The sequence below is a fragment of the Phasianus colchicus genome, chromosome 29 (assembly GCF_987193195.1).
Source record: "Phasianus colchicus chromosome 29, bPhaCol1.hap1.1, whole genome shotgun sequence".
Lineage (NCBI taxonomy): Eukaryota > Metazoa > Chordata > Aves > Galliformes > Phasianidae > Phasianus > Phasianus colchicus.
This window is the reverse complement of record NC_143464.1, coordinates 5,149,035-5,277,988: the sequence shown is the minus strand read 5'-3', so window position 1 is coordinate 5,277,988 and position 128,954 is coordinate 5,149,035. Positions and strand designations below refer to the sequence as shown.

The 128,954-nt window shown below is 60.5% G+C and overlaps 15 protein-coding genes and 1 long non-coding RNA gene across 29 annotated transcripts; 8 read left to right on the top strand and 8 right to left on the bottom strand.

The window, feature by feature from the left end:
• Positions 1–25,899: 25,899 nt before the first annotated feature.
• LOC149914691 (uncharacterized) lies at positions 25,900–36,005 on the bottom strand. Of its 2 annotated transcripts, none has more exons than XR_016460403.1 (4): positions 35,428–36,005; positions 33,566–33,783; positions 29,307–33,392; positions 25,900–27,915 (listed from the first exon to the last, which is right to left on the bottom strand). It is a non-coding gene; the product is annotated as an uncharacterized LOC149914691 (long non-coding RNA). The 2 variants fall into 2 exon arrangements; XR_016460404.1 differs by having other exon boundaries at positions 29,326–33,392.
• Positions 36,006–36,233: 228 nt separating this feature from the next.
• Positions 36,234–38,383, top strand: BCAP31 (B cell receptor associated protein 31). Its single transcript, XM_031611479.2, has 8 exons — positions 36,234–36,311; positions 36,521–36,618; positions 36,692–36,792; positions 37,093–37,237; positions 37,306–37,441; positions 37,539–37,647; positions 37,724–37,824; positions 38,097–38,383. The coding sequence occupies exons 2-8, from the start codon at positions 36,527–36,529 to the stop codon at positions 38,133–38,135; spliced, it is 723 nt and encodes a 240-aa protein (XP_031467339.1). The 5' UTR covers positions 36,234–36,311; positions 36,521–36,526; the 3' UTR covers positions 38,136–38,383.
• A 44-nt stretch (positions 38,384–38,427) lies between these two features.
• On the bottom strand, positions 38,428–40,648 carry TAFAZZIN (tafazzin, phospholipid-lysophospholipid transacylase). Its single transcript, XM_090126673.1, is given in 11 exon segments — positions 38,428–38,599; positions 38,692–38,769; positions 38,845–38,897; positions 39,019–39,081; positions 39,169–39,210; positions 39,320–39,445; positions 39,448–39,554; positions 39,631–39,676; positions 39,855–39,983; positions 40,062–40,173; positions 40,496–40,648. Coding segments are annotated over 10 exon segments (831 nt in total). The 5' UTR covers positions 40,159–40,173; positions 40,496–40,648; the 3' UTR covers positions 38,428–38,509.
• A 103-nt stretch (positions 40,649–40,751) lies between these two features.
• WDR13 (WD repeat domain 13) lies at positions 40,752–43,871 on the top strand. The gene is made up of 9 exons (XM_031611473.2): positions 40,752–40,897; positions 40,982–41,225; positions 41,703–41,797; positions 41,878–42,005; positions 42,079–42,386; positions 42,793–42,973; positions 43,050–43,191; positions 43,388–43,518; positions 43,596–43,871. Exons 1-9 carry the CDS (start codon positions 40,857–40,859, stop codon positions 43,778–43,780), a joined length of 1,455 nt encoding a protein of 484 aa, XP_031467333.1. The 5' UTR covers positions 40,752–40,856; the 3' UTR covers positions 43,781–43,871.
• SUV39H1 (SUV39H1 histone lysine methyltransferase) lies at positions 43,755–47,655 on the bottom strand. Of its 2 annotated transcripts, none has more exons than XM_090126670.1 (6): positions 47,557–47,655; positions 47,243–47,388; positions 45,535–46,191; positions 44,538–44,684; positions 44,319–44,430; positions 43,755–44,017 (listed from the first exon to the last, which is right to left on the bottom strand). In XM_090126670.1, exons 1-6 carry the CDS (start codon positions 47,573–47,575, stop codon positions 43,878–43,880), a joined length of 1,221 nt encoding a protein of 406 aa, XP_089982796.1. In that variant the 5' UTR covers positions 47,576–47,655; the 3' UTR covers positions 43,755–43,877. The 2 variants fall into 2 exon arrangements, with proteins under 2 accessions (XP_089982796.1, XP_089982795.1); XM_090126669.1 differs by having other exon boundaries at positions 44,319–44,448; positions 47,557–47,654.
• Positions 47,656–48,130: 475 nt separating this feature from the next.
• WAS (WASP actin nucleation promoting factor) lies at positions 48,131–51,509 on the bottom strand. Its single transcript, XM_031611483.2, has 12 exons — positions 51,325–51,509; positions 50,791–50,937; positions 50,498–50,584; positions 49,936–50,032; positions 49,828–49,866; positions 49,674–49,724; positions 49,411–49,573; positions 49,255–49,297; positions 49,020–49,173; positions 48,605–48,930; positions 48,336–48,441; positions 48,131–48,270 (listed from the first exon to the last, which is right to left on the bottom strand). Exons 1-12 carry the CDS (start codon positions 51,433–51,435, stop codon positions 48,221–48,223), a joined length of 1,374 nt encoding a protein of 457 aa, XP_031467343.1. The 5' UTR covers positions 51,436–51,509; the 3' UTR covers positions 48,131–48,220.
• Positions 51,510–51,602: 93 nt separating this feature from the next.
• Positions 51,603–56,473, bottom strand: TBC1D25 (TBC1 domain family member 25). Its single transcript, XM_031611481.2, has 6 exons — positions 56,189–56,473; positions 55,918–56,027; positions 55,699–55,850; positions 55,490–55,623; positions 54,795–55,010; positions 51,603–54,617 (listed from the first exon to the last, which is right to left on the bottom strand). The coding sequence occupies exons 1-6, from the start codon at positions 56,252–56,254 to the stop codon at positions 52,737–52,739; spliced, it is 2,559 nt and encodes an 852-aa protein (XP_031467341.2). The 5' UTR covers positions 56,255–56,473; the 3' UTR covers positions 51,603–52,736.
• A 57-nt stretch (positions 56,474–56,530) lies between these two features.
• Positions 56,531–62,351, bottom strand: GRIPAP1 (GRIP1 associated protein 1). Its single transcript, XM_090126668.1, has 22 exons — positions 62,149–62,351; positions 61,999–62,065; positions 61,840–61,901; positions 61,710–61,736; positions 61,140–61,247; positions 60,886–61,039; positions 60,704–60,801; positions 60,385–60,420; positions 60,262–60,293; positions 60,134–60,181; positions 59,967–60,045; positions 59,784–59,876; positions 59,536–59,628; positions 59,193–59,270; positions 58,768–58,854; positions 58,369–58,425; positions 58,178–58,277; positions 57,922–58,031; positions 57,696–57,830; positions 57,121–57,214; positions 56,916–57,043; positions 56,531–56,768 (listed from the first exon to the last, which is right to left on the bottom strand). Exons 1-22 carry the CDS (start codon positions 62,251–62,253, stop codon positions 56,709–56,711), a joined length of 1,851 nt encoding a protein of 616 aa, XP_089982794.1. The 5' UTR covers positions 62,254–62,351; the 3' UTR covers positions 56,531–56,708.
• A 66-nt stretch (positions 62,352–62,417) lies between these two features.
• Positions 62,418–66,866, bottom strand: LOC116240913 (transcription factor E3). The gene is made up of 10 exons (XM_031611482.2): positions 66,358–66,866; positions 66,016–66,180; positions 65,691–65,910; positions 65,138–65,338; positions 64,591–64,686; positions 64,347–64,446; positions 63,939–63,995; positions 63,759–63,834; positions 63,525–63,672; positions 62,418–63,070 (listed from the first exon to the last, which is right to left on the bottom strand). Exons 1-10 carry the CDS (start codon positions 66,462–66,464, stop codon positions 62,744–62,746), a joined length of 1,497 nt encoding a protein of 498 aa, XP_031467342.2. The 5' UTR covers positions 66,465–66,866; the 3' UTR covers positions 62,418–62,743.
• Positions 66,867–66,916: 50 nt separating this feature from the next.
• On the top strand, positions 66,917–71,408 carry CCDC120 (coiled-coil domain containing 120). 2 transcript variants are annotated; one of them, XM_090126671.1, is made up of 9 exons: positions 66,917–67,093; positions 67,178–67,284; positions 67,888–67,995; positions 68,462–68,624; positions 69,110–69,151; positions 69,234–69,384; positions 69,470–69,571; positions 70,057–70,503; positions 71,029–71,408. In XM_090126671.1, the coding sequence occupies exons 1-9, from the start codon at positions 67,045–67,047 to the stop codon at positions 71,078–71,080; spliced, it is 1,221 nt and encodes a 406-aa protein (XP_089982797.1). In that variant the 5' UTR covers positions 66,917–67,044; the 3' UTR covers positions 71,081–71,408. The 2 variants fall into 2 exon arrangements, with proteins under 2 accessions (XP_089982797.1, XP_089982798.1); XM_090126672.1 differs by having other exon boundaries at positions 66,918–67,093; positions 70,057–71,408.
• Positions 71,409–71,478: 70 nt separating this feature from the next.
• On the top strand, positions 71,479–73,915 carry EBP (EBP cholestenol delta-isomerase). The gene is made up of 5 exons (XM_031611470.2): positions 71,479–72,034; positions 72,265–72,563; positions 73,069–73,105; positions 73,197–73,327; positions 73,401–73,915. Exons 2-5 carry the CDS (start codon positions 72,284–72,286, stop codon positions 73,607–73,609), a joined length of 657 nt encoding a protein of 218 aa, XP_031467330.2. The 5' UTR covers positions 71,479–72,034; positions 72,265–72,283; the 3' UTR covers positions 73,610–73,915.
• Positions 73,916–74,633: 718 nt separating this feature from the next.
• Positions 74,634–81,685, top strand: OTUD5 (OTU deubiquitinase 5). Of its 2 annotated transcripts, none has more exons than XM_090126322.1 (9): positions 74,634–75,281; positions 76,411–76,501; positions 76,608–76,672; positions 77,116–77,272; positions 78,098–78,246; positions 78,703–78,888; positions 79,405–79,606; positions 80,061–80,174; positions 80,731–81,685. In XM_090126322.1, exons 1-9 carry the CDS (start codon positions 74,721–74,723, stop codon positions 80,847–80,849), a joined length of 1,644 nt encoding a protein of 547 aa, XP_089982448.1. In that variant the 5' UTR covers positions 74,634–74,720; the 3' UTR covers positions 80,850–81,685. The 2 variants fall into 2 exon arrangements, with proteins under 2 accessions (XP_089982448.1, XP_089982447.1); XM_090126321.1 differs by having other exon boundaries at positions 74,635–75,281; positions 76,408–76,501.
• Positions 81,686–81,787: 102 nt separating this feature from the next.
• Positions 81,788–90,569, top strand: SRPK3 (SRSF protein kinase 3). Of its 6 annotated transcripts, none has more exons than XM_090126317.1 (16): positions 81,788–82,151; positions 82,778–82,835; positions 83,324–83,436; positions 84,225–84,333; positions 84,417–84,502; positions 85,205–85,292; positions 85,396–85,498; positions 85,902–86,061; positions 86,644–86,703; positions 87,412–87,508; positions 88,075–88,307; positions 88,666–88,763; positions 88,846–88,953; positions 89,508–89,577; positions 89,672–89,764; positions 90,338–90,569. In XM_090126317.1, exons 1-16 carry the CDS (start codon positions 82,091–82,093, stop codon positions 90,520–90,522), a joined length of 1,722 nt encoding a protein of 573 aa, XP_089982443.1. In that variant the 5' UTR covers positions 81,788–82,090; the 3' UTR covers positions 90,523–90,569. The 6 variants fall into 6 exon arrangements, 5 of the variants coding, with proteins under 5 accessions (XP_089982443.1, XP_089982446.1, XP_089982445.1 ...); XM_090126316.1 differs by having other exon boundaries at positions 82,047–82,151; positions 84,417–84,504; positions 85,396–85,502; XM_090126318.1 differs by having other exon boundaries at positions 82,048–82,151; positions 85,396–85,502; positions 86,678–86,703.
• On the bottom strand, positions 90,566–97,500 carry IDH3G (isocitrate dehydrogenase (NAD(+)) 3 non-catalytic subunit gamma). The gene is made up of 12 exons (XM_090126323.1): positions 97,343–97,500; positions 96,924–96,965; positions 95,590–95,687; positions 95,372–95,484; positions 94,332–94,392; positions 94,096–94,228; positions 93,409–93,542; positions 92,635–92,737; positions 91,878–92,024; positions 91,704–91,798; positions 90,968–91,028; positions 90,566–90,880 (listed from the first exon to the last, which is right to left on the bottom strand). Exons 1-12 carry the CDS (start codon positions 97,403–97,405, stop codon positions 90,800–90,802), a joined length of 1,131 nt encoding a protein of 376 aa, XP_089982449.1. The 5' UTR covers positions 97,406–97,500; the 3' UTR covers positions 90,566–90,799.
• A 460-nt stretch (positions 97,501–97,960) lies between these two features.
• Positions 97,961–100,802, top strand: SSR4 (signal sequence receptor subunit 4). Its single transcript, XM_090126324.1, has 6 exons — positions 97,961–98,087; positions 98,280–98,398; positions 98,480–98,554; positions 99,042–99,131; positions 99,250–99,315; positions 100,586–100,802. Exons 1-6 carry the CDS (start codon positions 98,033–98,035, stop codon positions 100,688–100,690), a joined length of 510 nt encoding a protein of 169 aa, XP_089982450.1. The 5' UTR covers positions 97,961–98,032; the 3' UTR covers positions 100,691–100,802.
• Positions 100,803–101,213: 411 nt separating this feature from the next.
• Positions 101,214–127,846, top strand: L1CAM (L1 cell adhesion molecule). 5 transcript variants are annotated; one of them, XM_090126513.1, is made up of 29 exons: positions 101,214–101,321; positions 103,309–103,415; positions 103,604–103,618; positions 104,044–104,149; positions 104,221–104,408; positions 104,702–104,824; positions 105,293–105,463; positions 106,458–106,569; positions 107,292–107,473; positions 108,665–108,796; positions 109,337–109,480; positions 110,833–110,944; positions 111,829–111,995; positions 112,770–112,920; positions 113,708–113,832; positions 114,348–114,449; positions 115,053–115,253; positions 115,793–115,863; positions 116,829–117,078; positions 117,587–117,705; positions 118,747–118,999; positions 120,664–120,786; positions 122,184–122,354; positions 123,045–123,170; positions 124,010–124,174; positions 125,461–125,592; positions 126,131–126,203; positions 126,525–126,536; positions 127,266–127,846. In XM_090126513.1, the coding sequence occupies exons 1-29, from the start codon at positions 101,272–101,274 to the stop codon at positions 127,495–127,497; spliced, it is 3,915 nt and encodes a 1,304-aa protein (XP_089982639.1). In that variant the 5' UTR covers positions 101,214–101,271; the 3' UTR covers positions 127,498–127,846. The 5 variants fall into 5 exon arrangements, with proteins under 5 accessions (XP_089982639.1, XP_089982641.1, XP_089982640.1 ...); XM_090126515.1 differs by lacking the exon at positions 103,604–103,618; XM_090126514.1 differs by lacking the exon at positions 126,525–126,536 and having other exon boundaries at positions 127,266–127,845.
• The last annotated feature ends 1,108 nt before the right edge of the window (positions 127,847–128,954 follow it).

Here is a 128,954-nt window from a genome sequence, read left to right as displayed (position 1 = left end):
CCTAACCCTAACCCTAACCCTAACCCTAACCCTAACCCTAACCCTAACCCTAACCCTAACCCTAACCCTAACCCTAACCCTAACCCTAACCCTAACCCTAACCCTAACCCTAACCCTAACCCTAACCCTAACCCTAACCCTAACCCTAACCCTAACCCTAACCCTAACCCTAACCCTAACCCTAACCCTAACCCTAACCCTAACCCTAACCCTAACCCTAACCCTAACCCTAACCCTAACCCTAACCCTAACCCTAACCCTAACCCTAACCCTAACCCTAACCCTAACCCTAACCCTAACCCTAACCCTAACCCTAACCCTAACCCTAACCCTAACCCTAACCCTAACCCTAACCCTAACCCTAACCCTAACCCTAACCCTAACCCTAACCCTAACCCTAACCCTAACCCTAACCCTAACCCTAACCCTAACCCTAACCCTAACCCTAACCCTAACCCTAACCCTAACCCTAACCCTAACCCTAACCCTAACCCTAACCCTAACCCTAACCCTAACCCTAACCCTAACCCTAACCCTAACCCTAACCCTAACCCTAACCCTAACCCTAACCCTAACCCTAACCCTAACCCTAACCCTAACCCTAACCCTAACCCTAACCCTAACCCTAACCCTAACCCTAACCCTAACCCTAACCCTAACCCTAACCCTAACCCTAACCCTAACCCTAACCCTAACCCTAACCCTAACCCTAACCCTAACCCTAACCCTAACCCTAACCCTAACCCTAACCCTAACCCTAACCCTAACCCTAACCCTAACCCTAACCCTAACCCTAACCCTAACCCTAACCCTAACCCTAACCCTAACCCTAACCCTAACCCTAACCCTAACCCTAACCCTAACCCTAACCCTAACCCTAACCCTAACCCTAACCCTAACCCTAACCCTAACCCTAACCCTAACCCTAACCCTAACCCTAACCCTAACCCTAACCCTAACCCTAACCCTAACCCTAACCCTAACCCTAACCCTAACCCTAACCCTAACCCTAACCCTAACCCTAACCCTAACCCTAACCCTAACCCTAACCCTAACCCTAACCCTAACCCTAACCCTAACCCTAACCCTAACCCTAACCCTAACCCTAACCCTAACCCTAACCCTAACCCTAACCCTAACCCTAACCCTAACCCTAACCCTAACCCTAACCCTAACCCTAACCCTAACCCTAACCCTAACCCTAACCCTAACCCTAACCCTAACCCTAACCCTAACCCTAACCCTAACCCTAACCCTAACCCTAACCCTAACCCTAACCCTAACCCTAACCCTAACCCTAACCCTAACCCTAACCCTAACCCTAACCCTAACCCTAACCCTAACCCTAACCCTAACCCTAACCCTAACCCTAACCCTAACCCTAACCCTAACCCTAACCCTAACCCTAACCCTAACCCTAACCCTAACCCTAACCCTAACCCTAACCCTAACCCTAACCCTAACCCTAACCCTAACCCTAACCCTAACCCTAACCCTAACCCTAACCCTAACCCTAACCCTAACCCTAACCCTAACCCTAACCCTAACCCTAACCCTAACCCTAACCCTAACCCTAACCCTAACCCTAACCCTAACCCTAACCCTAACCCTAACCCTAACCCTAACCCTAACCCTAACCCTAACCCTAACCCTAACCCTAACCCTAACCCTAACCCTAACCCTAACCCTAACCCTAACCCTAACCCTAACCCTAACCCTAACCCTAACCCTAACCCTAACCCTAACCCTAACCCTAACCCTAACCCTAACCCTAACCCTAACCCTAACCCTAACCCTAACCCTAACCCTAACCCTAACCCTAACCCTAACCCTAACCCTAACCCTAACCCTAACCCTAACCCTAACCCTAACCCTAACCCTAACCCTAACCCTAACCCTAACCCTAACCCTAACCCTAACCCTAACCCTAACCCTAACCCTAACCCTAACCCTAACCCTAACCCTAACCCTAACCCTAACCCTAACCCTAACCCTAACCCTAACCCTAACCCTAACCCTAACCCTAACCCTAACCCTAACCCTAACCCTAACCCTAACCCTAACCCTAACCCTAACCCTAACCCTAACCCTAACCCTAACCCTAACCCTAACCCTAACCCTAACCCTAACCCTAACCCTAACCCTAACCCTAACCCTAACCCTAACCCTAACCCTAACCCTAACCCTAACCCTAACCCTAACCCTAACCCTAACCCTAACCCTAACCCTAACCCTAACCCTAACCCTAACCCTAACCCTAACCCTAACCCTAACCCTAACCCTAACCCTAACCCTAACCCTAACCCTAACCCTAACCCTAACCCTAACCCTAACCCTAACCCTAACCCTAACCCTAACCCTAACCCTAACCCTAACCCTAACCCTAACCCTAACCCTAACCCTAACCCTAACCCTAACCCTAACCCTAACCCTAACCCTAACCCTAACCCTAACCCTAACCCTAACCCTAACCCTAACCCTAACCCTAACCCTAACCCTAACCCTAACCCTAACCCTAACCCTAACCCTAACCCTAACCCTAACCCTAACCCTAACCCTAACCCTAACCCTAACCCTAACCCTAACCCTAACCCTAACCCTAACCCTAACCCTAACCCTAACCCTAACCCTAACCCTAACCCTAACCCTAACCCTAACCCTAACCCTAACCCTAACCCTAACCCTAACCCTAACCCTAACCCTAACCCTAACCCTAACCCTAACCCTAACCCTAACCCTAACCCTAACCCTAACCCTAACCCTAACCCTAACCCTAACCCTAACCCTAACCCTAACCCTAACCCTAACCCTAACCCTAACCCTAACCCTAACCCTAACCCTAACCCTAACCCTAACCCTAACCCTAACCCTAACCCTAACCCTAACCCTAACCCTAACCCTAACCCTAACCCTAACCCTAACCCTAACCCTAACCCTAACCCTAACCCTAACCCTAACCCTAACCCTAACCCTAACCCTAACCCTAACCCTAACCCTAACCCTAACCCTAACCCTAACCCTAACCCTAACCCTAACCCTAACCCTAACCCTAACCCTAACCCTAACCCTAACCCTAACCCTAACCCTAACCCTAACCCTAACCCTAACCCTAACCCTAACCCTAACCCTAACCCTAACCCTAACCCTAACCCTAACCCTAACCCTAACCCTAACCCTAACCCTAACCCTAACCCTAACCCTAACCCTAACCCTAACCCTAACCCTAACCCTAACCCTAACCCTAACCCTAACCCTAACCCTAACCCTAACCCTAACCCTAACCCTAACCCTAACCCTAACCCTAACCCTAACCCTAACCCTAACCCTAACCCTAACCCTAACCCTAACCCTAACCCTAACCCTAACCCTAACCCTAACCCTAACCCTAACCCTAACCCTAACCCTAACCCTAACCCTAACCCTAACCCTAACCCTAACCCTAACCCTAACCCTAACCCTAACCCTAACCCTAACCCTAACCCTAACCCTAACCCTAACCCTAACCCTAACCCTAACCCTAACCCTAACCCTAACCCTAACCCTAACCCTAACCCTAACCCTAACCCTAACCCTAACCCTAACCCTAACCCTAACCCTAACCCTAACCCTAACCCTAACCCTAACCCTAACCCTAACCCTAACCCTAACCCTAACCCTAACCCTAACCCTAACCCTAACCCTAACCCTAACCCTAACCCTAACCCTAACCCTAACCCTAACCCTAACCCTAACCCTAACCCTAACCCTAACCCTAACCCTAACCCTAACCCTAACCCTAACCCTAACCCTAACCCTAACCCTAACCCTAACCCTAACCCTAACCCTAACCCTAACCCTAACCCTAACCCTAACCCTAACCCTAACCCTAACCCTAACCCTAACCCTAACCCTAACCCTAACCCTAACCCTAACCCTAACCCTAACCCTAACCCTAACCCTAACCCTAACCCTAACCCTAACCCTAACCCTAACCCTAACCCTAACCCTAACCCTAACCCTAACCCTAACCCTAACCCTAACCCTAACCCTAACCCTAACCCTAACCCTAACCCTAACCCTAACCCTAACCCTAACCCTAACCCTAACCCTAACCCTAACCCTAACCCTAACCCTAACCCTAACCCTAACCCTAACCCTAACCCTAACCCTAACCCTAACCCTAACCCTAACCCTAACCCTAACCCTAACCCTAACCCTAACCCTAACCCTAACCCTAACCCTAACCCTAACCCTAACCCTAACCCTAACCCTAACCCTAACCCTAACCCTAACCCTAACCCTAACCCTAACCCTAACCCTAACCCTAACCCTAACCCTAACCCTAACCCTAACCCTAACCCTAACCCTAACCCTAACCCTAACCCTAACCCTAACCCTAACCCTAACCCTAACCCTAACCCTAACCCTAACCCTAACCCTAACCCTAACCCTAACCCTAACCCTAACCCTAACCCTAACCCTAACCCTAACCCTAACCCTAACCCTAACCCTAACCCTAACCCTAACCCTAACCCTAACCCTAACCCTAACCCTAACCCTAACCCTAACCCTAACCCTAACCCTAACCCTAACCCTAACCCTAACCCTAACCCTAACCCTAACCCTAACCCTAACCCTAACCCTAACCCTAACCCTAACCCTAACCCTAACCCTAACCCTAACCCTAACCCTAACCCTAACCCTAACCCTAACCCTAACCCTAACCCTAACCCTAACCCTAACCCTAACCCTAACCCTAACCCTAACCCTAACCCTAACCCTAACCCTAACCCTAACCCTAACCCTAACCCTAACCCTAACCCTAACCCTAACCCTAACCCTAACCCTAACCCTAACCCTAACCCTAACCCTAACCCTAACCCTAACCCTAACCCTAACCCTAACCCTAACCCTAACCCTAACCCTAACCCTAACCCTAACCCTAACCCTAACCCTAACCCTAACCCTAACCCTAACCCTAACCCTAACCCTAACCCTAACCCTAACCCTAACCCTAACCCTAACCCTAACCCTAACCCTAACCCTAACCCTAACCCTAACCCTAACCCTAACCCTAACCCTAACCCTAACCCTAACCCTAACCCTAACCCTAACCCTAACCCTAACCCTAACCCTAACCCTAACCCTAACCCTAACCCTAACCCTAACCCTAACCCTAACCCTAACCCTAACCCTAACCCTAACCCTAACCCTAACCCTAACCCTAACCCTAACCCTAACCCTAACCCTAACCCTAACCCTAACCCTAACCCTAACCCTAACCCTAACCCTAACCCTAACCCTAACCCTAACCCTAACCCTAACCCTAACCCTAACCCTAACCCTAACCCTAACCCTAACCCTAACCCTAACCCTAACCCTAACCCTAACCCTAACCCTAACCCTAACCCTAACCCTAACCCTAACCCTAACCCTAACCCTAACCCTAACCCTAACCCTAACCCTAACCCTAACCCTAACCCTAACCCTAACCCTAACCCTAACCCTAACCCTAACCCTAACCCTAACCCTAACCCTAACCCTAACCCTAACCCTAACCCTAACCCTAACCCTAACCCTAACCCTAACCCTAACCCTAACCCTAACCCTAACCCTAACCCTAACCCTAACCCTAACCCTAACCCTAACCCTAACCCTAACCCTAACCCTAACCCTAACCCTAACCCTAACCCTAACCCTAACCCTAACCCTAACCCTAACCCTAACCCTAACCCTAACCCTAACCCTAACCCTAACCCTAACCCTAACCCTAACCCTAACCCTAACCCTAACCCTAACCCTAACCCTAACCCTAACCCTAACCCTAACCCTAACCCTAACCCTAACCCTAACCCTAACCCTAACCCTAACCCTAACCCTAACCCTAACCCTAACCCTAACCCTAACCCTAACCCTAACCCTAACCCTAACCCTAACCCTAACCCTAACCCTAACCCTAACCCTAACCCTAACCCTAACCCTAACCCTAACCCTAACCCTAACCCTAACCCTAACCCTAACCCTAACCCTAACCCTAACCCTAACCCTAACCCTAACCCTAACCCTAACCCTAACCCTAACCCTAACCCTAACCCTAACCCTAACCCTAACCCTAACCCTAACCCTAACCCTAACCCTAACCCTAACCCTAACCCTAACCCTAACCCTAACCCTAACCCTAACCCTAACCCTAACCCTAACCCTAACCCTAACCCTAACCCTAACCCTAACCCTAACCCTAACCCTAACCCTAACCCTAACCCTAACCCTAACCCTAACCCTAACCCTAACCCTAACCCTAACCCTAACCCTAACCCTAACCCTAACCCTAACCCTAACCCTAACCCTAACCCTAACCCTAACCCTAACCCTAACCCTAACCCTAACCCTAACCCTAACCCTAACCCTAACCCTAACCCTAACCCTAACCCTAACCCTAACCCTAACCCTAACCCTAACCCTAACCCTAACCCTAACCCTAACCCTAACCCTAACCCTAACCCTAACCCTAACCCTAACCCTAACCCTAACCCTAACCCTAACCCTAACCCTAACCCTAACCCTAACCCTAACCCTAACCCTAACCCTAACCCTAACCCTAACCCTAACCCTAACCCTAACCCTAACCCTAACCCTAACCCTAACCCTAACCCTAACCCTAACCCTAACCCTAACCCTAACCCTAACCCTAACCCTAACCCTAACCCTAACCCTAACCCTAACCCTAACCCTAACCCTAACCCTAACCCTAACCCTAACCCTAACCCTAACCCTAACCCTAACCCTAACCCTAACCCTAACCCTAACCCTAACCCTAACCCTAACCCTAACCCTAACCCTAACCCTAACCCTAACCCTAACCCTAACCCTAACCCTAACCCTAACCCTAACCCTAACCCTAACCCTAACCCTAACCCTAACCCTAACCCTAACCCTAACCCTAACCCTAACCCTAACCCTAACCCTAACCCTAACCCTAACCCTAACCCTAACCCTAACCCTAACCCTAACCCTAACCCTAACCCTAACCCTAACCCTAACCCTAACCCTAACCCTAACCCTAACCCTAACCCTAATGGAATAATGGAATGGAATGGAATGGAATGGAATGGAATGGAATGGAATGGAATGGAATGGAATGGAATGGAATGGAATGGAATGGAATGGAATGGAATGGAATGGAATGGAATGGAATAACCCTAACCCTAACCCTAACCCTAACCCTAACCCTAACCCTAACCCTAACCCTAACCCTAACCCTAACCCTAACCCTAACCCTAACCCTAACCCTAACCCTAACCCTAACCCTAACCCTAACCCTAACCCTAACCCTAACCCTAACCCTAACCCTAACCCTAACCCTAACCCTAACCCTAACCCTAACCCTAACCCTAACCCTAACCCTAACCCTAACCCTAACCCTAACCCTAACCCTAACCCTAACCCTAACCCTAACCCTAACCCTAACCCTAACCCTAACCCTAACCCTAACCCTAACCCTAACCCTAACCCTAACCCTAACCCTAACCCTAACCCTAACCCTAACCCTAACCCTAACCCTAACCCTAACCCTAACCCTAACCCTAACCCTAACCCTAACCCTAACCCTAACCCTAACCCTAACCCTAACCCTAACCCTAACCCTAACCCTAACCCTAACCCTAACCCTAACCCTAACCCTAACCCTAACCCTAACCCTAACCCTAACCCTAACCCTAACCCTAACCCTAACCCTAACCCTAACCCTAACCCTAACCCTAACCCTAACCCTAACCCTAACCCTAACCCTAACCCTAACCCTAACCCTAACCCTAACCCTAACCCTAACCCTAACCCTAACCCTAACCCTAACCCTAACCCTAACCCTAACCCTAACCCTAACCCTAACCCTAACCCTAACCCTAACCCTAACCCTAACCCTAACCCTAACCCTAACCCTAACCCTAACCCTAACCCTAACCCTAACCCTAACCCTAACCCTAACCCTAACCCTAACCCTAACCCTAACCCTAACCCTAACCCTAACCCTAACCCTAACCCTAACCCTAACCCTAACCCTAACCCTAACCCTAACCCTAACCCTAACCCTAACCCTAACCCTAACCCTAACCCTAACCCTAACCCTAACCCTAACCCTAACCCTAACCCTAACCCTAACCCTAACCCTAACCCTAACCCTAACCCTAACCCTAACCCTAACCCTAACCCTAACCCTAACCCTAACCCTAACCCTAACCCTAACCCTAACCCTAACCCTAACCCTAACCCTAACCCTAACCCTAACCCTAACCCTAACCCTAACCCTAACCCTAACCCTAACCCTAACCCTAACCCTAACCCTAACCCTAACCCTAACCCTAACCCTAACCCTAACCCTAACCCTAACCCTAACCCTAACCCTAACCCTAACCCTAACCCTAACCCTAACCCTAACCCTAACCCTAACCCTAACCCTAACCCTAACCCTAACCCTAACCCTAACCCTAACCCTAACCCTAACCCTAACCCTAACCCTAACCCTAACCCTAACCCTAACCCTAACCCTAACCCTAACCCTAACCCTAACCCTAACCCTAACCCTAACCCTAACCCTAACCCTAACCCTAACCCTAACCCTAACCCTAACCCTAACCCTAACCCTAACCCTAACCCTAACCCTAACCCTAACCCTAACCCTAACCCTAACCCTAACCCTAACCCTAACCCTAACCCTAACCCTAACCCTAACCCTAACCCTAACCCTAACCCTAACCCTAACCCTAACCCTAACCCTAACCCTAACCCTAACCCTAACCCTAACCCTAACCCTAACCCTAACCCTAACCCTAACCCTAACCCTAACCCTAACCCTAACCCTAACCCTAACCCTAACCCTAACCCTAACCCTAACCCTAACCCTAACCCTAACCCTAACCCTAACCCTAACCCTAACCCTAACCCTAACCCTAACCCTAACCCTAACCCTAACCCTAACCCTAACCCTAACCCTAACCCTAACCCTAACCCTAACCCTAACCCTAACCCTAACCCTAACCCTAACCCTAACCCTAACCCTAACCCTAACCCTAACCCTAACCCTAACCCTAACCCTAACCCTAACCCTAACCCTAACCCTAACCCTAACCCTAACCCTAACCCTAACCCTAACCCTAACCCTAACCCTAACCCTAACCCTAACCCTAACCCTAACCCTAACCCTAACCCTAACCCTAACCCTAACCCTAACCCTAACCCTAACCCTAACCCTAACCCTAACCCTAACCCTAACCCTAACCCTAACCCTAACCCTAACCCTAACCCTAACCCTAACCCTAACCCTAACCCTAACCCTAACCCTAACCCTAACCCTAACCCTAACCCTAACCCTAACCCTAACCCTAACCCTAACCCTAACCCTAACCCTAACCCTAACCCTAACCCTAACCCTAACCCTAACCCTAACCCTAACCCTAACCCTAACCCTAACCCTAACCCTAACCCTAACCCTAACCCTAACCCTAACCCTAACCCTAACCCTAACCCTAACCCTAACCCTAACCCTAACCCTAACCCTAACCCTAACCCTAACCCTAACCCTAACCCTAACCCTAACCCTAACCCTAACCCTAACCCTAACCCTAACCCTAACCCTAACCCTAACCCTAACCCTAACCCTAACCCTAACCCTAACCCTAACCCTAACCCTAACCCTAACCCTAACCCTAACCCTAACCCTAACCCTAACCCTAACCCTAACCCTAACCCTAACCCTAACCCTAACCCTAACCCTAACCCTAACCCTAACCCTAACCCTAACCCTAACCCTAACCCTAACCCTAACCCTAACCCTAACCCTAACCCTAACCCTAACCCTAACCCTAACCCTAACCCTAACCCTAACCCTAACCCTAACCCTAACCCTAACCCTAACCCTAACCCTAACCCTAACCCTAACCCTAACCCTAACCCTAACCCTAACCCTAACCCTAACCCTAACCCTAACCCTAACCCTAACCCTAACCCTAACCCTAACCCTAACCCTAACCCTAACCCTAACCCTAACCCTAACCCTAACCCTAACCCTAACCCTAACCCTAACCCTAACCCTAACCCTAACCCTAACCCTAACCCTAACCCTAACCCTAACCCTAACCCTAACCCTAACCCTAACCCTAACCCTAACCCTAACCCTAACCCTAACCCTAACCCTAACCCTAACCCTAACCCTAACCCTAACCCTAACCCTAACCCTAACCCTAACCCTAACCCTAACCCTAACCCTAACCCTAACCCTAACCCTAACCCTAACCCTAACCCTAACCCTAACCCTAACCCTAACCCTAACCCTAACCCTAACCCTAACCCTAACCCTAACCCTAACCCTAACCCTAACCCTAACCCTAACCCTAACCCTAACCCTAACCCTAACCCTAACCCTAACCCTAACCCTAACCCTAACCCTAACCCTAACCCTAACCCTAACCCTAACCCTAACCCTAACCCTAACCCTAACCCTAACCCTAACCCTAACCCTAACCCTAACCCTAACCCTAACCCTAACCCTAACCCTAACCCTAACCCTAACCCTAACCCTAACCCTAACCCTAACCCTAACCCTAACCCTAACCCTAACCCTAACCCTAACCCTAACCCTAACCCTAACCCTAACCCTAACCCTAACCCTAACCCTAACCCTAACCCTAACCCTAACCCTAACCCTAACCCTAACCCTAACCCTAACCCTAACCCTAACCCTAACCCTAACCCTAACCCTAACCCTAACCCTAACCCTAACCCTAACCCTAACCCTAACCCTAACCCTAACCCTAACCCTAACCCTAACCCTAACCCTAACCCTAACCCTAACCCTAACCCTAACCCTAACCCTAACCCTAACCCTAACCCTAACCCTAACCCTAACCCTAACCCTAACCCTAACCCTAACCCTAACCCTAACCCTAACCCTAACCCTAACCCTAACCCTAACCCTAACCCTAACCCTAACCCTAACCCTAACCCTAACCCTAACCCTAACCCTAACCCTAACCCTAACCCTAACCCTAACCCTAACCCTAACCCTAACCCTAACCCTAACCCTAACCCTAACCCTAACCCTAACCCTAACCCTAACCCTAACCCTAACCCTAACCCTAACCCTAACCCTAACCCTAACCCTAACCCTAACCCTAACCCTAACCCTAACCCTAACCCTAACCCTAACCCTAACCCTAACCCTAACCCTAACCCTAACCCTAACCCTAACCCTAACCCTAACCCTAACCCTAACCCTAACCCTAACCCTAACCCTAACCCTAACCCTAACCCTAACCCTAACCCTAACCCTAACCCTAACCCTAACCCTAACCCTAACCCTAACCCTAACCCTAACCCTAACCCTAACCCTAACCCTAACCCTAACCCTAACCCTAACCCTAACCCTAACCCTAACCCTAACCCTAACCCTAACCCTAACCCTAACCCTAACCCTAACCCTAACCCTAACCCTAACCCTAACCCTAACCCTAACCCTAACCCTAACCCTAACCCTAACCCTAACCCTAACCCTAACCCTAACCCTAACCCTAACCCTAACCCTAACCCTAACCCTAACCCTAACCCTAACCCTAACCCTAACCCTAACCCTAACCCTAACCCTAACCCTAACCCTAACCCTAACCCTAACCCTAACCCTAACCCTAACCCTAACCCTAACCCTAACCCTAACCCTAACCCTAACCCTAACCCTAACCCTAACCCTAACCCTAACCCTAACCCTAACCCTAACCCTAACCCTAACCCTAACCCTAACCCTAACCCTAACCCTAACCCTAACCCTAACCCTAACCCTAACCCTAACCCTAACCCTAACCCTAACCCTAACCCTAACCCTAACCCTAACCCTAACCCTAACCCTAACCCTAACCCTAACCCTAACCCTAACCCTAACCCTAACCCTAACCCTAACCCTAACCCTAACCCTAACCCTAACCCTAACCCTAACCCTAACCCTAACCCTAACCCTAACCCTAACCCTAACCCTAACCCTAACCCTAACCCTAACCCTAACCCTAACCCTAACCCTAACCCTAACCCTAACCCTAACCCTAACCCTAACCCTAACCCTAACCCTAACCCTAACCCTAACCCTAACCCTAACCCTAACCCTAACCCTAACCCTAACCCTAACCCTAACCCTAACCCTAACCCTAACCCTAACCCTAACCCTAACCCTAACCCTAACCCTAACCCTAACCCTAACCCTAACCCTAACCCTAACCCTAACCCTAACCCTAACCCTAACCCTAACCCTAACCCTAACCCTAACCCTAACCCTAACCCTAACCCTAACCCTAACCCTAACCCTAACCCTAACCCTAACCCTAACCCTAACCCTAACCCTAACCCTAACCCTAACCCTAACCCTAACCCTAACCCTAACCCTAACCCTAACCCTAACCCTAACCCTAACCCTAACCCTAACCCTAACCCTAACCCTAACCCTAACCCTAACCCTAACCCTAACCCTAACCCTAACCCTAACCCTAACCCTAACCCTAACCCTAACCCTAACCCTAACCCTAACCCTAACCCTAACCCTAACCCTAACCCTAACCCTAACCCTAACCCTAACCCTAACCCTAACCCTAACCCTAACCCTAACCCTAACCCTAACCCTAACCCTAACCCTAACCCTAACCCTAACCCTAACCCTAACCCTAACCCTAACCCTAACCCTAACCCTAACCCTAACCCTAACCCTAACCCTAACCCTAACCCTAACCCTAACCCTAACCCTAACCCTAACCCTAACCCTAACCCTAACCCTAACCCTAACCCTAACCCTAACCCTAACCCTAACCCTAACCCTAACCCTAACCCTAACCCTAACCCTAACCCTAACCCTAACCCTAACCCTAACCCTAACCCTAACCCTAACCCTAACCCTAACCCTAACCCTAACCCTAACCCTAACCCTAACCCTAACCCTAACCCTAACCCTAACCCTAACCCTAACCCTAACCCTAACCCTAACCCTAACCCTAACCCTAACCCTAACCCTAACCCTAACCCTAACCCTAACCCTAACCCTAACCCTAACCCTAACCCTAACCCTAACCCTAACCCTAACCCTAACCCTAACCCTAACCCTAACCCTAACCCTAACCCTAACCCTAACCCTAACCCTAACCCTAACCCTAACCCTAACCCTAACCCTAACCCTAACCCTAACCCTAACCCTAACCCTAACCCTAACCCTAACCCTAACCCTAACCCTAACCCTAACCCTAACCCTAACCCTAACCCTAACCCTAACCCTAACCCTAACCCTAACCCTAACCCTAACCCTAACCCTAACCCTAACCCTAACCCTAACCCTAACCCTAACCCTAACCCTAACCCTAACCCTAACCCTAACCCTAACCCTAACCCTAACCCTAACCCTAACCCTAACCCTAACCCTAACCCTAACCCTAACCCTAACCCTAACCCTAACCCTAACCCTAACCCTAACCCTAACCCTAACCCTAACCCTAACCCTAACCCTAACCCTAACCCTAACCCTAACCCTAACCCTAACCCTAACCCTAACCCTAACCCTAACCCTAACCCTAACCCTAACCCTAACCCTAACCCTAACCCTAACCCTAACCCTAACCCTAACCCTAACCCTAACCCTAACCCTAACCCTAACCCTAACCCTAACCCTAACCCTAACCCTAACCCTAACCCTAACCCTAACCCTAACCCTAACCCTAACCCTAACCCTAACCCTAACCCTAACCCTAACCCTAACCCTAACCCTAACCCTAACCCTAACCCTAACCCTAACCCTAACCCTAACCCTAACCCTAACCCTAACCCTAACCCTAACCCTAACCCTAACCCTAACCCTAACCCTAACCCTAACCCTAACCCTAACCCTAACCCTAACCCTAACCCTAACCCTAACCCTAACCCTAACCCTAACCCTAACCCTAACCCTAACCCTAACCCTAACCCTAACCCTAACCCTAACCCTAACCCTAACCCTAACCCTAACCCTAACCCTAACCCTAACCCTAACCCTAACCCTAACCCTAACCCTAACCCTAACCCTAACCCTAACCCTAACCCTAACCCTAACCCTAACCCTAACCCTAACCCTAACCCTAACCCTAACCCTAACCCTAACCCTAACCCTAACCCTAACCCTAACCCTAACCCTAACCCTAACCCTAACCCTAACCCTAACCCTAACCCTAACCCTAACCCTAACCCTAACCCTAACCCTAACCCTAACCCTAACCCTAACCCTAACCCTAACCCTAACCCTAACCCTAACCCTAACCCTAACCCTAACCCTAACCCTAACCCTAACCCTAACCCTAACCCTAACCCTAACCCTAACCCTAACCCTAACCCTAACCCTAACCCTAACCCTAACCCTAACCCTAACCCTAACCCTAACCCTAACCCTAACCCTAACCCTAACCCTAACCCTAACCCTAACCCTAACCCTAACCCTAACCCTAACCCTAACCCTAACCCTAACCCTAACCCTAACCCTAACCCTAACCCTAACCCTAACCCTAACCCTAACCCTAACCCTAACCCTAACCCTAACCCTAACCCTAACCCTAACCCTAACCCTAACCCTAACCCTAACCCTAACCCTAACCCTAACCCTAACCCTAACCCTAACCCTAACCCTAACCCTAACCCTAACCCTAACCCTAACCCTAACCCTAACCCTAACCCTAACCCTAACCCTAACCCTAACCCTAACCCTAACCCTAACCCTAACCCTAACCCTAACCCTAACCCTAACCCTAACCCTAACCCTAACCCTAACCCTAACCCTAACCCTAACCCTAACCCTAACCCTAACCCTAACCCTAACCCTAACCCTAACCCTAACCCTAACCCTAACCCTAACCCTAACCCTAACCCTAACCCTAACCCTAACCCTAACCCTAACCCTAACCCTAACCCTAACCCTAACCCTAACCCTAACCCTAACCCTAACCCTAACCCTAACCCTAACCCTAACCCTAACCCTAACCCTAACCCTAACCCTAACCCTAACCCTAACCCTAACCCTAACCCTAACCCTAACCCTAACCCTAACCCTAACCCTAACCCTAACCCTAACCCTAACCCTAACCCATTCCATTCCATTCCATTCCATTCCATTCCATTCCATTCCATTCCATTCCATTCCATTCCATTCCATTCCATTCCATTCCATTCCATTCCATTCCATTCCATTCCATCCCTAACCCTAACCCTAACCCTAACCCTAACCCTAACCCTAACCCTAACCCTAACCCTAACCCTAACCCTAACCCTAACCCTAACCCTAACCCTAACCCTAACCCTAACCCTAACCCTAACCCTAACCCTAACCCTAACCCTAACCCTAACCCTAACCCTAACCCTAACCCTAACCCTAACCCTAACCCTAACCCTAACCCTAACCCTAACCCTAACCCTAACCCTAACCCTAACCCTAACCCTAACCCTAACCCTAACCCTAACCCTAACCCTAACCCTAACCCTAACCCTAACCCTAACCCTAACCCTAACCCTAACCCTAACCCTAACCCTAACCCTAACCCTAACCCTAACCCTAACCCTAACCCTAACCCTAACCCTAACCCTAACCCTAACCCTAACCCTAACCCTAACCCTAACCCTAACCCTAACCCTAACCCTAACCCTAACCCTAACCCTAACCCTAACCCTAACCCTAACCCTAACCCTAACCCTAACCCTAACCCTAACCCTAACCCTAACCCTAACCCTAACCCTAACCCTAACCCTAACCCTAACCCTAACCCTAACCCTAACCCTAACCCTAACCCTAACCCTAACCCTAACCCTAACCCTAACCCTAACCCTAACCCTAACCCTAACCCTAACCCTAACCCTAACCCTAACCCTAACCCTAACCCTAACCCTAACCCTAACCCTAACCCTAACCCTAACCCTAACCCTAACCCTAACCCTAACCCTAACCCTAACCCTAACCCTAACCCTAACCCTAACCCTAACCCTAACCCTAACCCTAACCCTAACCCTAACCCTAACCCTAACCCTAACCCTAACCCTAACCCTAACCCTAACCCTAACCCTAACCCTAACCCTAACCCTAACCCTAACCCTAACCCTAACCCTAACCCTAACCCTAACCCTAACCCTAACCCTAACCCTAACCCTAACCCTAACCCTAACCCTAACCCTAACCCTAACCCTAACCCTAACCCTAACCCTAACCCTAACCCTAACCCTAACCCTAACCCTAACCCTAACCCTAACCCTAACCCTAACCCTAACCCTAACCCTAACCCTAACCCTAACCCTAACCCTAACCCTAACCCTAACCCTAACCCTAACCCTAACCCTAACCCTAACCCTAACCCTAACCCTAACCCTAACCCTAACCCTAACCCTAACCCTAACCCTAACCCTAACCCTAACCCTAACCCTAACCCTAACCCTAACCCTAACCCTAACCCTAACCCTAACCCTAACCCTAACCCTAACCCTAACCCTAACCCTAACCCTAACCCTAACCCTAACCCTAACCCTAACCCTAACCCTAACCCTAACCCTAACCCTAACCCTAACCCTAACCCTAACCCTAACCCTAACCCTAACCCTAACCCTAACCCTAACCCTAACCCTAACCCTAACCCTAACCCTAACCCTAACCCTAACCCTAACCCTAACCCTAACCCTAACCCTAACCCTAACCCTAACCCTAACCCTAACCCTAACCCTAACCCTAACCCTAACCCTAACCCTAACCCTAACCCTAACCCTAACCCTAACCCTAACCCTAACCCTAACCCTAACCCTAACCCTAACCCTAACCCTAACCCTAACCCTAACCCTAACCCTAACCCTAACCCTAACCCTAACCCTAACCCTAACCCTAACCCTAACCCTAACCCTAACCCTAACCCTAACCCTAACCCTAACCCTAACCCTAACCCTAACCCTAACCCTAACCCTAACCCTAACCCTAACCCTAACCCTAACCCTAACCCTAACCCTAACCCTAACCCTAACCCTAACCCTAACCCTAACCCTAACCCTAACCCTAACCCTAACCCTAACCCTAACCCTAACCCTAACCCTAACCCTAACCCTAACCCTAACCCTAACCCTAACCCTAACCCTAACCCTAACCCTAACCCTAACCCTAACCCTAACCCTAACCCTAACCCTAACCCTAACCCTAACCCTAACCCTAACCCTAACCCTAACCCTAACCCTAACCCTAACCCTAACCCTAACCCTAACCCTAACCCTAACCCTAACCCTAACCCTAACCCTAACCCTAACCCTAACCCTAACCCTAACCCTAACCCTAACCCTAACCCTAACCCTAACCCTAACCCTAACCCTAACCCTAACCCTAACCCTAACCCTAACCCTAACCCTAACCCTAACCCTAACCCTAACCCTAACCCTAACCCTAACCCTAACCCTAACCCTAACCCTAACCCTAACCCTAACCCTAACCCTAACCCTAACCCTAACCCTAACCCTAACCCTAACCCTAACCCTAACCCTAACCCTAACCCTAACCCTAACCCTAACCCTAACCCTAACCCTAACCCTAACCCTAACCCTAACCCTAACCCTAACCCTAACCCTAACCCTAACCCTAACCCTAACCCTAACCCTAACCCTAACCCTAACCCTAACCCTAACCCTAACCCTAACCCTAACCCTAACCCTAACCCTAACCCTAACCCTAACCCTAACCCTAACCCTAACCCTAACCCTAACCCTAACCCTAACCCTAACCCTAACCCTAACCCTAACCCTAACCCTAACCCTAACCCTAACCCTAACCCTAACCCTAACCCTAACCCTAACCCTAACCCTAACCCTAACCCTAACCCTAACCCTAACCCTAACCCTAACCCTAACCCTAACCCTAACCCTAACCCTAACCCTAACCCTAACCCTAACCCTAACCCTAACCCTAACCCTAACCCTAACCCTAACCCTAACCCTAACCCTAACCCTAACCCTAACCCTAACCCTAACCCTAACCCTAACCCTAACCCTAACCCTAACCCTAACCCTAACCCTAACCCTAACCCTAACCCTAACCCTAACCCTAACCCTAACCCTAACCCTAACCCTAACCCTAACCCTAACCCTAACCCTAACCCTAACCCTAACCCTAACCCTAACCCTAACCCTAACCCTAACCCTAACCCTAACCCTAACCCTAACCCTAACCCTAACCCTAACCCTAACCCTAACCCTAACCCTAACCCTAACCCTAACCCTAACCCTAACCCTAACCCTAACCCTAACCCTAACCCTAACCCTAACCCTAACCCTAACCCTAACCCTAACCCTAACCCTAACCCTAACCCTAACCCTAACCCTAACCCTAACCCTAACCCTAACCCTAACCCTAACCCTAACCCTAACCCTAACCCTAACCCTAACCCTAACCCTAACCCTAACCCTAACCCTAACCCTAACCCTAACCCTAACCCTAACCCTAACCCTAACCCTAACCCTAACCCTAACCCTAACCCTAACCCTAACCCTAACCCTAACCCTAACCCTAACCCTAACCCTAACCCTAACCCTAACCCTAACCCTAACCCTAACCCTAACCCTAACCCTAACCCTAACCCTAACCCTAACCCTAACCCTAACCCTAACCCTAACCCTAACCCTAACCCTAACCCTAACCCTAACCCTAACCCTAACCCTAACCCTAACCCTAACCCTAACCCTAACCCTAACCCTAACCCTAACCCTAACCCTAACCCTAACCCTAACCCTAACCCTAACCCTAACCCTAACCCTAACCCTAACCCTAACCCTAACCCTAACCCTAACCCTAACCCTAACCCTAACCCTAACCCTAACCCTAACCCTAACCCTAACCCTAACCCTAACCCTAACCCTAACCCTAACCCTAACCCTAACCCTAACCCTAACCCTAACCCTAACCCTAACCCTAACCCTAACCCTAACCCTAACCCTAACCCTAACCCTAACCCTAACCCTAACCCTAACCCTAACCCTAACCCTAACCCTAACCCTAACCCTAACCCTAACCCTAACCCTAACCCTAACCCTAACCCTAACCCTAACCCTAACCCTAACCCTAACCCTAACCCTAACCCTAACCCTAACCCTAACCCTAACCCTAACCCTAACCCTAACCCTAACCCTAACCCTAACCCTAACCCTAACCCTAACCCTAACCCTAACCCTAACCCTAACCCTAACCCTAACCCTAACCCTAACCCTAACCCTAACCCTAACCCTAACCCTAACCCTAACCCTAACCCTAACCCTAACCCTAACCCTAACCCTAACCCTAACCCTAACCCTAACCCTAACCCTAACCCTAACCCTAACCCTAACCCTAACCCTAACCCTAACCCTAACCCTAACCCTAACCCTAACCCTAACCCTAACCCTAACCCTAACCCTAACCCTAACCCTAACCCTAACCCTAACCCTAACCCTAACCCTAACCCTAACCCTAACCCTAACCCTAACCCTAACCCTAACCCTAACCCTAACCCTAACCCTAACCCTAACCCTAACCCTAACCCTAACCCTAACCCTAACCCTAACCCTAACCCTAACCCTAACCCTAACCCTAACCCTAACCCTAACCCTAACCCTAACCCTAACCCTAACCCTAACCCTAACCCTAACCCTAACCCTAACCCTAACCCTAACCCTAACCCTAACCCTAACCCTAACCCTAACCCTAACCCTAACCCTAACCCTAACCCTAACCCTAACCCTAACCCTAACCCTAACCCTAACCCTAACCCTAACCCTAACCCTAACCCTAACCCTAACCCTAACCCTAACCCTAACCCTAACCCTAACCCTAACCCTAACCCTAACCCTAACCCTAACCCTAACCCTAACCCTAACCCTAACCCTAACCCTAACCCTAACCCTAACCCTAACCCTAACCCTAACCCTAACCCTAACCCTAACCCTAACCCTAACCCTAACCCTAACCCTAACCCTAACCCTAACCCTAACCCTAACCCTAACCCTAACCCTAACCCTAACCCTAACCCTAACCCTAACCCTAACCCTAACCCTAACCCTAACCCTAACCCTAACCCTAACCCTAACCCTAACCCTAACCCTAACCCTAACCCTAACCCTAACCCTAACCCTAACCCTAACCCTAACCCTAACCCTAACCCTAACCCTAACCCTAACCCTAACCCTAACCCTAACCCTAACCCTAACCCTAACCCTAACCCTAACCCTAACCCTAACCCTAACCCTAACCCTAACCCTAACCCTAACCCTAACCCTAACCCTAACCCTAACCCTAACCCTAACCCTAACCCTAACCCTAACCCTAACCCTAACCCTAACCCTAACCCTAACCCTAACCCTAACCCTAACCCTAACCCTAACCCTAACCCTAACCCTAACCCTAACCCTAACCCTAACCCTAACCCTAACCCTAACCCTAACCCTAACCCTAACCCTAACCCTAACCCTAACCCTAACCCTAACCCTAACCCTAACCCTAACCCTAACCCTAACCCTAACCCTAACCCTAACCCTAACCCTAACCCTAACCCTAACCCTAACCCTAACCCTAACCCTAACCCTAACCCTAACCCTAACCCTAACCCTAACCCTAACCCTAACCCTAACCCTAACCCTAACCCTAACCCTAACCCTAACCCTAACCCTAACCCTAACCCTAACCCTAACCCTAACCCTAACCCTAACCCTAACCCTAACCCTAACCCTAACCCTAACCCTAACCCTAACCCTAACCCTAACCCTAACCCTAACCCTAACCCTAACCCTAACCCTAACCCTAACCCTAACCCTAACCCTAACCCTAACCCTAACCCTAACCCTAACCCTAACCCTAACCCTAACCCTAACCCTAACCCTAACCCTAACCCTAACCCTAACCCTAACCCTAACCCTAACCCTAACCCTAACCCTAACCCTAACCCTAACCCTAACCCTAACCCTAACCCTAACCCTAACCCTAACCCTAACCCTAACCCTAACCCTAACCCTAACCCTAACCCTAACCCTAACCCTAACCCTAACCCTAACCCTAACCCTAACCCTAACCCTAACCCTAACCCTAACCCTAACCCTAACCCTAACCCTAACCCTAACCCTAACCCTAACCCTAACCCTAACCCTAACCCTAACCCTAACCCTAACCCTAACCCTAACCCTAACCCTAACCCTAACCCTAACCCTAACCCTAACCCTAACCCTAACCCTAACCCTAACCCTAACCCTAACCCTAACCCTAACCCTAACCCTAACCCTAACCCTAACCCTAACCCTAACCCTAACCCTAACCCTAACCCTAACCCTAACCCTAACCCTAACCCTAACCCTAACCCTAACCCTAACCCTAACCCTAACCCTAACCCTAACCCTAACCCTAACCCTAACCCTAACCCTAACCCTAACCCTAACCCTAACCCTAACCCTAACCCTAACCCTAACCCTAACCCTAACCCTAACCCTAACCCTAACCCTAACCCTAACCCTAACCCTAACCCTAACCCTAACCCTAACCCTAACCCTAACCCTAACCCTAACCCTAACCCTAACCCTAACCCTAACCCTAACCCTAACCCTAACCCTAACCCTAACCCTAACCCTAACCCTAACCCTAACCCTAACCCTAACCCTAACCCTAACCCTAACCCTAACCCTAACCCTAACCCTAACCCTAACCCTAACCCTAACCCTAACCCTAACCCTAACCCTAACCCTAACCCTAACCCTAACCCTAACCCTAACCCTAACCCTAACCCTAACCCTAACCCTAACCCTAACCCTAACCCTAACCCTAACCCTAACCCTAACCCTAACCCTAACCCTAACCCTAACCCTAACCCTAACCCTAACCCTAACCCTAACCCTAACCCTAACCCTAACCCTAACCCTAACCCTAACCCTAACCCTAACCCTAACCCTAACCCTAACCCTAACCCTAACCCTAACCCTAACCCTAACCCTAACCCTAACCCTAACCCTAACCCTAACCCTAACCCTAACCCTAACCCTAACCCTAACCCTAACCCTAACCCTAACCCTAACCCTAACCCTAACCCTAACCCTAACCCTAACCCTAACCCTAACCCTAACCCTAACCCTAACCCTAACCCTAACCCTAACCCTAACCCTAACCCTAACCCTAACCCTAACCCTAACCCTAACCCTAACCCTAACCCTAACCCTAACCCTAACCCTAACCCTAACCCTAACCCTAACCCTAACCCTAAACCCTAACCCTAACCCTAACCCTAACCCTAACCCTAACCCTAACCCTAACCCTAACCCTAACCCTAACCCTAACCCTAACCCTAACCCTAACCCTAACCCTAACCCTAACCCTAACCCTAACCCTAACCCTAACCCTAACCCTAACCCTAACCCTAACCCTAACCCTAACCCTAACCCTAACCCTAACCCTAACCCTAACCCTAACCCTAACCCTAACCCTAACCCTAACCCTAACCCTAACCCTAACCCTAACCCTAACCCTAACCCTAACCCTAACCCTAACCCTAACCCTAACCCTAACCCTAACCCTAACCCTAACCCTAACCCTAACCCTAACCCTAACCCTAACCCTAACCCTAACCCTAACCCTAACCCTAACCCTAACCCTAACCCTAACCCTAACCCTAACCCTAACCCTAACCCTAACCCTAACCCTAACCCTAACCCTAACCCTAACCCTAACCCTAACCCTAACCCTAACCCTAACCCTAACCCTAACCCTAACCCTAACCCTAACCCTAACCCTAACCCTAACCCTAACCCTAACCCTAACCCTAACCCTAACCCTAACCCTAACCCTAACCCTAACCCTAACCCTAACCCTAACCCTAACCCTAACCCTAACCCTAACCCTAACCCTAACCCTAACCCTAACCCTAACCCTAACCCTAACCCTAACCCTAACCCTAACCCTAACCCTAACCCTAACCCTAACCCTAACCCTAACCCTAACCCTAACCCTAACCCTAACCCTAACCCTAACCCTAACCCTAACCCTAACCCTAACCCTAACCCTAACCCTAACCCTAACCCTAACCCTAACCCTAACCCTAACCCTAACCCTAACCCTAACCCTAACCCTAACCCTAACCCTAACCCTAACCCTAACCCTAACCCTAACCCTAACCCTAACCCTAACCCTAACCCTAACCCTAACCCTAACCCTAACCCTAACCCTAACCCTAACCCTAACCCTAACCCTAACCCTAACCCTAACCCTAACCCTAACCCTAACCCTAACCCTAACCCTAACCCTAACCCTAACCCTAACCCTAACCCTAACCCTAACCCTAACCCTAACCCTAACCCTAACCCTAACCCTAACCCTAACCCTAACCCTAACCCTAACCCTAACCCTAACCCTAACCCTAACCCTAACCCTAACCCTAACCCTAACCCTAACCCTAACCCTAACCCTAACCCTAACCCTAACCCTAACCCTAACCCTAACCCTAACCCTAACCCTAACCCTAACCCTAACCCTAACCCTAACCCTAACCCTAACCCTAACCCTAACCCTAACCCTAACCCTAACCCTAACCCTAACCCTAACCCTAACCCTAACCCTAACCCTAACCCTAACCCTAACCCTAACCCTAACCCTAACCCTAACCCTAACCCTAACCCTAACCCTAACCCTAACCCTAACCCTAACCCTAACCCTAACCCTAACCCTAACCCTAACCCTAACCCTAACCCTAACCCTAACCCTAACCCTAACCCTAACCCTAACCCTAACCCTAACCCTAACCCTAACCCTAACCCTAACCCTAACCCTAACCCTAACCCTAACCCTAACCCTAACCCTAACCCTAACCCTAACCCTAACCCTAACCCTAACCCTAACCCTAACCCTAACCCTAACCCTAACCCTAACCCTAACCCTAACCCTAACCCTAACCCTAACCCTAACCCTAACCCTAACCCTAACCCTAACCCTAACCCTAACCCTAACCCTAACCCTAACCCTAACCCTAACCCTAACCCTAACCCTAACCCTAACCCTAACCCTAACCCTAACCCTAACCCTAACCCTAACCCTAACCCTAACCCTAACCCTAACCCTAACCCTAACCCTAACCCTAACCCTAACCCTAACCCTAACCCTAACCCTAACCCTAACCCTAACCCTAACCCTAACCCTAACCCTAACCCTAACCCTAACCCTAACCCTAACCCTAACCCTAACCCTAACCCTAACCCTAACCCTAACCCTAACCCTAACCCTAACCCTAACCCTAACCCTAACCCTAACCCTAACCCTAACCCTAACCCTAACCCTAACCCTAACCCTAACCCTAACCCTAACCCTAACCCTAACCCTAACCCTAACCCTAACCCTAACCCTAACCCTAACCCTAACCCTAACCCTAACCCTAACCCTAACCCTAACCCTAACCCTAACCCTAACCCTAACCCTAACCCTAACCCTAACCCTAACCCTAACCCTAACCCTAACCCTAACCCTAACCCTAACCCTAACCCTAACCCTAACCCTAACCCTAACCCTAACCCTAACCCTAACCCTAACCCTAACCCTAACCCTAACCCTAACCCTAACCCTAACCCTAACCCTAACCCTAACCCTAACCCTAACCCTAACCCTAACCCTAACCCTAACCCTAACCCTAACCCTAACCCTAACCCTAACCCTAACCCTAACCCTAACCCTAACCCTAACCCTAACCCTAACCCTAACCCTAACCCTAACCCTAACCCTAACCCTAACCCTAACCCTAACCCTAACCCTAACCCTAACCCTAACCCTAACCCTAACCCTAACCCTAACCCTAACCCTAACCCTAACCCTAACCCTAACCCTAACCCTAACCCTAACCCTAACCCTAACCCTAACCCTAACCCTAACCCTAACCCTAACCCTAACCCTAACCCTAACCCTAACCCTAACCCTAACCCTAACCCTAACCCTAACCCTAACCCTAACCCTAACCCTAACCCTAACCCTAACCCTAACCCTAACCCTAACCCTAACCCTAACCCTAACCCTAACCCTAACCCTAACCCTAACCCTAACCCTAACCCTAACCCTAACCCTAACCCTAACCCTAACCCTAACCCTAACCCTAACCCTAACCCTAACCCTAACCCTAACCCTAACCCTAACCCTAACCCTAACCCTAACCCTAACCCTAACCCTAACCCTAACCCTAACCCTAACCCTAACCCTAACCCTAACCCTAACCCTAACCCTAACCCTAACCCTAACCCTAACCCTAACCCTAACCCTAACCCTAACCCTAACCCTAACCCTAACCCTAACCCTAACCCTAACCCTAACCCTAACCCTAACCCTAACCCTAACCCTAACCCTAACCCTAACCCTAACCCTAACCCTAACCCTAACCCTAACCCTAACCCTAACCCTAACCCTAACCCTAACCCTAACCCTAACCCTAACCCTAACCCTAACCCTAACCCTAACCCTAACCCTAACCCTAACCCTAACCCTAACCCTAACCCTAACCCTAACCCTAACCCTAACCCTAACCCTAACCCTAACCCTAACCCTAACCCTAACCCTAACCCTAACCCTAACCCTAACCCTAACCCTAACCCTAACCCTAACCCTAACCCTAACCCTAACCCTAACCCTAACCCTAACCCTAACCCTAACCCTAACCCTAACCCTAACCCTAACCCTAACCCTAACCCTACCCTAACCCTAACCCTAACCCTAACCCTAACCCTAACCCTAACCCTAACCCTAACCCTAACCCTAACCCTAACCCTAACCCTAACCCTAACCCTAACCCTAACCCTAACCCTAACCCTAACCCTAACCCTAACCCTAACCCTAACCCTAACCCTAACCCTAACCCTAACCCTAACCCTAACCCTAACCCTAACCCTAACCCTAACCCACCCTCCATACCTACCTCTCAGACCTACCTCCAAGTGTGATCCAATTCGTGATTGTGACAAAGCAAGACACTCCACAGCATTAAATGACTCAGCAATAGTACTTGTTAAAGCACTATTTTCACAGAATCATATGCACAGAAACTATACCAGCAATTATACCTTGGGAAGTACATCAGGGTTACACATATTCATTACAATTCCCGAACTTAGTTTATATGAATGCTGTGGCTATATTCTGTACATGGCACAATGCAATTTATAGGTGCAGCATCCATACATTCCATATGTGGCACAACACAGTTACAGGCGCAGCATTACACAGATTGAATATGTGGCACAATGCAGTTTAGAGATGCAATATACACTTCCTCCGTACAGTTTAACATACGTCAGATTAACCAGAGAAAGGTCACAGAGCCTCCATACCCCATTAATGACATCACATTTTCAAAAACATTATGTATTGCAATCCACCTCAAAAGCAGTTTAGATCTCAGCCCATCCAAAACAGAATGCAAGTCTCAGACTGGCCAGGAAGGAACGCAAATGACCTCCAACGGCCCTTGGGTGTTGCTTACGGGGTTGGGTTAGCCCTGCGGTACAAACAAACAAAGCAAAGCTAACCCAACCCCATAAGCAAGGCAAAGAAAAAGCCAATTTGGTTGATGCAAAATGACTGCAAAGCTACAGCCAGTTTGATTGAGATTAATTGACTGTACATGCTGAAATCAGCACAACTCTCAAAATGGCCGCAAAGGGGCACGAGTCTCACAGTGGCCGGGAAGGAACACGGATTGCCTCCAACAGGCCTTGAGCGTTGCTTATGGGGTTGGGTTAGCCCTGCGCTAGAAACGAACAAAGCAAAGCTAACCCAACCCCATAAGCAAGGCAAAGCTGAAGCCAATTTGGTTTACGTTAATTGAATGCAAAACCAAAGCCAATTTGGTTGATGCAAAATGACTGCAAAGCTAACACCAATTTGGTCGAGATAAATTGATTGCACACGCTCAAGTCAGCGCAACTCTCAAAATGGCCGCAAAGGGGCACAAGTCTCACAGTGGCCGGGAAGGAACACGGATTGCCTCCAACAGGCCTTGAGCGTTGGTTATGGGGTTGGGTTAGCCCTGCGCTAGAAACGAACAAAGCAAAGCTAACCCAACCCCATAAGCAAGGCAAAGCTGAAGCCAATTTGGTTTACGTTAATTGAATGCAAAACTAAAGCCAATTTGGTTGAATTAAATTGAATGCAAAGCCAATTTGGTTGATGCAAAATGACTGCAAAGCTAACACCAATTTGGTCGAGATAAATTGATTGCACACGCTCAAGTCAGCGCAACTCTCAAAATGGCCGCAAAGGGGCACGAGTCTCACAGTGGCCGGGAAGGAACACGGATTGCCTCCAACAGGCCTTGAGCGTTGGTTATGGGGTTGGGTTAGCCCTGCGCTAGAAATGAACAAAGCAAAGCTAACCCAACCCCATAAGCAAGGCAAAGCTGAAGCCAATTTGGTTTACGTTAATTGAATGCAAAACTAAAGCCAATTTGGTTGAATTAAATTGAATGCAAAGCCAATTTGGTTGATGCAAAATGACTGCAAAGCTAACACCAATTTGGTCGAGATAAATTGATTGCACACGCTCAAGTCAGCGCAACTCTCAAAATGGCCGCAAAGGGGCACGAGTCTCACAGTGGCTGGGAAGGAACACAAATCGCATCGGAAGGAAGCGTTGGTTGGCCTGGGAGTAGAAGGGGGCTAAGGAAGGGTGTGTTGGATCGCTGTGCTGAGGCCAATGGGATGAACTATAATGAGACTGAGTGCCGCGTCCCCACATTGCCTGCAATGAACTTGGGCGGTGGTAGGGGCTTGTGGCAGAGCGAAAGGAAGACTATGGAAAGGGAATGGACCGGGGGATGTGGGTAACGGCTCGACCGAACCGAGCTGGCGGTCAGTGTGGAAAGCCTGGAAAGTGGGGCAAGTCATCGACTGGGAGTACCGAAGGATCTTCACCTGTAATACAGAGAGACACGCTTTAGAAAGAGGAAGGCCGAGACGCAAACGACGCTCACCGTAAGCCCGCCCCCACAAAACATGGGAGCCAAACACCACTCTGACAAATTGAGTAATATTAGGGTTAGGAGTGTTTAACAGGGAAGCTGTAAGTGTTTTTGTTAGTATTACACAGAAGGTTACAGATGGGTTTAGTGCCCAATTCAAGGGTAGGTTCAGGGTTAGTTTGGACAGTTACTACAGTTATCTATGCAGTCATGGTTACAATTAGCACTGCATTTGGGGTTCAGAGCTCAATAGGGTCAGGGTGAAGGTATTAGGGTTAGGTATATTAGGATTATGCTCAGAGTGACAGTTAGGGAAGGCCAAGGCAAGAAGAACAGCCAAGGGAACACCAAAATAGAGGGCAAAGGCATAGATGACACACAATGGAAGGCAACAGCAAAGGCATGGAGAACACCAAAGAAGAGGCCTTATCAGAGGCCAGGCCCAAAGAGAAGGCCGCAGAGAACACCAAAATAGAGACCAAAGAGATTAACGCAGAGAAGGCCAAAATGGAGGGCAAGGTCCTTGAGAACGCTGCATGGAAGGCCAATGCAGAAAGTCAAGGGCAATGGCCACAGAGAACGTGGCACAGAAGGCCAAAACCGAAGGCTAAAGAGAACGCCATAGGGGATGCCAAAACAAGAGGCCAAAGAGAACATGGTAAAGAAGGCCAGGTGCAATGGCCAAAAAGAACATGGAAGGGAACGCCAAAACCGAAGGCGAAAGAGAACACTGTAGGGAATGCCAAAACAAGAGGCCAAACAGAACGTGGCAAAGAAGGCCAAGGGCAATGGCCAAAGAGAACATTGCAGGGAATGCCAAAACAAGAGGCCAAACAGAACGTGGCAAAGGCCAAGGGCAATGGCCAAAGAGAACATTGCAGGGAATGCCAGAACGGGAGGCCAAAGAGAACATGGAAGGGAACGCCAAAACCGAAGGCGAAAGAGAACACTGTAGGGAATGCCAAAACAAGAAGCCAAACAGAACGTGGCAAAGAAGGCCAAGGGCAATGGCCAAAGAGAACATTGCAGGGAATGCCAAAACCGGAGGCCAAAGAGAACTTCACGGGAAATGCCAGAACAGGAGGCAAAGGGAACGTGTCAAAGAAGGCCAACGACAAAGGCCAAGAGAATGCCACAGGGAACACCAAAACAGAAGGGCGAGAAAACGCAGCAGGGAAAGACAAGGACAAAGGGAAGGAGAACATTGCAGTGAAAGGCTGGAGGCAAGGAGAATGCGGGAAGAATAGTACAGGCAGCATTTGGGGCACCGTGAAGTGCAGAAATGAGCTCTGGGAACCCTACCTTGTGTATCACTAAGTAATGGTGGGTGTCCATTGCCCTTACCTGCTGGGCAGACAATTACCAGTTGGCAAAGTGGGGTTCCCAGGCATTCCAGGGAGTGCAGATTTCAGTTCCTCGCTGTTCCCATGAAGGCCCACGCATCTCTCAGTGCAGTTGCCTGCTCTCCGCTGTCCACCTGTTGGACACGATAGAGTAATGAAGGCACTGCCCCACATATTTAGGGCTGCAACCTGCACACATTGCTGTAATGATGATGCAAAGGAGCATTAGGGAAATAATGATATTCATAGGTTTGAAGTTACAGTTAATTTAACAATTGTGTTCTGCATCATGATTAAAATTAAAGTTACTTTGACAGAAAACACGAGGCATTATTTTATTACTGTATTTAGGGTTAGAGGCATTTTTAGCATCAGGTTATGAGTTAGGGTTAGAGTTATACTGTGGGTTAATATCATTATCTCCAGAGCCCCCATTAAGCTTGGGGTTCATGTCAAGATTACAATTAACGCTGCCTCCCAGCCAATCCCAGAGAATCAAAGGCAAAGACAAGCAGAACTCCCATGGAAAGCCAGAGCAGAGGCAAAGCGAACAGCCGAGGCTAAAGGAAGGTCAAAAGCAAGGAGAACAGTCAATGGAAAGCCAAAACAGAGGGCAAGGAGAACACGGCAGGGAACGCCAAAACAGAGGGCAAAGGGAACGCCGCAGGGCACGCCAAAACAGAGGTGCAGAAATTCCTGGGTTGCAGCCTGAAGCAGAACGTGAGCACAAGTGCCTGGAGCGGGGGGAGCCTACATCCACCCCTTCCTCTCTCGGCGTCACAGTGGAGCTTCCAGGAGTGCTTATGCAGTCCGAGTCCATGCGTGGGTTTTCCTTCACCTCGCTTCCTTCTCCTGATGTGCCAGAGTTCAAACTGAAGATGGCTGCGCTCCTCAGCTCACCCTTTTTTCCAGACTGTTGGTAGAAGGGGTGAGTTGGTTCCTCTTTGTTTGAGATCATCTTCTGTGGTGCCTGAGTCTCAAATGAAGGGTCTGTTATTTGTTTGCTTCACAAGAGCCCAAAGGGGCCAACGCCAAAACCAGAGGAGGGCCCAACGGGGCCAACGCCAAAACCAGAGGAGGGCCCAACGGGGCCAACGCCAAAACCAATGCTCCAGAGGAGGGCCCAACGGGGCCAACGCCAAAACCAATGCTTCAGAGAAGACTCAGGCAAAAAGGCAAAGAGAACACAGTAGAGAAAGCCAGAGCAAAGGGAAGGAGAACGCAGGAAGAATTGGACAGGCAGCCTTCAGAGCACCATGAAGTGCAATGAAGAGCTCTGGGAGTGCTATGTTATGACAAGCTAAGTAACAGTAAACACTGGTGAGTGTGCATTGCCCTTACCTGTTGGGTAGACAATTACCAGTCAGAAAAGTTGGGACATTCCAGGGAGTGCAGATTTCAGTTCCTCGCTGTTCCCATGAAGGCCCACGCATCTCTCAGTGCAGTTGCCTGCTCTCCGCTGTCCACCTGTTGGACACGATAGAGTAATGAAGGCACTGCCCCACATATTTAGGGCTGCAACCTGCACACATTGCTGTAATGATGATGCAAAGGAGCATTAGGGAAATAATGATATTCATAGGTTTGAAGTTACAGTTAATTTAACAATTGTGTTCTGCATCATGATTAAAATTAAAGTTACTTTGACAGAAAACACGAGGCATTATTTTATTACTGTATTTAGGGTTAGAGGCATTTTTAGCATCAGGTTATGAGTTAGGGTTAGAGTTATACTGTGGGTTAATATCATTATCTCCAGAGCCCCCATTAAGCTTGGGGTTCATGTCAAGATTACAATTAACGCTGCCTCCCAGCCAATCCCAGAGAATCAAAGGCAAAGACAAGCAGAACTCCCATGGAAAGCCAGAGCAGAGGCAAAGCGAACAGCCGAGGCTAAAGGAAGGTCAAAAGCAAGGAGAACAGTCAATGGAAAGCCAAAACAGAGGGCAAGGAGAACACGGCAGGGAACGCCAAAACAGAGGGCAAAGGGAACGCCGCAGGGCACGCCAAAACAGAGGTGCAGAAATTCCTGGGTTGCAGCCTGAAGCAGAACGTGAGCACAAGTGCCTGGAGCGGGGGGAGCCTACATCCACCCCTTCCTCTCTCGGCGTCACAGTGGTGCTTCCAGGAGTGCTTATGCAGTCCGAGTCCATGCGTGGGTTTTCCTTCACCTTGCTTCCTTCTCCTGATGTGCCAGAGTTCAAACTGAAGATGGCTGCGCTCCTCAGCTCACCCTTTTTTCCAGACTGTTGGTAGGAGGGGTGAGTTGGTTCCTCTTTGTTTGAGATCATCTTCTGTGGTGCCTGAGTCTCAAATGAAGGGTCTGTTATTTGTTTGCTTCACAAGAGCCCAAAGGGGCCAACGCCAAAACCAGAGGAGGGCCCAACGGGGCCAACGCCAAAACCAATGCTCCAGAGGAGGGCCCAACGGGGCCAACGCCAAAACCAATGCTTCAGAGAAGACTCAGGCAAAAAGGCAAAGAGAACACAGTAGAGAAAGCCAGAGCAAAGGGAAGGAGAACGCAGGAAGAATTGGACAGGCAGCCTTCAGAGCACCATGAAGTGCAATGAAGAGCTCTGGGAGTGCTATGTTATGACAAGCTAAGTAACAGTAAACACTGGTGAGTGTGCATTGCCCTTACCTGTTGGGTAGACAATTACCAGTCAGAAAAGTTGGGACATTCCAGGGAGTGCAGATTTCAGTTCCTCGCTGTTCCCATGAAGGCCCACGCATCTCTCTGTGCAGTTGCCTGCTCTCCGCTGTCCACCTGTTGGACACGATAGAGTAATGAAGGCACTGCCCCACATATTTAGGGCTGCAACCTGCACACATTGCTGTAATGATGATGCAAAGGAGCATTAGGGAAATAATGATATTCATAGGTTTGAAGTTACAGTTAATTTAACAATTGTGTTCTGCATCATGATTAAAATTAAAGTTACTTTGACAGAAAACACGAGGCATTATTTTATTACTGTATTTAGGGTTAGAGGCATTTTTAGCATCAGGTTATGAGTTAGGGTTAGAGTTATACTGTGGGTTAATATCATTATCTCCAGAGCCCCCATTAAGCTTGGGGTTCATGTCAAGATTACAATTAACGCTGCCTCCCAGCCAATCCCAGAGAATCAAAGGCAAAGACAAGCAGAACTCCCATGGAAAGCCAGAGCAGAGGCAAAGCGAACAGCCGAGGCTAAAGGAAGGTCAAAAGCAAGGAGAACAGTCAATGGAAAGCCAAAACAGAGGGCAAGGAGAACACGGCAGGGAACGCCAAAACAGAGGGCAAAGGGAACGCCGCAGGGCACGCCAAAACAGAGGTGCAGAAATTCCTGGGTTGCAGCCTGAAGCAGAACGTGAGCACAAGTGCCTGGAGCGGGGGGAGCCTACATCCACCCCTTCCTCTCTCGGCGTCACAGTGGTGCTTCCAGGAGTGCTTATGCAGTCCGAGTCCATGCGTGGGTTTTCCTTCACCTTGCTTCCTTCTCCTGATGTGCCAGAGTTCAAACTGAAGATGGCTGCGCTCCTCAGCTCACCCTTTTTTCCAGACTGTTGGTAGGAGGGGTGAGTTGGTTCCTCTTTGTTTGAGATCATCTTCTGTGGTGCCTGAGTCTCAAATGAAGGGTCTGTTATTTGTTTGCTTCACAAGAGCCCAAAGGGGCCAACGCCAAAACCAGAGGAGGGCCCAACGGGGCCAACGCCAAAACCAATGCTCCAGAGGAGGGCCCAACGGGGCCAACGCCAAAACCAATGCTTCAGAGAAGACTCAGGCAAAAAGGCAAAGAGAACACAGTAGAGAAAGCCAGAGCAAAGGGAAGGAGAACGCAGGAAGAATTGGACAGGCAGCCTTCAGAGCACCATGAAGTGCAATGAAGAGCTCTGGGAGTGCTATGTTATGACAAGCTAAGTAACAGTAAACACTGGTGAGTGTGCATTGCCCTTACCTGTTGGGTAGACAATTACCAGTCAGAAAAGTTGGGACATTCCAGGGAGTGCAGATTTCAGTTCCTCGCTGTTCTCATGAAGACCCACAAATCTCTCTGTGCAGCTGTTACAGCACTTAGAAGCACTGCACCTCTCTTGCTGGCACCTGTTGGACACCACACAATAATGAAGGTGCTGTCCCACATGTGCAGGGCTGCACACTGTGAACACTGCTCTTAACAGCAGCACTGTAGCTGGGAACAACGGACAAGGAGAAGGCTCAGATACCCAATATTTTTGCTTCCACCTTCTCTGATAACTGCTCATAACAGCCCTCACCTTTGGGTTGGTAGGTGGGGATTGAAGAAGAAATGGCACCCCCCCCTCCTTGCCCCACATTTGAGTGAAGATCGGGTTCTGGACCACCTGAGGACCTGAAATCCAGGAGTATACAGGTCCTGATGAGATGCATCCCGGAGCCCTGAGGAAATTTGCTGGTGTAGTCACCGGGCCACTCTCAATGGTGTTTGAGAAGTCGTGGCAATCTGGTGAGGTGCCTGGCGAGCAGAAAAAAGGTGACAGCACACCCATTATTATGGATAGAAAGTATGACCCCAGGAACTACAGACTCGTCAGTCTCACCTCTGTGCTAGAAACGATTGCAGAGCAGATCCTCCTGGAAGTGACCCTAGGGCACATGGAAGGCAGGAGGTGATATAGAAAAACCGGCAGGGCTTCACCAAGGGCAAATCCTGCTTGACCAACTTGGTGACCATTTGTGTCACTGCATCGATAGGCAAGGGAAGAGCCACTGACGTCATCTATCTGGACTTCAGCAAGGCCTCTAACATAGTACCCTGCACTATCCTTCTCTCTAAATTGGAAAGAGATGGATTTGATGGGTGGACTGCTCCATGGATGAAGAACTGGCTGCAAATCAACAAATTTTGTTCAACAAAATTTGGTTCAGCAAGTCCAAGTGCAGCTGGGATGAGGGAACTTGCCCATAACCAAAACATGCTGGGGAGTGAATATCATAAAATCACAGGTTTGGAAGGGACCTACAAGATCATCCAGTCCAACCATCCTCCCATCACCATGGCTACCACAAGCTACTAAACCAGGCATTCTAGTGCCTGACCGCTCTGAGAGAAAAAGCTTTTCCATATGCCTAATCTAAATCTCCTCTGGCACAACTTGTGGCTGTTTCCTGGGTCCTGTTTGTTACCTCAGAGAAGAGGCCAAAACCCTCCTCATCACAACCTCCCTTCAGGACACTGTAGAGCACAATGAAGTCTCCCCTGGGCTGCCTCTTCTCCAGCCTAAACAATCCCAGCTCCCTCAGCTGCTCCTCATAAGACTCGTGCTCAGACCCCTCACCACTTTTGTTGCCCTTCTCTGGGCACGTTCCAGGGCCTCAGTGTCTTTCTTGTAGAAAGGAGCCCAAAACTGAACGCAGTAGTCCAGGTGCAGCCTCACCAGAGCTGAGTACAGGGGACGATTACCTCCCTGCTCCTGCTGGCCACGCTATTGCTAATGCAGGCCAGGATAGCATTGGCCCTCTTGGACACCTGGACACACTGTCAGCTCCTGTTCAACCGAGCATCAACCAACAAAGATTGAAAACAAAAAAAAAAGAAAGGAGTGAGCATAGTCCCGTCCTGTAAGAGCTGTGGGGTAATGGCAGGTGGCAGCTGGACAGGAGTCAGCAGTGCTCCCTCCCAGCCCAGAAAACCAACCGTATCCTGGGCTGCATCCAAAGATGTGTGGTCAGCAGGTGAAGGGAGACAACCCCCACCCCTCTGCTCTGAGGCCTCACCTGGAGCACTGTGTCAACATGCAGAATGCTTGACACAGGAGAGACATGGAGCTGTTGGAGCACATCCAGAGGACAGACAAATATGAGCCAAGGGATGGAACACCTCTCCTAAGAAAACAGAGAGCTGGGGCTGTTCAGCCTGGAGAAGTGAAGGCTCTGAGGTGAGCTGGCACAGATGCTGCTCCTGTAGCTGCCAGTCCTTAGACATAATCAGGGTCCCCCAGAAAACACAAAGCTCTGAAATAACAAAGGAAACACTCACCCCACACTCCCAGGGAGGCAGCCTCCAAGGAGTAAAAGCATCATTATGGCTGCCAGCCCTTAAATGCTGTTAGGATCCCCCAAAAAGGCAGAAAGCTAAAACACAAAAGGAACCACTCACCCCACTCCAGAGGCTCACCCAATGCTCCTGAGGAGGCAGGCTCCAAGACGAGATGCTGCCTCTGTGGCTGCCAGCCCTTAAATGCGGTCAGGGAGGGGTGGAGCCAGGCTCAGCCCCACCTGGTCCCACGGGTGAATTGCTTCCACCTGTGCTGGCAGGGCTACACCCCTCACCAGGTGCTCCATCACCGCTTCAGGCTGTGACCTCACAATTCCCATACAGGAACCAACACAATTCCCAGCAGACAGCAGGAACAGGGACGGGGGCACTGCTGTGCCACGTGCTGCGCACCCACACCATGATGAGGTCATGGGGACGTGGTGGGACATGGGGACACAGGGGACACAGAGACACGGGGGAAATGGTGTATGGGAACTGCTGAATCGCAGCCTGAACCTCTGATTGAACACCTGAGGCGAGCAATGACTCAGCACTGGGAGCACAGGTGAAGGCAATTCTGCGCTGCTGGAAGGGGTGGAGCCTGGCTGCACCTCCCCCAGACCCATTTAAGAGCTGACTGCCATCAGAAGGGTCTCTTCTGGAAATCTCTCCTTTGGAGTTTTACAGTGAGCCCAAGACAAGGGTAAGTACTCTTATTTATTCTCTTTTTAGTGTAATAGCATGCTTATCCAAACTCTCTCGTTTATTTCGTATTGTAACATCTGTGTATTCATTGGTTGTACAAGCAGTGCTTGAGCACTTAGTGGAAAGGCAGGGCTAACCCAGGGGGACTCTTCTGCAGGGGGCAGAAGAGAAACGCGCGGCGCTGAAGCGGCACCCACGGCACTGCGCTGATTGGTCGCCAGCCCTGCCGTGGGCGGGCACTTCCGGCCGGCCGCTTCCTTTTTCCGTCCGAGGGCGGCGGCGGGGAAGCGGCTGCTGCGGTGCGAGGGGGGCCGGGAGGGGTGGGGGTGGAGGAGGGCGGTTAGAGAGCGCCGTGGGGGTCCTGAGGCGGATATGGGGGCCTGAAGGGAATTAGGGGAGCCCTGGGGCTTCCTAGGGGAGTCATGTTGGCCCTGGGGAGCCCTGTTGGTGTCCCTTAGGGGAATTATTGGGGTGCCGGGGGGCTCCTATTCACGCTGCCCCTCCCCAGGCCGCCATGAGTCTGCAGTGGACGGTGGTCGCCACCTTCCTCTACGCGGAGGTCTTCCTCGTCCTCCTGCTCTGCGTCCCCTTCGTGTCCCCCACCAGGTGAGCGGTTTGGGGTTGGGGTTCTCCCTGCAGCCGGGAGTCCCCTTAACCCCCCCCCCCCCCAAAAAAAAAGATGGCAGAAGATCTTCAAGTCGCGGCTGGTGGGGCTGGCGGTGGCCTACGGCAACACGGCCTTCGTGGTGCTCATCGTCATCCTGGTGCTGCTGCTGCTGGGTGCGGCTCCACAGCCCCGTAACTTCTCCATAAACCCCCGTAACCTTTTCATAACCCTTCTATGTGCCTCCATGTGCTCCTATGACCGCTATGAAGCCCCGAGCCCTTATAATCCCCAGAGTCCCCACATAACTCCAATCCCCCCTGGGTGGGTGGCACTGCCCAAAAGCCATGGGGATCCCCACAGCTCCATTAGGACTCCCCCCTCCCCCCATGATGCCGGGAACCCCATCCCACTGTTTGTAGGGTCTCCATAACCCCGCTATAAGCTCTAACATCCCATAATCCCGCACCCTCCAGATGCCTATAGGGAGACCCGTAAGTACAATGCCTCTGAGCGGGCAGCACTCCCCACCACCCCGGGGGCTTTGGAGCACTTCCACATGCGGCTGTTCCGTGCCCAACGCAACCTCTACTTGGCCGGCTTTGCGCTGCTGCTCTCCTTGTGAGTACAGGGGAAGGAATGGGGTCCTGAGGGGGGTGGCACGGCACTGCTGACATCCCTGTTTGCAGCCTGCTGCGGCGTTTGGTCACCCTGATCTCGCAGCAAGCGTTGCTGGGGGCCTCCAGCCAAGCATTCCGCAAGCAGGCGGAGGGAGCGAGCCAGGCAGCACGGCGCTACATGGAGGACAACGAGGCGTTGCGCAAGGTAAAATGGGGGCTGGCGTTGTGTGGGGTGCTGCGGGCGTCCTGGGGGCGTTTAAGGCAGCTATTGGGATTCCAATTCTCTCCATCCCATCCCGCAGCAACTGCAAGAGGCAGGAGATGACTCAGCCCCCCCTAGCCGGGCTGAGAATGAGAGCCTGAAGGCGAAAGTGGAGAAACTGAAGGAGGAGCTGGCAGCCAGCAAGCGCAGTAAGGGCAAGAAGAATGGGGGGGTGGGGTGGCGAGAGCAGGGGGGGCTCTATGGGGTGACCTCCCTACCACACAGCTCTGGAGAAGGCGGAGAATGAGGTGCAGGCCATGCGGCGGCAGGCAGAGGGGCTGACGCGGGAGTACGACCGGCTGCTGGAGCAGCACGCACGGCTGCAGGTACCGGGGGGACTGGAAGCACTGGGAGAGGGACGAGGACATCATTGGGATGGACTGCAGATGCCTGGTGTGGGATTGGGGTCACAGGGTATAACAGGAAAGGGTCTGAGAGCATTGAGAGAAAGTAGAATAAACGGCATCGGGGAAAAACATGTTACTGGGAGAGGGACTGGGATAGATGGGGGGCAGTGGGAGAAGGACTGGGATAGACTGGTAACACTGTGGGGTCACAGAGGGACCATTCTGTTTAACCCCCCCCCAACCCCCACCAGGCAGCCCACGACGGCCCCCGAGACAAAAAGGAGGAGTGATGGGACAGCCTTCCTCCAGGACCACACCACATCCTTTGGGACTTTGCTATTTTTGGGAGGGGTCACTCCCCCACAAGCCAATGGGGGACAGCAGTTCCGTTACAGAGTGACAGAGGTGGGGGCTGAGCCCCACAGTGTGGCTTTGGCCCCGTTTGGGGGTTTTTAGCCCCATTTTGGGGGTCTGCCCCTCCCCACCTTTCTCACCCCATAGTTTGAGCTTCAATAAAAGTCTGGGATTGGGAGCAGCATCCCCACATTTGTGGAACTGAGGGGACACAGTGGGGAGGGGGTGCAGAGCTCAACCACCTTTATTGGCACGGTGCACTGTTTTGGAGGGGGGGCTCTGTTTGTCCATCCATGGGGCAGCCCCACAGCTATGTGGATGGGTGTAAGGTCCGTGCGTGGCTCCTCAGTGCCTCGAATTCCCGCTGCACAAAATCTGTCAGTGCTTTCCGCATCTCCACCTACAGGATTGAAGTATGGAGATGGACTCACAGAGCCCACCCACCCCACAATCTGTGGGGCAGAGCAACCCCATAACCCCACATGCACTTACTGTAGAGGTGCCTTCAGCCCTCAGCCGCTCCAAGAGGGGTCGGACGCTGAAGGGTTGCCCCACAACCACTGTGATCCGCTGTGGGACAGTGTCAGTGCCCCACCAACACCCCCAACGTTTTTTGTGCCCTTCCCCTCCCCCCAGGTAACTCACCTTTCCCACACGGGGCACATAGGGGGGAGCATTGGGCAGCACATCATTCATGCCTGGAACAATGGGGTCAGCCCTGTCAGCAAGGCTTGGCCCCATAGCAGGGCCCAGCCCCATAGCAAACCCCAATCCCTGTCCCCTGAAAAACTAAAAGCAGACCAATGGCTCTGCACTCACCGCCGTGCCACAGGGGGAGGACAATGGGGTCCAGGCGGCACTCAGCCAGGAGACGCCCGATGCCTGTGTGAGGAAGGAGGGGAGCTGTGAGGAACAGAGAGGAAGATGTGGGGCATAGAGGGGGTGATGGGCACGGCACGGGGGTCTCACCCCACTTGAAGCGCACGAACTCCTGCCCCATGTTTACTTTGCCTACGGAAAAGATACCACGGGGAGGATGTTAGCAGGGGACTCTTTCAGAAAGTCTCACCCTCCCCATAAACACCAGTGCCCCCAGGAGCCCCCCAAGTTCCCCCCATACCCTCGGGGAAGACGTGCACCCAATCTCCCTGATTGAGTTTCTCCAGGACGAAATCCATCCCACGCTGGTAGACGCCGTCCCCTGCAGAGATCAGAGTCACCCCCAGAATGAACTGAGCCCTCCCAGTTTCTCCCAGTAAAACCCCTCACCGCGGCACACGGGGACACAGCGTCCCAAGCTGAAGAAACGTGAGTGCAGCTCTCGGGTGAAGCAGATGTCTGCGGCTGTGGGGGTCCTGGGGTTGTCCACAGCGTGAGGGGGGCAGTGGGGAGCCTCACGTATCCCCACCACACCCTGGATCTCCCCCTCACCATCGCATTTTGTGAAGGCTCCAAATGTGGCGAAGCTTCAGAGAGCCTGGGGGTGGCAAAAGGGCACAGAGACGATGAGATGCCCCCAGACCCACGGGACTCCCCGAACACTCTCAAAAACCCCACCCTAGTGCCTACAGCCCCCCCAGCTGCATGGGAGCCTCCTCAGCACCCCATGTACCCCCACCCCAGCCCCTACTGAGGCCTCCCCCAGCCCCACGCACCCCATAGGTGTGGGTCATCCATGCAGGACTGATGATTGGACAGGGTGAGGAGGGGGGTGTGTGGCCCCCGCCGCTCCACCAACTCGTGCAGCACCTCGGCGTTGTGCACCCGCAGGCGGTTCAGGTATCCTAAGGGGGAGGAGGGGCACGGTGAGGTTCCCCAGCCCAGGAATTGTGGGGAAGGCTCACAGGTTGTGGGGCACTCACGGGTCCACAGGCAGCTGTAGGTGCCCACCAGGCCCAGCACCAGGCGGCTGCAGAGCGGCGGCCCTGCGGGGAACGGCCATCTCACGGCCAGAGGCATCGCGCCATGGCGGGGCTGGGGGGACAAAGGCTGCACCCCCAGCCAGAAAACTGCCCAGGTGACCCCAAAGAGCCCCACTGCCCCCCAGGTGACCCCAAATATCCCCCAGGTGACCCCAAAGAGCCCCACTGCCACCCAAGTGATTCCAAATGCACCCAAACTGCCCCTCATAGGCCCCAATTAACCCCTATCGGCCCCCAACTGCCCCCGTTACCACCCCCATTATCTCCCTGTTTCCCCCAACTCCCTCACACTGGCCTCCGTTGGCCCCTCATCGCCCCCCTGATTCCTCCCACCGCCCCCATTGTCCCCCGTTACCCCACACCGCCCCACAGACCCCGCCGCCCGCGCCGCGCTTCCCGCTGCCGCAAAGCGCTGCCGTCTGTCGTAAAGGCCAGAGGAGCGGTGAGAGGCCGTAAAGTGAGGCGCAGCGGGCGCCGAGGAAGCGCGACTGGGAGGGACGGGACGGCGGGGACCAATCGCCGCGCCGCTTACCTCAGAGCCCGCAGCTCATCCCCGCCTCCCTCGCTCCCCCCCTCTCTTATTGGCTGGGAGGCGAAGCCCCGCCCCCCGTTTCGTCGCCGGGGCGACGCGCGGCGCCATTTTGGCGTTGAGGCGGCGGCGGCGGCGGCCGCGAGCGGCGGCCCTGCGCAGCGGTGGAGCGGGACGGGCAGCCCCCGGGGGCGGCCGCCGCCGCCATGGCCGCCGTGTGGCAGCAGGTGCTGGCGGTGGACGCGCGGTGAGGCCCGGAGGGGGGCGGGCGGCGGCGCTCCGAGCGGGGGTCCCGGCGGCGGCGCGCGGTCTGACGGCCCCCCGCCCGCAGGTACGCGGCCTACCGCAGCCCGCGCTGCCCGCAGTTCCGCACGCAGTACGTGCGGCGCCGGAGCCAGCTGCTGCGGGAGCGCGCGCAGGGCGGAGCGCTGGAGGGCGGCACCCGGCGGTGGTACCTGCGGCTGCGGGCCCGGCTCCTGGCCCAGCGCTACGGGGCGCTGTCCGAGGCCGGCAGCTGCAGGGCGCACAGCGGCAGCGCGCTGAGGGCGAGCAGAACCACGCTGGACCGTATGGAGGTGCGGGGGGGATGGGGGGGCTGGGGGACACTGTGGTCACGGCACCCGGCCTGGGAGCCCCGTAACCCGTCTGGGGGGGTTTGGGGTCTCTGGCTCTGCGGAGGTCTCCATAAACTGCTTGGGAGGGGGAGAGTGGGGTTACAGCATCCATCCTGGGTTCCTGCAGCCCATCCGGGGGTATTTGGGGTCACAGCATCCCTCCTGTGGTGTCTGTAACACACTTTGGGGGGGATCTGGAGTCACATCATTATTTTGGGGCCACTGTAACTCATGTGGGGGGCTTTTGAGGTCCCAGCATCCTTCCTGGTGTCCCTGTAACCCATCTGAGGAGATCTGGGATGGCACTGTCCCTCCTTGGATCCTTATAACCCACTTTGGAAGCATTTGGGGTCACGGTTGCATCCCGAGTTCCGTATGACCCCCCTGGAGGCAATCTGTGCAGCCCAGGAGCCCCCACACCCCGATTCTCCCCTCCAGGACTTCGAGGAGGACCCACGTGCACCCCGTGGCCATAGGAGGTCCTTGAGCCGTGGTTCCCACCCTGGAGCCCCCCGGGGAAGCACTGATGAACGGTGAGCTCTGCAGGAGAGGCTCAGGTTTGGTTTGTTTTCTTGGTGGGAGCGGGGGTCCAAGAGCCAACGCCACCCCACAGCCCCCCAGGCGTCGTGCCCACACCACTGGCGGAGGCGAGCCGCGCCATGGCCGGGGACACAACGCTGAGTGAGAACTACGCCTTCGCCGGCGTCTACCACGTCTTCGACCAGCACACGGACAGCGCCGGTAACGGGCAGCGCTGGGAGCGAGTCTGGGGGTTGCTGGGCTGGCGGGCGCGCGGTGCTGACGCTGTTTGCAGTGCCCAAGGTGCAGTTTGCCCACGATGACCGCCACCTGCTGGCCTGCTGCTCTCTGGACGGCACCATCTCGGTGTGCCGGCTGGCGCCGGGGCCGCCGGCAGTGCTGCGGGTGCTGCGGGGCCACGACGGCGGCGTGGCGGACTTTGCCTGGTCGCTTTCCAACGACGTCCTCGTGTCGGCCTCGCTGGACGGGACGCTGCGCCTCTGGGCGCCCAACGACGGCCGCTGCATCCGCCGGGTGCCCGACCCTGACGGTGCCGCGCTGCTCTGCTGCGCCTTCCAGCCGCTCAACAACAACCTCACCGTGGTGAGTGCTGCCATCACCTTCGCCCGGCCCTGGCCCATTGCTGTCAGCGTGTCCTATCACCTCATTCCACCCCTGTCACTGCATCTCATCACTGTCCCCAGCACTGCATCTTCATATCCTGTCTATCACTACATCCTTATGTCCCATCCCCCTTGCTGTTCCTATTGCCATGCCCCATCGCATCATCCCATCCCATGCCACTTCATCCCATTCCTCTCACTGCATCTCATCACTGTCCCCATCACTGTGACCCAGCACTGCGTCCCCATCCCCTGTGCCTATCACGTCCCTGTGTCCCATCCCCCTTACTGTGTCCTATGATTTTCCCCATCACAGCATCCCATCCCACATCCCCACACCCCCTCCCCATGCTGCCCCATCCCATCCCACCCGGTTTGTCCCACAGGTGGGCAGTGCCCGGCACATGGTGCGGGTGGTGAACATCTCCACGGGAAAAGCAGCCCGCGGCGGCGCAGGGCGGCTGCCGGGCCGGGTGCTGGCGCTGTGCTTCGATGCCCCCGGCCGCGTGCTCTGGGCTGGTGACGACCGCGGCTCCATCTCGTCCTTCCTCTGCGACCCCGGCACCGGTAAGTGGGGCGGCGCCGTGGGGCGGCGCCGTGGGGCGGGGCGGGGCGGAGCCCTTCTCACCGCGTCACCCCTCAGGGCGCCTGACCAAAGCTTCCCGCGTGGTGGTGCAGGCGGGCGGATCCATCACCTCGCTGTCAGCGCGCGCCTGGGCCAGCCGCGAGGCGCCCGATCCCTCCCTCCTGGTCAACGCCTGCCCTGACCGCCTGCTGCTCTTCCGGTAGGGGGGCACTATGGGGGCAATAATCACCTCCTGAGACCTGGCTGTGGGGAGGGGGGACGTCCCAGCGGGGCTGGGGAGGCGTCCGTGGAGTCCCGTGGGGCTGGGACAGGGCGTCCCAGCAGGGCTGGGGAAGCCCAAGGGGCCGGGAGGGGAGACGTGTGGGGGCTGTGGGGCTGACGCTGTCCACATGCAGTGTGGTGGAGGAGGAAGGCTCAGGAGCACCGGGGCTGCGCCTACGCCGCAGCTTCCCCACGCGGCACCGGGAGCAACCGCTGCGCAGCTGCTTCTGCCCACTGATGTCCTTCCGCCAGGGCGCCTGCGTGGGTTCGTACTGGGCAGTAAGGGGGGGGGCACAACCACGGGGCTGCCCCCAACTCTATCTCCCCCTTCTCCACCCCCAGTGACAGGCAGCGAAGATGCCTGCGTGCACTTCTTTGATGTGGGCCGCTCGGCCCGTGCCACGGTCAACACCCTGCAGGGCCACGGCCACGCCGTGCTGGCCGTCGCTTTTAACTGCGACGAGAGCCTGCTGGCCTCCAGCGACGCTGCCGGAACTGTCATCGTCTGGCGCCGCCAGCACGCGTGACGTGACCCCCCCTCTCTGTCCCCCTCTCCCATGGTATGGCACAGACCCCCTGCTGCGTTCAACACGTGTGTTTGCAACTCCCTGGTGTGAATTTGGGTCAGAAGAGGTACTTGCGGCAGGCAGCGGCCCCACATTTGCACTCAATGCGGCCCCGGGAGCGGGGGGAGCTGCTCAGGCCCCCCCCAGCCAGTCCAAAGTTGGAGTCCATGCGGGTGCTCTCTGCGTCCACCGGATCCACTGTGGGGAGAAGGAGGGCAGTAAGGGAAGGATGTGCTCCAGCTTCCCCCCGCAGCCCTTACAGCAGTAGTGTGGGGCAGGAGCAGACCCTGTGGGGTGGGAGGCTGTGCCGTGGGGCTGGGACAGACCTCAGGGCATCGCAGGACACGTGCCAACCCCAGAGCACCGTGGACCCCCACATACACCCATATCAACCCCATAACGCTGTGGGATGCCTCCCACGTCCCATGGGATCCCGTGACTTCGGGCCTGGTGTCACAGGGTGGGGCAGGGCGGGGTTGGCCCACGCTGTGGTGCCCACCGTGCATGTTGTAGTCGAAGGTGAGCTCCTCGCCGGCGCGGATGGGGCGGGTGGCAAAGAGGGCGATGCGGGGCAGGCGTTCGTCCAGGTTCTCAATGAAGACGTTGTAGACCTGCAGGTTGGGGTCGCACTGCAGGGGTGGGGAGGGGTCAGACAGAGCCCCGCCAACCCCAGGAGCTCCCCCCCCAAGTCGGGGTAGGGGGATCCACCCCCACTCACGCTGTGGTTGACGAAGTGGGAGATGTTGCCGTAGTGCGCGGCATCCACGGTGTAGACGTCCTCCACGTAGTCCAGGTCAAACAGGTACGTGGCGCCCTGCCGGTCGTACACCTGCCCGCGGCGCTCCGCCTCCTCCGAGGTGATGATCTGCAGGGGGTGCAGCACCACAACATCAACATCGCACCACCACAACACCACCATCGGTGGTGAATCCCCGGCGTTGATACAGACTGGGAGGAGCAGCCCATGAGAGCCGCCCTGCAGAGAGGGACCTGGGGCTCCTGGTGGGTGAAAAACTGAACATGAGCCAGCAGTGTGCACCTGCAGCTCAGAAAGCAAATGGGATCCTGGGCTCCAGCAGCAGAGGGGTGGCCAGCGGGGACAGGGAGGGAATTGCCCCTCACTGCTCTGCCCGTGTGAGGCCCCATCTGCAGCACTGACTGGGTCTGGGGTCCCCAGTAAAGAAAGACAGCTGTTGGAGGGGTCCAGAGGAGGCCACAGATATCAGAGGGCTGCAGCACCTCCCCTGTGAAGACAGGCTGAAGGAGCTGGGCTTGTTCAGCCTGGAGAAGAGAAGGCTGCAGGGTGAATCATTGCAGCCTTCAGTACCTAAAGGGAGCCTACAAACAGGAGGGGAATCAACTCTTGGAAACGGGAGATAATGGCAGGACAAGGAAATGGTTTGAAGTTGAGGCAGGGGAGATTTAGCTTGGATGTCAGGGGGAAGTTCTTTACACAGAGAGCGGTGAGGTGCTGGAACAGCTGCCCAGAGAGGCTGTGGATGCCCGTCCATCCCTGGAGGTGTTCAAGGCCAGGTTGGATGGGGCCCTGGGCAGCCTGGGCCGGTATTAAATGTGCAGGTTGGCAGCCCTGCATGCGGGAGGGGCTGGAGATTCGTGATCCTTGGGGTCCAACCCAACCATTCCGTGCTCGTGACGCAGTGCAGCCCCAGCGCCGCGGCCACCCACTGCAGCACCTCCCCCCGCCCCGCGCTCACCTCCCCCACGTACTCCATCACGAAGCTGTTCTTGCGGATGCGCTCCAAGGTGCGGACGCCCCAGCCGCGCCCGTTGCCGGTGCGGAAGATGCAGAGGTCGTAGCGGATGCCCTTCTGCACCACGCGGTTGGGGCAGTCGGAGCCGCAGCGGCACCGCGAGTTGCACTCATAGATGGGCAGCCCGGCCCGGATGCGCACCTGCCCCGCCTCGTTGTAGGCAAACTTGTTGTGCGAGGCTCCGGGGCAGCAGCCGCCCGCAGCCTCCGCCAAGCAGTCGCTGCACTCGCAGCCCACAGCCACGGGCGTCAGCTGGACGCCGGCCCCCACTTTGTACTCGTTGATGTAGACGAAGTCCCGGGGGGGGCCGTGCAAGTCCACCTCGTTCTCCACGGCGATGCGGCCGCGGTGGCTGCGCGTGTTGTTCAGGTGCTGCTCCCAGCGCCGCAGCGCCTGCCGCTGCTCCGCTTTCTGCACCAGGTATGAGGAGGCGCGGGGGGGCAAACCTCGGGGTCCGGGTCTCACCGGTCCCCCCGGGGCGCGCGCCAGGTCCTGGTGCAGCTGCTTCAGCAGCCCCCGGCAGCGCAGGTTCTTGCGGGGCTCCCAGCTGTTGGCGCTGTCGGGGTACCCCCTCCACTTCACCAGGTAGAACTCCTCGCCCTGCGGAGGGGAAGGGAGGGGGGGGGCACAGCTTTGTGCGCAGGCACTTGGAGCCCGTTTGGGCCACTTCCACCCCCCTCCCCCTCCTGGGACCCCTACAATTCATGTTTCCCATTTTATAGAGGGATTGGGGTCTCAGTGTCCCTCCTGGGGCCCCTATGAGCCAGCTGGGAGAAAGGGGGAAGCGGGCAGGGGTAAATCTGGCCTTACATTCTCCTTCATTGAGCCCTTGCAACCCATTTTTGAGGGTCTATCCCAGATTTCTGTAACCCATTCTGGTGTGGATTTGGGGTCACGCTACAAATCCTGGTGCTGCCATGGCTCACACTGGGGAGGACTTAAGGCCTCAGTGTCCCTTCCGGGGTACCTATAAACCAATCTGGGAGGGTTTGGGAGTCACAGCATCCACGCTGGTGCCTCTGTGACCGATTTAGGGGGACATCAGGGGTCAGAGCACCAATCCTGGAGTCCCTTTAACCCAATTTTAGAGGGATCTACGGTCTACGTCCATCCTGGCGCCTCTATAATCCATTCTGGGGGTGGGTTTTGGGTCTCAGTGTCCCTCCAAGAAACCCTATAACCCATTTTTTGGAATAATTGGGCAGCACAGCACCTGGTGACTCTACAAGCCAGTTTTGGGAAGGGGAATCCGAGGGCACAGAGTGTCTCTTGGAACCTCTATAGCCATTCTGGGGGCAGATCTGGGATCTCGGTGTCCCTCCTGGGTCCCTAAAGCTCAATCTGGAGAGGCTCTGAGGTCACAGCAGCCCTCCTGTGTCACGTACGGCCCTTTCTGGGGCACAATTGAGGTCGCAGCACCTCCTGCCGCCGCTTTAACTCGTTCTCGGGGGGGGCCCTGAGCGTCCCTCCCTGTGCGCCGATTTCCCACCGGGACGGAGGGGCTTTGGGCTCCCGCGCCCCTCCAGCGCCCACACGACCCGCTCGGGTCCCCGCAGCCCAGATGGGGCTCACAGCGCCGCTCCCCGCGATCGCGGGGTCCCCAGCCCCCCCCGGATCCCCCGCGCCCGCACCCCGGGCCGCCCGCGCTCACCCCGACTCGCTTGTAGTCGCACAGATATTCCACCTCGAACTCCCCGAGGTTCCGCCGCGTGACGCCGAGCGCCGCGCACCGCAGCCGCTCGGCCCGGCAGATCTCCCGCAGCTGCGCCCACGTCGATTTGCAGCAGACGGAGCAGCCTGGGGGGGCGCACGGGGGGTCGCACGGGGGGCGCCCACCTCGTTTCCCCCCCCACGTTCCGCGCCGAGGCGCGCGGCCGCCCCTCCCCCCCCCCCCCAACGGCCGCCGCCGCGCCGCGCAGCGAAAAGCGCGGGAAGAGCCGCCCGCCCGCCGTGCCGCGCGCTCACCTTTTAAATTTTCCGCCATCTTTTTCCTTTTTTTTTTTTTTGCCGCCTTCCTCTTTCCCTCCTTTCCGCCCCCCCCAGCGCGCTCTTTTTTTTTTTTTTTTTTTTTTTTTTCCGTTTCCGCCCGACAGGCAGCGCGCGGCGGGGGGCGGGGCCCGCCCCTCTTTTACCGCCCCTGCCTTCGCAGCCGCGCGCTGATTGGCTCTTTGCCCCCCCTAATTTACATCTTGCCCACCTGTCCCTGCGGCGGCCGGTTTTTCCCTAAAAATGCCTTTTTCTCCCCATTTTCCAAGTTCTGCCGCTCCGCAGCGCTGCCTGTAGCGGGGATCGCCCTCCTTATGCCGTCGCGCCGATAAATCGCTGCTCTGTGCGCGCACCGCAGCCTCAATGAGCTCCGCAGTGCTGCGCGGTGGATTCTGGGAGCGTTTCGCCTTTCATTGCCGCTCACGACCGCTGTTAATCAGTTTTACGCGCGTTACCCATCGATTGACTGGGCTGCGAGGCCATAAACCCTCCTTACGCCAATTACCGACGCTCAGTCCCTCCCAGCGCTCATTAACGGGCAGTGCCGCGGTAATTAATCGCTCATCCGCCGCCGTTTATTTCGAATTGGGGGTCGGGCGGGGGGCGCGAAGCGCTGCGGCCGCCAGGGGGCGCTGCGGAGCCGTCATTCGTCCCATTCGTCCTCGTCGTCCTCGTCGCCGTCCTCGCCTTCGTCTGTGGGGGGCGGGGGGGTCAGGGGGGCACCGCCTTGGTTCGGGGGGGGGAATGGGGTGCCTCACCTGAGGAGTGAATGACGCGGCTCCGCTTCTGCATCACGTCCATCAGCGCGCCCACCAGCCCTCCCGCCGCCCCGCCCCCGGCGCCGCCCTCGGGGGCTTCGGGGGTCTGCGGGACGGAGCGGAGGTCGATCAGAGCGGAGCCCGCGGGGAGCCGCACCCCGACCAACCGCACTGCAACGGGCTGCCCCTCGGCCCCCCCTCCGCCTTTGTGCCCTCGGGGCGTTACGGCCCCCCCGCGCCCACCCCGGGGCACCGCAGCCCCTCCCCACCTTGTTCAGCGTCACGCCCTGCCGGATCTGATCCAGGAGCGCCCCCCGCGCGGGAGGGCCGCCCACCATGGAGGGGCTCCCGCTGGGGGGGGGCAGAGGTGGGGGCGGAGGGGGCGGAGCCACGGAGGCGGCGGCGCACGGAGGGGCGGGGCCTCGAGGAGGGGGCGGAGCCGCGGGCCGAGGGCCGGAAGCCGGGCCGGGCCCCCCACGTGGAGGGGGCGGAGGACCCCCGGACGGTGGGGGGGGAGGCAGCGGCCCGCCGCGAGCCCGTGGGGGTCCGGAGGGAGGAGGGGGAGGAGGTGGGGTGCCCCCTCTGCCTTGTGGGCCTGCAAGGAGAGGCATTGATTGCGGTGTTAATGGTGCCGTGGGCACCCGCAGGGTGGCTCTGTAGGAAGGGGGGCTCTGCGCGGCTCACCCTGGCGCCGCATCTCCTCCTTGACGGCCTGCAGCCCCCCCTGCCCCTCGATGAAGTCATAGATGAGGCGTGAGGTCTCAGCGTCTGCCAGCTGCGCCTCGCTGATGCCAGCCCGTGCGAACAGAGCCCGCAGGTCGGGGTCCAGCGCTGCTGTCTGCACCCACACGGCTCCTTAGGACCCCTGTGCTCCACATGAGGGGTTCCTCACAATGCTCCCCCCACAGCCCATACATACATCAAAGCCGTTGGCGGGATCCCAGCCGATGTGGCCGACGTGCCTGGGGGACAGAGGGGCTCAGGAAGTGCCTCACATCTCCCCCAGCCCCACATTTCCCCCTTACACATGCCCAGATATCACCCCATCAGCCCCACATCGCCCCCCCATACTCACTTGAAGCCAGACGGGGCTCCGATGTCGGCCTTGGAGATTTTCTTGCGGCCCTTCTTGCGCTCGCTGCCCGCTGTGGGGCTTCCTGCTGTGGGGCCAGGCAGCCCTCGGTAGCGGGAAGCTGTGATGTCAGGGTTGGCGATGGGCACAGCTGGCAACGATGGAGCTGCGGGAGCAGCAGAGGGAGTTTGTGGGTTTGGGGGCCCCTCCAAGGGTAAAAAAGCCTATGGGGTAGGAAGTCCCCAAGCTATGGGGCAGGCACTCACCACTGCTGTCCATAGGGGCCGGGGGGGGCCGGGGAAGGCTCCCACGACGCTCTGCATTGGAGGGGATCGGTGTGCACTCCGTGCCCCCCCTCACCCGCTCCTGTGCCCCCCACCCCAACCCTGCTCCCCAACCTACACGAGGGGTGGGACTCACCATCGCCAGGAGGCGGCGGGGGTGGGAGCTGCCGGGTCTCTGTAAGGAGAGAGGGTGAGCAGAACGCTGTGGAGCCTCGGGGCTCTGCATCCCCCCCCATTTACTCACCTGCTCGCTGCTGCCGCCGCCGCAGCCTCTCCTGCACCCGCTCCTCAAAGGCGGCCGCCTCAGCCTCATCCGCGAAGTTCAGTCCCGCCTGGCCCTCCTGTGAGGCCCCGCCCCCTGCGCTTTAGCCCCTCCCGCAGCCAGCAGCCCCCACCCACCGACCACGCCTGAACACCTTGAGCCCCACCCGCCCGCCTTTAGCACCACCCTGCCCATAGCTCTGACCGGACACGGTCAGCCCCGCCCACAGCCCCCTTAGCCCCGCCCAGATCATCTTAGCCCCGCCCGCAGCCACATTGCCCCACTCGCATACGTTTAGCCCTGCTGAGCCTCTTAGCCCCGCCCATAAGATCTTGGCCCCGCCTACAACCCATCGTCCCGCCCACAGCCCCTTGCTCACACCCACAGCCCCTTAACTCCGCCCAGATCCGTAGCCCCGCCCACACACCCGTAGCCCCGCCCACAGCCCACGACCCCCGCCAGAGCCTCTTAGCCCCGCCCACACCTCCATAGCCCCGCCCACACCTCCATAGCCCCGCCCTCTCCCCGAAGCCCCGCCCCTCACCTCGCAGCTCAAGGTGTGGAAGAAAGGCATTGCAGCTCCGTACCCCATCTGCGCCTGCAGCTCCTGCTCCCACAGCAGGCGGCCGGCCTGGGGGGGCGGGGGGGGGGCACAGCCGGAGCTCAGCCTCCCCACAAACACCCCCACCCCTCAGCCCCCCCCCTCGATGGGCCTCCCTCCCTCCGCTGCCCCAGGAACGGCCGCCACAGCGCCGTACCCCAGAACGAGACCCCCCCCAAGCAGTGACACCCCCACACAGCTCCGCTCCGAGTGCCCCCCCAGCCCGCCCCACTCACCCTCAGCCCGTACAGGCGGATGAAGTAGGAGCGCCGGCTGCTGTCCCTCACCAGGCAGGCGACGCCGCAGCACCGCTTGGCCCAGGACCCCCCCGCGCCCCCCCCCGGCTCTGCCAGCACCAGCTGCACCACGGCCGTCGCCAGGGTCTGAGGAAGGGATGAGTGGGGATGGCGGATCCCACAGACCCCCCCAGTGACCCCCCCAGTGAGCGTACGACCCCCCCCATCCCCATCCCACGACCACAAAGGACCTTAAAAACCCACAACACCCAGCCAGGATTTCCATGTGAGATCCCCCCATACCTGTAAGCACCATTAACACCCCCCCAGGAACCCAAAGAACCCCCTGAGACTCTCTTACCCCCCCCAGGACCCTCTTAGCCCCCCCAGGATCCCATAAATCCCCACCACTCCCAGCACCACTGGACCCTCTTAGCCCCCTTGGAACCCGAGGACCCCATTGGGCCCCCCACGGGACCCCCAAGGACCCCCCCATGGCCCCCCCTGCAACCACAGGGTCCCCCATCCCCTCACCACACATTTCCGGCCCAGCAGCTCGAACAGTTGCAGGTTTTCCTGCTGCTGCAGCAGCACCGAGCCAACATTCTCAGCTGCTGGGGCAGCCCCCCGCCCCCCCCGGCTCATCGTGGCACCCCCCCAACGCCCGGAACCCCCCCAGCACCCTCTCCACCCCCGGGGCCTTCGCTGGGGCCTCTTCCACCCGGAAGCACCCTGAGCCCCGCGGCCGCAGGGACGTCACCTCCGGCCTGGGAGGGGAACTGGGGTGACTGGGAGGAACTGGGAGGCTCAGGGCGGGGGTGGCAGAACGGCCCCTCCCCCCGGGGACCCCCACATCCCCATCTCCCCCCCTCCTATCCCACATCAGCAACCAGGACCCCTTCCCAGTCCATGCTGAAGCATTTCCAGCCCGTAATGGGATGGGAGCTCCTTTCTCTCCCTGTACGGACCAGGACCCCAACCACCAGCCCCAGTCTGTACTGGGAGGGGCTCACACTGACACCCCCTCCCCATCCCCGGCCCATACAGAGCCCTCTGGTCCACACTGCAATCCACAGCCCACAGCTGCCAGGCCTCAGCTTTATTTGTGCCATCGGTGCCCCATAGCGGGGGGGGAAATAAATAAGGGGGGGCAAAAGGCACCTGGGGACAGGAACTGGGGTGCACTGGTCCGTACTGGGAGAACTCATAGATGAGATGAGATCCCAGCTGGGAAGCCCAGCTGCTCTGTACTGGTCCTTACTGGGAAAACACAAGGCCACGCAGGTGAGAAGATCCCGGGCATGATGCTGTACTGGTCTGTACTGGTCCTTACTGGGACGACGCAAGGCCACGCAGATGGAGTTCCAGTTGAGCTGCCATACTGGTCTGTGCTGATCCGTGCTGGGGGGGGGCTGAAGGCCGCGCGGATGTTGGTGCAGTGATCCCAGTTGGGAAGCAGTACTGGTCCATACTGGTCCATACTGGTCCAACTCAGGGCAGCTCCCAGCTGGGACGCTGTAGTGCTTTGTACTGGGAGGCACTGGGCTACGCTGGGCTCTGTGGCCACTCCATGGGATGTGGGGGATGTGGGGACAGCTGGGGGGCCTCTGCAACCACAGGGGGTCAACAGGGTCCCCAAGGAGGCGGGGTCCCCATATGAGCCTAGGCATCTCCATGGGGTCCCAGTTCCCCATAGGGTCTGTCTGGGGTTGCCATATTAACCTAACGAGTCCTGGGGGGTCTTTTGGGGTCCCACCTCAATCTCCAGCTCCCCAGTAGGGTCTATATGGGGTTGCTCCCCATGAGATCTATCTGGGGTTGCCATATTAACCTGATGAGCCCCCATGGAGTCTTTATGGGGTCCCACATCAACTCAGCAGTCCCACCTCAGCCCACAACCCCCGTGGGGTTCCCCCCCACCCCCCAACTCCCCCGTGGGGTCCCCCCTACCCACGCGTGGGGCTCCCCGGAGCCGCTCCCCCCCAGCCCTCCAGGTAGCGGGCAAAGAGCCCCTTGGCTCTGCGCAGGACGCGGGGCAGCTGGTGCCTCCTGACCAGGCGGTCGAAGTGCATGGCAACCTCGTTGTAGTCGCCGGCCCGCGCCATCACCGCCTCCCGCTGCTCCAGCAGCATGGCCAGGCACACGAACAGCAGGAAGGGATTCCCCTGGCCCAGCTCTGCTGGCGGCGGCAGCGGTGCCCCGTCATCTTCCACACCCACCTCTTCTTCCTCCGAGGAAGAGGAGGAGGAGGAGGAAGAGGAGGACCACGAGTCCTCCCAAGCCCAGCCTCCCGCCCACGGGTCCTCCAGGGCATCAGTGGCCATGCTGGGATTCGCATCCACAGCTGTAGGGTCGCTGTGTGGGTCTGTGGGGTTGTCACGTACCTCCGTGGGATCTTCACCGAGCTCCCCAGCAACGGCGGGGCCTTCACCGACCTCCCTGGGGTCACTACCGACCTCTTTGGGGTCTTCACCAAACTCCTTGGCAGCACTGGGGTCCTTGCTGACCCCTTTGGTGACTTCACCAATCCCTTTAGGGTCCCCGCTGACCTCTTTGGGAGTTTTATCATCTTTGATAATCTTTATGGGATCTTCACTGACCTCTCTGGTATCGCTGAGATCCCCACCGGCCTCTCTGGGTTCTTCACAAACTTCTTTTTGGATGCTGGAGCTCCTGCCGGCCCCTCTGAGCTCCACACTCACCTCCCCGCAGTCACCACCGACCTCACTGTGGTTCCCCCCGACCTCCTTTGGGGTCTGCATCGCCCTGGGGACGCTCAGATCTTCGTAGGCACCCTTTGTGCCGATGTCTTCAAAGCTCTCGGGGCCTCCAACGCCTCCCCTGCAGCTTTTGAGATCTGCTGACATCACTTTGCTGTTCTCATGAGCCTTCCTGGAGACGTCGGGTTGGGCACAGATCTCTGCAGTGGAAACGTCTGCGGGCTTCTTTGGGACAGCGGAACTTTCCCTGCTGATTTTGAGATCCTCTGGGCCATCATTTTTACACACATCGGGACCACAGGCGATGGGCTCCAACCCGTCAGCCTTCAGTTTGTCCTCGGAGCTGCCAGGACCCTCCTGGATGCCCCCTCCCCGCTTCTCCCTCCGGCGCCGGGGAGGCCGAGGCCGCATCCCCCTCCTCTCCCGCAGCCCCCGCCGTGCCCTGCGTGCCCCCAGGGGCGCTCCCAGCAGCGGGATCCCCTCGGGGGGTGGCGGTGGGGCAGGCGGCAGGGAACTCCAGGTGATCTCCAGCACCCGCAGCGCGTCCTCGAAGGCAAACTCGCGCTTCAGCTCCAGCAGCAGCCAGCGGTAACAGAAGAGCAAATCGTGGGCGCCGCGGGCGGCCAGGAAGGCCCAGAAGGGCGGATCTGCGCGGCGCAGCAGCCGCCTCAGGTGGGAAAAAGCCCGGGCCAAACCTCGGCCCCCCGGGCGGAAGCGCGGCCCCAAGCGCCGCATTAAGGAGCAGAAGCAGAGGAAGGCCTGAGCCTCATCGTCCAGCACGGCCAGCAGCGGCGCAGCCACGTCCGACATACCCTGGCAGTAGGAGAGGCGCGGGTGGCCCAAAGCGAAGGTGGTGAGCAGAGCCTGCAGCGCTGCCAGGTGGGGGTGCCCCTCCTCGGGACCCCCGAAGTAGGGGTGCCCGCGGTCGGTGCGCACCACGTCCTTGCGCACGGCGGCCGCCACCAAGGCCAGCTCTGCTGGGGCCGCCCGCGAGGCCAGCAGGGATTTCAGCGCCGTGTATTCGTCGGCTTTGCGCCGCAGGTGGGCCAGGCGCTCCTGTCCTGACAGCCCGGCGGGGAAGACGTTCAGTAGGTAACGCCACACCACCTTCACGGAGGGAACAAGAACAAATTAGGGCAAAAAAACGCGGATTTGGGGACAACAAGGAATACATGAGACAACTCTGAGCCCACACCACCTTTTGGGGCGACAACAAGAAGAAATTAGGGCAAAAGAACACAAATCTGGGGACAACAGGGGAGGGTGAGATGGCTCTGAACCCACCTTGCGCAGCCCAGGCTCCACGCCACCGTGGTAGACGTGCAGGCGGAGGTCGTGCGGCCGCAGCAGGCGCCCACCGGGGCCCAGGTAGGAGCGCAGGTCGGCGTCGCTCAGCGGGGCACACGGCGGAGGGGGGGTGGATGGCGGCGAGGTGGGGGTCTGGGAAGTGCTGTCGGACCAGGCCAAAGCTGCCTGCGCCCGCGCCAACGTCCGGCCCACCTAGGAGGGGAACTGGTGGCACTGGGAGGGACTGGGAGACGTTGGGAAGTAGGTCTATGGATAGGAGAAAGGGACTGGGGGGTAACTGGGTGGCAATGGGGGACATAGAATGGGAGACAGAGCACTAGAGAGGGACTGGAGGGATACTGAGGGAGCTTTGTGGCACTAGAAAGGAATTAGGAGCAAACTGGGGGGACTGGGGCGATGGGAGGAGACTGTGGGGTAACCAGGAGGGGGACTGGGAATACAGAGAAGGATTAGAGGTAAGCCAGGAGCCTCGATAGGACACTGGAAGCACTACAGCAGCCAACAGTTAGTAAGGCAGTACTGAGCAAGTTAGAAAAGAAATGGGAAGGTTGAAAACGGGAGGCAGAGAAACACTGTAAGTGCTGGCAATAAACATGGGGGTACGAGGAGATGCTGGGAGGGAGCTGGGGCACAACGGAGGGGGACAAGGAGCCGAAGGGTGCGGGGCCCACCTGCGCCCACAGTGCCTGCGTGAAGGGCACGGCGGCGGCCAGCAGCGAGCGGCGCTCGGCGGGGGGGGGTGGGGCGGGCTCGGCGGCCGCCACCTCTCGGGGGCTGATGATGTCCCAGTCCTCCAGCAGCGGGCCTGCGGGCGGGGGGGCAGCATCAGCGCCAATCCGGGGGCTGTCGGTGCGCCCCCAGCCCCCCCCCGGCTGCTCACAGTCGGCCGCGGGGCGCACGTCCAGGCGCAGGCGCAGGGCGGGCCGGGCGGCGGTGAAGGCGGCCGCCAGATCCCCATCGCTCAGCAGCGGCACGAAGCTCTCCCGGCCCTGAGCGTCGCGGGCTGCGAAGCTGAGGGCGAAGTTCCGCCTCCTGCGGGCACAGCGCGTCAGGCCGGGCCCGGAGCAGGAAGGGGGGGGGGACGCAGGGCTGCACTCACCCCTGCAGGTCGAAGGCGCGAGCCAGGATGTGCTGCAGGACGTCCAGCGAGGTGATCTGCGGGTCCACGGCGAACGAGCGGAACACGGGCGGCTGCGGCCCCTCGGTCTTCTGCGCGCAAAATGGCGGCGGCGCCTCAGACAGCGCCCGGCCGCGTTGCCATGGAGACGCCGCCTCGCCGCTCCCGCGCTCGCCCCTCGTTGCCCAGCGCCGTCACGTGACCGACGTCCCCTCCCCCCACGTGACCTCCCCGGCCTCAAGCCCCGCCTCACCTGGACGCGCACGCGCACTACCTCGCACTCCTCGTCCCCGCAGGCCCCGCCCCCCGGGGACGCCATGGAGGCGGCCTTCGGGTCGCCGCCGCCCGGCGGACGGGTGGGAACGGAGAAGCGCTATACGTCACCGCGCTGACGTCACGGCGCGGGCCCCGCGGCCTCGGAGCGGAGTTCGGGGTGATCCGGAGCGCCGCGCCGAGCGCGTCCCCGTCCTGCGGCCACCGCGGCGGCAACAACATCCGGGTTGCTGCCCGGAAGTGACGTCACAGGGTGGGCTCGACGGCAACGCGGCACATGCGTGTGCTGATCACGCCCCGCCCCGCCCTCCAAGCCCCGCCCCTAATGACGCACCGGCAGCGGATTGGAGCACTTTATTGAGGCGGGGGAGAGAACGGGGGTCGCATGCTCCGCCCCCTCAAAACGGCAACGCCCCCTTAAAGCGGCCGCATCACCGCGGTGGGCCCGAGCAGCAGAACTTTGTACAGCAGCGGGGAGCGGGCGGGGCGTCGGCTGTCGCTCACGGCGGAGCTCTCTCATTGCGGAGCCGCGCCAGCTCCTGGGACAGCATTTCCAGGTCCTGGGGACAGAAAACGGAGGGGCGGGTCAATGCAAGCCCCTCCCCCAACAGACCGAACCCACTTGAAGATGCCACGACCCCCCGGCCAAACCACGCCCCTTAGGGCACAGAAAGGCCAAAGCCCCGCCCACCCCAGGCCCCGCCCACCTGGCTCATGTGCAGGTTTTTGGTCAGCTGCTCCTCCAGGAGGTTCTGCAGTTTTTTGTTCATCTCCCGCAGCCCCTCCTCACCCGGCCCCGCCCCACGCCGGGAGGCAGCGGGGGGTCCTGCAGCCTCTGGGGGGGAGAACGGGAGCGGTGAGGCGCTGTGCCCGGCCCTGTGGGGGGAGGTGGGGGGACACGGGGGGGCTCACCCAGCCGGCTGTCCCTCACGAAGCTCTCAATGATGGCGCTCTTCCGGCACAGATCCTCGGCCATGGATGCGCTGCTCACCTCCAGGTGCCGCACCTGGGAGGGGGGTGAGGGGTTCAAACACCCCCCGCGCCCCCCCCAGCCCCCCCTGCCCACACACTGCCCCTCGTTTTCCTCCCCCTGCCCGCAGTTTGTCTCAGTTCTATCCCAGTGCCTCCAATCCCCTTCCCATCCCCTTCCGTTCCCCTATTCCCCACCTGGTGGGACCCCAATCCCCCCCCATTAGCACACAGTCCCATTCCATTGCCTGAATCCCTTCCCAGGCGCCTCTACTTGTCCCCACAGCCCTCCAAGAGCCATCCCAGTATCACCCCACATCCCTTCCTAGTCCCTACCCTATTCCCCTTCTCAATTCTACCCCCACACCCTTACCCGTGCCAGTTTTCCCATCCCCTACCCCATATCCCCCCTCCCTTGTGACCCCAGCACCCTCCACTCCCTTACCTCCATCCCCTCAGCCCTCTCCCAGCCCCCCCAGCACCCTCCCACCCCCTCCCCATTGCCCCCAGCCCCGCACCTTCTCCTCCAGCAGCCACCTCTCCTGCTGACTCTGGGCCAGGCGCTGGAACAGCTCGGCCACCTCCGCCGGGGACAGCCCCCCCCCTGCGGGCACCCCTCCGCCACTGCCCCCCCCGGGGCTGCCAGACCCCGACTAGGGGGCGGTGGGGGGGGGGGGGTAGGGAGGTTATTTAAAACCACACCCAATTACACGCCACGCCCACCTCACGGTCACCCCCACCCACCTTCGTGCTGCCAGGAGCAGAGCTCTCCCTTCCCAATGAGGAAACGCTGCTGCTGTCCCCCCCTGGCCCCCGCCCTGGGGAGCCGCTCTCCAGCCCCAACTCCTCCAGCCCTGAAATGGGATGGGGGGGCAAAGAGGGGACAATGAGGGTGGGGGACACACACCGCAGCCCCCCAACGCTGGGCTGTGCCTCCCTCTCTATAGGCTGTGTGCCCCCCTTGGGGGTTCCCCTCCCCCCTCATCTCCCCTCCTCTGACCAGAGCGGATGCGGGTTGGGGTCAGCAGCTCCTGCAGCCTCTCCTGCAGGCGGTCAGCACGGCGCCGTTCCGACTGCAGCTGGCGTTTCAGATCCTTCAGCTGTGGAGGGGACACATGGGGGGCAGCACGTCACCCCCCCGTGCCCCCACCCCCATCCCCCCAGTCCCTCACACCCAGCCATGGGGCTCACCGCCGCGCTGCCCTTCTTCTCCAGGATGCGCTGCCCGTCCCGGACGTCCTTCAGTTCCTGGGGGGGGTGGGCAGAAGGGGGTTGGGGGCTGCAGGAAGGAATTTAGGGCCAATACTGGGGTTCTGGGGTTGATGGGGGGGTGGTGCTGGGAACACTGCAGCCCTGGGAGACACAATAAAGTCTCCAGCATACGATTTTGGAGTCCTGAGGGAAGGATTTTGGGGTCCCCAAAAGAAAAACAAGGGAGAGAAGAAAATTGGTGTCCCTGTGGAAGATTTGGGGATGCTGGCAGGGATGTTGGGGTTCTGGGCTAAATTTCAGGGTCTCCAGAGACCACAGTGGGGTGCTGGAAATGAGAGGGGGATTCTTTTTATGGGGGAGGGACACACAGTACTGCACCTGGCGCAGCGCCCGGCCCTCGGCCTCCTGCAGCTCCCGCTGCCGCTCTGCATCGCCCAGCAACGCCCGCAGCTCCCCAACACGGCCCTGGGGACAGCACAGCTCCTATAGGGCTGCTGCATGGCTCATGTAAGGTCAACTACAGCATCCCATGCAGTCATTCTGAGGCTCTACAGCACCACTGTGGGTCCTGTAAGACCACTGCAAGGGTCTATCACCCCTGGAGCATTCCCCACAAACCCTGAGAGCTGGAAAACGCCACATAAAAGCTGTACAATGCTGTAAGGACCCAGCGAGCCCCACAGCACACCCTGCAGCAACTATAAATCCATTTATACACTCCTACAGCTTCCACATGTCTTACAGCCCCTATACAATCTGCACAAGACCTGCTGCTCCCCCCCACAGCATCCCACAGCCCCCACCTCCAGCTCTGCCCGGTGCTGCTCCCGGTGGGCGCGGGTGGCTGCCATGTGCTCCTGTGCCTGCAGCTCCAGCAGCTCCTGAGGTGGGGACAGGAATTTGAGGGAGGAATTAAAGGGTTTGGGGGCAAGCAGTGAGAGTTTGGGGGTATAGCTGTGATGTGTGGTGGTTTTGGGGCGAGGAGTGAGGATTTTGGGGCACGGGGGCAAAACTCAGAAGCACAAAACAAGAACTTGAAAGCACAGGGGCTGGAAATGAGAATTTGGAGTGGGGAATGAAAAACTTGGGGCACAGAGGGAGAATTTGGGGTGCAAAAGGATTAGGTTTTGGAGTGGGGGCTCTGACCTGTGCCTGCCGCAGGCGCTGCTCTGTGTCCCCCTGTGTGCTCTCAGCTGCCTCCAGGCGCTGCCGCAGCTCCTCCTGCTCCTGGCAGCGCTCCTATGGGGCACCCGAGGGTGGAGACCCCAAATTCACCACAGGAAATCCCACATCCAACCCCCAGGGATCCCATCTTCCCCCCTCACTCCCCCCAATGATGGGACATGGGGCAATCAGGACCCCCTCGAACCTCCCCAAAACCCCCTTGGCCCCACCTGGAGCTGAGCCTGAAGGGCATCGTGTCGGCTCTGGACCTCCTGCAGCTCCCGGCTGAGCGTCTCACTCTGCTCCCGCAGCCCCTTCTCCACCTGCCTCCACCCCCAAAAAAACCCTATAGGAACTGTGGGGCCAGCCATTGCCCTATGGAGCCTCTCAACCCCTCCCCAGGACCCCCCGACCTGTGCAGCAGCCTCCAGCTCCTCTTGCAGCCGCCTCTTCTGCTCCTGCAGCTCCTGAATTTCCTGCTCCGCCTCTGCCCTGGGGGTGGTTCAGGTTGGGAAGGAGGGAGAGGCGTTGGGGTCCCAAGACTTTCTGGGACCCCCAACCCCCCCCAGCTCCCTTCTACCTCTGGGTTTTACTCAACGCATCTTTTTCTGCCTGGAGCTGCTGCAAACTTGGGTGAAAACAAACAAAAATAGTTCAATCAAACCCAACCCAATGTCTCTGTGCCCCCTCATGCACCCCCCCTTTCACCTTTCATCCTTTTTCCTCAGCTCATCCATCAGCTGCAAATAAAATAAACCACCAATAAGACTTCAATAATCCCCTCAACTCCCACAATACCAACAACGCCACCCCCCTTTCCCCCCCCCTTACCTCAGCCACCTCTGCCTGCAACCGGGACAGCTCCTCCTGGGGGGGGGAGAAATGCACAGAAACGCATTCAAACACCCACAGCCCCTCCCCAGAGAACCATTTTAGCCTCACGTTCCCCCAGCCACCATCTTCTTCCCTTCCCGCGCCCTGCAAACTCCTCTTTGTCCCCAATTCTCCCTCCCACGACCTTCACCTCCATCCTCTCCCTCCCCCACTTGCACCCCAAATCCCCCCCAGTCTTCCCTCCATCCTCAAATCCCTTCCCACAGCCCCCAGTTCCCCTACAGACATCCCCTACCCTCCCCACCCCCCAATGTACCTCTGTGGTAGGAACTGGGGGGTCCCCATTGGGGGTGTCCCCACCTCCAGCCCCCCCCTCCTCTGCTGTCTGCAGCTCCTTGGGGGGCTCCTGGGGGGCTGCAGGAAGGAAATCAGACCCAGAACCCACCCCACAAACATCCGCTCCCCCACCCAAACCTCTCGGAGCCTCCTGCAACTCACCCTCCATGGGGGCTGGAAGGACCCCCGCGTCGCCATCACCCCTATCCTGGGGGGGTTCCGAAGTACCCAAAGGATCCCTGGGTGGAGGTCCTGGACCCCCCCCATCCCGCAGGCGTTGGTTCTCCTTTTCCAGTCCCTCGATCTGTGCACACAGCTGAGACCCCCACAGCACCCCTGTTAAATGGGGGCCTCCAAAGCTCCCCCCAGGTCTGGGGGAGGGGGTAGGGGGGGGTGCGAGGGGGCGGGGGGGTCACCTTGGCCAACTCCCGCAGCAAAGTGCTGTTCTGCAGGCGGAAATCGTCCTCCTGGCTCTGCAGCTTCCCCTGCAGCATCCTCGTCTCCCCCAGCAGCGCCTCCACCTCCTGCCATGGGAGCACCGACCCCAGGGGGGCCCCCGAGTTGTACCCCCCCCAGCTGACCGACCCCTTTTTCCCCCCCTCACAAAAGAAGAGGGAGAACTGAGCGCTCCTCTGAGCGGCCCCTTAAGGAACTCCTCGCACAGCTCTGAGGCTGAAATGCTGCCCCAAAAGTTCTCTGAGAGAGACCTCCCACCTCCAACAAGAGACCCAGGAGCCCCCCCCCCCATTAAAACCCAGGCCCCCCCCTCATTAAAATCCCTCTCCGAAAGAAAATCCCGCTCCCAAAACCAGACTTCCACAAAACCCCAACCAAAAACAGAACACCACAAACAGACCCCGAACAGAAATACTACTACAAAGAAGCTCCCAAAAAAGACCCCCCCCCCCCCAAAATAAATGAGATCCCCATAAGAAACGCCCCCCCCCCCAGCTCTCCTCCAACCTCCATCCCCCGCCATCACCCACCTGAGCCTTCTTACTCTTACTGAGAGCCTAAAAAACAACACAGGGTGGTCTGTGCGTCTGCTGGGGGGGGGGAGGGGGTGACAACCCCCGGGATGTCCCGGTGGGGGCGGGGGGGTGGCGGGGGTCCCACCTTATTGGCCTTGGCCAAGTCCTTATCCAACGTCTGCACTTTCTGCCGCAGCCCCGCGAGTTCTGCGGTGGGGGAGGTTAAGGGGGGGGGGGGGTCAGCACCTCAGAGCCTCCCGAGCCCCTCAGGACCCCCCCACGGCCGCCCCCGCCGCCCCTTTACCGGTGCTGCTCCGCCGCAGTTGGTCCGAGAGGCGATAATTCTCCGTGCGCAGCTCCAGCAATTGGGCCTTAAGGGGGGGGGGGGAAAGAGGGGTGGTCACTGCCGTCCCAATGTCCGCCCCGCACCGCCCCGGGACCCCCCGGCCCCCACCTGCATCCGCTCGAACTCCTCCGCCGACAGCGCCTGCGCCATCTTACGTTCTCCCCCGCACTTCCTCTCCTCCGGAAGTGTATGCGGAAGTGACGCCAGAACCATAGAGTTCGGGGAGCAGAGCGGCAGCGCGGAAGGCTGCTGAAAGGAGGGGCTGCGCGGCGGTCCTCCGCGGAGGAGTTGGCCCAATTCCGTAGAATTTTGTAGTCCTCCTACATCTATATTTCTATGTAACTCGCGCTCCTACGTTTACGGGACCCCTGCGAAAACCAGGCACCGTTTCGTTAATAAATGTTTATTTCCGCCACTTTTTTCTTTTTTAAGATTTCCGTAAAAAATTGAGAGGAGAAATAAAAATGGGAAGCGGCCCCTTTAAGCGAGGCAGGGCGAGGGCGAGAGGGCGGGGCTTTGCGCCTGAGGGCCCGCCCCCAGGGGAGGAGCCAAGGGAGAGGCGGGGCCAGGAGGGTGGACCCACCGCCTTAAAGCGGCGATGCCACCTTAAAGGGATACACACCCTTCAAAGAGTTCCTCTATCTTAAAGAGACAGCTCAAAAATCCCACGGGTGGATGGAGACGGGAGGGGCCACGCGAGCGCTCAGGGGTCGTCCTCCATGCTAAGGCTGCTGCGGGGGCTGGAGGCGCAGGAGGGCACGGGAGAGGCCACAAGGGTTCCGGGGGGGCCCAAAGCCTCAAGCCCCCCACCCTCGTCCATCAGGAGGTCATCCAGCCCCCCCCCACCGACCAGCCCCAGCGGCAGCTCCAAGTCGTGGGGCAGCGCCAGGTCCAGCAGGCACTGCGGGGCTGGAGGGGGGAAAGGGGGGGCACCGGGGGTCTCCTCCTCGGACCCCCCTGCCTCTGGCAGTGGTGCTGCTGTGGGGGGGCTCAGGGGGAGGCCGTGCAGCTGCGCCTGCAGCTCCAGCTCCTGGAGGGGAGGCGGTGAGCAGTGCAACCCCACGGAGCCCCCGCCCCGCCCCGTAAGGCATCCCAACACCTTTTCACCCACCCTGATTTTTTCCATCCCAAAAATAACATTCTCAGACCCACTGAAACCCCCTAAACCCGTAAAAAAGCCCACTCCCGACTCCTTGGAGACTCTCTCAAGACCCATAATGAACCCACTCCCATACTGAGCCTCATCGCAACCCACTTGCCCCATAGAAAACCCCTCAACCCCATAGAGACCCCCACAAGACCCTCATTGAGGCCCCTCAACTGCAAAGAACCCCCTCACCTCTATATAAACTCTCCCACCACACACAGAAACCTCCCCAAAACCCACCCTGATCCCCTCCATACCCCATAGCGACTCCCAAACCCCACACAGAGACCCCCCCCCCCCCCCCGGCCCCACACACCTCACCCCCACGCCCCCCCACCTGCACACGCAGCTGCAGGCTGCGGTTCGCCTCCTCCAGGCGCTGCTGGTGCAGCTCCAGCTCCCGGGAGCGCTGCGTCTCCTTCTGCAGCTTGCGGATGTAATCCACCGACGCCTTCAGGATGGTGCCTTTGTTCCAACGCATCTCCCTGCAGCCCCCCCATAGGGGAAAAAAAAACGTATTGAGGCGTAAAGGGCGATGGCGGGCCCCAGAAATGAAGCAGGGTGCACTCACGGGTCGTTGGATTTGGGGATGAGGGTCCCCAGCTCTTTGATGCGGTCGTTGATGTTGAAACGTCGGCGCCGCTCGACTGCGGGACATTGGGAAGGGCTGGGGGTCAGCAGCACCCCCAGACCAACACGGAGACCCCCAGGGAGATTCCCCCCGCCCCCCCATGACAGCCCCTCATCTCACTCAGGTTGTGGTTGTCCTTCTTCTGACGCTCCTTCAGCAGCGCCTTCGCCTCTGTTTCTGAGTGGGGGGAGCAGAGAGCCATCAGGATGACCCCCCCCCCCATACCTGCCTCACAGAACCCCATCCCATAACCCAGAGAAATTCTTCACCCCCCTCAGACTCTCCCAAACACTGCAGGACGCCCCACGTCCTCACATACGCACCACAGCACCTCCACCTGAACCCCTTCCAACCCCAAAAGGACCCCTCCCACCCCCGAACCTCTTCCAGCCCCCACAGGGCCCCCCCCATTCCCCCAGACCCCTCTCTAAACCCTCTGGGACCACTCAAACTCACCCCTTTACAACACAGCCCCTCCCCTTCCCCTGAGCCCCTTCCAGCCCCCCCTCCATAAGATCCCCCCAGTACCGGATAGCTCTGCCTTGACGCAGGGCAGCTCAGCAGGACAGGAGCTGCTGCCCGCCGTGGGGGGGCTGAAGACCTCCAGGAGGGGCGCGGGGGCGGGCATCTGTCAGGGGGCGTGGTCAGCGAGCCGCGCGGGCCACGCCCACACTTCAAGCCACGCCCACACAGACAGGGGTGAATAGGGAAGGGGGCGTGGCTTGCAACAGGCCCCACCCCCTGCAGCCTTAAAGGGGCAGCGCCACCATACCGTGCTGGGCAGCGCGGTGCTGTCGGTGGGACCGAAGCTGAGCAGCTCATCGTAGCTGGACTCCAGGCTGATGATCTCATCAATGACGTCATCGATCTGTTGGGGGGAAAAGCGGGAATGAGCGATTCCTCATGTTCCCAAGATGCTCCAAAAACAAACTTTGAAAGCCCCTGAAACTTGGGTCGCAACCTCCGAAAGCAATCTCAGCCTGCTGGCAACAGCATCACGGCAGGCCGTGGGTTGGACACACGCAGTTTCCGCCCCATTGGCAATTCCTGATCACCTCCTCCTCTCCCCGCTGTGGGCTGCTATGCCATCTCCAACCAAATCTCATCAGAATGCCCAAAGTTACATCACAGCCCCTCCCAAAACAGAATGAAAAGCTGCAGAAACGCATCACAGCCCAACATCACCCCCAAACCCCCCCAAATCCACTCAATCTCTCAAGATTAGCCTCCGCAATCACCGTAATGTATCTCAAAGCAAATAATTACACTGCACTACAATCCAACCCCCCTCCCGCCCACAGCACCATAATGGCACCCACCTCCTTCTCAGAGCCCGCCCCAATGTGCAGCAGTGCCATGGGGCTATGGGGGGGTGCAGCAGCGGCGGGGGGGGCCGTTGGGGGGGGTGCAGGTGGGCTGGGTGGGCTGCGACCGCGGGCTGAGCTCAGGTACTGCCGCAGCTGCTGCCGCTGTGCTGCACGGATGTGGTAACGTGTGGGATTCTCCAGGTGGGTCTGCACCTGTGGTGGGGGGAGAAAAACATCTCTGGAATCCCCCAGAGACCTGCAGCCCCCCCTCCCCCAATCCCTCCCATCCCAAAATACATACGCACCCTTCCCAAGATCCCCCTAGTCCCCGCCCCACGCCCCCAGTCCAACCCAAATACACCAGGAATCCCCACTCCAAAGACAACCCAGTCTTCCTCCACCCTACAACGCCTCAAGATCTCCCCAAGACCCCCAACCCCCTCATCCCACAATGCTCCAAAACACCCCTTGTACCTCCCAGCCCCTCCAGATCCCATAACGCTCCCCCCCCCACACACACACACCTCCCCGATCTCTCCCCTGACCCACGGTGCCCCCTCCTCACCTTCAGCACCTCGGGGGGTACATGAGGTGGCGGTGCCCGCTGCGGGGGGGCTCCCACGGCGATGGCAGGTGATGGGCCGGGGGCCTGGGAGGGTGCGGAGGGGCCGGGGGGGCCTCCCCCACCTCTTTCTCTGCGCTCTTGCTCCTGCGCCTGTGCCCGCATCAGCTGCTGTCGCAGCAGCACCCGTGAAGAGGGAGGCGCTGGGGGGGCCGCAGCCGTGCTGGGACACGAGGGGAGTTAATGGAAGGCTGCAGGGTGCCATAGAAATGCAGGGTGGGGGGGTTGTTGGGTGTTTGTATGTTTGTTTGCTTTGTTTTCTTTTCACCTGTGGGGCAGCGGTTGGCTCTTCAGGCTGTAGAAAGGGCCGGGGGGGTCCTCAGGCGGGGGTTCACCGGGGGCTGCTTTCCCGTTGTCTGCACCTCCTCCACCTCCAGCTGGGTCCCACTCGATGTCGGCCACGATGCCGGATTCGGGCAGCACGGAGCTGACGCTGGATGAGACAAATTGTCCCCATCGCTGCACACACAGCCCCCCCGGCCCCCAAAAGAAGCACTGCGCTCACCGACCCCCCCCATATCCCTGAGACCCCCCGCAGGATCCCCCCTCCTCGACTTCCCCCCATACCTCTGAGCCCCGACCCTCCCCCCAGTAGCACAAACCCCCTTACCTCACCACCTGCAGACTGTCGGGGGCCCGCGGCCCCTCCAGCAGCACGTACACCGTGGGTCGGCCCGGGGGGGGCACAGGGGTCCCTTCAGCCGCTCCGCGGGACATGGTCGTCCCCCCCCAGAACCTCCCTGGGTGTCTGAAAGATGAGCGGGAGGCTCCGCTGGGGACGGAGCGTTGAAGTCCTGCGGGTTCCTATGGGGCCGGTGCCGTTGTTGTAGGGCTGGCAGCGGTGATGCGGTGCTGGGGGGCTCCTGGGGGACGGGGGGGCTCCCGCAGGCCTCCAATGGGATTGGCGTTGCCGCTGCGGGCCCGGCGCGGGGCTCGGGGCACTGCTGTGGGGCTGCTTTAGGACTAAGAGCGCTTACAGGAAGCCGCTATGGGGCTCGGAGCGTCGCTATGGGGCCGGAGGGGGGGGTGGTCCCAGGACCCCGTTGGGGGGCTGCTGGGCTGGGACAGGAAGTGGAGGCTGACCGGAAGCGGCATCACAAGGAAAGGCCAGAGACCGGAAGTTCCGGGAGGAACCGGAAGCGACGGAGACGGAAGCGGAAGAGGCAGGGCCGGAAGCCGGGGCCGGGCGGAGGTGAGGGGGGAGTGGGCGCTCGGCCCCCGCCCTCTCCGCTCCCCCCCGGCGCCGTTCCCGGTCCTCCCCCCCCCGCCCGCCCATGGCTGTGGGCTCCGCGGCCCCATGGAGCTGAGGGGCCACATCCTGCCGCCGGGCACCCACAGCCCCGCAGGTACGGCGGGCCCTGACCCCGCGGCCCCTCCGTCCCCCCCCCCCGGGCGCCCTTTGACCTGCGTTCTTCCCCCCCCCCGTTCAGGGCCCCCCCCGGGGCGGCTGCAAGAGCTGCGGGAGCGGCAGCGGGGGCTGCGCCAGGCGCTGGGGCTGCGGCTGCGGGAGCTGCGGAGGCTTTGCCTGCAGGAGGCCGTGAGTCACCCCCGATCGCTGACCTCGGTTCCTCGCCCCGACCTCTGACCCCCGGGGCTCCCCCCCCTCAACCACCCGGGGTGCCTGTGGTGGCACCCTGCCCCCATAAATCCCTATAGAGCCCCCCAGCTCCTTCCTTTTGCCCCCACCCCCGTCAGAGCCCACGGGGATCCTCAGAGACCTTCTCATCCCTCCTCCCTGTCACCCCCCGAACTGCTCCACCGATTGCCCTCCAACCCACCTCAGAGCCGCTTCTGACACCTCCACGATGCTCAGAGACCCCCCCCCCAGAATCCCCCCATTAGCCCACACTGCTCTCCCCTTCTCCCAGAGGATCTCCCTAATTATCCTCCATCCACCTCAGAGCCCCTTTGCAGACCCACCCAGGATCCTCAGAGCTCTCCAATCTCCCCTCCCCCCAAGCTCTTATAATTCCTCCCCTGGAACAGCGACTCCCCCCCCCCCCCTCTTTCTAAGCCTCCCCTTCCCAACTGAGGCCCTCTAAAGCCTCCCCCAGCCCTTCCCTATGTCCCCCCACACCCTCCCAGGCTCCGACTCCCTCCTTGCTGCCTCCCGAAGCCCCCCCACCCCCCCCCCTCACAGGAGCTGACAGGGAAGCTGCCCCCTGAGTATCCCTTGGAACCTGGAGAAAGACCCCAGCCCCCCCCGCGGCGCCGGTCTGCAGCCCCCCCGCGAGGACCCCTCACCGAGGTAAGCTTGGGGTTCGAAGTGGCCCAGTGGGTGCCTAGGAGGGGCCTGGGATAAGGGGGGAAATAGGGCACAAAACGGGTTGGGAGCTGGAATGGGGGTGTTGGGGCAGATTTCGTCAGGCTGAGGGCGCAGCAAACGTGGCATAAAATGTCCTCACTCCCTGGGGACCACGTTGGGATCCACTGGGCGCCCACAGCCCCTTTTGGGGGTCCCCAGACCCCCGTGTGCCGCACGGCAGCAGCCGCTCCCGGCAGCGCTGCGCCCCGCCGCCGCTGCGATGTCCCGTCGCCGCCAGCCCTCTAGGGGGCGCCATCGCGCTGCGGCCGGCGCTCGGGGCTTAATGGCGTCCGCAGCGCCCGATGGGGGGCGCTGTAAAGTGACGTCATTATGGCGGCGCCCGCGGATCGCAATGGCGGCCCCCAGCGGCCGGTGATCTCGGCCTTAACGTCCCGTTCCCGTCCCGCAGGCGGCTCGGGCGGCACGGCGGGAGGTGGCGGTGCAGCTGCAGGTGGTGGAAGCTGCTCGGCGTCTGGCATCCGCCCCGGGGCTGCCCCCGGAACAGCGACGGCGTCGGCAGCGACTGCAGGCCGAGGCGGCCCAAAGGCTGCGACAGCTCCGGGCACAGCTGGGTGAGCAGGGGGGGCTGAGAGGGGTCCTGGGGGCAGCGGGGGGATCCTAGGGAAAATAGGAGGGGTCCTGGGGCAATGGGAGGGGTCCTGGGGCAACGGTGGGGGCCTGGAGGCAATGGGAGTGGTACTGGGGGCAATGGGAGCAGTCCTGGAAGCAGTGGGGGGGTTCTGGGGAAAATAGGAGGGGGCTTGAGGGCAACGGGAGCAGTTCTGGAAGGAATGATGGAGCCCTGGAGGCGATGGGAGGGGTCTTGGAGGCAGTGGGGGGGTCCTGGGGGCAACCGTGGGATCTTGGGGGTAATGATGGGGGCTGCAGTGGGTGTTGAGGGGATTTTGGGGGGGGGGGGTGGTGATGAGAGGTCATTGGGGTGGGTATGAGAATCGTTGGGGGGGGAATCGAGGAGACTTAGAGGTGCTCTCAGAAAACGTGATATTTTAATTTAATTTTTTTCTGATCTCCCACTTCTCCGCTCCCCCCCCCAAAGATGAGAACGGGTCCCTCTGTGAGCTGCCTGGATTGGAGAACGGTGAGTGCCTGTGTGCCATGCAGGCTGCGGCCAGGAGGGGGGGCCTCCCTCATTTCCACACTCTGTGTTCCGTTCCCCACAGGTTTCCCCCCCCCGAAACCCCCCCTGAGTGGGGCTGGACGCCCCTCACCCCCCAGGGCTCCATCTGGCAGCCCTGATCGCAGACCCCTTTGGGCCTCAGACCCCTCCCCGGGGGGGCCCAGCCGCCGCAACTCGCTTGCCAGCCCCGCCAGGTGAGCCCCCCCCCACCTTCAAAGCCACCCTTCGTTTCCTTAATGCCCCCCAAAATTCTCACGCCCCACCCCCCCATTTTGGCAGCCCCGCCCGGACTCTGCCCCGCAGCGCCTCCAGTTTTGAGGGTCGCAGTGTTCCTGCCACCCCTGTGCTGGCACGCAGCCCCCATGGGCCCCCCTTGTGCCGGTGAGTGTTTGGGGAGGGGGGGGCACGAGTGGGTGCTGGAGGAGGGTGACAGGCAGGCAAGGGAGGCAGTAATGGAATGCAAGGTGCAATGAGGGGGGGGTTAAGGAGGCACTGAGGGTGTTTTGGGTGCTTGGGGGGGTTATTCTAGGGGACAGCCGGGGGGCGACAAGGGGGTGTGGTGGGATTATAAGAGGTTGTGGGGGGGTTATAGGGAGTGTTAAAAGACATTGGGGGTGAACGGAGGCAGTGGGGTTGGGATAATGAGAGGCACGGGGGTGATAATAGGGGCTGACAGGGGGTGTCTGGGGGGGGTGGGGGGGCAGTTAAGTGGGAGCATGGGGGCAATAAGGCGGTGCTGACAGGTACTGGGGTCTGGGGGAGTAAAAAGGGTGGCAAAAGGGGGGCAGGGGGGGGGCAGAAAGAGGCAGTGGGGCAATAGGAAAGCACACAACACACACAGCTGACTCCTCTGCCCCCACCCCCAGCCCGGAGTCCTCGGGGCTGCCCCCCCGGCCGTGGTCAGGCAGTCAGGACTCCCAGCTGGGGGGGCCCCCGCCGGGGGTCTCATCCCCCCCGCAGCCACCACCTCCCAGCTCCTCGGCTCTCCCTCCGCCCCCCCGCACCCGCCGTAGCAACAGCTCCGAGGCTCTGATCGACTGGGGGGGGGCCACCCCAGAACCCCCCCCCGAAGCCTCCCGGGGTCGCTGTGCCCCCCCCTCTGCCGAGCAACGCCGCAGCCAGAAGTGGTTGGCGCTGGAGGGGCTGCGGGATTGGTACCTGCGGCACACGGGGGGGCCTCAAAACGCCCCCCCCCCACCACCACAACCACCGCAGCCCCCCCGCCCGCAGCCCCCAGCCTGGCCCCCCCCACGTCGTCGCGACCCCCCTGGGCTGCCCCACTCTCTCAGCTACGCCGGGGCGCTGACCCCCAGGTATGGGGGGCACCGGGGGTACCGAGCACCCCTCTTTTAGCTGGGGGGGGAGGGAGGAGCTGCGGTTTGGACACTACAGACATTTGGGGGGGGGGGGGGGGGTTGGGGCGGTTTGGGGTCGTCCACACTGTGAGCCCAGATGTCCCCTTTTAGGGGACCCCCACATCCTTAAAACAACCCCATATTGGTGCCCCCACCCCTATATTGAGACCCCCGCCCTCAAAACCCAAAATTCAAGGAGCTGCTATCCCCCCCCCCTCCCCGAAGTGACCCAGTTTCTCTTTTCTCCCCCTTAATTTCTTCCTTTCCTTTAATTCGGGGGTGGGGGGGGTGGGGGAGGGGACACATGGGGGTGTGGGTTTCTCTGGGGGGCTGCTGTCTTTTCCTGGGGGGGCTGTTCTCTTGGGGGGGGGCCCTAACTACTCTTTCTTTTTTTCTCTTTCTTTCTCTTTTTGTTGTTCCTCTGTTCATTTTTTTTCTTAATTTCACCTTTTTTTCCCCCCCCATTTCACCTCCTCAATTCAGGGACCCCCCCACGGCTGACCCTGACCCGCAGCCCCCCGGCACCCTGGTGTGACCCCCCCAAATTTTGCCTGGGGGGGGGACCCACATTCAGGAGAGGGGAACCCCAATATAGGGGGCAGGAGCCCCACAAGCATTTGGGGCCCCACAAGTGTGGGGCAGCCTCACAAACAGCCCCCCCTCCCCCTCTCGGCCGCTCCTGGCGAGCGACCTGGAGCTGTTCCTCCTCCCCACAGCTGCATGCCCCCCCTCCTCCCCTCCCCCTCCCCCCCCCAAGAAGCGTCCCCACAAATGGGGGGTGGGAGGATTTTTTGGGTGGAAAAAATGGGGTTTTGGGGGTGGGCTGTACAGCCGGGTTTGTACAATACAGGGGACTGCTGCCACCTCTGCTTCCGGCTCTTTTATTTTGAGGGGAGGGGCCATAGGGTCCTTATGGATCCACGGGGGGGGGGGTGTAGTGTCCCTGTATGTGCCTAAGGGGGTCTATAGGGCCGATGGGGGGAATGCATTAGTGTTGGAGATCTGTGGAAGTTCCTTGGGAGAGTATATGGGCCCCATATGTACGTACAGCCCCTATGACGTACATGCAGCCCCTGCGTGCTCGTGGGGCGGAGCTGTGGGGTCCACGTGCCGCCCTGGAGGAATCCTATAGAGAACCTACAGGGCCTGTAGGACCTCATAGAGCCTGGGTGGGCGGAGCGTCACATTCCAAATATGGTCATGGCCACGCCCACGCGGAAGCCACGCCCCGGGCTCACCTCCCGCCCCGCCCCCTGGCCCCACATCGCCTCAGCGGCCGTCCCCACCAATCAGCGAGCGGTGTTGGCGGGCGGGGAGCGAGGCCATTGGCTGGAGCAGGCGGAGAACGCGCTCTGATTGGCCGGGCGGCGGGCGGGGAGGGCCGGGGGCGGGGCGACGCGGGCAGAGTGCAGCAGAGTTGAGCGCGGCGCGGGAGAGAAGACGCCCGAGCGGTGCGGCGGGCGAGGAGAAGAGCCCGCTGAGCGGAGAGGTAGGCCTTCCGGTCGGGCGGCAGGCCTTCCGGTTGGGTGGCAGGCCTTCCGGTCGGGCGGCAGGCTGTTCGGTTGAGCGAAGGCCCAGCCCGGCGAGGTTCCCGGGAAAGCGGAGCGTTCCAGGGGTGAAAACGGAGCGGACGGATCCGGGAGCAGCGCCCGGTGAAGCTGCGGCGCTGCCTCGAGGCCCGGAGCCGCGCTTTGAGCGCGTTTCCTCCTTTCCCCGCAGAGAGAGCGGCGCTGTTGCCATGGAGACGACGGCGCACCCCTATTGGCCGCGCACGCTGTCGCTGCCGGGTTACGTCACCAGTGCGCGACCCGGCTGGCAGAGCGCAGGCGCGGTGGCGGCGGCGGGGGCGGGGCTTCTGGCGCTGGGCTGGGCGCTGAGCGGGGCTGAGCGGAGCTCCGCCCGGCGCCTGGCCGCCAGTTGGTTCCTGGTGTGCGCCGGGGTGCACGGGGTGCTCGAGGGGTACTTCAGCCTGCGGCACCGGGAGCTGCCCGCCGACACCGGGCTGCTGGCTGACATCTGTGAGTCACGGGGAGGTGATGGGGCCGCCTCCGGGGGGTCTGGGGGTGTTCATGTGGATCTGGGACTTCCTATGGGGGGTTAATGGGGGTCTGGGGGGTGTTGATGAGGATCTGGGACCTCCTATGGGGGGTTAGTGGGGGTCTGGGAGATGTTAGTAAGGATCGGGTGCTTCCTATGGGGGTTAGTAGGGGTCTGTAGCTTCCTGTGGGGCGTCAGTGGGGGTCTGGGAACTCCTAGGGGGTGTTAATGAGGATCTGGGGAGCATTAATGGGGATTTGGGGTTGAGGAGGGGCCTGGGAGATGTTAATGAGGATCTGGGGCCTCCCAGGGGTGTTCATGGGGGCTCCTGGGGGGGTCCCAGATGAGGAGGGGGCACCCAGGTCCCCGAGTGGGTGGAGGTTCTGTGAGTTCTGTTCAGAGGGCAGTCGGTGGAGGGTGCATTGGGGCGGGGAGGGCGGTCAGTGAGGAGCTGTCCCCTCCCAATTAACCCCTTGTGGCCCGCAGGGAAGGAATACGCCAAGGCAGACAGCCGCTACATGACGTGAGTTGGGGTCTGTGGGGGGATATGGGGCAACCACAGGGGTCTCTGCTGCACCCAGCTGTGTGTGTGCCCCCCTTCCCCTCCCTTCCAGGAGCGATGACTTCACGGTGGCCATGGAGTCGGTGACGGCGTGGGCTTGGGGCCCCCTCAGCTTCCTCACCTTCCTCGCCTTCCTGTGCCGCCATCCCGCCCGCTTTGTGCTGCAGCTCGTCGTCTCCCTCGGTATGCAGAGTCACCTGGACGGGGTGCTGCCTCTTCGCCTCCTCCCTAACGTGACGCATCTCCCCCCCTACAGGGCAGCTCTATGGGGACATCCTTTACTTCGCCACGGAGGCGCGGGCGGGTTGGACCCACAGCGACCCCCGCCCGCTTTATTTTTGGGTGTATTTTGTGGGGCTCAATGGGATCTGGGTGGTGGTGCCCGCCGCCCTCATCGCCGATGCCTGCAAGCACCTCTCAGCTGCCCAGCGTGCCCACGACAGCCCCCGGCAGAAGGCACATTGACCCCCAGGACCTGTTTGGTCCTGACCCAGAAGCCCCACAGCCCCCCACATCCGGACCTGGGACCCTCGGAGGGCCCTCTGTTGCACCCAAGACCTCTGCAGCCCCCTGGCTCCGGGCCCGAGGAGCCCAGGGTCACCTTGAAGCCAACTTGAGACCCCCGGGGCTCTTTGATTCGGGGGAAAGGGACAAAGCTGGATGGGGGGGGGGCTTCAGACCACCGCGGGCTGCCCCCGAATCGGGCTCTGCTTTCTGTGATGGGGATTTGGGGGCGATGAGGTGGATTTTAATAAACAGTCTGGAAATGGAGATGTGTGGTGGGGACGGGGTGGGGGTCCCCGGTGGGGGGGGGGGAGGGAGCTCCGGGTTCCTGAGGTGGGCGCTGGGACCCGGCGGAGGAGAGGGGCGTGGCCACGTTCTGAGTGACAGCGGAGGGGAGGGCGCATCCTGCCAGCCGCAGCCAATGGGAAATTAGGTCGCTTGCGCTGGCCAATGGGATGCTGCGCTGAGGAGTTTGGGGCGGGCGTATGAGGGGACCAATCGCTGCTCGCGGCCGTCCTCGTGCTCCGCCTCCGCGCCGTCCAATGAACGCTCTCCCTCCCGACGGCCCCGCCTCCGCGCCTCTCGGCCAATCAGCCCCCGCTCCTTCTTAGCCCCGCCCCCGACCTTCTCGCTGCCCAATCATCGCCCAGCCGCGCCGTCACCGCGGCGACGCCCGTCCCGCCTCCACGGGGAGGGCGGAAGGGGGAAGGGGGCGGGACTTCCTCCCCGCTCTCCACCCAATGCCTTCCCAGCGGCGCTCCCCGCAACCAATCGGCGCTCACCGGGCGGGCGGTGTCGCCCAATAGGGCGGCGCGGCGTCCGGGGCGAGCCGGAAGCGCGGCGCTGGGGGTCAGAGGTCGCCGCTGTTGATGTTGACACGGCGCCCGGCGGCCTCAGCGCTTTAAGCCTCAGCCTTCAGCCCCGGCCCCGCCGCCCCGCCCTCGCCGCCGCCGCCCCGGGGGGGCCTCGCTCGGGCCCCCCCGGTTCCGCGGGGCCCGCGGGGAGCAGCGGGGCCGGGTCCCGGCGCGGCGGGGCCCTCCGGCCCTGCGGGGCCTTCCATGCGCTCCCCGCCATGACGATCCTCCCGAAGAAAAAAGCGGTCCCGGCTCCCGACGCCGATGCCGACTCCGGCCCTGACGCCGGCCCCGAGAGGGGGGCGGACTCCGGCCCCGAGCGCGGCCCCGGCGGCGTCGGGGAGCCCGGCGGGCCCGGCGTGGGCCCGCGGCCCCGGGCCTCGCCCCCTCCGCCGCTGCGGGGCTGGGCCGGGCTGCCCTCCGCCGCCTCTCCGCCTCCCTCCGGCCCCGGCGGACCCGGCGGAGGCGGCGGCCCCGGCGGCGCGGATGGCCCCGCTTCGTTGCTGGGTCTCGACGCGGCCGCCCTGGGGCTGCCCGAACCCCGCGGCCCCGGGGGAGGAGGAGGAGGGGGCGGCCCCGGGCACAGCAAACGGCGGCGGCGCGGAGGGGCCGGGCCCAGCGCGGGGGGCGGCTCCGGGCCCGGCGGTGGGGGCCTGGCGCTGGGGCTGGGGTTGGGCTCCGGGGGAAGCCCTGGGCACGACGAAGCCGGCGGAGGATACAACAGTGAGGATGAATACGAGGCCGCCCGCGTGGAGCTGGACCCGGCCACGGCCGAGCAGGTGGGGGTTGGGGGGAGGGCGGCGGGGGGGTGAGGGCTGAAGGGAACCCAGTGGATTTGGGGTGGGCAAGAAGGGATCTGAGGGAATCCTGAGCGATTTGGGTCGGCCGAGGGGGGATGAGGGGAACCCGATGGACTTGGGGGGTCCATCCCCCCCCAACCTTTGAGGATCCCCAAGCCCAGCGTGTTCCCTTTATCCCATGTTGCCCAGCCCAAATCATTCGGGGTCTTTAGGACCCCACAAATCCATTGGCTTTCATTCTTCATCTCCTCTTCGCCACCCCAAATCCTTTGGGGTCTTTGAGGACCCCACAAATCCATTGGGTTCCTTTCATTCCCTCCTGGACAGCCCACCCCCCCCCAGGTGGCATTGATTTCCCCTATAGCTCTCATCTGTAGGGCTGCCCCCCCCCCCTCCCCCCCAATGCTTTTGCTTCTCTTATCCCCCTGACTCCAAACCATCCCTGAGGTCACCACATCCCCAAACTCATTTTCGAGTTGCACACACACCTCTCCCCCCAAGGTGCCTTTATTCTCCCCTTTCTATTATTGTCCCCCCCACAGGATGTTTTTATCCCCTGTGGTTGAGCCCATTTGGGGCACTGCTGCTCTCCTCTACGTGCCTTTGTCCCCCCACCCCCACAGCCCTCGGTCCATCTGCAAAGCTGTCGCCTTCTGCTGGCTCTGTATCCCAATCGCTGCATCCCCCTTCCCCACCCTGAGCCCATCTTTACAGCCATCTCCCCCCCAGTGTTGTCCCCGACCCCATCCCAATGCCCACCCCCTCCACCCTGAGCCCACCCTTACAGCCACCCCCTCCACACTGAGCCCACCCCTCCACTCTTGGGTGTCCCCCCCCCCCCCCACATCCTGGGCCCATTCCTACACCCTAACTCCCCCGGTGACCCTTCCTCACCCTGGGCTCACCCTTATAGCCCCCCCACCCCCAGTGTCCCTTCCTCACCCTTGAGCCCATCCCCCCTCGGTTCCTGCCCTCCCCCCCCCCAACCCCATCCCAATGCCCATCTCCCTGCCCCCTCCCCCCCACCCTTATGCCCATCCCCTTCCCCACCCTGAGCCCCCCCTCCTTGTGTGCCCCCCCGCCCTGAGCCCTGCTGTGTCTCCAGCAGGAGCACCGGTTTGAGAAAGCTCTGCGGGAGAAGAAAGGCTTCATCATCAAACGCATGAAGGAGGACGGTGCCTGCCTGTTCCGGGCTGTGGGTGAGCCCCCACCCTTGTGCTCCCCCCCCCCCCAGCCCCCTTATCACAGCATTATCACCCCCCTGCGTTGCTTCACACGGCTCTCACTTTGTGCCCCCCCCCCCAGCTGATCAGGTGTACGGAGATCAGGACATGCATGAAGTGGTGCGGAAGCACTGCATGGATTATCTGGTGAGGGGGGGGGAGACTTCGTGATGGGGGGGCTGGAAAGCACTGGGATGTACTGGGAGGGGTCTGGGGAGCGAATAGGTGGGCACTGGGATGTACTGGGGGGCACTGGGGGGGAATTGGGGGGGTACTGAAAGGAACTGAGGTGTCCCGCGGGGTCCTTCGGTGTCCTGGCAGCCAACTGTGGGGCACTGGGAGGGATTGGGAAGCATTGAGGGGGGCACTGGGATGTACTGGGAAGTACTGGGCCATACTGGGGAGCGAACAGGGGGGTACTGGGATGTACTGGGGGGCACTGAAAGGAACTGAGGTGCCCTGGGGGGTATTTTGGTGTCCTAAGAGCCAACTGTGGGGTACTGGGAGGGATTGAAAAGCATTGAGGGGGGCACTGGGGCGTACTGGGAAATACTGGGCCATACTGGGCCTCACCCCTGCCGTGTCCTCAGATGAAGAACGCCGACTATTTCTCCAACTACGTGACAGAGGATTTCACCACTTACATCAACCGCAAGCGCAAAAGCACCTGCCATGGGAACCACATTGAGATGCAGGCCATGGCCGAGATGTACAACCGACCCGTCGAGGTCTACCAGTACGGCACTGGTACGGCCCCAGTATGGCTGGGAGACCCCGCAGAGGGGCTATGGGACCCCACAAGGGGCCGTCAGCCCCCCAGTTTGACCTGGAGATCCCTCTGGTGCCTTTGTGGGGTGCTGATGTGGGGGTCTCTGTTCAGACTGAGGGTCCTGGGGTGTTGTTCTGGCCTTTTATGGGGAGGGGTTGGGGTCCCTATGGGTCCTCAGGGAGTGTTTTGGGGTCCCTATGGGTGCACAGGGACCATTTGGGGTTCCAAAGGTGCCATTTAGAGGGTTTTCCAGGTTGTTTGGGGGTCTCTATGGGTCCCCAGGCAGTGTTTTGGGGTCCCTATGGGTGGACAGGGATGATTTTGGGGCTCACAGATGCTGTTCAGAGGGTTTTCCAGGCTGTTTTAGGGTCCCTATGGGTCCCCAAGCAGTGTTTTTGGGGCCCCTATGGGTCTCCAAGCACTGCTGTGGGGGCTTTCCATGCACTTTTGGGGTCCCATGGTTCCCCAGATGCTGCTTTGGGGGTTTCCATGTAGCCATGGGGGGCCCAGGTGCCATTTTGGGATCTCTGCCCACCCCATGTGGTGTTTTTGGAGTTCTCTGTGGGTCCCACGGTGCCTTTTTGGGACCCACAGGTGGTCGTGGGTCCGTGAGCCCCTAGGTGGCGTTTTTTTGGGGTTTTCCAGATGGCCATGGAGCCCTTCTGAGCCCCCAGGCAGCACTTTGGGGCACTCAGATTTCCTTTTAGGGTCCGGAGGGTCCCCAGGTTCTGCTATGGGGGTGACTGTGGGGTCTGCCCCCCCCCCCCCATTCCTGGGGGTCTCACGTGCTGCCGTCCCCACAGAGCCCATCAACACCTTCCATGGGATCCAGCACAACGAGGACGAGCCCATCCGGGTCAGCTACCACCGCAACATCCACTACAACTCCGTCGTCAACCCCAACAAAGCCACCATTGGGGTGGGGCTGGGGCTGCCGTCCTTCAAACCTGGGGTCAGTGGGGCACGGGGGGGGGCGGCTGTTTCGTGTTGCGAATGGGCGTGGCCTGCGGGAAGGGGGCGTGGTTTGCTGCTAGGAGGCGTGGCCACGTGTCAGCATCTCACATAGTGACGCGGTGGGGGGCGTGGTCTGTGAGGTTGGGGGCGTGGCCTGGGAGGAAGTGGGTGTGGTTTGCCAAGAGGGGGCATGGCCTGATAAAATGGGGGCGTGGTTTGCTGTTAGGGGGCGTGGCCACGTGTCAGCATCTTGCTGGTAGTGACGCGGTGGGGGCGTGGTCAGACGGGGCGTGGCCTCTCTGAAAGTGGGCGTGGTTTCCTGTTGGGGGCGTGGCTACGTGGTGGTATCTTGCAGGTGGTGACGTGAAGAGGGGGCGTGGCCAGATTGGGGCGTAGTCTGAGGGGTGTGGCTTGATGGAAGGGGGTGTGGCTTACACGGTGGCCCCGCCCACAGCTGGCAGAGCAGTCGCTGATGAAGAGCGCCATCAAGACGTCGGAGGAGTCGTGGATCGAGCAGCAGATGCTGGAGGACAAGAAGCGTGCCACCGACTGGGAGGCCACCAATGAGGCCATCGAGGAGCAGGTGGCCCGCGAGTCCTACCTGCAGTGGCTGCGTGACCAGGAGAAGCAGGCCCGGCAGGTCCGCCTGCCCCCATCCCACCCTGCTGTGGGTTCTGGGTCCCGCTTTGCACCTCTCATCCCTCCCCTCCGACCCGTTCCACCGCCGCGCTCATCCCTATCCGCACCCATTCCTTTGCTCCGCACCTCACGGGGCCCCCAGGATCCCCCCCGTCCCCATTGGGGATGCCTGAAGCCACCCCCATCCCCACATGGGGAGGGATTCCCTGCTGCCCTCATGTGTGGCCCCCCATATAGGTCTGCATATACACGACACCCCATATGTGTCCCATTCAGCTGACCCCTTTGCTGCTCCTCCACATATAGCCCCCCCACATATGACCCCCCCCCCGTTATATGACTGCTCATCTGACCCCCTCCCCATTTGTGACTCTCTCATCTACCCCCCCCCCACATCTTACCCCTATTGCTGAGCCCCCATGCCTGACTCCCACATCTGCCCCCCCTCCTCCCCATAGCTGCCCACCCCCCATAGCTGCCCCCCATCACTGACCCCCCTGCCTTCATTCCCCCCCAGCCCCGCAAGGCCAGCGCCACGTGCAGCTCAGCCACAGCAGCGGCCTCCAGCGGTCTGGAGGAGTGGAGCGGCCGCTCCCCCCGGCCCCGCAGCGCCGCCCCCTCCCCGGAGCACCCCGGGCTGCACCCCGAAGCCCCCGGCCCCAAACCCCCATCGCCCAGCGTCCCTCCCCCCGGAAAACCCCCGTCGCCCTGTGCCCCAGGTGGGTTTGGGTGGGTTTGGGGTGCTAAAGGGGGGGGGGGGGATGGGAGGTAAATGGGGGCTATAGGGGGTGTGGAGGGGCTGCGGGGGGGTTGTGGGGTTCTGAGGGGCATAAAATGGGGTTTATGGGGTTCTAGTGGGGATAAAGTGGCATTTGTGGGGTTGTAAGCAGCATAAAGTGAGGCTATTGGGTGCAGGAGATAATGGCATGCTGAGGAGTATTAAATAGGATTATTGGGGCCTGAATGGGAGTTTTTGGGGGTGGCCAGAGAGGGGCTGTGGGGTTACTGGAGGACTAAATGGCGTTCTAGGGTATGCGATGGGGGGGGCAGAAAATGGGGATTACGGGGGTCGTGGGGGTATAATGGGGGTTGTGGGGGTGCTGGAAGGGCCTGGGGGTCTCAGTGGTGTTATGGGGTGTCTGCCCCCTCCCCCCCAACTCTGTCACCCCACAGGGACCAGCAGCCAGCTGGGGGCAGGGGGGGGCCGGGCCACCCCCCCGCTGGTGTCCCTTTACCCCGCATTGGAGTGCCGTGCCATCATGCAGCAGATGTCCCCCACCGCCTTTGGTGAGGAGGGGGGTCTTTGGGGGGGGGTCTTTAGGGTCTTTTTGGGAGGGGGGTTCTTTCATTTTAAGCTTTTTTAGTAGCGGGGGAGGTGTGCTTTATGTGTGGTTTTCGGTCTTGCAACGGTTCTTTTGGGTGAAAATGAAGCTGTGATGTTTGTGGGGGGGTTATTTTGGGGGGGAGGGAAGGGGGGTTCAAAGCATTTCCCCCACTGCAACTTTGCTTTTGTTGAAATCGTTTTTCTGGGGTCATTTTTAGGGGACATTTTGGTGCTATTTGGTATTTATTGGAGAGGGAGAAAAAGAATTCTTTGGAGTTCAGTTTGCTGAACGGGAGGCTTGGGGGGGGGGGGTCAGGGGGTCCGTACCACTGTCCCATGCCCCCTCCCCCCAGTTCCCCATGGTGCCATGCTGAAGGCAATGCTTTGCTATGGGGTTCTCCCCCCCTTTAATTTTTACAGCAGCTCTTTGAATTTTTACAATTCTCCCCCCTTCCACCCCTCCCTCACCTCCCCCCCATTCCATTCATTTTCCCCCCCCCTGCCTCCCCCCCCACCCAGGCCTCAACGACTGGGAGGACGACGAGATCCTGGCGTCGGTGCTGGCCGTCTCGCAGCAGGAGTACCTGGAGACCATGAAGACCTCCCGCCACAGAGACCCCAACCCCGACAAAAGTTGATATTGAACCCCTGGACTGCAAACCCCCAGACCCCCCTCCCCCACTTGCCTGCTGCCCCCCCCCTCCCCCTCTCCTCCTCCCCCCCCACAAAAAAATCCCCACAGCTCCACATCAAAGCCCACCCAGGGACCTCGAGGCATGCACGGCCGGGGGGGGCCCCCCCTCCCCAGTGCAGGAGTGGGAGGGGGACACAGCGCTGGACGCCGCCAGACGAACCTCGGCTTTATTATGAATTTTTTTTGGGGGGAGGGACTGGGGGGGGGAGGGGGGTTGTTGGACCCCCTCCCCTCATGAAAGCTGGGGGGTGGGGGAGGGGAAAGGAGGGAGGGTGAAGGGCTCCTATTTTTTCTAGGGTCACCCCTTTCCCTTTGGGGTTTTACTATATTTTGATGGGGTGGGGTCCCACTCTCTGTCATCCCCCCCCTGCTTTCACAGAGCATCCAACCCCCCCCACACACCAATTGGGGGGGAGGGGGGGAAAGGGATGGGGTGCTGCCCCTCCCCCCGCCCCACTCTGCGCCCCAAAATTAAACTGATGCCCAGCAGCCCCCCCGCCCCTTCTCTTCGGGGGGGACCCCCTCTACCCTCCCCCACCCCTTCGTTTGGAGGAGCCCCCCCAGCATACTGAGGGGGGGGGAGAGGTGGGCTGCGCCGGTTTGGGGGAGGGTGCTGTGTCCTTTGAGGGGCGTTTTAAGGGGGATTTTCTGTCCTTTAAGGAACTCTTTGGGGTCTCTCCGTGGTCTCTGGGGAGCGGGCGTGCGTGAGAAGCGTTTGAAGGGTCTGGAAATGATGCGAGGGACAAAATAAAAGCGGGGAGGGCGCAGCCGCGGGCATGGGCTGAGTTGTGGAGAGCCATTTACTGGGGGGTGAAGTTGATTAAGGGACTTTTTGCGCGAGTGAGGGTTGGGGGCGCCTCAGCGGTCCTCATCTGTGCGCCTGGGTTCCGTTTTGGGGATAAAAGCGCCGTTTTTGGAAAGCGAAGGCCAACTTCAGGGGCGCGGGGCCTACTAGGCCGCGCGGGCGCCCAGCCGTTGCCATGGCAGCGAGTCGCTGGATGATGACGCAAGCGACAGCCAATCAGCGGCCGAGGCGTCGCGTGTTATACGACGCGACCAAGCGCGCCGGGCGTCGTCTCCATGGCGACAGCTGAGGGCGGGGCTAAGGCCCGTCGGGCGCTTCCCATTGGCCCGCGCTCGTCGGGGCCGTTTCCCGCCCCTCCTCTGCTGTGAGGGGAGCCGCGCATGCGCAGAGCGGCGGCGCGCGGCATGGAGCTGCGCGGGGGGGCGGCGGGCGCGAGGACAGGTGAGGGAAAAAAAGGCGATTTTTGAGGGAAAAAGTGAGGAATTGAGCGGAGCTGAGGTAAAAGGGGGGGGAAGGGCGGCGGTGAGGGGAAACGGGGGCTTGGGGGGAATCCTGGGGGGGGCTGTGGTAAAAGTGGGGCCTGAGGTGGGGGGGGGAGGGGAAGGGGTTTGGGGGGGGGTCCTGAGGGAATTTGTGAGGTAAAAGTGGGTGTGGGGGGGGTCTGTAGGGGATTTGTGAGGTAAAAGTGGGGCTTAGGGGGGTCCTGAGGGGATCCGTGAGGTAAAAGTGGGTCTGGGGGTTGGGGGGGGTGCACTTTGTGGGGGTTTGGAGGAGTCCTGAGGGGTTTTGTGGGAAAAAAGTGGGTCTGGGGGAGTCTTGGGGGGGGGGTCCGTGAGGTAAAAGTGGGTCTGGGGGGGTCCTGAGGGGTCTTGGGGGGGCTCTGTGGTAAAAGCAGGGCTGTGAGATTATGAGGGGGTGGGTTTGGATGGGGGTCAGGAGGTGAAGGGGGCTTTGGGGCACTTTGTGAAGGAATGAGGGGGGTGGGCGGTGGGGGGGGGTCTCAATTGCGGGGTTCCCCCCCTTCCATTCGTTCTCCTCACCCCCCCCCCCCACCCCCCCACTCTCAGATATCGGCAGAAAGAAAAAAAAAAGGAAAAGGGACAAAAAATTAAAGCAGCCACCGCGGTGAGAGCCCCACCCCAAATATCCCCCCAACCCAAATATCCCTCACCCCCAAATGCCCCCCCCAACAAAATGCCCCCCAGTACCCCCCAGATACCCCCCCCCCATGTCCCCAACCCCAATAACCCCCCCTCACAAAAACCCCCGCCAATAATAACCCCCCCCCCCCAAGGTGCCGCAGACCCCTATGGGTGCTGTGGGGTGGGGGTGGGGGCTCAGACCCCCCCCCACGGGGCCCCCATTCCTCCCCATGGTATTTTTAACCCAGCGCTGCCCTGAGCTCACTTCTATTTTTAATTGGGGGAGAGGGAGGGAGCGGGGGGTTAAATGTCCCATAATGCTTTGCAGCCCCCCCTACCCTGCTCCCCCCCCCAATTCCAGCTGCGGGGGGGGGGGGGGGGCGGCTCCATGGGGTCGGCCCTCGGCATGGGGGAGAGAAGCGATGAGGGGGGGCCGAGGGGGGGTCCCAACGCTGCTCCCCTCCCACCCAGGACCCCCAGCCCCCCCCTCCCCCAGGATGCCTCCCCAGGGCCCCCCCCCGCCCTTCCCCCCCTGTTGGGGTGGGACGAAGGGGAGCAGGAGGACCCCCGAGATTACTGCAAAGGTGGGGGGGGGGGGGGGGCAGAAATGGGGGAGGGGGGGATTCGGGATCCGTGGGGGGGTCCTGAGTGAAGGAGGGGGGGGTCCCAAAATGGGGGGGTATGTGAGTGTGCAGTGTTGGTTGGGGGAGGGTCCCAAAGTGTGTGTGGGGGGGGTCTGCAAACTTTGTGGGGTTCCTAAAGTTGGGGGGGGGTCGCAAACCTCGGGGGGGGTCCCAAAGTGGGGGGGGGTCTTAAAATGTAGGGGAGGATCCTGAAGTGGGGGGGGGGGGGTCACAAAACCTTGGTGGGGGTCCTAAAGTGGGGGGGGTCTGCAAAACTGGGGGGCATCTGAAAATGGAGGGGGGTCTGCAAACCTTTGTGAGGGGGTCCCAAAATGGGGGGGGCAAATTGTGGGGGTGTCTACAAATCTCGGGGGGGGGGGGGGGTCCCAGGATTGGGGGAGGGGTCTGCAAACCTTTGGGGGGGGTCCCAAAGATGGGGGGTCTCAGATGGGCAATCCTCCAACCTTGGTGGGGGTCCCAAAGTGAGGGGGGGGTCCACAAACCTCGAGGGGGGAGGATCCCAAAATTGTGTGGGGCGGTCCCCAAATCTTTTGGGGGGGAGAGTTTGTCCCAAGCGAGGGGTGGGCCCCTAATGCTCGGGCGGGGAGGGCGGGGGGGAACCCTAAACGCAGGGGCCGGGGCCCACAAACGCGGCACCTCCTGATGTCGGGGGGGTCCTGAGCGCGTTGGGGGGGTGGTCCCCAAACGTTGTTTTGTTTTGGGGGGGTCTCCCTTTGCCCCCCCCCCAGGCGGGTACCACCCCGTGCACATCGGGGATCGGCTGCAGGGGCGGTACCACGTGCTGCGCAAGCTGGGCTGGGGGCATTTCGCCACCGTGTGGCTGTGCTGGGACACGCGGTGAGTGATGGGGGGAGGGGCTGGGGGGGGGGGGTCCCGGAGACCCCCGCCCTCAATTCTGTGCACCCCCCCCAAAAAAAAAGGAGGAAGCGCTTTGTGGCGCTGAAGGTGGTGAGGAGCGCGGCGCAGTACACTGAGACGGCGCTGGATGAGATCCGGCTGCTGAAATGTGTGAGGAGCCCCCCCAAAAAATACCCCCCCAAACCCCCCCGTGCCCCCCCACCCCCCAAGAAGACCCCCCAGACCCTCCTCAAAACCCCCAGATCCCCCCAAAACTCCTCCCAAAGCCCCACATCCCCCCCAAATCCCCTTTCCACCCCCCAGATCCCCCCCCAACCCCCATCTCCCCTCCCAAAACCCCCCATATCCTGCCCCAAATCCCCCCCAAAAAAAACCCGTACCCCCCAGAACACCCCTAAATCCCCTTCAAAACCCCCCGTATTCCCCCTAGACCCCCGTGTTCCCCCCCAAACCTCTCCCAGATCCCTCCATACCCCCCATATCCACCAAACCCCCCCCAGAACCCCCAATATCCCCCCCAAAACCCCACCTCAGAAGACCCTTGTCCCCCCTTCAAAACCCTTGTATCCACCCCATATACCCCCCAAGCCCCCCAAAACTCCATAGTCCCCCCAGAAGACCCCATTCCCCCCCAAACCCCCATATCCCCCATAAATCCCCCTTAACACCCCCATATTTCCCCCCCCAAATCTCCATAGCCCCCCCAAACCCCCCATATCCCCGCTAAACCCCCATAGTCAGTTCTAAACCCTGCCGTGTTCTCCTAAAACCCCCACAGTCCCCCCCAACTCCCCATAACCCCCCCAACACCCCATATCCCCCCCCCAAACCCCCCTGTATTCCCCCCCAGGTTCGGGATTCCGACCCCACGGACCCCAATCGGGACAACATCGTGCAGCTCCTCGACCACTTCCGCATCTCAGGGATCAACGGCGTCCGTATCCTTTGGGACCCCCGACCCCCCCCACACCCCATAACTGCCCCCATCACCCCACCCCACATCCCCCCCCACCCCCCCGTGGGTTCCTTGACCCCCCCCAGACGTTGTGATGGTGCTGGAGGTGCTGGGCCACCAACTGCTGCGCTGGATCATCCGCTCCAACTACCAGGGGCTGCCGCTGCCCTGCGTCAAGAGCATCGTCAGGCAGGTGGGGCTGCCCCACAGCCTGCCCCACAGGGCCCCCACCCCACATCCCACCCCATAGAGCCCCCACCCCCCAGATCACCCAGAGCTCTCCCTGCACCCACAGGGACCCGACGCATCCTCACAGGCCCCCCCAATGCACCCCATAAGGACCCCAAATCCTTTTTTGGCACCCCGTTTCCCCCCACAGCCCCCCATAACTCCTCTGTGACCCCTTTCCCCCCCACACACACCCCCCCAGTGCCCCCTCAGAGCCCCCCGTTACCCCGTAGGGCCAACCAATGGCTTCAGGGACACCGAACTCAAACCCCTTCCACTGGGGTGCCTCCCCCCCGATACGGGGTGTGCCCCCCCAATGTGGGGTCCCCCCCCTCCTCCCCTAAACATGTCCCCCCACCCCCAGGTGCTGGAGGGCCTGGACTACCTCCACACCAAGTGCAAGATCATCCACACGGACATCAAACCCGAGAACGTGCTGCTGTGCATCGGGGAGCCCTTCGTGCGCCTCATGGCGGCCGAGGCGGCGCAGTGGGCGAGGGGGGGCAGCCCCCCAAAGAGTGCAGGTACTGCTGGGACCCCGCAGCGCCCCATAAGCCCCCCGGACCCCATATCCCCCCACATACCCCATATTATAACATGGATTCTATATCCCCCCCGCAGACCCCGTGTCGCCCCATAGATCCCGTAGCACCCCACAGACCCCACAGCGCCCCATAGACCCCCCCCCCAGACCCCGTATCTCCCCTCCGACCCTATATCCCCCCTACAGACCCCATATTGCCCCATAGACCCCGCAGCACCCCATAGGCCCCTAAAAACCCTGTGTCCCTGCACAGACCCCATATCCCCCAATTCAGACCCCATAGTGCCCCATGGATCCCCCCCAGACCCAATACTCCTCCTCCCCCCAGACCCCAGATCCCCCCCAAGGCCCTATACCCCTCTATGGACCCCATATCCCCCCACAAACCCTATACCCACCTAAAGACCCCAAATCCCCCCCCCAGACCCCACAGGAACCGTTCTGTGCCCACAGAGACCCCAATTGATCCCATACGGACCCCCCTTCACCCAAACACCCCCAGGACCCCCCCGTAACCCCACTGATGACCCCAATAATCTGCCCCCTCCCCACCCCCCTGCAGCCCCTTATGGACCCCCCCCATTTTCTCTCTGCAGTCAGTTCAGCCCCACAGGAAATCCCGGTGAGTCCCAGCCCCCCCCAACCCCCCCCCGGCTGCCATCCTCCCTTATAACGCCCCCCCCGGACCCCCACCCTTGCCATCATCCCCCCCCAGTGCCCCCCCCCAGTGACCGGGGAGCCCCCCTTTGCCCCTCCCCCCTCAATAACCCCCCCATGGGTGACCCACCCCCCCACTCCCCCCCCCCATCCCAACTTCCCCCCGGGTGCCCCCCCCTTTCCCAAAAGACCCCCCCCATATATTAACCCCCCCTTTGGTGCCCCCCCCCCTATTAATATCCCCCCCATCCCCCTTCAATACCCTGCCCCGAGTGGCCCCCCCCAACGCCCCCCCATCCCATCCCCCTCAACGACCCTCCCTTCTCCCAGGGTGCCCCCCCCCGCCTCAAAAGACCCCCCCTTATATTACCCCCCCCCCAATTCCTCTCTGCTTTTACCCCCCCTTCCAAAACCCCCCCCCCCATATATTAACCTCCCCCCAACGACCCCCCCCCCCAATCACTTCTCCTTGGTTCCTTCCCCCCCCAAAAAAAACCCCACATATTAAGCCACCCCCCAACAACCGCCCCCAACGACCCCTCCTTCATTTCCCCCCCCCCTGCAGCGACTCCCACCCCCCCATATACAACTCCCCCCCACCAAAGCTGCCCCCCCCATTAACCCCCCCCTCGGTGCCCCCCCCCCCCTTTTTATCACCCCCCCCAAATCACAGCTGAGCCGCACGCAGCGGCGGCGGCGGCGACGGAGGCGGCGTCAGATGGAGCAGAGGCTGCGGGACGTGGAGGGGCTGCGGGGGGGCTGGAGACACGGTGGGGGGGGCACCGGGGGGGGGGTGTTTGGGGGGTGTGGGGACACCGGGGGGGGGGGGCCACTGGGGGGAGTGGGGCACCAAGATGGGGGGGTCAGTGCAGGGGAGGGCACCAAGGGTGAGGGGGTATTGGGGGGGGCACCGAGGGGGGGGTCATTGGGGGGGAGGGCAGCGGGGGGGGGTTATTTGGGGGGGGGCACCAAGGGGGGGGGTCATTGGGGGGAGGGGGCAACAAGGGGGGCGTCATTGGGTGGGGGGGCACCAAGGGGGGGTCATTGCGGGGGGGGGCCTTGGGGGGAGGGGGCACCGAGGGAGGGGGTCATTGGGTGTGGGTCATTTGGGGGGGGGTCACTGGGAGGAGTTACTGGGGGGGGGGAATCGGGAGGGGTCTTTGGGGGGGGGCTTTTGGGATGGAGGGAATTTTTGGGGCGGGTTAATTTGGGGGGGGGGGCACTTTGGGGAGGGGTCGTTGTGGAGGGGACCAATACATGGGGGGGGACCATCTTTGGGGACCCCCCCCCCCAAATTTTTTTTAGGGGGGGGCTGAAGGGGTCCCTCATCCCACAGAGGCCGAGGAAGGCGGGGGGGGGGCAGCCCCCCCAGCGGCGCCTCCTCGTCGGGGGTTCACACGGCGCCGGCCGGGGGCTCCAGTGACGGGGGGGGGTCGGGGGGGTCCTGCGGATCCCCGGGGGGGGGGCCGAGGTGCCGCCCCCCCCCCAGCCTCAGCTCCGCCTCCGACTCGGCGCTGACCTCCAGCTCCCTCATCTCGGGGGGGTCGGGGGGGGGAACAGCGGCACCCGGTGAGTGGGGAGGGGGCTGGGGGGTAAGGGGGGGTGGGGGGCGACGGGTTGTGGGGTAATGGGGGGTGATGGGAGGGGGCTGGGGGGGGTTGGGGGAATTTAGGGGGTGATGGGGGATGTTATGGGGGGGCTGTGGGGAGGTGGTGGGGAGGAGGTTGGGGGGCGATGTGGGGTTTTGGGGGGGGGTCGGGGGGGTTTGGGGGTGGGGGGGCTGTGGTGGTATTCGGGGTTGTGGGGGTGTTTGGGATCGGGGGGGGCAGTTTGATGTTCGGGGGGGGAAGGCTGTTGGGATTTGGGGGAGTGCTGCCCCCCCCCCCCTCCACGCTTCCCCTCCCCCCTTTTTTGCCCCCCCCCCCAGGTTTTGGGGTCCCCCCGGGGCTGGAAAACCCCTTGGACCCCCGCAGCGCCCCGCGGCTGCGCGTGAAGATCGCGGACCTGGGCAACGGCTGCTGGGTGGTGAGGATGAGGATGGGGGGGGGGGGGGGCTTTGATGGAGGGGGGGGAGGAAACGACCCCTGACCCCCCCCGCCCCCCCCAGCACCACCACTTCACCGAGGACATCCAGACGCGGCAGTACCGAGCGCTGGAGGTGCTGCTGGGAGCCGAGTACGGCCCGCCTGCCGACATCTGGAGCACCGCCTGCATGGTCAGCCCCACAGCGCCCCACAGCGCCCCATAGCCGCCCCGTAGTGCCCCATAATGTCCTGTAGTGCTCTATAGCACCCCATAGTTACCCCATAGCACCCTGTAGCACCCCATAGCCACCCCACAGCGCCCCTCAGCGCCCTATAGCACCCCATAGCCACCCCATAATGCCCCATAGCACCCCATAGTCACCTCACAGCGCCCCATAGCGCCCTATAGCACTCCATAGCCACCCCATAGCGTCTCATAGCGCCACATAGCGCCCCATAGCACCCCATAGCCACCCCACAGTGCCCCATAGCACCCCATAGTGCCAAATAGCACCTCATAGCCACCGCACAGTGCCATGTAGCACCCCATAGTGCCCCATAGCTGCTCCATAAGCACCCCATAGCCAGCTCGTAGCACCCCATGGTGCCTCATAGCACCTCATAGCTGCCCTGTGGCCACCCCACAGCCACCCCATAGCTGCCCCACAGCCACCCCACAGCCACCCCATAGCTGCCCCACAGCCACCCCACAGCACCCCACGGTTAAACCCATCCCCCCCCCCAGGCTTTCGAATTGGCCACAGGCGATTACCTGTTTGAGCCGCACTCAGGGGAGGATTACAGCAGGGATGAGGGTAAGGGGGGGGCTGGGGGGGCGTTGTGGGGATATTGGGGGGGGGGTCGGGGGATGCAGGGGGTGCAACGCTGTCTGTCCCCCCCCAACTCCAGACCACATCGCCCACGTGATGGAGCTGCTGGGGGAGATCCCCCGCCACGTGGCGCTGGGGGGCCGATATTCCAGAGAGTTCTTCAACAGGAGAGGTGGGGGGGGCAAGGGGGGGGGGCTGAGTGGGGTTGGGGGGCTGGGGGTGCCGTTATGGGGGGCTGAATGTGGGGGGGATGTGGGTGGGTAAGGGTGGGGGCGGAGTTATGTAAATTGGTAGGCGGGGTTATGCAAATGCAATATGCACGTGTTTAGTGGGTGTGGCTATGCTAATATGGGGTGAGGTCATGGAAACGTGTGTGGTGGGTGGGGTTATGCAAATGAATGCGGTGGGGGATGAGCGCGTAGTGGGCGGGGTTATGCAAATGCAGGGTAGCGCTATTGAAAGCTCGGGTTAAGGGCAAGGGTAGAGCTTGGGGCGTGGCTTAGCTGCGCGAGGGGCGGGGCTATGCAAATGTGATGGCGCTATGCATACGCGGGACTGCGGGGCTGTGGGCGGGGCTAATGCTTGTGGGCGGGGTTATGCAAATTGAAGGATGGGCTGCGGGGGGGGGGATGAGGGCGCATGGAGTGCGTGGAAGTTGGAGCTGCAGTTACACAGCATGAGTTTGTGGGGGGGGCTGGGGGCTTGATGGTGGACGTGACCCCCTCCCTTTTTGCCCTGCCCCCAGGGGAGCTGCGCCACATCCGGCACCTGCGGCCGTGGGGGCTGCGGGCGGTGCTGCAGGAGAAATACGAGTGGCCCCGCGGAGCCGCCGCCGCCTTCACGCGCTTCCTGCGCCCCATGCTGGCCTTCGAGCCGTCGCAGCGAGCCACGGCAGCTCAGTGCCTGCGGCACCCCTGGCTCCGCCCATAGCCCCGCCCACGCCCCCCCCCCCCAAATAAAGGTGTGCAGCTCATGGAGATGACGATGATTTATTTTAATTGGGCACGCGTTGCTTCGCTGCCACACCTTCTGCTGGCCCCGCCCACAGAAGCAAGCCACGCCCACACGGTTCAGGGCCCGCCCACAAGGGCTCTGGCTCCACCCACGCCGTTTCAGCCCCGCCCACGGTTGTCACGTGGGTGCGCCACGCCACGCCCACACGGGGTGGGCCACGCCTACCCGGTCTGGCCCCGCCCACATGCCCGTATTAGGCGTGGGGCAGGTGGCTGAGGATGCTCTGCACGGCGCCGGAAGTCGTTCCCTGCCCGCCGATGTCCGGGGTGTGCGTCTGTGGGCGGGGTCAAAGGGGGCGGAGCTCCGATTGGCCGCGCCCACCGGAAGGGGAGGTGCTGCATGGCGGGGGGGCGGGACTTACCCTGGGATCATCCAATGAGGCGAGGACGGCCTGGCGGATTGTGGAGGCGTGGTTGTGCAGCCTGGGTGGGGGAGGGGCAGGCAGAGGCCACGCCCACTGTTCAGCTCCCGTCATTGGCTCACGGCCGCAGGCTCCACCCCCTTCACCCAGCATCACCTCCAATGGCAGCCCAATGGCAAAGCCTCACCTGCCCAGCTTAAAACTCCCTAAGCCCCGCCCCTTGGTCATGGCACAACCCCCTCCTGCTAAGCCCCGCCCTCTTTGTCTTAGCCCCGCCCTCTTTATCTCTGCCCTACCTCTTTAGCCCCTCCCCTCCTCTTAGCCCCGCCCACCACCCAACCCGCCCGTCTAAGCCCCGCCCCACCTCATCATGCCCATCTTCAGCCCCGCCCCCTTTCGGCCCTGCCCTCAATCTGGGCCCCTCCTCCTTTCCTAGCCCCGCCTACCACTCAGCCCCGCCCCCTTTTACCCCCACATCTAAGCCCCGCCCCTTTTAGCCCCTCCCCTTTACCCCACTCCTTACTGCCACCCCCTGCTCCGGCCCCCACCCCTCCTAAGCCCCGCCCCCTCCTCAGCCACGCCCCTCCTAAGCCCCGCCCCCTACTCTGGACTCCACCCCTAAGCCCCACCCCCGCACCACCACCACCCATTCTCCCCCCACCCCCATTCTCGGCCCCGCCCCTCCTTTAGCCCCGCCCATTCCCATAACCCCGCCCCCTCCCTCAGCCCCGCCCACCGCAGGTGATCCAGCATCATGCAGGCGGCCAGCAGCGCGGCCGTGGGGTTGGCGATGTTCCTGTTGGCGATGCTCTTCCCTGTGTTCCTGGTCGCCTGCAACGATGGGATGGGGGCTCAAATCACCCCGCGGACCCCCCCTCGTTAACCTCCCCCCACCCAAAACACAACTCACGGTCTCAAACACGGCATAATCGTGGCCATAATTGGCTCCCGGCACCAAACCTGGGCCGCCCACCAGCCCGGCGCAGACGTTGTTGACGATGTTCCCGTAAAGGTTGGGCATCACCATGACGTCGAACTGCTGTGGGCGGGACACCAGCTGGGGGGGGAGGGGGGGGTGGTGAGCATTGGGGGGTGTGGGGGGGGCTGGGAGCATTGGGGGTGTGGGGAGTCTGGGGGCTGTGAGCATTGGGGGGTTTGGGGGGGTTACTGGGTGGCTGTGAGCCATGGGGGGACTCTGGGAGGGGGTTATTGGGGGGGCTGTGAGGAATAAAGGGGTCTGGGGCAGGTATTGGGGGGGGTATGAGCCATGGGGGGGGTCTGGAGGAGTTATTGAGGGGGCTGGGAGCAATGGGGGGGGAGTCTGGAGGGCTGGGAGCAAGGGGGGGACTCCGGGAGGGAATTATTGGGGGGGCTGTAAGCAATGGGGGGTGTGGGGGGGTTATTGTGGGGGAACTGTGAGGAACAAGGGGGTCTGGGGGGGTCTGGGGGGGTTATTGGGGGTCTGGGGGTGGTCTGTGAAGAATGGGGGGGCTGGGGGGGTAATTAGGAGGTTATTGGGGGGATTAAGAGTAACGGGGGTGTGGGGAGGTTACTGGGGGGACTGGGAGTAATGAGGGACGGTGTGAAGGGGGGTCTGGGGGGGCTGTGAGCAATATGGGGGTGTGAGGGGGGGTTACTGGGGTGTTACTGGGGGGCTGCAGCCCCACCTGCATGGTGGTGTTGTCCACAATCATGCTGTTGAAGGAGATCTCGGGGTATTCGGCCGCCACCTCCTGGCAACACTGCAGGAAAAGCCCATCCCCCAGCTTCCTGTGGGGCAGAAGGGAACGACGCGTCCGTGGGGAGCCCCACAACCCCATAGGAAACCCCACAACCCCATAGGGAATCCCACAACCCCATAAGGTGCCCCACAACCTCATGGGATGCCCCACAGATCCCACAGATGGCCCCCCAGCACAACAGACACACATGACTCCCGTGTGACCCAACTGCAGGGAAGCCACCCCACAGAGCCCTCCCAACCCTCCAGTGACCCACGTGGCATTGATTTGTCCCCCCAGACCCCACCTGATGTAGGCTTTGTGCCCCCAGACCCTCCAAGGCCCCCCCATGATGTTGGCTTTGTGGTCCCACAACCCCCCAGGACCCCCCAGAACCCCCCAGGACACACATGTTGTTGGCTTTCTAACCCCACACCCCCTCAGGACCCCCCAGGACCCCCCCAGGACCCTCACTATGCTGATTTGTGTCCCCAGGACCCCCCCAGGAGCCCCCAGGACCCACACGATGTTGGTTTTATGGCCCCACACCCCCCCAGGACCCTCACGATGCTGATTTGTGTCCCCAGGACCCCCCCCAGGACCCCCCGGGAACCTCACGATGCTGATTTGTGTCCCCAGGACCCCCCCCAGGACCCTCACAATGCTGATTTGTGTCCCCAGGACCCCCCCCAGGAGCCCCCAGGACCCCCCAGGACCCACATGATGTTGGCTTTGTGCACAGCGGTGACGCAGCGCCGCCCCGCGCTCCGCGCCAGCCCGAAGGCGTAGTGGGCGATGCGGCGCGAGCGGCCGGCCGTGATGATCTTCAGGCTCTCCACCACCCCCGCCACGCTCTGAGGGGGGGGAGGGACGACAGAGATGTGGGGAGGGAGCACAGAGGGGGGGAGGGGTTGGGAGACCCCCGGGGTGGGGAGGGAAGGAGAGCGGGTGGGCGGAGCTGGAGGGAGGAGAGGGGCCGGGGGGCGTGGCCAAGGAGGGGGCGTGGCTGAAAGGGGAAGTGGCCAATAAGAAGTAACAATGCAAAAAAACGGGCGTGGCAGTATCGAAGGGGGCGGGGCTGGGGAGAAGGCGTGACCAATGGCAACGTTGAATGGGGGTGTGGCCAAGAAAGGGGGGCGTGGCAACGCCAAAAGTGAGCATGGCGACGAGGAAGGGGCGTGGTCGATTGTACCGCAGGGGGCGTGGCCAAAGGGGGCGTGGCCAAATGAGGGTGCAGCCATTCTGAAGGGGGCGTGGCCAAAAGAGGGGCGGCCATACTGAAGGGGGCGTGGCCAAAAGAGGGGCAGCCATACTGAAGGGGGCGTGGCCAAAACGGCAGGGAGCCGCCGAATGGGGAGGGCATGGCCGGTGGGCGTGGCCAATCAGAAAAGGGGGGCGTGGCCACACCTCGTGCTCCAGGCTGCTGTACTCCCCCTCCGTGTTCTCCCTGACGATGAGGATGTCGATGTCGCGGTGCCGGGTCTCCACCCCAGGCAGGCTCTGGCAGTGGATGACGTTGGCGTAGAGATCCAGGCTGGTCCTGCCCCGCCCAGCCCCCCCCCCATACGGACACGCCCCATTAGGCTCCGCCCACTCGGCAACGCCCATCTTTCCCCCCCATCCCCCACCCTCCCGGAGCTCACCGGATGAGATTATTGCGGGATTTGTGGCTGGGAGGGAGGTTGTGGTTGGTCTCAATGTTACCTATGGGGTGGGGGGGGGATACTCACCTCAATGGGGCGGCCCCATAACCTCCTGTGGGGGTCCTCACCCCAATGAGGGGATCCTCAGCTCTATGGGGCGGCCCCATAACCTCCTGTGGGGGTTCCCAACCCAAGTCCATAACCTCCTATGGCGTTGCCCCCAACCCAATGAGAGGATCCGGGGATCCTCAGTAACCCATGGAGGTCCCCAACCCAACGGGGGTCCCAAACCCCATAGGAGAATTGATAACAGCCCCCCACAGAGTGACCCACAACCATATGGGAGGGTCTCCAACCCAAAAGGACGACCCCCGACCTCCCATAGGGGCACACAACTCCAGGGGGTGGCCACCGACCCAACAGGAAGGTACACAACCCGTTGGGGGGGGTTAAACCCACAGGTCTCCCCCAAATCCCCCCTATGGGACCCCAAGGACAACATCCCACAGACCCCCCACCCCAAGGACAGCCCCCAAGGGACCCCACCCCACAGGACAACCCACCCAAGGGACCCCTCCCCACAGGACAACCCCCCCCAGTGGACCCCCACCCCACAGGACAGCCCCCAAGGGACCCCTCCCCACAGGACAGCCCCCCCAATGGACCCCACCCCACAGGACAACCCACCCAAGGGACACCTCCCCACAGGACAACCCCCCCCAATGGACCCCCACCCCACAGGACAGCCCCCAAGGGACCCCTCCCCACAGGACAACACCCCCCAATGGACCCTCACCCCAAGGACAGCCCCCCCCAATGGACCCCCACCCCACAGGACAGCCCCCAAGGAACCCCTCCCCACAGGACAGCCCCCCCCCCAATGGACCCCCACCCCACAGGACAGCCCCCAAAGGACCCCTCCCCACAGGACAACCCCCCCCAATGGACCCCCACCCCACAGGACAGCCCCCAATGGACCCCTCCCCACAGGACAGCCCCCCCCAAGGGACCCCACCCCACAGGACAGCCCCCCATCGTGCCTTTGAGTGCCACCCCATTGCGCCGGATGGCCATGATGGCGTTGTGCACGTCGTCCTCTGGTGCCTCCGCGCTCACCTTCACCTCCTCAAAGTCCACGGGGACGCAGGCGTGCCTGGAAAAGGAGGGGGGGGGAGGTGGGGTGGGGGTTGGTGAGGACAAACCCTCCCACACACACTCCTCCACGGGACCCTCTGATGGCGGGGGGAAGGTCGCCCACCTGAACACCTCCTTGACGTGCAGCATCAGCTCCGGCCCGATGCCGTCCCCGGGGATCAGCGTCACAGTGTGGCGGCCGCCATATTTGGCTGGGGGGGGCTGTGGGGGAGAACCGTCAATGCCAAGAACCCCCCCAACCCCCCCCCCTACCCACCTCAGCCCCCCCATGCATCCCCCCTCCTGCCCCCCCCATGTTCCCATACTCACGATGCTGTGCTGCTGTGGGGCGGGCGGGTGCGGAGCAGGGAGGGGAGAAACCGAGGGGGGGGGAGGTTAGTTTGGGGGGGGGGGCTGCAGACAGGGAGGGGGTGAATCCGGGACCCTCCCTCCCCCCCACCATCCTTCCCATGGCACACACAGCAAACGGGGGGCCCTCTGTGATCCCAAAGTGGGGGGGGTTACAGCCCCGTTGGGGTCAGTGAGGGCTCTGGGATACAAATAACACAAATGAGAGGGGGGGCTCGGTGACCCCAAAATGGTTGGGGGGGGGGAAACAACTCAATATGGCGCAGGGACCCAAAAACCCCAATACTGGGGGGGGCTAAACGACTGAGAGAGCCCAATATAGGGGGCTGAGGGAACCAAAGAGCCCAAATAAGGGGACTAAGGGACCCACAAACCCCAATACAGGAGGCTCAGGGACACAAAGAGCCCAAATAGGGCTTAAAGGACACAGAAGTCCCAATATAGAGGGTTGAGGGACCCATAGACCCCAATATAAGGAGCTGAAGGACCCAAAAACCCCTACAGGGGGCTCAGGGACCCATAGACCCCAAATTAGACCCAAAGAGCCCAATATAGGGGAGCTAAAGGACCCATAGGCCTAAATATAGGGGGCTCAGGGACCCATAAACCCCAATATAAGGGGCATAGGGACCCAAAGAGCCCAATATAGGGGGACTAAAGGACCCAATGACACCAAATGGGGGCTCAGGGACACACAGACCCCAATACAGGCAGCTCAGGGACCCATAGACCCCAAACAGGACCCGAAGAGCCCAATGTAGGGGGGCTAAAGGACCCACAGACTCCAATATAGGGAGCTCAGGGACCCAGTGACCCCAAATGGGGGCTCAGGAACCCATAGACCCCAATATAGGCAGCTCAGGGACCCATAGACCCGAATACAGGGGGCTCAGGGACCCATAGTCCCCAATATAGAGGGGCTGAGGGACCCACAGACCCCAAATGGGGGTCAAGGGAGCTACAGACCCCAATAAAGGGGCTTAAAGGATCCACAGACCCCGGTAGAGGGGGCTGAGGGCCCCAAAAACCCCAAAATGGCTCTCAGGACGCCCCACAGGAGCCGCCCCCCCCCCAAATTTGGATACCTACGGGCTGCAGGTGGCGCCGCTCGGCATCATGGGACAGCCAGGCCTATGGGGTGAATGGGATCAGAACGAGAACCGGGGGGTTCGGAGCGCCCCAAAACGACCCCCGCCCCCGCCCCCACCCACCGCCCTTCTGTCAGACCGCTCTGCCCTCAGAAATATCCACCAATCAGCGAGCGCGCTGCTGGGTAAGCCCCACCCCACCGCGAGCGCTCAACCAATCAGCACCCACCAAAACAGCGGCTCTACCGGGCCAGCCAATCAGCACTCAAGTCACCTCACGCTAATCCCGCCTCCCTTCTATCCGCTGCCCAATCAGCGCGCAGCCACCGTCAATCAGCTCCGCGCGATACCCAATCGGCGCTCGGCGCTTCCCGCCGCCCCGTAGCCCGCTCCGAATCCCCGCCGCACTGCGGCACTCACCGGGCGCGGCCCAATCGCGGGAAAGGCCCGGAGCCGCCGCACCGCCCTCAGCGCCGCCGCCATCGCCACCGCTCTGACACCGCGCCGGGATCTCGCGACAGGGAAAGCTCCAAATATCGCGAGGCTTCGCGGCCGGGGGGGGAGCGGGACCAAAACTCGCGAGATTGCTCGGAGGCGCGGGTAGGAAATCTCGCGAGACATCCCGCAGTAGCCGCCATTTTGTGCCCGCGAGGCGCGGCGCGTGTTGGGCGGCCTCCCTTCTGCTTCGCAGCGGCGCCATTTTGTTCAGGGCCCGGGGCGCCGTCAAACCCCCGTGTAAAATTGCTAGAGTCGCTACGAAAAGCCTAAGCCCTGACGGAAACATAGAAAAAAGCGGGCGGCTGCGAGCTCGCTGCGCATGCGCGGTGGGGCTCCCGCGACTTTTTTCACACCTCTCTTCTGTTCCTCCAGCGCCATAAAAGTCGCAGCGGCCATTTTGTCGGGAGGGCGTCCGTACTGCGCATGCGCCTCGTCGTAGCCACGCCCCTCGCAGGAGGCAGAGCCACGTGGCGCTCGGCCTCTTCCTCCCTATTGGTCACAGCGCGAAAGCCCGCACTTACCAATTTCTGATTGGATGCCTCGAGGCTGCGCTCAGCGCTGATTGGCTAAGGGGCGGGGTTTCACGGCCGGAAGGCGGGGCGGGCGGCAAAGATGGCGGCGCTGGCGGTGCTGTGGGGGCTGCTGGCGGCTGCGCTGCGCTCCGCGGGTACGGAGGGGTCCCGGGGGGGCCATGCCGAATCGGGGAGCGCTCAGAGATGCGCGGGGCGCGCTGAGCCGGGGGCGGGTGGCCGAACTTTGGAGGCCTTGGCTCGGATTTGGGGGCTGCGTGCGGGGCCCGGGGTTGAGGCCTGAAGTTTGGGGGTGGGGGTCGTGACGGTGCGCCCTCCCCCCCCCGCAGCCGAGCCGTGCCCGGAGCCCACCATCGTCCCGTCCTACTACACCACGTCCGACGCCGTCATCTCCTCCGAGAGCGTCTTCGTGGTGGAGATCTCCTTGGCCTGCAAGAACGGCGCTCAGGTGGGGGGCGGTGGGGTTTTTTTTGGGGGGGGGGCTCCCGGGGGGTCCCGGCTCTCAACGCGGCCTCTGTCCGTCCCGCAGAACGTGGCTCTGTACGCTGACGTCAACGGGAAACAATTCCCCGTTACCCGCGGGCAGGACGTGGGGAGATACCAGGTGCGGGGGTCACGTGGTCCGGGGAGGGGTCACGTGGTCTGGGCAGGGGTCACGTGAGGTCTGGGGGTGGTTCGAGGTTTGGGGCGAAATGAGGATTTTTGGGGTCTACGAGAATAATTTGGGGGGGGGGGGGGGGTCACGTGCTCCTTGGGGGGGGGGCACGTGGTCGGGGTTGAAACCACGTGGTCTGGGGAGGGGTTTTGGGGTCCCCTATGAATATTGGGGGGGATTTGGGGGGTCCTGGATGGGGGGTGGGGGCGGCACAGAGGGTTTTTGGGGCTCGATGTGGGGTTTTTGGGGGGGGGGAATTAAGAGGCTGGATGGGATCTGAGATCGTGGAGACCCCCCCCCCCAAATATAAAGGGTTTACATGCACAGGGGGGAGATGAGATTCGGGGGGGGGGGGAATTTGAAGTAATTTTAGGGTTGGGGGGGGAAGTCCAATATTTGGGGTTTGTTCTCCCCCCCTCCCCCCCCCCAAATTTAGGTGTCGTGGAGCCTGGAGCACCGCAGCGCCCAGTCGGGCACCTATGAGGTGAAGTTCTTTGATGAGGAATCCTACAGCGCCCTCAGGAAGGTTTGTGTTTTCGGGGGGGGGGGGGGGGGGGGATTTACACAGAGCTGAGACCCCCCCCCCCCCCAACCCTGTGACCCCCTCCCCAAATTTGTGCTTCCCCCCCCCACCAAATCTGCAGGCACAGAGAAACAACGAGGACGTGAGCAGAATCCGGCCCCTCTTCACTGTCAGCGTGGATCATCGGGTGAGGGGGGGTCCTTCTTTTTGGGGGGGGTCCTCCCTTTTTGGAGAGGGTTTCCCTTTTGTGGGGAGATCATTTGGGTTGGGGGTGTCCTCTTTTTTTGGGGCGGGGGGCTTTGTCTTTTGGTAGAAGGATCCTTTTTGGGGGGGGTGGTCCTTTCTTTTTGCAGAGGTTTCCCCTTTGATTGGGAGGGTTCCCTTTGGTGCGGGGGGGGGGGGGGGGTCCTTTTGGGAGGGATCCTCCCTTTGGGGGGGGTTCTTTTTTTTGGGGGGGGGGCCTTTTTTGGGGTTTGGGTTCCACTTTTTTTGGGGGTGGTCTGTTTTTACGGGGGGGGTTTCCTCCCTTTTTTTGGGTGGGGGGGGTGGTTCAGATTGCTGATGTTTGGGGTTCATGAAGTTCGTGTGGATTTTGCTGAGGGGGTCCTTTCGTGGAGGGGGGGGGTTCCTCTTTTTTTGGGGAGGGGTTCCTCTTTTTACAGGACGGTTCCCTTTTTTTGTGGGGGGGGGGATTCTTGGTTTTGTTTTGGGTTTCCATTTGGGCTATTATGGAGTTCTGGGCACGTTTTTCTGGGGGGGGGGGGTTCCTCTTTTTGGCTAAACTTTCTCTTTTTTTTTTTTTTGGAGGGAGGGAGTGGATTTCCTCTTAATTTCTGGGTGGGGGGGCTGCACGGATTGGAGTTGGTGGGGGGGGAGGGGGGTGTTGGGGTAAGGGTGGGTCAGGGGTGTGGGGGAGTTGTTGGGGGGGTTGGGTGGGGTTTATGGGGGCGGGGTTTACTGGGGGGTTATTAAGGTTAGGGTTTGGGGGGGGGGTTTCTGAGGGGGGGGTTATGGGGGATTTTTATTGGGGAGGGTTATATGGGGTAGGGGTTATGGGAGGAGGGTTATGGGGAGGGTTTGGGGGGGTTGTGTGGGTGGGGGGGGTTGTATGTAGGGGGGTGTGTTTATTGGGGGGGGGTTATGGGGTGGTTTATTGGGGGGGATTTTTTCAGGGGGTGTTACTGTTGGGGGTTATTGAGTGGGGGGTTATGGGGGGGTTATATTAAGGGGGGGTGATATAGAGGAGATGTTTATGGGGGAGGGGCTATGGGGGGGTTATTTGGGGCGGGGGGGATGTGGGGCTGTGCTATGGGGGCCCTTTGGGCTGTCAGCTTGAGCACATGAATGGAATCCCTGTCATTTCCAGCCCTGGTTGGAAGGCAGAGGTTTTGGGGAGGGGGGGTGGTATCCCATTATTGACCCCCCCTTTGTATTTTGTGCTCCCCCCCCAATTTTAGGGTGCCTGGAACGGTCCCTGGGTCTCCACAGAGGTGGTGGCAGCGGCTGTGGGGCTGCTGGTTTATTACTTTGCCTTCAGCACCAAAAGCAGCATTCAGGCGTAGCCCCCCCCCCCAAATCAGAGTATCCGCTGGGGGGGGAACCCCAAAATTTGGGGTTGTTCCCCCCCCTCCCCTTCCCCAATTCTGTGCCCCCCAATAAAGGCTGGATGCCCTACGGATGTTTGGTGTCATTGTGGGGGGGCTGGGGGGACCCCTCCCCTATAAATGATGGCATCGCACGGCGCTGACGTCATCAGTGACATCACGGCGGGGGGGGGCACCAAATTGGGGGGGGTGGGGGGGGAGAGAAGGATGTTATGATGGGGGGGGGGGTTCCCATCAACCTCTGCGCTCCTGCTGGGAAATGGGGAGGGGCCGCAGGCTGAAAAAGGGGAGGGGTCACGAGGGGGGGGTCCCAACCCCAAAGACCCTCCGAGGCCCCCCCTTTTTGCACCCCCCCTCCCCGTTGCTGCGCATGCCCGCCATCCTGATGGGGGCGGAGCTGGGCTCGCCGCGGGGGAGTGGCTTAGTTGTAGCCCCGCCCCTTTTGGGCGCGGTTGGGCGTGGCTTGAGCGTTTGTGGGCGTGTCTTGGGGCTGGTGGGCGTGGCCGGGCGGGGTTGTGGGCGTGGCCTGCGGGCGGATTATGTCAACCCCGCGGCAGCCGCAGCCCCGAGCGGGGAGCGGTGAGAGCAGGTAGGGGGAGCGGGGGGGGGGGGCATGGGGGCTGCGAGGCGGTTTTGGGGCCGTGTGTGGGGTGACGTGGGGCGGCTGCAATGGCCGGTGGAGGGAATGGGGTCTGGAAGGGTCTGGGGGCGCGAGGAAAGGGTTTGCGTGGGGAGCAGGCGAACTGGGGAGGGGTCTCCGTGGGGTTGTGGTGTGGTGGAGGCGGGTTTGTGTGGGGTCGGGGCGGAGGTGTGGGGTCTCTGTGGGGTTGGGATGGGGGAGAGGGGTCTGAGTGGGATGCGGGCTCAGGGAAGGGGATCTGTGGGGCTTGGGAGGGTGTGGGGAGGGGGCTCAATGGGGTCTGTGGAGACGGGGTGATGTGGGGAGGGGCCTCTGTGGGGCTGCAACTGAGGGGAAGGGGAGGGTTGGGGGCTGAAATGGGGCGGGAGGGGCTGCCGGGGGGGGTTTGTGGGGGTTTCCCGGGGTCTGCTGTGGAGTTCTAGAGGGGGGTCTGTGGGGATCCTATGGGGCTGAGTCCTATAGGGCCCCCGTGGGGCCAAAGCGCTCTGCTGGGGACTCTGTGGGGTCTTTATGGATGTGGGGAGGGGCTCTGTGGGATTCCTGAGGGGCCGGGGAGCTACGGTAGGGGCGGCGGGGGGGGCTCTATGGGTTCTGTAGGGGGCTGGGAGGTCTCTATGGGGTGTCTATGGTGCCGGGGAGGCTCTATGGGGTCTTTATGGGGCCGGAGGGTCTCTTTGGGGTCTTTATGCCATCCATCCCATCCCGCGTCCAACAGATGGGTGGGGCCGGCGGGGGGGCGGTGCCGGGGCGGTGGGGGGTCCTCGCGCTCGGGGGGTCCTTAACCCGTCCTGACAGCCCCCCCCCCGGCGCCGTCACCCCCGATCGCCCCTCACCGCGTAGTTGGGTCGCGGCCCCACCGCTCACCGCTTACATGGCGGGGGGGAAGGGAATCTGTGGGTCGGTCCCCGTTCATTTCCCTACAGGTGCCCCCCCCCCCTCGCTCCCCCCCCCCACCTGCAGCGCCTTTTTTTTTTTTGAGGAGTGGCTCCGCATACAATTTGGGGCGGCCCCGAAACCTCCAACCATTTAGGGAGGGGGGGGGGGGAGGCAGAGCTCCGATGCCCGCATCCCGCATCCGTTCCCCCCCTCCCCTCCCCCCCCCCTAAGGAATGCGGGGCCAACAACGGCCCCTTGTTCCCATGGGGCCGCCCCCGCTTCCGCCCCACACCCCGCACCGGGAGGGGGGGGTTTGGGGGCGTGGATCAATTTAGGGTTTTTTTTTTGGGGGGGGGGGGGGGGGGAATGGGGCGGGCGCTGTCCGTGGTGCTGAATTGGGGCGGTCGATGCGGGCGCTGTCCGTGGTGCTGAGTCGGGACGGGCGTTGCTGGCGCTGTCCGTGGCGCTTAATTGGGCGCTTAATTGGGGCGCTGTCCGTGGTGCTGGAATAGAGCGGCCGGTGGGGTGGCGGCGGCGGTCGCTGTCCGCGGTGCTGAATTGGGGCGCTGTCTGCGGTGCTGAAATGGAGATATCGGGAAATGGGGGGGTGGGGGGGGGTTTCCCTTCGGGCGTGTCCGTGATATCGCAATGGTTGGGGCGGGGGGGGGGATGTTAAGCGATGGCTCATATAGGAGTGAGGGGGATGGGCGGAGGGGGGGGGGGCGGACTTACGCACTCGGACGTCGGGTCCCGAGCCAAGGTGACAGGTTCCCCATTAGCGATCGCCATGGCAACGGGTGCATCCGCGGCGGGGGAGGGGGAGGCGGTGGAGACCACACAATGGAGCTTCGCGCGTGGGGGGGGGCTGCACTCGGGGGGTGTCCCCAAGTGAGGGGGGGTCCCCTGGTGGCCGCTGGGCCCCACGATGTCTCCTCCCCTCTGGGGAGGGTCCTCAGGTGCTACCGTGGGGGAATCCGGCCCTACACCTCCCCCCGAAATACATTTCTTGGGTCACTTTGGGGTGCCGTCCCCCTCCAGAAGTCACCCCCGTTCCCCCCAGGGCCGCGCAGCCGCCCGCTCCCGCCATGGCTCTGCCCCATGGGCTCGGCCTCCTCCTGCTCCTGTTGCTGGGGGGGCCTGGAGCCGCCATCACCATTCCCCCAGAGTGTGAGTGGGGCGGGGGGGCGGGGCTTGCACTTCTTCTGCACGAGGGTTTCTTGCACGCTCGCCCCCCCCCCCTCCCCTTCCCTTTGCACGGCCGCTCACGATGGCCCCGTGGCTTCACACGCCCGGGGATTGGGGGGGGCTCTTCTCAACACTGTCTTTCTCACCCCCCTTTGCATCCCGGGATGCAGATGGTGCACACGATTGTGAGTTTGGGAGGGGCCCGGGGGGGTCTAAGGGGCTGTGGGTGGCGCTGAGATCTTCAGGTGGGGGCCGGGGGGGTTGGAGGGGATCTCTGAGGTCACCAAGAGATTCCTGAGGGGATCCCCGAGGTCCCTGTGGGGTTTCTATGGGGTCCCTGTGGGGTCTCTGTGGTCCCTATGGGGTGTGGTCTATGGGAGTCCTTGTGGTGCCCAGGGGTGGGGGGCAGAATTCTGGGAGTCCTAAGAGGGTTCCTGAGGGTCCTGTGGGGTCCCACGGGTCCTACATGGTCCATGAGTTGGGTCTGGGCTCTATGGGTCCAGGGGTCGGGTCTGGCAGCCCCTATTCTCCCCCACATGGGTTCCCTATAGGGCCATCCCCGAGAAGTCCCGTGTCCCCACCTGACCCCCTCTCCCCCGCTGCCCCCCAGTCCTGCAACCCCCCGAGCTGACAGAGGAACCTCCAGAACAACTCGTGGTCTTCCCCAGCGATGACATCGTCCTCAAATGTGCAGCCACCGGGAACCCCCCCGTCCAGTGAGCGCCCCCCATATCCAACCCCCCCACCCTTCCCACACCCCGCCCCTCAACACCACCCCCATTCCCAGGTACCAATGGACCCGGGAGGATCAACCCTTCATCCCCGAGGAGCACGGGGGGGTCTCGGTGCTCCCCGGCTCGGGGACTTTGGTCATCAACGCCACGTTGGCCGGACGCCTCCAAGGTCGCTTCCGCTGCTTTGCCTCCAACGCCTTGGGCACCGCCGTGTCCCCCGAGGCCAACGTCATCGCCGAGAGTGAGCCACCCCCACAACCCCCCCGGGAACCCCCGGGATCCCCCCCAAATCCGTTGGGTTCCCTTCATTCCCCTTCTTGACCGACCCAAATCCATTGGGTTTCCCTCATCCCCTCTTGGCCAACCCAAATCCTTTGGGGTCTTTGAGGAACCCCAAATCCATTGGGTTCCCTTCCTCCCCTCTTGACCGACCCAAATCCTTTGGGCTTCCCTTCATCCAATATTGGCCAACCCCACATCTTTGGGATCCCTCTGCCCCCCCAATGCCGCTACCCCCCCATTGCTGCCCCACAGACACCCCTCAGTGGCCGAAGGAGAAGGTGACCCCGGTGGAGGTGGAGGAGGGGGACCCCGTGGTGCTGCCCTGCGACCCCCCTGAGAGTGCCGTGCCCCCCAAGATCTATTGGCTCAACAGCGGTGAGTGCCCCAACCCCACTGCGCCCCACTGAACCCCCTTGTGTCCCCCAACCCCATTGAACCCCCCCCAATCCCATTGCATCCCACTGAACCCCATGGCATCCCCTCAACTCCATTGAACCCCATTGCAACCCCCCAACCCCATTGCATCCCATTGAACCCCATTGAACTCCATTGCATCCCCCCAACCCCACTGCAGCCCCCCAACCCCACTGCATCCCACTGAACCCATGGCATCCCCTCAACCCCACTGAACCCCACTGCATCCCAATGAATCCCACTGCAGCCCCCCAACCCCACTGCATCCTACTGAACCCCCCTCCACCCCCAAGCCCCCACTCCTACTCCCCAACCCCACCCCCAAGCCCCATTTCCTCACCCCGCCGCCCCACAGGGTCCATGTATGATATGGGAGGGGGGGGCCTCTCCTTGGCCCCCCTCTCACCCCGACCCCGTTACACCCCACAGAGATCGTTCACATCACTCAGGACGAGCGGGTCTCAATGGGGCAGGATGGGAACCTTTACTTCTCCAACGCCTTGGTGGGCGACAGCCGCCCCGATTACATCTGCCACGCTCACTTCCTCGGGCCCAGAACCATCATCCAGAAGGAGCCCCTCGACCTCCGTGTGGCCCCCAGTGCGTGGGACCCCCCCCCAAAAAAAAAGGAACTCGACCCCCCCCCCCAAAAAACCCCATTGATGCCCCTTAGGATGGGCCCAACCCGTTGGAAATCCTATTTGAGAAGGGTCAAATATGAGGTTGAGCCCATTGTGGACCCCACCCTAAAATTGACCCCCCCTCAAAAAAAAGAAAGGACCCCCTCAAAGAATGGACCCTCCCTCAAAGAATTGACCCCCCCCCCAAAAAAAAAAACAACCAAAAACCCCATTGGTGCCCCATAGGATGGGCCCAACCCATTGGAAATCCCATTTGACAAGGGTCAAAAATGGGCACTCAGTGACCCCCTTGAGCTCCCCCCAAATAATGGACCCCCTCCAAAGAATGGACCCCCCCCCAATAAAAGGAACCGACCCCCCCAAAAAAAACCCCATTGCTGCCCCATAGGATGGGCCCAACCCGTTGGAAATCCCATTTGAGAAAGGTCAAAAATGGGGCTGACCCCAACGTGGACCCCTCCCCATTAAAGGACTCCACCCTAAAAGGACCCCCCGGCCCCAAAAGAATGCCCCCCCCCAAAAAAAATGAACCCTAAAAGAGGCACTGGGGTCTCAGGGGAGATTTGGGGGTCTTTGGGGGGGGGGTCTCTGAGTGGGGGGGGGGACCCTAAAAGAGGGTCTCTTGGGAGGGGCGGCCATAAATGGGACATCGGGATATCGGGGGGGGATTTGGGGGGGTCTGGTGGGAAGGGGGAGACCCTAAAAGGGGCATGAGGGTCTCAGGGGGGGGATTTGGGGGTCTTTGGGGGGGGGTTTTTGGGGGATGGACCCTAAAAGGGGTATTGGGGTCTCTTGGGGGGAGGGGGGCGCTCACCCTCCACCCCTCTGCATCTCATGGGCTGTAGGTGGGAGGGGGGGGGGGCGTCCTTTTGGGGGCTCTGGGGGTCTCTGTTGGATGGGGTTGGGGTCCCACCTGTGTGCCCCCCCCTCCCCCCCCAAACCCCCCAACCCAGGTAACGCGGTTCTGTCCCGCCGCCCCCGCCTGCTGCTGCCCCGCGACCCCCAAACCACCACCGTGGCCCTGAGGGGGGGGAGCGTCGTGTTGGAGTGCATCGCCGAGGGGCTGTGAGTGGGGGGGAGGGGGGGGTTTGGGGGGGGTTCTGGGGAGGGGGAGGGGGTGGGAGGGGGTCATGGGGGGGTCTTGGGGGGGGGTTGGGGGGGGAAATGGGGGAGGTTGGGGAGGATCGGGGGGGGTCCTGGGGAGGGGGGGGGGTGGGAGGGGATCGTGGGGGGGTCTTGGGGGGGGGGCGGGGTACAGGGAGGGATTTGGGGGGGGTCTCTATAGGAGGAGGGGCTCCGTAGGGTCTGTATAGAGCAGTGTAAGGGCTCTATGGGACTCTATAGGGGCTCCATAGGGTGCTACAGGGGGCTCTATGGGGGTCTATAGGGGCTCTATAGGTTCTGTATAAGGCCCTATAGGGCTCTGTAGAGGTTGGGCTCTATAGAGTCCATATAGGGGCTCTACAGGGAGTCTACAAGGGCTCCATAGGGCTCTATAGGGGTAGAGCTCTATAGTCTCTATAGGGGCTCTACAGAGTCAACAGGGGCTCCATAGGGCTCTATAAGGGCTCTATGAAGGTTCTATAGGGGTAGGGCCCTGTATGGGGCCCTATGGAGACGATATGAAGGATGGAGCTCTATAGGGTCCTATAGGAACTCTTTAAAAGCTCCACTGGACTCTATAGGGGTAGGGCTCTATAGGGGCTCTACTGGGATCCACGGGGCCTCCGCAGGGCTCCGTAGGGTCTGTATAGGGCTCTATAGGTGTCGCTGCCCCCCCCCCCCAGCCCCACCCCATGGGTCCGATGGCGGCGGCTGAACGGCCCCCTCCCCCCCCGGGCGGCGCTGGAGAACTTCAACAAAACGCTGCGGCTGTGGGGGGTGACGGAGAGCGACGACGGGGAATACGAATGCGTGGCTGAAAACGGGAGGGGGGAGGCCAGGGGGACACACAGCGTCACCGTGGAGGGTACGGGGGGGCTATGGGGGGGCTATGGGGGGGCTATGGGGTCTGCGGGGTCAATGGGGACGGGCTGGGGTCAGTGGGGTGGGATTGGGGTCAATGGAGTCAATGGAATGGGTTTGGGGTCAATGGGGTGGAATTGGGGTCAACGGGATGGGACTGGGGTCAATGGGGTCAATGGGGTCAATGGGGTCAATGAGGTGGGGTTGGGATGTGAGGCTGAGAACGGGAGGGGGGCGGCCACGGGGGACACACAGCGTCACCGTGGAGGGTATGGGGGGGCTATGGGGGGGCTTTGGGGTCTGCGGGGTCAATGGGGAGGGGCTGGGGTCAGTGGGGTGGGATTGGGGTCAATGGAGTCAATGGAATGGGTTTGGGGTCAATGGGCTGGAATTGGGGTCAATGGGGTGGAATTGGGGTCAATGGGGTCAATGGGGTCAATGGGGTCAATGGGGTCAATGAGGTGGGGTTGGGATGTGAGGCTGAGAACGGGAGGGGGGCGGCCATGGGGGACACACAGCGTCACCATGGAGGGTACGGGGGGGCTATGGGGGGGCTATGGGGTCTGCGGGGTCAATGGGGACGGGCTGGGGTCAGTGGGGTGGGATTGGGGTCAATGGGGTGGGATTGGGGTCAGTGGAGTCAATGGAATGGGTTTGGAGTCAATGGGGTGGGATTGGAGTCAGTGGGAAGGGAGTGGGGTGAATGGGGTGGGTTTGGGGTCAATGGGGTGGGGTTGGGATCAGTGGGAAGGGAGGGGGGTCAGTGGGGTGGAATTGGGGTCAATGGGGTCAATGGGGTGGGACTGGGGTCAATGGGGTCAATGAGGTGGGATTTGGGTCAGTGGGGTGGGGTTGGGGTGAATGGGGTGGGATTGGGGTCAGTGGGGTCAATGGGGTGGGACTGGGTTCAATGGGGTTTGATTGGGGTCAGTGGGGTCAAGGGGGTGGGGTTGGATTCAATGGGGTGGGATTAGGTTCAATGGGGTGGGGTTGGGTTCAATGGGGTGGGATTGGGGTCAGTGGGGTCAATGGGGTGGGATTGGGGTCAATGGGATGAGATTGGGGTCATTGGGGTGGGGTTGGATTCAATGGGTCGATGGGTTTGGGGTCAGTGGGGTGGGACTGGGGTCAGTGGGGTGGGATCGGGGTCAATGGGTGGGGGTCCCTGACCCACCCCCCCCACCCCACCCCATAGCCGCCCCATATTGGGTGCGGCGGCCGCAGAGCGGGGTTTTTGGTCCGGGGGAGACGGCGAAGCTGGACTGCGAGGTGGGGGGGAAACCCCGACCCCAAATCCAATGGAGCATCAATGGGGTCCCCATAGAAGGTGAGTCGGAGGCTTTGGGGTCTGCGGGGGAGGGGGTCGGATTTGGGGGTCCCTATGGGGGACATGGGGGGGGGGGGTTGGGGGTCCCTATGGGGGGAATTGGGGTCCTGCGGGGTGGGGGGGTTTATTGCCCTGGGGAGGGGGTTGGGTTTGGGGGTCCCTATGGGGGGGGGGGTTGGATTTGGGGTCCCTATGGAGGGGATTGGATTTGGGGGTCCCTATGGGGGGGGTTGGATTTGGGGGTCCGTATGGGGGGGTTGGATTTGGGGGTCCCTATGGGGGGGATTGGATTTGGGGTCCCTATGGAGGGGATTGGATTTGGGGTCCCTATGGGGGGGGGTTGGATTTGGGGGTCCGTATGGGGGGGTTGGATTTGGGGGTCCCTATGGGGGGGTTGGATTTGGGGTCCCTATGGGGGGGGTTGGATTTGGGGGTCCCTATGGGTGGGGGGGTTGGATTTGTGGTCCCTATGGGGGGGGTTTGGATTTGGTGGTCCCCCCAAATTTTATCCCATCCCCTTTCCCCCCCCACCCCCCATAGCGCTGCCGGGCTCGGAGCGGCGCTGGCCGCGGGGGGGCTCTTTGGTTCTGCCGGACCTGCGGCCCAACGACACCGCGGTGCTGCAGTGCGAGGCTCGGAACCGGCATGGCCGCCTGCTGGCCAACGCCTTCCTTCACGTCGTGGGTGCGTGGCTACCGAAAAATCCCCCCGGGCTACCGAACCCGCCCAGCCCCCCCGGGACGACGAACCCCCCCATCCCCCCCCCCCTTTGGGTCACCAAACGACCCCCTGAGCAACAAACCCCCACTCGAACCACAACCCCCCCCCCAATCCCCACTCCCGGGTCATCAAACTCCCCCCTCCATCCCCCCCGCCCCCTTTGGGCCACCAACCCCCCTCGCCGGACCACCCAATGCCCCCTCCCAGGCAACCGACCCCCTCCATCCCCCCCCCCGGGGCATCAAAGATGCCCATCCAACCCCCCCAAAGGCCACTAAATGCTCCCCCCCCCCGCCCCCGGGCAACCAACCCCCCCCATCTCAAAGGCCACCAACCCCCCCCCCCCGGACCACCAAATTCCCCCCCGGGAACCAAACCCTCCCATAGCAACCATCCCCATAGCAACCCCATAGCAACCGTCTCCATGGCAACCAATCCCCATAGCAACCACAACCGCATAGCAACCACATCCCATAGTAACCCCATAGTAACCCTATGGCAACCATCTCCATGGCAACCACCCCCACAGCAGTCACATGCCATAGCAACCCCATAGCAACCGTCTCCATGGCAACCAATCCCCATAGCAACCACAACCGCATAGCAACCACATCCCATAGTAACCCCATAGCAATCCCATAGCAACCGTCTCCATGGCAACCATCTCCACAGCAACCACATCCCATAGTAAACCCATAGCAACCGTCCCCATAGCAACCCCATACCAACCGTCTCCATGGCAACCATCTCCATAGCAACCACATCCCATAGTAACCCCATAGCAACCCCATAGCAACTCCATAGCAACCATCCCCATAGCAACCACATCCCATAGTAACCCCACAGCAACCCCATAGCAACTCCATAGCAACCATCCCCATATCAACCACATCCCATAGTAACCCCATAGCAACTCCATAGCAACCGTCCCCATAGCAACCACAACCCCACAGCAACCACATCCCATAGTGACCCCATAGCAACCGTCTCCATGGCAACCATCCCCATAGCAACGACCCCAGGCCGCCCCCCCCCATCTCCCCCCTCCCATCGCCATGGCAACGCCTCCTGCACCCCGTCTCCATAGCAACCAATCAGCGGCCGCCGTGGGGTCTCCATGGCAACGGTGCGGGGAGGTGGGGGGGGGTGGGAGCTCCCCGTTGCTATGGCAACGGGATGCTGAGTGCGGGGCAGGGAAGGGGGGGGGGGTGGATTTTAAGGGCCCTACGGGAGGATCGACGGGGGGGAGGGGAACGTGTGGGGCGGGGGGCGGTGGGGGGGGGTCCGCTGATTGCCCCCCCCCCTCCAAAAATTAGAACTTCCGGTGCGGGTGCTGACGGCGGACGGGCAGCTTTACCGAGTGGTGGAAAACCAAACGGCGCTTCTGCACTGCAGGGCGTTCGGGGCCCCCGCGCCCAACGTCGAGTGGTGGGAGCCCCCCCGAGACCCCCCCCCAATGTCCCCCCCCACCCCCCAATACCCCCCAATACCCCCAACCGCCCCCCCGCCAGCCCCCCAGCATCCCCCCATATGACCCCCCCCCATAGGACCCCCCCCACCCCGTCCTTTCCCCCCCCCGAAATACCTCTGACCCCCACCCCACTCCCCCGTTGCCCAACAGAAACCCCCCCCCAAAAGACCCCCAGGCCCCCCCAGCCCCCATTAATACCTTCAGATCCCCCCTTAAGACCCCCATAATCCCCCCTACATCCCCCCATAGCCCCCCCTTAAGACTCCCCCATACCCCCCCTCCCCCTTAAATCCCTGCAGGACAACCCTAGCCCCCATTACTACACTCAGACCCCCCTCCAGTTACCCCCCAGCCCCCCAAAACCCCCCCCATACCCCCCAACCCCCCCCACAGACCCCCCAACCCCCCCAAAAAGCTCCCCAATATCCCCCCAATATCCCCCCATACCCCCCCCCAGGACCCCCCCCATCCATCCAATACCCCCCCACATCCCCCATAAACCCCCCCATAGCCCCCAACCCCCCCCTCAAAACTCCCCAATATCCCCCCAATATCCCCCCATACCCCCCCCAAGACCCCCCCCATCCATCTGATACCCCCCACATCCCCCCTACCCCCCATAGCCCCCACCCCCCCACCCAAAACTCCCCAACATCCCCCCAAAAGCCCCCCCAGGACCCCCCCCATCCATCCGATACCCCCCTACATCCCCCATAAACCCCCCAACCCCCCCCCAACATCCACCCAAAAGCCCTCCAACCCCCCCAAACCCCCCCCATAGACCCTCCCCAAGCCCCCCAACACCCCCCCTTACAAAAATATCCCCCCCCCCCCCCCCCAGGCTGACCCCCTCTTTGGAGCCGGCCCTGCAGGACGACCGCTCCTTCGTGTTCACCAATGGGAGCCTCGGGCTGAGCGCCGTGCGGGGGGGGGACGGGGGGGTCTACAAATGTGTGGCCCGAAACGCCCACAGCAACGGCAGCATCACAGCCGTCCTGGAGGTCAGAGGTACCCGGACCCCCCCCCGAGAAAATTAGGGACCCCCCCCCTCATAAATAAGTGGGACCACCCCCCCAAAAACGGGACCCCATCCGTTCCCAATAGGGGACATCCGACGTGGGACCCCCCCCCCACTCCCAAAAATGGGACCCCCCCCCCAATAGGGGATACCAACAATACGGGACCCCCCCCTTCAAAATTAATGGGACCCCCCCCAAAATGTGACCCCCCCACTCCCAATAGGGGATATCCAATCTGGGACCCCCCCCCCCAATATGTGGGACCGCCCCCATAAATATATAGGGGACCCCCCCAAATATGGGGTACATCCAACATTGGCCCCCCCTCCCTAAAATGGGTGTCCCCCCCCCCCCACCCCCCACTCCCAATAGGGGACATCCGACGTGGGACCCCCCCCACAAATATGTGGGAAGCCCCCCCCAAAATGGGACCCCTCCCCTCCCAATAGGGGATACCGACAATATGGGACCCCCCCCCCTCAAAATTAATGGGACCCCCCCCCTCCCAAATAAGGGACGCCCCCTGTGTGGACCCCCCCCAAATAAGATGGGGCCCACTCAGTGCCCTCCTTTTCTACCCCCCCCCTTTGCCCCCCCACCCCCTTTTCCACCCCCATTTTGCCCCCCCCTTTTTGCCCCCCCTCCCCACCATTGCCCCCTACCCCCATTCTGCCCCCCCTTTTTCCCCCCCCATCCCCTCCCTTTTGCCCCCCCTGCCCCTTTTCTCCCCCCTCCCTCCCTTTTTGCCCCTCCCCCCCCGCAGCCCCCACCCGAATTTCGACCCCCCCCCGCAGCACCACGGCCAAGAAAGGTGAAACGGTGACCTTTCAATGCCGGGCGACCTTTGACCCCGCCGTGACCCCGGGGGAGCTGCGATGGCTGCGGGGGGGGCAGCCCCTGCCCGACGACCCCCGGTGGGGATCTGGGGGGTGGAGATGGGGGGGGAGGGGATGTGGGGGGAAGGGGGGGGATTTGGGGGATTTGGGGGGGGGAAGGGGAGGTGGGGGGGGGGCAGATGGGGGGATATTGGGGGATATGGGGGAGGTTGGGGGGGATTTGGGAGGGAGATGGGGGGTATATGGGGGATTATGGGGGATTATGGGGGGATATTGGGGGATATGGGGGGGATTATGGGGGGAATGGAGGGGATATTGGGGGATATAGGGGGGTATATGGGGGATATGGGGGGGAATATGGGGGGATATGGGGGATTATGGGGGATTATGGGGGGATATGGGGGATATGGGGGGAATATGGGGGGATATTGGGGGATATGGGGGGGTATATGGGGGGATATGGGGGAATATGGGGGGATATGGGGGATATGGGGGATATGGGGGGAATATGGGGGGGTATATGGGGGATATGGGGGGGATATGGGGGATTATGGGGGATTATGGGGGGAATGGAGGGGATATTGGGGGATATGGGGGATATGGGGGGTTGTGGGGGGATATGGGGAGATATGGGGGATATGGGGGGATATTGGGGGGATATTGGGGGGATATAGAGGGATTTGGGGGGTTGTGGGGGGTTATGGAGGGATATGGGAGATATGAGGGGAATATGGAGAGGGTTGGGGGCGTATATGGGGGAAACTGGGGATATGGGGGGATATTGGGGGATATGGGGGGATATGGGGCAGCCATGGGGCCGTTATGGGGCAGCCATGGGGCACAGCCCCTCTCGGCCGCCCCACAGATACTCGGTGACCGAGGAGTCGCTGACGGTGGCCAACGTGGATTATGGGGACGAGGGAACCTTTCAGTGCCGTGCATCGACCCCACTGGATGCAGCTGAGGCCGAGGCGCAGCTCAGAGTCGTGGGTGAGGAACCCCGCAGGGACCCCCCACAACCCCATATAACCCTCATAACCCCCCATAACCCCATACAACCCCATATAACCCCCCATAACCCCATACAACCCCATATAACCCCCATAATCCCCCAATACCCTCCATAGTGACCCCACAGCGACACCCAGTGGTCACACGGCGTAATTACATCCCATAACCCCTTCATATAACCCCATATAACCCCCATATGACACCACAGCGCCACCCTGCGGTCACACCCGGTCATTACACCCCATAGCCCCCATACAACCCCATAGATCCCATATAATTCCCCATATGATCCCCCATGTAACCAACCCCACGTAACCACCCCATAACCCTCCACAGAGACTTCACAACACCAACCCCCCCCCCCCCCCCGTGGTCACACCCCGTCATTACAACCCATAACCCCCCATCCAACCCCCCGGGACCCCTACCAACCCCACTGACCCCATTCTGCCCCACTTGTCCCATCGACCCCATTGACCCCACTGACCCCATAGGCCGCCCCGGCCCCATACGGGACCTCCAAGTGATGGAGAAGAACGAACACAGCGTGTACCTCAAATGGACCCCGGGGGACGACCATAACAGCCCCATAGAGAGTAGGGGGGTCTATGGGGTCCGGGGGGGTCTATGGGGGTCCTATGGGGGGTCCTATGAGGATTTGAGGTCTGCTGGGGATTTGGGGGGATCTATGGGGTCTGTTGGGGATTTGGGGGGGTCTGTGGGGGTCCTATGGGGGTCCCATGTGGATTTATGGAGATGTAGGGGGGTCTATGGGGTCCTATGGGGATTTGGGGGGTCTATGGGGGGGGTACAAGGATCCTATGGGGGCCTATGGGGTCTGGGGGAGTTTTATTGGGGTCCTATGGGGATTTGGGGGGGGATCTATGGGGTCTGTTGGGGATTTGGGGGGGTCTGTGGGGGTCCTATGGGGTCCTATGGGGGATCTATGGGGATTTGGGGGGGGGCTATGGGGGTTATGGGGGTCTACGGGGATTTAGGGGAGAGTCTATGGGGTCTGGGGGTCTCTATGGGGGGGTTCTATGGTGAGGGGGGGTCCTAAGGGGGGGGGGGGTCCAATGGGAGGGTCTATGCGGATTTGGGGAGGGGTCTATGGGGATTTGGGGGGGGGTCTATAGGGGGTTGGGGGGGGGTCTACGGTCGCCCTCCCCCCCCCTAATTACGGCCCCCCCCTTAATTAGAGTTCGTGGTGGAAGAGGAGGAGGGGATTTTCAGCGCCGGGCGCTTCGTGGAGCGGCTGACGGTGCCGGGGGAGCAGCCCTGGACCCCCCCCCTCCCCCTGTCCCCATACGGCCGCTTCCGCTTCCGGGTGGTCGCCGTCAACGCCTATGGGAGGGGGGAGCACAGCGCCCCCAGCGCCCCCATCGAGACCCCCCCCGCGGGTAAGGAAACCCCATAAACCCCATAAATCCCTCGGGGACCCCATACGGGCCCATAGGGATCCCCAGACCCCATAAGGACCCTTAGACCCCATAGAGACCCCACTGACCCCATAGGGACCCCATTGACCCCGTAGGAACCCCATAGACCCCATAAGGACCCTTAGACCCCATAGAGACCCCATTGACCCCATAGGGACCCCATAGACCCCATAGGGACCCATAGACACCATAGGGACCCCACTGACCCTATAGACCCCATAGGGACCCCATTGACCCCGTAGGGACCCCATAGACCCCATAGGGACCCCATTGACCCCATAGGAACCCGATAGACCTCATTGACCCCATAGGGACCCCATAGACCCCAACCCCCGACCCCATAGAGACCCCACTGACCCCATAGGGACCCCACTGACCCCACAAACGATGTCCCCCCCCTCCCCCTCGTCCTCCCCACACATTTTGGGGGGGGGGGATTCGGTTATGGGTTTTTTTTTTATGGGGTGGGGGTGCATCTGACCCTATTTGTGACCCCAAAGCTCCTGAACGGAACCCGGCGGGGGTCCGCGGGGAGGGGAACGAGACCGGGAACCTCGTGATCACGTGGGAGGTACGGGGGGTTATGGGGTCGGGGGTTTTATGGGGTTGGGGGGGTTCTATGGGGTGGGGGGGAGGTCGTGTAAAGTGGGCGTGTTGTGGGGTTGGGGTCTATGGGGTGAGGGGAGGGGTTATAGGGTGGGGGTCTTATGGGGGGGTTATGGGGTGGGGGTCTTATAGGGGGGGTTATGGGGCGGGGGTCCTATGGGGGGGTTATGGGGCAGGGGGGGTTATGGGGTGGGGGTCTTAAAGGGGGGTTATGGGGTGGGGGTCTTATAGGGGGGTTATGGGGCGGGGGTCCTGTAGGGGGGGTTTATGGGATGGGGTGGGGGTCCTATAGGGGGGTTTGGGGCCGGGGGCTTATAGGGTGGGGGTCTGTGGGGTGGGGGGGTCTATGGGGGTTCCTATAGGGTGGGGGTTTTTGGGGAGGGTCCATAGGGTGGGGGGCCTTTAGGGGGGTTCTATGGGGTGGGGGATCCTTAGGGGCGATTCTATAGGGTGGGGGTCTTTAGGGGGGGTTTTATAGGGTGGGGGGGCCTTTAGGGGGGGGGCCTATAGGGTGGGGGTCTTTAGGGGGGGTTTTATAGGGTGGGGGGCCTTTGGGGGGGGCCTATAGGGTGGGGGTCTTTAGGGGGGGTTCTATGGGGTGGGGGGTCTTTTGGGGGGTCTTATAGGGTAGGGGGCCTTTAGGGGGGGTTTTATAGGGTGGGGGGCCTTTAGGTGGTGGCCTATAGGATGGGGGTCTTTAGGGGGGGTTTTATGGGGTGGGGGTCTTTTGGGGGGGTTCTATGGGGTGGGGGGTCTTTCGGGGGGGTCTTATAGGGTGGGGGGCCTTTAGGGGGGGTTTTATGGGGTGGGGGGTCCTTAGGGGGTGTCCTATGGGATGCGGTCCTACAGGGCGGGTCTGGGGTTTATCTGGGGGGGGGGGGGGGGGGGAGGGGTCGACCCCCCCCTCACCCCCCCCCCATTTTTTTTTAGCCCCTCCCCCCCCAGGCCTGGAACGCCCCCTGGGTTCGGTACCGCGTTCAATGGCGGCCATTGGAGGAGGGGGGCGGCGGGCTCCCCCCCCCGGGGGGCTTCCCGTGGTCCGAACGCAGCGCCGAAGCCCCCCCCGTGGTGGTGGGGGGGCTCCCCCCCTTCAGCCCCTTCCAGATCCGGGTGCAGGCGGTGAACGGAGCCGGGAAGGGACCCGAAGCGACCCCCGAATTGGGGCACAGCGGGGAGGACCGTGAGTGGGGGGGGGGGGGCTTCAGTGGGGGGGGGGTCGTTACGGGGAGGGGGGAGGGGGAGGGGGGGTCGTTATGGCGGAGGGGGGGGTCAGTGGGGGGGGTCGTTATGGGGGAAGGTGAGTGGGGAGGGGGCCGTGAGTGGGGGGGGGGCTTCAGTGGAGGGGGGGGGTCGTTATGGGGGGGGAGGGGGGGGTCGTTATGGGGGAGGGGGGTGTCAGTGGGGGGGGGTCGTTATGGGGGAGGGGTCATGGGAGGGGTCCTTTGGAGGACCGTGGGGGGGGTCCTTATGGGGGGGGGGAGGGGGGAAGAAAGATGCTGAGATGGGGGGGGGGGAGGAGGGGAATCATTACGGGACACCCCCCCCCCCAACCCCCCAAATTCGGGCTCCATCGTTTACTGGAGATACATTTTGAAGTCGGGGGGGGGGGGGGCAGGGGGAGGGGGGGGGGTCACTGTTTTTTTTGGGGGGGGGGGTCTGACCCGTGCCCCCCCCCCCCTCCCCCGCAGTGCCGTTGGTTTACCCTGAGAACGTGGGGGTGGAGCTGCTGAACAGCAGCACCGTTCGGGTGCGATGGACTTTGGGGGGGGGGCCCAAAGAGCTGCGGGGGCGTCTGAGGGGCTTCCGGGTAAGGGGGGGTCTGGGGGGGGGCTCTATGGGGGTCGGGGGGGGGGGGGCTATGGAGGAATTATGGGGGTCCGGGGGGGGCGTCCTATGGGGTTGTGGGGGGGGGATCTGGGGGGGGAGGGGGTCTATGGGGGGCTGGGGGGGGGGTTATTGGGGGTTTGGGGGGGTCGTGGGGGGGCTATGGGGGTCTGGGGTGTCCTATGGGGCTGGGGGGGGTTATGGGGGTGTGGGGGGGTTATGGGGGGGCTTTATGGGCGTTGGGGGGGGGTCATGGGGGGGCTATGGGGGGTCTGGGGTGTCCTGTGGGGCTGGAGGGGGGGTTATGGGGGGGTCTATGGCGGTCCTATATGGGGTATGGGGGGGTTATTGGGGGTTGGGGGGGGTCGTGGGGGGGCTATGGGGGTCTGGGGTGTCCTATGGGGCTGGGGGGGGTTATGGGGGGGGTCTATGAGGGTGTGGGGGTGTCGGGGGGGGGCTTTATGGGGGTCTGGGTTGTCCTACGGGGCTGGGGGGGGGTTATGGGGGGTCTGGGGGAATTATGGGGGTCCAGGGGGGGTCCAATGGGGTTGTGCGGGGGGATCTGGGGGGGGGTGGGGGGGGGTTAAGGGGAGGTTATGGGGGGGTGGGTGGGGGTCATGGGGGGTTATGGGGGTTGGGGGGGGTCATGGGGGGGCTATGGGGGGTCTGGGGTGTTCTGTGGGGCTGGAGGGGGGGTTATGGGGGGGTCTATGGGGGATTATGGGGGTCTGGGGGAATTATGGAGGTGCGGGGGGGGTCCTATGGGGTCCGGGGGGGGGGGGGGGGCTGAGGGTGGGATGTGGGGGTGGGTCATGGGGGGGCTATGGGGGGTCTGGGGTGTCCTATGGGGCTGAAGGGGGGGATATGGGGGGGGTCTATGGGGGTGTGGGGGGGCTATGGGGGGGTTATGGGGGTCCGGGGGGGGGTCCTATGGGGTTGGGGGGGGGAGCTGAGGGTGGGATGTGTGTGTGGGGGGGGTTCTGACAGCCCCTAATTTTGGGGTCCCCCCCCCCCCAATTTGCAGGTGCTGTACTGGCGTTTGGGATGGGTGGGGGAGCGCAGCCGGCGCCAAGCTCCCCCCCCCCCCGACCCTCCCCAATCTGAAGACCCCCCCCCATTATTTCCCCCCGTGGTTTTGACGGTGGGGGGGGACGTCCGGGGGGCTTTGCTGCTGGGGCTTCGGCCTTGGAGCCGTTATCAGCTCAGGGTGGTGGTCTTCAATGGGAGGGGGGACGGCCCCCCCAGCGAGCCCATCGCCTTCGAGACCCCCGAGGGAGGTGAGAGACCCCCCCCCAAAATCAGAACCCCCCCCCCCCCGGAATGGAAACCCCCCCCCACTCCTATTAAACCCCCCCCCAAAATGGGACCCCCACTCTTTAACCGGATCCCTCACCCAATGGGACCCCCCTATTGAGACCCCCTCCCCCCCAATATGACCCCCCCCACCCAAAATGGGACCCCCACCCCCCAAATGAACCCCTCCTCCATTGGGACCCCCCCACTCCAATGGGACCCCTGCCCCAATGGGACCCCTGCCCCCAATTGGACCCCCACTCCCCAAAAATCAGAACCCACCCCTTAATTGCCCCCCCCCCCACACACATCTATTGGGACCCCAGCCCCAAAATGACCCCCTGAAGACCCCCCAAGCCCCCCCAAATGCCCTCTGAGACCCCCAACCCCCCCCCAGGGACCCCCCTATCTGCCTTATAGACCCCTACAGCCCCCCCAGATTCCTCTCAGGACCCCCAAATCCCCCCATATCCACACTGGGACCCCCAACCCCCCCCCAGGACCCTCAAATCCCCCCCAGGACCCCCATATCTACCTTAGGGACCCCCCAGACCCCCTCAAATCCCCCTTGATACCCCCAAACCCCCCCCATGGACCCCCCATATCTGCCTTATAAACCCCACAAACCCCCCCCAGGACCCCCAAAACCCCTCTGGGACCCTCAAATCCCCCAAATATCTGCCTTATAAACCCCCCCAGATCTCCCCTGTGACCCCCAAACCCCCCCAGGACCTCCAAATCCCCCCTGGGACCCCCAACCCCCCCCATGGACCCCCCATATCTGCCTTATAAACCCCCCAATCCCCCTCCAGGATCCCTAAATCCCCCAAATATCTGCCTTATAAACCCCCCAACCCCCCCCCCAGATCCCCCCTGTGACCCCCAAACCCCCCCCAGGACCCCCAAATCCCCCCTGGGACCCCCAACCCCCCCCCAAAGAACCCCCATATCTGCCTTATAAACCCCCCAACCCCCCCCCCCAGGACCCCCAAATCCCCCCAAATATCTGCCTTATAAACCCCCCAACCCCCCCCAGATCCCCCCTGGGACCCCCAACCCCCCCCAAAGAACCCCCATGTCTGCCTTATAAACCCCCCAACCCCCCCCCCAGGACCCCCAAATCCCCCCAAATATCTGCCTTATAAACCCCCCAACCCCCCCCCAGATCCCCCCTGTGACCCCCAAACCCCCCCCAGGACCCCTAAATCCCCCAAATATCTGCCTTATAAACCCCCCAACCCCCCCCCCAGATCTCCCCTGTGACCCCCAAACCCCCCCCAGGACCCCCAAATGCCCCCTGGATCCCCAACCCCCCCCCAAAGAACCCCCATATCTGCCTTATAAACCCCCCAACCCCCCCCCAGGACCCACAAATCCCCCCAAATATCTGCCTTATAAACACACCAAACCCCCCCTGTGAGCCCCAAACCCCCCCCAGGACCCCAAAATCCCCCCTGTGACCCCCACCTCTGCTTTAGGGTCCCCCCCCCATCCCCCCTCCCCCAATCCCAACCCCACCCCAAAGCCCCCCCTCTCCTCCCCCAACCCCCTCCCCGCTTCCGTTGACCTCTGACCTTTTTTTTTTTTTGTCGCCGTTGACCTCTGCTGACCTCTAACCTTTGCCCCCCCTCCCCAAAAAAAAAAAAAGTTCCCGGCCCCCCCGAGGAGCTCCGCGTGGAGCGGCTGGCCGACACGGCGCTGGCCGTCCATTGGAAACGGCCCCGGCATTTAAACGGCGCCCTGACCGGATACGTGCTGAGATACCAGCAGGGTGAGGGGGGGGGGCGGGGGGGGGGAGGGGGGAGGAGCATTTGGTGGGGGGTGGGGGGGGATGGGGTGGGGGGTAGAGGGGCTGGGAGGGAGGATGGGGGGGGTGGGGGGGCATAGGGGGGCTGTTGGTGGAGCACTGGGGGGGCTTTGGGGGGTGATGGGGGGGCATGAGAGGATATGGGGGGGCTTTGGGGGGGTGGGGGGGAGGAATAGAGGGGCTGGGGGGGCATGGGGGGGAATGGAGGGGGATGGGGTTGGGGGTAGAGGGGCTGGGAGGGTGGATGGGGGGGTGGGGGGTTATTGGGGGGCTGTTGGTGGAGCACTGGGGGGGCCTGGGGGGGCTTTGGGGGGTGATGGGGGGGCATGGGAGGATATGGGGGGGGCTGGGGGGGCTGGGGTGGGGGGTAGAGGGGCTGGGAGGGAGGATAGGGGGGCTGGGGGGGCTGTTGGTGGGGCACTGGGGGGGCTGGGGGGGCTGGGATGGGGGGTAGAGGGGCTGGGAGGGAGGATGGGGGGCCTGGGGGGTTATTGGGGGGCTGTTGGTGGAGCATTGGGGGGGCTGGGGGTCTTTGAGGGGTGATGGGGGGGGCATGGGAGGATATGGGGGGGGATGGAGGGGCTGGGGTGGGGGGTAGAAGGGCTAGGAGGGAGGATAGGGGGGCTGGGGGGGCTGTTGGTGGGGCACTGGGGGGGCTGGGGGGGCTTTGGGGGGTGATGGGGGGCATGGGAGGATATGGGGGGGCTTTGGGGGGGTGGGGTGGAGGAATAGAGGGGCTGGGGGGGCGTGGGGGGGAATGGAGGGCAATGGGGTGGGGGGTAGAGGGGCTGGAAGGGAGGATGGGGGGGTGGGGGGTTATTGGGGGGCTGTTGATGGAGCACTGGGGGGGCTGGGGGGGCTTTGGGGGGTGATGGGGGGGCATGGGTGGGCTGGGGGGGGCTGGGGGGAGGAATAGAGGGGCTGGGAGGGAGGATGGGGGGGCACTGGGGGGGCTGGGGAGGGGGCCTGGAAGGGGCTTTGGGGGGCATTGGGAGTGATGGGGGGGGGGCTTTGGGGGGGCACTGAGCCATACTGGGCCATACTGGGCCATACTGGGGGGAGCTGGAGGGGCTGGGGGGGGGGGCTGGGTCCTACTGGGCCATATTGGGGGCACTGGAGGGGGAGCTTAGGGGGATACTGGGCTCTACTGGGAGCACTGGGGGGGGGGGGGTTGCGGGGGGGTCAATGGGGGTAGGACTGAGCCATACTGGGCCATACTGGGAGCACTGGGGGGGGGGTGGGGGTTACCTGGAGGGGGGGGGCTTTGGGTGCTTATGGGGTCCGGGCTCTCTATGGGATTTTTTTCTTGGGGGGGGGGGGGGGGGTCGTCACGTGATCCTCCTCCCCCCCCCCCCCCGCAGTGGAGCCGTCGCTCGGCCCCCCCCACGAGGCTCCGTACCCCCCCGGGACGCTCAACGTGACTTTGAAGGGGCTGAACGCGCGCTCCCGGTACCGCCTGGAGATCAGCGCGAGCACGCGCGTCGGGACCGGCCCCGCCCTGCAGGGGGTGGGGAGCACGAAACCGGAACCGGGTAATTGGGGGGGGGGTACTGGTTATACTGGGAGGGGATGGGGAGGGGATGGGCCATACTGGGAGGGACTGGGAGGGGATATGGGGGGGGAATGGGAGGGGCTGGTTATACTGGGAGGGACTGGGAGGGGATATGGGGGGGAATGGGGGAGACTGGGAGTGGGGAGTGGGGGGGACTGGTTATACTGGGAGGGACTGGGAGGGGCTGGGGGGGGATGGGGGGTCATACTGGGGGGATGGGGGGGTAATGGGGAAGGCTGGGAGGGGGGAATGGGGGGAACTGGTTTTATTGGGAGGGACTGGGAGGGGATATGGGGGGGAATGGGAGGGGCTGGTTATACTGGGAGGGATTGGGAGGGGATGGGGGGGGACTGGTTATACTGGGAGGGGATGGGGGGGGGATGGGGGAAACTGGGAGGGCCTGGGGGCGGGGGGGCATTGGGAGGGAATCTCCCATATGGGTGACATGGAGGGGGGGGTCCTAATGGCGATGCCCCCCCATAACCCCCCCCATAACCCCCCGAAGCTGCCCCCAAACCACCCCAACTCCTGCCCCCACCCCAGACCCCCTCCCAAGGGTCCCAATCGCGGTGCCCCCCCCCCCCAAAAAAAATAGAGGGCTGAAGGATCAACGGGGCCGCCCCATACGAGTGTATGGGGGGGGGTCCCAACGGTGGTGCCCCCCCCTCAGCCCTCCCCGCCTTGGAGCGCGTTTTGGTGTCGGAGGTGGGCGAGGATTTCACGGTGCTGCTGTGGAGTTTGGTGCAGCCCCAGGAGGACGACGTGGAGTTCGAGGTCCAGTTCATGAATAAAAGCAGTAAGGAGTGAGGGGGGGGGGCAGCGGGGGGGGAGGGGGGGAATTGGGGGGGGGGGGCGGTGGTTGTGAATGGGGGGCGGTGGGGATGAATGAGGGGGGAGGTGGGGGGGGTGAATGGAGGGCAATGGGGGTGAATGGGAGGGTGGGGGGGGAGTGGGGGGCAACGTTTGTGAATGGGGGGAGTGGGGGGGGGATGGGGGGAGGATGGGGGGGTGGGGGTCGATGGTTGTGAATGGGGGGTGGTGGGGGTGAATGGGGAGGGAGGTGGGGCAGAATGGGGGGCAATGGTTGTGAATGGGGAGAGTGAGGGGGGTGGGGGGAGGTGGGGTTGAATTGGGGGGGGGTGGGGGGGTGAATGGGGGGCGGTGGGGGGGGGATGGGGGGGTGGGGGTCGATGGTTGTGAATGGGGGGCAATGGGGAGGAAGATGGGGGGGATGGGGGGGGAGTGGGGTTGAATGGGGGGGAGGTGGGGGGGTCAATAGGGGGGCAATGGTTGTGAATGGGGGGGAGCGGGTATGAATGGAGGGCATGGAATGAGGGGGATCGTTGTGAATGGGGGGGGGCATTGGGTGTGAATGGGGGGCTGCTGGTTGTGAATGGGGGGCACTGGTTGTGAATGGGGGCTGCTGGTTGTGAATGGGGGGCACTGGGGGGCACTGAATGGGGGGCTGCTGATTATGAATGGGGGCAATGGTTATGAATGGGGGGCACTGTGGGGCACTGAATGGGTGTTGCTGGTTGTGAATGGAGTTCGGGGGCGCAGCGGGGCTGTGTGTGTGTGTGGGGGGGGGGTTGGGTGTCACAGTCTGTGCCCCCCCCTCCCCCCCCTCCCCCGTAGCGGACGAGCCTTGGCGCACTTCGGGCCGCACCAACTCCTCCTTAAGGCGGTACCGCCTGGAGGGGCTGCGGCCCGGCACCGCCTACCGAGTCCAATTCGTGGGCCGGAACCGATCCGGGGAGAACGTGGCCTTTTGGGAAAGCGAAGTGCAAACCAACGGCACCGGTGAGGGAATCCCCCCCCGGGACCCCTCCAGGACCCCCTTAGGATCCCCCCCAGGGACCCTCCTGGGACCCCCAGCCCCCTGAGACCCCCCAGGACCCCCCCCGGGACCCCCACCCCTCTTGAACCCCCCCCCCCCTCCCTGGAATCCCCCCCATGACCCCCATCCCCCTGGAACCCCCCCCCCCCCCCCTTTGGGACCCCCCAGTAATGCTGCGGGGTCCCTTGAAACCCCATTGGTTGTACTCCAGAGGGGAGCCCTGAAACTGCTCTGTGGGAATGGGGGGGGGGGGTCCCTTGAAACCCCCCCCCCTCGTACAATGAAGGGGAGCCTTGAAACCACTCATTGACGTTTCGGGGTCCTTTGAAACCGCTATTGTACAATGAAGGGGAGCCTTGAAACCACCTCTTTGGGGTCCCTCGAAACCACCGCTGTGCAATGAAGGGGAGCCTTGAAACCGCCTGCTGACATTTTGGGGGGGTCCTTTGGAACCCCCCTCACTGGACAGCGAAGGGGAGCCTTGAAACCGCCTACTGACGTTTGGGGTCGCTTGAAACTCCCATTGTACAATGAAGGGGAGCCTTGAAACTGCCCAGTTGTACAATAAAGGGGAGCCTTGAAACCGCCCATTGACGCTTGGGGTCGTTTGAAACTCCCATTGTACAATAAAGGGGAGACTTGAAACTGCCCATTGATGTTTTCAGTCCTCCAACCCCCCCCCCCCCTTTTTCCCTTTTGAGGGGACCCCCAACGCTCCCCCCCCTCATTTGGGGTCCCCAAACCCCTTTCTTCTCTCAGATCCCTCTTAAAGCCCCCATTCCCCCTCCCCAAAGCCCCCTCCCAGAACCCCCCACCCCCTTTTTTCCCCCTCTCTGTGCCCTTTTGGGGGTGCAATGGGGGTCCATAAGGCTGTGCCCCCCGCCCCCCCCTCCCAACTTCAATCTCCCCCCACCCAACCCCCATTTTCTCCCTCTCTGCACTTTTGGGGGCTGCTGACCCCCTCCACCCCCACTTCAGGCCCCCCCAACCCCTTTTTTTCCCCTTCTCTGCCCTTTTTGGGGTGCAGTGGGGGTCCATAAGACCGTAACCCCCTTCCCAACTTCAGCCCCCCCCCAGCTCCCCCCCTGTCTTTTAGGGGGCTGCTGTGTGGGTCCGTACGGCTGTGCCCCCTTTCTCCCCCTCTCTGCCCTTTTGGGGGTGCAGTGGGGGTCTGTAAGGCCGTGCCCCCCTCCCAACCCCCCCAAACTTCAACCCCTCCCCCCATATTTCCCCCCCTCCCCCCCCCCAGTGGTGCGCAGCCTGGCAGGGGGTTTCGCCACCCAAGGTTGGTTTATCGGCTTCGTCAGCGCCGTGGTTCTCCTCCTCCTCCTCCTCCTCATCCTCTGCTTCATCAAACGCAGCAAGGGGGGCAAGTATTCGGGTGAGCCCCCCCCCCCGGTCCCCCCCCCTCGTAAAATCTGCCTCCCCCTACTCCAACAAAGCTCCACAGGGGGCAGCATGAAGGATTCAGAGGGTTCCACAAGGCTGAAAGGATGGGGGGGGGGGGGTCCTTATGAACGGAGAGGGTTCCCTGGGGGGGGGAGAGTATAGGGGGGGGGGGTTGAGATTTGGGGGGGGGGGGGGGTTGAGGGGTGGGGGAGGGCTTGGGGGGGGGGTCTGCATGGTTTCAAGGGGCTTGGCATGGATTTTGGGGAGGGGGGGGTCCAGGGAAGGAGTCTGATGTTTGGGGGTACAGTTGGGGGGGGGGGTCCTGGCAGGTGGGGGGGTTCTTATTTAACAGGGGGGGGGGGTTGGCCCTTGGGAGTGATGGAGGGTCTGATTTGGGTGGGGGTCTGCATGGTTTCAAAGGGGTTTGCATGGATTTTTTTTGGGGGGGGGGCAGGGAGGGGGTCTGAGATTTCGGGGGGGGGGGGTGCTGTGGGGGGGTCCTTAATACTGTTCCCCCCTCCCCCCCCCAGTGAAGGACAAGGAGGACACACAGGTGGATTCTGAAGCTCGGCCCATGAAGGATGAGACCTTCGGGGAGTACAGGTGAGGGGCGGGGCCTGTCGCGGGGGCGGGGCTTATTGGAGGGGCGTGGCCTATTTTAGGGCGTGGCTAATTTAGGGGTGGGGCCTATTTAGGGGCGTGGTCTGTTGGGGGGGCGTGGTCTATATTGTGTTGGAAGGGGGGTGGGGCTTGCTGCTGCTGCACTTCCTCCTTGCTAATTGCCCCCCATGTCATTAATTGCCCCCCACCCCCACTAATTGTCCCACCTCCCGAGTGGGCGTGGCTTCCTCCCGACCCCGCCCCCTCTCGCTTTGGCCCCGCCCCCTTTGCTGATGCTTCTGTCTGCTCCCAATGCTGCCGTAGGTCGTTGGAGAGGTAAGGGGGGCAACGGGGGGCGGTGGGGGGCAGTGGGGGGGTACTGGGGGGGACACTGGGAGGCAGTGGGGGACATTGGGGGCCAATGAGGGGCATTAGGGGTGTTGGGGAGTGTTGGGAGGCAATGGGGGGCATTGTGAGGACCATGGGAGGCACTGGGGGCAGTGGGGAGGCAATGGGGGGCATTGGGGGGCAATGGGGGGCAATGAGGGGCACTGGAAGGTAATGGGGGGTATTGGGAGGCAATGGGGGGTCTTGGGGGGCAATGAGGGGTGTTGGGGGGTGTTGGGAGGACATTGTGGGGATGATGGGAGGCATTGGGAGGCAATGGGGGGCATTGGGGGGCAACGGGGGGCAGTGAGGGGCACTGGAAGGTAATGGGGGGTATTGGGAGGCAATGGGGGGTCTTGGGGGGCAATGGAGGATGTTGGGGAGGCAATGGGGGGCATTGGGGGTGTTGGGGGGTATTAGGGGGCATTGGGGGGCAATGGGGGGCAGTGGGGAGTGTTGTGGGGTGTTAGGAGGGAATGGGGGGTGTTGGGGGGCAATGGGGGGCATTGGGGGGGCAAGCTTAACCGTAATGAGAACCGTAACGATAACGATGACCATAATGATGATAATCGTAACGATGGCCATAAAAACATCCACAATTATAACGATAATAACGAAGATAACCATAACCACAACCACAACAATGACCCCCCCCTGCCCCCGAATTTCCCCACACAGCGAAGCAGAAGAGAAAGGTTCAGCTTCCGGTTCCGGCGCCGGTTCTGGTGTTGGTTCTCCGGGTCGGGGTCCGTGCGCAGCAGGCAGTGAGGACAGCCTGGCGGGGTACGGGGGCAGCGGAGACGTGCAGTTCAACGAGGATGGATCCTTTATCGGTCAATATCGAGGACCAGGAGCGGGACCAGGCAGCTCCGGACCTGCCAGCCCTTGTGCTGGACCCCCCCTGGATTAAATGGGGGGAGTAATGGGGGTGGGGGGGAACCCATAGGGGGAGCCCTATAGGGGTGGGAGATGTAGGGGATCCGCCGTGGCCATGGGGGGGATCTGGGCCATGGGATCCATAGAGGATCCAACTTGGGGGCAAAGGGGGCCGTATGGGGGTGGGACCCTCTATGGGGGTGTCCATATAGGGGTGGGACCCGTAGGGGTCCAACTTGGGGAGGAGGGGGGGTCCATATGGGGGTGGGACTCATAGGGGTCCAACTTGGGGAGGAGGGGGGTCCATATGGGGGTGGGACCCTCTATGGGGGTGTCCATATGGGGGTGGGACCCGTCGGGGTCCAACTTGGGGAGGATGGGGGTCCATATGGGGGGGGGACCCATAGGGGCTCCCCATGGTTATGGAGGGGGGGGGGGGGGTCCATATGGTGGTTGGAGCCATAAAGGTTCCACCACTGGGGAGGAGGGGGGTCCATATGGGGGTGGGACCCTCTATGGGGGTTTCCATGTGGGGGTGGGACCCGTAGGGGTTCCCCATGGTCATGGGGAGGGGTCTATATGATGTAGGATACATGGGGGGGGGGGGGTCCATATTGTGGTGGGACACAGAGGGAATCCAAATGGGGGGGGGGTGGGGGGGTTATATGGGGTTGGGAGCCACGGGGGATCAAACCTGGGGGGGAAAGGGGTCCATATGGGGGTGGGACACCCTATGGGGGGGTCCGTATGGGGGTGGGACCCATAGGGGCTCCCCATGGCCATGGGGGGGGTTATATGGGGTTGGGAGCCATGGGGGATCCAACCTGGGGGGGAGGGGGTCCATATGGGGTGGGACTCATATGGGGGGAGATATGGGGAGGGGGGGGGTGTCTGTAGGGATTGGGGGTTTCCTGGTGGTATGGAGGTCTGGAGACCCCCCCCCAAAATAAAGGGGGTGGCCCCATAGCAGAAGGAGCACCCCAATTGGAAAGGGACGCCCATGAAAAGGGGGGGGGGGGGGGCAGCCCCATAAGAAAGAACGACCCCCTCCATAATAAAGGCTGACCCCCCCCCCAATAAAGGGTGATCCTCATAATAATGGGCGACCCTCCCCCCCCCCCCCCCCGTAATAAACTGTGGCTCCCCCAAAATAAAGGTTCACCCCCATAATAAAGGATGACCCCCCCATGGCAAAGGGGCCCCCACCCCCATACCCCCCCCCTCCCCACTCCTCCCCCCCCACGACAAAGGGACCACCCCCCTCCCCCACCCCCCAACCCCCTTCACTGCCAAAAGAGGGGGGGGGGACACGCATACACTTAAGTGCCCCCACCCTAAAATTTGGGGGGGGGGATTGGAGGGAGGGCGGGAAACCCCTCAACGGATTCAGCCAAAAATTAAAGCCCCCCCCCCCCCCCCCCCACTAAAAATCGGGGGGGCTCCGCAGACCAAATTGGGGGTGCGTCCTCCCCCCAACCCCCCCCCCATTAT

Excerpts from the sequence above, each read along its gene's own strand:
- BCAP31 (XM_031611479.2), top strand. The coding sequence starts at position 36,527 with ATGAGTCTGCAGTGGACGGTGGTCGCCACCTTCCTCTACGCGGAGGTC. Across the intron at positions 37,238-37,305 it reads TTTGCGCTGCTGCTCTCCTT|CCTGCTGCGGCGTTTGGTCA; the intron begins GTGAGTACAGGG and ends CCCTGTTTGCAG. Across the intron at positions 37,648-37,723 it reads GCTGGCAGCCAGCAAGCGCA|CTCTGGAGAAGGCGGAGAAT; the intron begins GTAAGGGCAAGA and ends CCTACCACACAG.
- IDH3G (XM_090126323.1), bottom strand. The coding sequence starts at position 97,405 with ATGGCGGCGGCGCTGAGGGCGGTGCGGCGGCTCCGGGCCTTTCCCGCG. Across the intron at positions 94,393-95,371 it reads CAATGGGGTGGCACTCAAAG|GTAACATTGAGACCAACCAC; the intron begins GCACGATGGGGG and ends CCCACCCCATAG. Across the intron at positions 92,738-93,408 it reads GTGCACAAAGCCAACATCAT|GAAGCTGGGGGATGGGCTTT; the intron begins GTGGGTCCTGGG and ends TCTGCCCCACAG.
- WDR13 (XM_031611473.2), top strand. The coding sequence starts at position 40,857 with ATGGCCGCCGTGTGGCAGCAGGTGCTGGCGGTGGACGCGCG. Across the intron at positions 41,798-41,877 it reads CGGGGAAGCACTGATGAACG|CCCCCCAGGCGTCGTGCCCA; the intron begins GTGAGCTCTGCA and ends GCCACCCCACAG. Across the intron at positions 42,006-42,078 it reads CCAGCACACGGACAGCGCCG|TGCCCAAGGTGCAGTTTGCC; the intron begins GTAACGGGCAGC and ends CGCTGTTTGCAG.
- GRIPAP1 (XM_090126668.1), bottom strand. The coding sequence starts at position 62,253 with ATGGTTCTGGCGTCACTTCCGCATACACTTCCGGAGGAGAGGAAGTGC. Across the intron at positions 61,040-61,139 it reads TGCTGCGGGAGTTGGCCAAG|CTGTGTGCACAGATCGAGGG; the intron begins GTGACCCCCCCG and ends TGGGGGTCTCAG. Across the intron at positions 58,426-58,767 it reads AGGGCCGGGCGCTGCGCCAG|GAACTGAAGGACGTCCGGGA; the intron begins GTGCAGTACTGT and ends CACCCCCCCCAG.
- CCDC120 (XM_090126671.1), top strand. The coding sequence starts at position 67,045 with ATGGAGCTGAGGGGCCACATCCTGCCGCCGGGCACCCACAGCCCCGCA. Across the intron at positions 69,152-69,233 it reads GCTGCCTGGATTGGAGAACG|GTTTCCCCCCCCCGAAACCC; the intron begins GTGAGTGCCTGT and ends CGTTCCCCACAG. Across the intron at positions 70,504-71,028 it reads GCCGGGGCGCTGACCCCCAG|GGACCCCCCCACGGCTGACC; the intron begins GTATGGGGGGCA and ends TCCTCAATTCAG.
- EBP (XM_031611470.2), top strand. The coding sequence starts at position 72,284 with ATGGAGACGACGGCGCACCCCTATTGGCCGCGCACGCTGTCGCTGCCG. Across the intron at positions 72,564-73,068 it reads CGGGCTGCTGGCTGACATCT|GGAAGGAATACGCCAAGGCA; the intron begins GTGAGTCACGGG and ends TGTGGCCCGCAG. Across the intron at positions 73,328-73,400 it reads GCAGCTCGTCGTCTCCCTCG|GGCAGCTCTATGGGGACATC; the intron begins GTATGCAGAGTC and ends CCCCCCCTACAG.
- SRPK3 (XM_090126316.1), top strand. The coding sequence starts at position 82,091 with ATGCGCAGAGCGGCGGCGCGCGGCATGGAGCTGCGCGGGGGGGCGGCG. Across the intron at positions 82,836-83,323 it reads AAATTAAAGCAGCCACCGCG|GACCCCCAGCCCCCCCCTCC; the intron begins GTGAGAGCCCCA and ends CCTCCCACCCAG. Across the intron at positions 88,954-89,507 it reads TCTGGAGCACCGCCTGCATG|GCTTTCGAATTGGCCACAGG; the intron begins GTCAGCCCCACA and ends CCCCCCCCCCAG.
- L1CAM (XM_090126513.1), top strand. The coding sequence starts at position 101,272 with ATGTCAACCCCGCGGCAGCCGCAGCCCCGAGCGGGGAGCGGTGAGAGC. Across the intron at positions 119,000-120,663 it reads CTTCGAGACCCCCGAGGGAG|TTCCCGGCCCCCCCGAGGAG; the intron begins GTGAGAGACCCC and ends AAAAAAAAAAAG. Across the intron at positions 120,787-122,183 it reads CGTGCTGAGATACCAGCAGG|TGGAGCCGTCGCTCGGCCCC; the intron begins GTGAGGGGGGGG and ends CCCCCCCCGCAG.
- TBC1D25 (XM_031611481.2), bottom strand. The coding sequence starts at position 56,254 with ATGGCGTCCCCGGGGGGCGGGGCCTGCGGGGACGAGGAGTGCGAGGTA. Across the intron at positions 56,028-56,188 it reads TAGTGCGCGTGCGCGTCCAG|AAGACCGAGGGGCCGCAGCC; the intron begins GTGAGGCGGGGC and ends TTTTGCGCGCAG. Across the intron at positions 55,624-55,698 it reads CGTGCGCCCCGCGGCCGACT|GCCCGCTGCTGGAGGACTGG; the intron begins GTGAGCAGCCGG and ends CCCCGCCCGCAG.
- SUV39H1 (XM_090126669.1), bottom strand. Across the intron at positions 44,449-44,537 it reads CCCACTTCGTCAACCACAGC|TGCGACCCCAACCTGCAGGT; the intron begins GTGAGTGGGGGT and ends CCACCCCTGCAG. Across the intron at positions 44,018-44,318 it reads CTTCGACTACAACATGCACG|TGGATCCGGTGGACGCAGAG; the intron begins GTGGGCACCACA and ends TTCTCCCCACAG.
- WAS (XM_031611483.2), bottom strand. The coding sequence starts at position 51,435 with ATGAGCCGGGGGGGGCGGGGGGCTGCCCCAGCAGCTGAGAATGTTGGC. Across the intron at positions 50,033-50,497 it reads TCCACACCTTGAGCTGCGAG|GAGGGCCAGGCGGGACTGAA; the intron begins GTGAGGGGCGGG and ends GGGGCCTCACAG. Across the intron at positions 48,442-48,604 it reads AGGGCGTGACGCTGAACAAG|ACCCCCGAAGCCCCCGAGGG; the intron begins GTGGGGAGGGGC and ends TCCGTCCCGCAG.
- SSR4 (XM_090126324.1), top strand. The coding sequence starts at position 98,033 with ATGGCGGCGCTGGCGGTGCTGTGGGGGCTGCTGGCGGCTGCGCTGCGC. Across the intron at positions 98,555-99,041 it reads AGGACGTGGGGAGATACCAG|GTGTCGTGGAGCCTGGAGCA; the intron begins GTGCGGGGGTCA and ends CCCCAAATTTAG. Across the intron at positions 99,316-100,585 it reads CTGTCAGCGTGGATCATCGG|GGTGCCTGGAACGGTCCCTG; the intron begins GTGAGGGGGGGT and ends CCCCAATTTTAG.
- LOC116240913 (XM_031611482.2), bottom strand. The coding sequence starts at position 66,464 with ATGTCCCGCGGAGCGGCTGAAGGGACCCCTGTGCCCCCCCCGGGCCGA. Across the intron at positions 66,181-66,357 it reads GACAGTCTGCAGGTGGTGAG|CGTCAGCTCCGTGCTGCCCG; the intron begins GTAAGGGGGTTT and ends TGTCTCATCCAG. Across the intron at positions 63,673-63,758 it reads ATCCCCAAATCCAACGACCC|GGAGATGCGTTGGAACAAAG; the intron begins GTGAGTGCACCC and ends GGGGGGCTGCAG.
- OTUD5 (XM_090126321.1), top strand. The coding sequence starts at position 74,721 with ATGACGATCCTCCCGAAGAAAAAAGCGGTCCCGGCTCCCGACGCCGAT. Across the intron at positions 75,282-76,407 it reads ACCCGGCCACGGCCGAGCAG|CAGGAGCACCGGTTTGAGAA; the intron begins GTGGGGGTTGGG and ends CTGTGTCTCCAG. Across the intron at positions 76,502-76,607 it reads CTGCCTGTTCCGGGCTGTGG|CTGATCAGGTGTACGGAGAT; the intron begins GTGAGCCCCCAC and ends CCCCCCCCCCAG.